Source organism: Psittacula echo, assembly GCF_963264785.1.
Source record: "Psittacula echo genome assembly, chromosome: 5".
NCBI classification, from domain to species: domain Eukaryota; kingdom Metazoa; phylum Chordata; class Aves; order Psittaciformes; family Psittacidae; genus Psittacula; species Psittacula echo.
Window position 1 is genome coordinate 62,435,158 of NC_137739.1, and position 144,179 is coordinate 62,579,336.

The 144,179-nt window shown below is 41.8% G+C and overlaps 3 protein-coding genes across 18 annotated transcripts; 2 read left to right on the top strand and 1 right to left on the bottom strand.

Moving 5' to 3' along the window:
• Nucleotides 1-737: 737 nt before the first annotated feature.
• On the bottom strand, nt 738-109,806 carry SYNE3 (spectrin repeat containing nuclear envelope family member 3). 16 transcript variants are annotated; one of them, XR_013957071.1, is made up of 19 exons: nt 66,450-66,566; nt 53,650-53,807; nt 50,622-50,794; nt 49,886-50,195; nt 44,063-44,224; nt 42,988-43,332; nt 41,038-41,174; nt 38,935-39,082; nt 37,982-38,164; nt 37,579-37,701; nt 36,481-36,615; nt 35,321-35,482; nt 34,405-34,568; nt 33,219-33,345; nt 32,887-33,042; nt 31,160-31,309; nt 28,605-28,643; nt 16,040-16,377; nt 738-871 (listed from the first exon to the last, which is right to left on the bottom strand). XR_013957071.1 is itself a non-coding variant. In XM_080619738.1 (18 exons), the coding sequence occupies exons 2-18, from the start codon at nt 53,791-53,793 to the stop codon at nt 16,180-16,182; spliced, it is 2,856 nt and encodes a 951-aa protein (XP_080475864.1). In that variant the 5' UTR covers nt 53,794-53,807; nt 109,789-109,806; the 3' UTR covers nt 5,362-16,179. The 16 variants fall into 16 exon arrangements, 10 of the variants coding, with proteins under 10 accessions (XP_080475864.1, XP_080475869.1, XP_080475861.1 ...); XR_013957072.1 differs by lacking the exon at nt 738-871 and adding an exon at nt 5,362-7,408; XR_013957073.1 differs by lacking the exon at nt 738-871 and adding an exon at nt 5,362-7,803.
• On the top strand, nt 78,701-88,578 carry LOC308222131 (uncharacterized protein; the record flags this gene model as incomplete). The annotated part of the gene is made up of 2 exons (XM_080619752.1): nt 78,701-80,660; nt 87,600-88,578. The coding sequence occupies one exon, from the start codon at nt 78,701-78,703 to the stop codon at nt 79,412-79,414; it is 714 nt and encodes a 237-aa protein (XP_080475878.1). The 3' UTR covers nt 79,415-80,660; nt 87,600-88,578.
• GLRX5 (glutaredoxin 5) lies at nt 88,886-96,482 on the top strand (the record flags this gene model as incomplete). Its single annotated transcript, XM_080619753.1, has 2 exons — nt 88,886-89,201; nt 94,412-96,482. The coding sequence occupies 2 exons, from the start codon at nt 88,886-88,888 to the stop codon at nt 94,588-94,590; spliced, it is 495 nt and encodes a 164-aa protein (XP_080475879.1). The 3' UTR covers nt 94,591-96,482.
• Nucleotides 109,807-144,179: the final 34,373 nt, after the last annotated feature.

A 144,179-nucleotide genomic window follows, 5' to 3' on the forward strand; every position in this document is an offset into this window, starting at 1 on the left:
GGTGTGGGTCCTTCTCCAGAGCCTGGAAGCTGGGCTGTTAACACTCGGACCTGAGCCCCTTCTCAGCCTGTGCCCCACAGCACCCGTGTCAGCCAGGCGGGATGAGCACTTCTGCAGTCCTGTGAAGAGGAGGAGGACAAACCAAGCGGCTGTGTATGTCTTCTTCACTTCTGAACCAGCACAGAAAAAGGTACTTCAAAGGCTGATGTGGCAGGAGGAAAAGTTGATGCTGGTGCTTGCAAGTGCCAGGGGCTGCAGGCACTCCATTGTTTTCAGACTGATAGCAAGCTAAATTGCTCTTCCTGGATGTCGCTCCTTCACTTGCCTTCTTTCCACCCCTCTCTGCTGTGACACAGCCTCTTAATTACTGCATGGAAATGAACGTTCTCCTCCTTCAGCCATAACTCTTGGGTAAATGTCTACAGAAAACAGTTTTTAGAAGTTTTCAGTTTCCCTCTTCCGTGTGGTATCACTCGATGAAGAAACACAGGACCTGGCAGAACATGCAACCCTTCAGCTGGTACCAACATGACACACGGTATAAACGCTAACCCTGCCAGCCACTGTGGTCTGGATTCATTCCTGACGTACCTTTGGTGCATTCTTGGAATTACTCCTTGAGGAAATCCGATGCTTACAGCCACATTAGCAATTGGCTGCTCATGAGGGTGTGTTACTAATTACAATTACTGAATGTTAACAGCAGTAGTACTGAAGTATTGAGAGCAACTTACGTACAAAAATATTTTTGTAGCAGCTAAGGTCATAAGTGAACATACTAATTTCAATCTGAAAGCAGAAGCCAAGGGTCTGTAAGTTTGCCGAGGGGCCTCTTGTGGTCTAACGCTAATCAGGTAGGGGCTGCTGGCACCTGGAAAATAACAGATGAAGAAGAAAGGTAATTGCTAGTCCTGACCTGTCAGAGCTGCTCCTTTGGGCACCAAGTCCAACTTCCCCTTACACTTCCAAGTTATCTGCAGCAAAATTTCTTCCAAGCTAAACAAAATCAGAGGCTTTTAGGAACTTAGAAATGTCTGCTTAATTTCAGTATCAATAAGCCCTTGCTCCAACTCATTCTTAATATATCAAAATTAAATGTTTTAAACATATTTATCTAGTTGCTATGGCTTCACCTGGTGCGTTAGACACTTTATCCATCAAATATGACAATTGAATAATATTTTTATTTGCAGATATGGATCACAGATCCTTCTCATTGTACTATTCCCTTCCCCCTTTTCCTGAGTTTTGAACTTGCTCGAAAATCTGTTCCATAATATGGTGGGTAAATGAATTACAGTCACAGATGGCCTCTGGAGATTTCATACACGCTGCAATTCATTTGCTCAGGAATGAAAAAAGAAAAAAAGAGAGAGACCCTTGTCTTGCAAGGGTATTATCAGAGACAGCAGATCAGACACTGTAATGCTGCTTTGCTTTCTGGATTCGACCCATTTCCTAAGCTTTTATGACTTGGCATTTACTATTCCTGGATTTGAATTTTTTTTAAGTGGAACATCAAAATCCACAATGAAAATGGTTGAATGCAAGGAACTCTGGCAGTTACAAGTTACAATTTATTTTTACAATCCTGAGTGAAACTATCATGTGCTATTGCAGAGAGATGCTCAAGAGCTGCAACCTTCCACTCTGGCAATAGTATTTCAGCTGTAATTAGCAAAACCATCTTCATTCACAGATGACTGTTGAGAATTAGTTAAACCTTGCAGTAGGCCCTGAGTTCCTCAGGAGGAAATGCTAGAAAAATAAGAAACATAATATGGAAAGCAGTATATCATTTTACTGCTTGGGTGTCTTGCTCAGCGTAAGTCATAAAGCCTGTTTGCAAGCAAGCATGAGGGTCAGTCCCCAAGACTCACTTTTGCCTTTGAATTCAGGGCAGCGATCGTGGGAGGAAGGGATGCGATGACTGATGTGTCATCCATCGGGGAAAAGTCATCCTGCAATAGGTGCAGGGAATTTGTCTCAAGAGTGAATTGGGCAAACTTGATTCTGTTTATGTAATGATATAAAAAATATTGCTAATGGTCAAATGTAGTACTGTGATTTAATGATACATACCGACACACCATCACCCTGTGAATGGCCAAGCTGCAACAGGCTGAGTGAATATTTATCTTTGCTCAATATTGAGCCCTCTCTGAGTGACATTTCATGCCTTTCATTCCACCCAGCAATTGGCCCTCACCGCTAAGACAGGCCAATGGTTACCCTGCTGAAGATGCTGGCTGAGAGGCCCCGCTCTGTGCCAGGGCTTTCTTTGGATTGGAAGTAAACTGCCCAAAGCCTTCAGTGGGCATTTCCCCAGGTGGATGCCTGAGGGCAGACTGCGCATCCCGTGGAGGCTCCTGATATCCTGCAATCTCTGCCCTGTGGATGGAAGTCCCTGTGCGGATGTGGGTCACCCACATCCCATGGGGACAGAGGTGGCAGCCACTGCTGGGGACATCCAGTGCTGGTGGGAGTGCCTTTGCTCATCCACCTGGGATGGCAGGAGGTCAGGGAACCGGGAAGTTAATATACTGGCTGAATCCTCCCGGGGCTGCAGTTCCCCTCCCCGTAAAGCAGCAGTGATTAAACAGACTCCTTGCTCTGTGATTTAATGGATGGCTCTTGCTGCAGTGCTTGGGGACCCTCTGACAGGGCGCTGTGAAAGGGCAAAGGGGTACTAATAGCCGCTGTGTTTTCCAGCAGCCCCAGCCAGAGATAGTTCTGTATATAGCTGACAAGCAGTCAACGTCTGCTCCTTGTCTCTGTTTGCACTTCATCGAGTTATCTCCTCTCAAGCAAAGAAATCCCAGCTGATTGAACAGCACATTCATCATCTGGATTTTGCCTGTATCTTTTCCTGTATCAATGGTGCCATAAAAAGCCCACCAGAAAAGTCGACAGAAATCTGCTCTATCTTCCACTAAAAGCTTTTGCAGAGCCACACTAAGATCTGAAGGGGGGGGGGGAAAATCAAAACAAACCCAAAACTTCTTTTCCTGGCTGAACTGCCAATCAAAGAACATTAAACAAAAAAGAACATTAAACAAAAAGATTAGTTCTGCTCTTATTTGTTTATAAAACAAAAAGCATGAAATATTTAGCAGTATTGTAATGCAAACCAGATGGGAATAATGCCAGCTTTCAAGGCCGCTGGTAACTACCTCCCTTTCATGCTGCTGGAGCAGTGGGACAAGGCAGGCAGCCCATTAGGACAATTTATGAACTGGACTTCCACAGAGGGAGTTCTAGCAAGAGGTCCACGGCTCATACAGAGCAACCCTGATAACATCTGTTAGGGTTATTCATTGAAGAGGATTATATTACAATCCCTCTTAATACCACGAGTGCTACAGTAAAACCGGATGAGCCTTCAGTTTCATTTGCTCCAGCAGTATATGTTTATCTTTTGCTGCAGTTGGAAACCAAGGCTGCATTCATGGTATGTCACAGAATGAAATTAGAAAGCTTGAAATATTAATGCAGAAAAAACCTCAGTACCCCTTTTAATCTCTTATGGCTGTAGCGCTCAGCTTCTACATGCAGCATCAACACACCATCAGCCTTTTTCCACAGAAAACCACTCCCCATTAATTCTCCAGGGCTGAGATGGATTTTATTTACATAGTTCTCACTCGCTAACCTTGCTCCATCCTTTATTTAAGACTTTGCTAATGACATTTTTTTTTCCCCTTAATTTACCTAAGCGCATAATGAACGTTCACATCCGAAATGACCTCATTATACTGGCAAGGACTTTTGTGTGGATGCAATTTAGTGCACAGGCATAAGGCAGAGGAGAACTCACTAAGTGGAGAGGTTTTAAGTATTCTGTAAATTCCCTGTTGACTATAAGCCATATTCTTACTGCTGCAAATTGACTCAGTTCCAACAGCTCCAATGAACCTACACTGATTTACTCCACTTGAGGGTCTTACCTTATTATTTTTATTTATTGAACTTGCCACCTTTTGCTGCTACAACCTAAACAGATACTTCCATCCTCTAGCAGCAGGGTTGCTATCTAAATCAGGTGTTTTCCCAGTAATATATGACTTAAGAGATTTATAACTGCCTGGAGTATTTCATTGTTCTCTAAAAGTGTTCATAGTAATTCTCGTGACTGTCTCAACTCCCGCCAATCAGCTCTAGTTGTTTGCAGCCTGAACCCAGTTAACAAATATTCATTCACCATACAAGCATGAGCTGTTTTAGCTATTCTTAGGCACTTTTTGCCCCTGCTGGACAACAGTCTTTCCTGGTCTATGTACCATGTCTGGGACAAAATCAAGTTCCAGTTTTCTTTGCTGGTTCCAGAAAAGCAGGCCTGATATGCACAGAGAAGCCTACTTTCTGGCTCCAAAAAAACCAAACTGCAAGATGAAAAAAATGCATTGCAAAGGAGAAAAAAAACCAAACAACAAGCAAATCCAACAGAAATTTCTTTTGTGCACTCATTGTATCCCTTATGGGAATGTAACTGTCCCACCATGACAGTCTGTTGTTCCTACAGCCCTGGAATTTTACTCTGTTCTCTTCTGGGAGGGATTTGAGCTGCTGCTCTGATCTTGACTCAGTTATAATCAGCTGGAGTATTTGCATTAGTACATTTGGGGGCTTAGCAGAAGACAGCTCACAGGAAGGCACAGGAGCACATGGTTCAAATACCTGAGAGAAGTCAAAGCCTTGGATAATGCTCAGCATGTTCATAAAAGCAACAGGGAACCTAGGCTTCTAGTTCACCAAAACTTGTAGTGGTTTTCCACTCCTCCAGAAGTAACTGCCTGTGGAGCCCTTTGATGTCAGAGATCCTGGCAGACTCTAACTCATAAAGATTCAGGAAAGAAACCAGCAATTACCTGGATACTAATGAGAGTTATGCATCCGCACATACATGCTGCAGTGATTACTTTCCAGAGAAATCAGCAGTGGTTAAACTCATACACTGCTTGTTCGCCATATGCGATTGGCTTTAACTTCAAATCTGAGGTTCTCAAAAAATTTCCCTTTGTCTTGGGGAACCCCACAGAGAGCATCAGAGGCCAGCACCAGAAAGAAATCATACTGAATTGCAATGTGAGTCAGCAAATTAATTTTGTGGGGGCAATTCTATTCAAACAACTGCACAGTCTTATAGAAAACCTGGTATTTTTGATTAAATGGCTAGAATGAAGTAGGTACATTCAGCACAATCTTCTTTCAGTAGTACATGGGCAGACAAGACAGGCAGCAGCAAATTTTATCCTTGCTTCACTTGTTCTGGGTATTTCTAGGTCAGCCCAAATACTCAGATGGTAAGAAATAAGCACAGCAAAAATGTGAAACCACCCCCCCAGAATAATTTAAAAATCCTTAAAAAGAAATACATACGTGTTTATTTACTGCATTATAACTGCAACATCAGATATAACTATATTTCATTACAAAAAAGACACATGCAATAAAATACTCTGATTTTATAATCTGATTCAACATAGTTCATTGGTAACAGTGGAGCATCACAGAACATTCACAAGGCTAGGGCTTGGGGTAATGAATTTCCAGTCTCTTTGTCCTACTTGCAAACAGAAAAGCCACATCTTTTTTTTTTTTTTTTCCATTGAGGGATAAAATTTTGGAATAATGCGGCCTGATTGCAGGTCCCAGGTGCCCTTTAACTCCTCAATGTGTCTTACAGAATCAGATTTTTTTACTTGAGAAAATATTACGCTTCCAACAAGGTTGAGGAACAGACAGTATTTCCCAGGCAGAGAGCAGAAATCCCTCCATGTTACACCACAGCCAAGGTACAAAGCAAGGGCCTCTGCTTCACAGGTGCACAGAAGCCAAGGCTGTGAGTTACTTTAACTATTGTTCTGAAGAATGAGATCAGGCCATTTTCTGCAACATTTCACTGCAGCTTTCTATTAAGTTCATCTGTGCATGAGGCTTCCATGGATTTAATCTGGCATTTCAGCTATGGAATAAATCCAGAATACACAGCAGGAGTCCACAGTGCAGAAAAGAACACAAGAAGTTGTCCTGAAGTACTCAAAATACAGCCTTTTAACTGGTTAAAAGGACTCATTCTTCATTAGGAAAGACCTTTATTCTATCACTGCTATTCACAAATCATAGGCTCTTATTTTTTAATATTTCCCATGAAATTTCATGGGAGTCATTTTGAAATAAGGGCCTAAACAGTGTGAATAAACTGTAGAATCATGCCCTGAAATGGCAGCATTTCTAGGGTAAATTCTCCCACCTTTCAGTCAAGGCATTTTAGGAAGTGTCATGTAACACTGTCCAGCATTTTGAAACAATGACCTGATTTCTTCCAGTACATCTTGCATGGTGCAACACTAAGTATAACAGCTCTAACAATTTAAGTAAAAAATAAAGTCAGTCTTTTTATGCAGCTACATTTTTACACATTTTCATAGATCAGTGCACAGAAGCTTACATCTTTTTGAGATAAATTCAGCAAACAGGAGAATATATAGGAAAACAGTTTCAAAACTACATGGAAATCTGTAGAATAAAATATATATCTATACATAATTTCCCAACACAAGCAATTGGCAGTTTAGAAAAATACGATTGTTACAGTCTTTCTGAATCAATAATTGTAAAAAGAAAAGATTTAAAAAATAAGTTCAGCTTTTCAAAACGCCGTATTTAAAATAAGAAAATACACTGGTCCGCATTTCCCTGAATAAGCCAGAAAGGTTAAGGAAAGGTCCAAGCAAGACAAGGAGTCTGACATGGATTTGATATCAGCTGTGATAACATGCACATGTACAGAGAGCTGCTTGGCTCCAGTATTATTTACCTTAGAAAAGAGCCTAATTTATCACAAATGTATTTAAAAATCATAAATAACATGACAAAAGTGGAACTGGTCCCTGCAAAGCAAATAATTATATTCATACAAGCAAAAAGTGACATCAATCCAGTTACTTTCTTGTGACAGTTAAAAGGTATTTTGTACCCAACTGTTATATTGAACAGCACATGTATAAATACAGATTATTATTACAGACTCTGCTATCAGCTACTATACATAAACAAGAAGAGATGTGCATGCTGTAATTGCGTCTAACATTTTTTGTTCTACTTGAATATTAACATTTACATGAAGCTGAGGTGAAGACCTGAATTCAAGCCAGGGACTTCACACATAAAATGCACAGAGTTCACGGGAAGGTTTCTGATCCTTCCCATTAGCAACATTTGCAAGTAGACAGGAGATCTGAAGGACTTCAAAACCATTCACAATAGGAGTTTCTCTTGTGTACAACCTTACATTTCCTCTCTGCCCAGAGGTGGGTGATCTAACATGGGACATTCTGGCGAAATTTCCATCTGCTTCAGTAAAACTCCCATTCAGGAGGATTCACAGCTCAGTTTCAGGTCACTTCTACGAGAAGGTGGCAAAATGTACCTCAGTATTTGTTGATTTTTAAATGAAAAACAGAGAACAGTTTGACTGGAAACTTCACTCCAGGCTGTTCTTAATAAGTTTTTAATATGTTCAATGTAACTACTTATTAATTCTGTACAGGATGGAGTAAGTCCCCTCATTTTGTTGTAATTTTTTGTGAAATAAATGGGATATTTACTCACCCTATATGGGAGTCTTAGCACATTTCTTTAAATTTTCTTCTAGCTTGAAACTAAGCAAAAGCACAAAAACTGATGGAAGCAAGATTGATGGAGTGTTGGTGAAGGGATCCAAGATTGTTTATAATCTGGTCTTGTGAATTAAATTGGGCTCAAGACAGCCAGCTGCTTTGAGGAGTGAGGACAGGTCCCCTGTAGAAGCACGGTACATTGGTTATATTGCTAGCAAACAGCAATGCAGCTTCTGAGTCTCATACCCCTTTTCAGTGTCAGTGGTGAGTTATGTCTTACAAAAGGCAATGACAGGAAAATGCAACACCCATGTTATTGCTTGTGTAATTGCTTCACAGTGGTCCAGTATACCCAAGTAAACAAATGAGAAGATGGCATGCTGCTGGAAAGGAAGCTCTGAGGCTGGGCAGGTGGAGTGTGCCCTCCTGGGATCACCCAATCAACTCAATTAGCACAAATCAAAAGAAAAAAGAAGACCATCAGGGTCTTGGAGCAAGACAAAGTTGTGTCTTTAGCCTTCCGGTCAAGTACATGTACTGAATAAAGACTGGTGTCTGGGAACAGACACTCAGTACCATGCAGCATCCAAATACCCTGAAGAACAACCAGTGCTCAAGCAGTGACTCCCAGGTTAAACTCTTAAAGGGTCTGATCTGGGAGAGTGATGGGAAAATCATCTTGGGTTCTTTTTGTCTTAGAAACTGCAGCCCTAACTCCAAGCTTATTAAAGCTCATTAAAGCTTATTAAAACACATACCTTTAAACTCTTCCAGCTTCCCTTAAAGTCAAGGTTTCCCTTAAAAGCTGCACTTGAAAGTTACATGGAAGTGGAATGTCACCTTTAAGTAGAGCAATAATTACACTCCCCATTACATATATATGCACATATATATACACATATATATATACACATATATTTCATGGCAATGGAAAGTACTGTACAGAGGCATTCATTCATATCTGTAGCGAAACAAAGTCTGTGGTGTTCCATGTTTATTGGACTTGACAAAAGAAATAATTTGAGTTTGAAAGCAGAGTCACTTCAGGAAAAAATAACAGCTCCTACCCCCGAACTGTGGCTGGAGGCCTCCCGGGAAAGTGCCAGTGAGGGCGGGTGGCACTGCAGCCTGCCTTCAGTTCCCAGCCTCTCAAAATTCACCTCTCCCTTTTAACACACAGCTTTTGCAGCTTTTGATGGAGCAAAAAGGAGCTAAAATAAATGGTTTGCTATAGGGCTTGACAAATGAGTTGTGAAATCAGTTTTTTAAAAGTGACCAAAGTGACCATTTTCTTTTTCTTTCCTTTCTTCCCCCCCCCCCCCCCCCCTTTTCCCCAGCTCAGAAGTTAAAAAATGGTCCTGGCTTATTAGGGTGCACAACAGCATATTCAAACACCCCTGGCTGCTCAAGGGTACACATCTTGGAGCCCCAGGCCCAGCAATATCACAGTATCACTGTATGCTAGAGATTGGAAGGGACCTCAAAAGATCATCTAGTCCAATCCCCCTGCCGGAGCAGGAACACCTAGATAAGGTCACACAGGAATGTGTCCAGGCGGGTTTTGAATGTCTCCAGAGAAGGAGACTCCACAACCCCCCTGGGCAGCCTGTTCCAGTGTTCCATCACCCTCACTGAGAAGAAGTTTCTTCTCAAGTTTAAGTGGAACCTCTTGTGTTCCAGTTTATACCCATTACCCCTTGTCTTATCATTGTTTGCCATGGGAGCGCTTTCACAGGCAGTGACAATGCAAGGATAATAGAGCGGAAACCGAAACATCAGCCCTCCTCGCTGATAAAGGGGCATTTTTCTGCATGCAGTAATGGGCTTACACATCAAAATCTGCTTAGAGAAGAAAAGGGTCTGGGCAGGTTAAGAACAATGCTAATGGCAAGGCTTTCATTATTAATAATTGTTTGTCAAGCAACACCTTTGCACTCCCATCTGCAGATGTGAATATTAAGGCCGGTCCCTGAGCCAACACAGAAAGCAAATGAGGACAGGACAGGGCCAGGAGACATGGAAGAGATGGGTGGCCAGGAACAGAGTCCCCTCAGATAGCAATGAGGGCTGTTTTGACACAAGGGGCAGCAGAAACAGGCAGGGAACCTGCAGGAGGAGCCTCGACGGGAGAAAAATGTATAGAATTTCAATTTACTGAAACAGCACCAGACTTTTTTCTGTACATATGGAGGAAGAACTGGCACCAGAGACAGTTAAGAGAAAGGTGACAGGAACGATCAAGGATGTGGAAGAACTGTAATATGAAAAGAAGCAGAAAAGACTGAGATCATTTACTTCAGGAAGGAGACCAAGCCAAATCTCCTCTGCTCTGATAAAAGAACGAAAGACAAAGCATGGTCTGGACAGGGTAGCATTGGTCTTTCTGCCTCCTTGAATTCAACATGCAGAGGCCAAAGAGGGAAAAACAAACAGCCCCCACTGCTAAACAAAAGCTTTCTGATTCAAAACCAATTCAGGGGAATACCTTTTCACACAACTCATAGGAAGGATGTAGAACTCACTGCCATAGAATCATAGAATCATAGAATAGTTAGGGCTCTGAAGCCAGAAAGCCACTAGCATTCAGTAAGGCACTGAACAGGCTTGTCCTCAAAATCCAGAAAACTAAAGGCAACACCTGGCATTTACTTGCAAAGGAACAGAAAACCTCCCACTTGAGTTCTACAATGAATCTCTAATTTCTAAGGATTGAACAGAAGCCTTCATGACTATCATTCTATGCATTTCCTGCATCTTCTCCTGGAGCATCAGCACCCGCTACTTACCATTAATCTGTCACTGAGGGGTTTGATTTAACAGTTTCTCCTGCATTTAATGAAAAGAACACTCCCAAGGCTCAAATCTCACCTAGAGTGTACCACCCTCAGGGGAGCCTCCTTCCACAGTAAGGGATGTGAAACTGGACAGTGAGGACAATATCAAAATTTTGTCTGGTAGAGGAGGACAACTAACCCTTGATCCTATGTCACTAGTCCTGGGTCGCTCTCATTATGCTGAATCTACATGTTCAACTCTTGCATCAAGATGTCAGATTGCCTTTTGAAGACCTAATACCTCTTGCTGTGTCCACTGGGATGCTGTACCTTAACCTGTGCAGTTTCACCTCACCCATGCTTTACTAGGAGGAAACTGGCTAGCTCACAGGTACAATGAGCTGAAATCTGGCAATTGCTGAACTAGGTTTGGTAACACAGGCACCATATAGGCTGCTGCTTGAATTGGTATATTCCTGATATACATTCCGTTCCTTTCCAGATCTACTGATATTCATATAGAATTGATATTCATCAATATCAAATGTAGACATATTCATATTCTAAATTGGATAGACAAGAGATAATAACAAAAATAAACTGCATGACAGGTTATTCCATCCTGATTTTTTTAAAATGCTACATTCAAGAACTTTTGGTCTGTTTTGTTTTACCACTGTGCAAGTGCAAAATGGACCGACAATTCTCAGCGTGTGCAAGTCAAAAAAGTCACTTGTGCCTAAAACATACCACTCAGTTACCCATCACCTACAACTAATCTGTTTATAATCCAGCATGACCAATACATAATTATGTTTAAATATGGCACAATTAATAAGATTGGTTTCTGACTGAATCATGATGTCTCTATCAACAATATTATCATTAGTATTTTAATAAACTGGCTTCTGAGAGTTGCCAACTGCTGACAGATAGATTAATGCAATAAACTTGTACTGGCCCAGAGCAGGTCAACGATCTGAGTACTAAGAATAACCTCAACAGTCCTCAGCAACTCTGAAAGAAGCCGATACCGTTCATTAAGCAAACGTGTTTTCAGCTGCAGACTAGCAACTGATACTGTCCAATAAAGTCTCCAAAAGCAGTTCTTACAGCCAGATGGTACATAACCTATGACCTGAAAGACATGTATGCCTGGCAAAGATATTTCTATTGGGGTATTTATACCAGCAGTTCTTGAAAGGCAAAACTATTTATCCAGTCTAGCAGGGTGGATAATTTAATTTCAGTGTGTAATCTTCAGTTATTCCTAAAGGTTTTATTTGCTCTGGGAATCTCTACCATATAGCAGTTTGATTTTTTCTGGAGAAAAGAAGACAACGTACTCATTTGCTGACACAGGTTACAAGAACTCCTGTATATGAACTCACTCTTCATATATCTTTAGTGCTAATGAGATGTGTATGCACACACATCAAAATAAAACAATTCTTATTTAATGCTGAAGAGGAGATAAGACAGAGCAAACTCCTGAGCTCCTAGAGCAGCTAAAGAGCACATACTATTTCTTCTGACATGCAGAGATTACCATCTGCTTATCAAGTGATGGATATTTTTTGAAACATTTCTTCTCTTTGAGGTCTTCAACTACCTCAAGTGAAAAGGATTAAGGAGAATCAGAAAGCCATTCTAAAATCTCTCCAGTTTATTCAGTGATCATTAAGTGGTTTTATTAGTTACGCTCATAGCTTGCTTTTCAGGCCCAAATTCTTGAAATTATTAAGTATCTCAATCAGGGCAAAAAAGCAAAAAAAGCTAGTACTTGGCAGAAATCATGACTGCTCTGGGGATTCTGTGCTAAAAGGAAGGAGAATACTTTTTTAATGTGTGTGCACAACAGAATTGAACATGATTTTCATATAGAGGTTTCTGACATGGCATATATAAATAACATTTAATACAACCTAAAGTGCTAGCTGGAATTAGAGAAAGGGCTATTAATAGACATGTGGCACAATAGCAATTTTCTACCTACTGTATTGTAGTCATGGAAAATTCTGTTGAAAGCATCTGGATACAAAATCAATTAGAGTTATAAATCAGAAGGGCAACGAATCTGGTGCAGGGCCTGGAGCACAAGTCTTATGAGGAATGGCTGAGGGAACTGGGGTTGTTTAATGTGAGGAAGAGAAGGCTTAGGAGGGACCTTACTGCTCTCTACAACTACCCGAAAGGAGGATGGAGAGGAGGTGGCTGGTCTCTTCTCCCAAGTAACAAGTGATAGGACAAGACATAATGGCCTCAAGCTGCACCAGGGGAGGATTAGGCTGGATATTAGGAAAAATTTCATTACAAAAAGGGTTGTCAAGTATTGGAACAGGCTGCCCAGGAAAGTGGTGGAATGACTGTCCCTGGAGGTGTTCAAAAGCCATGTAGATGAGGCCTTCAGTGACATGGTTTAGTGCCTGGGGTAAAGGTTGGACTTGATGATCTTAAAGGTCTCTTCCAACCTAGCTGATTCTATGATCCTATGATTAGGCTTGCTTTCATTCCAAAGACTGTGCTTTAGGTGTACCTCTGGGGCTGTGCAGAATTCTTACGCATGGGCACTGGAGTGCAGGGTTTTGCCTTCAATGCTGAAGGGTCATTAACGCAGTTGATCAAATACCGGGTCCAACAATGCAGGCAAAAAGAGCTTGGAGAGACACCCAAGAGCTCTGCTTTGTGGATATCACCATCCTGCATAGGCTATGCGGCCTGAGCTATATGCACAAACAGTTTACAAGCTCAGAATAAACTAAATGGAAACCCAGCAGCAAAAGCGTGTTTCTAATTTAGGTTTTGAGGTTTTGGTTTTTGGGTTTTTTGGTTGGTTTCAGGGCTTTTTTATTGTTGTTATTTTGGGGATTTTTTTAAACCTGCCACAACACTGAAACATCAAGGTAACAATGCAGTTGTTCTGTTATGGACCTCTCTGTAGAAATTTTATCCTTCAGTTCCATACTTTTGTGGTGTCAAATGCATTTGTGAACTCATAGAAATCATTCAGGTCAGACTGAGCAAAAAGAACTCTGATGTGAAATTTTGTGCTTTTATAGAAAGAAAAACTTGTCTCTCTCCCTACTGATTTTCACTTTCAGCTATATTATTTCTTGTTATCTTTACTTTCCCAGTGGCATTTTGCTTTCATAACTTGGAACAGCTCACCAAAAACCAGAGAAGTGCAATGTTAGGTATGTCACAGAAAAGTGTGCACAAGTAAAAATATCCACAACCACATACAGGAAGTTTTGTTACTGCCCTTCTTCCCCCACACTTCTTACTACTGGTGCATTTAATTTGAAATGGAGATGTGTGTGATGATTAGCTCCTTGCTGTCCAGCCACAGGGGTTCATTCCCTCAGGGCTGGCAGCAATTTTTAGAGGAACGCTGTGGGAATCTTCATGGCTCTTGCACAGCTAATCAGAGGAGAGGAGGTATGTCCTCTGTCGCCAGAAAGAACCGTTGCAAAGAAGGAATTCGTCTGCCCCATTTTCAGACAAATTATAGCTCCTCTCCATCTGGCTCCTTCATGAAAGAAATCACAGATCTTCCTTTGCTTCCCATTTAGATGTGAATGTCTGATTGCTCAGTGTACATTCTCTCTCCTCACATTTCTGCTTCCAGCCTTGCTTTGCCTGCTCTCTAGAGCTCTTCTGCTACCTCCTGACATTCAGGTTTTAACTAGCATCATTTCAGCTCCTCCTCACGCTCCCTGTGCACTCTACCTGAATACCTTCACCATGCCTGCTCTCGCCCCTCTAATTTACTCTCCACTTTATCAGAATTTTTATCCAACTCTAGCAAACCTAGTGTAGTTGGAAGCATTATTAGGAACACAGTGACAGAGTCTTAGTGGTGGAAGAGTCTCTTCAGAACACTGGTAGAGTCCCTGTTACTTGCCCCATTTTAAACCTTACTGAAGAAAAACTGTTTAATATGCAGCAGTACCAATACTGTAGCAGAGAGAGGGAACCAAAAAGATTCACATTTTTCCTCCGTAGAGCCTGAACTGTAGTTCTCTGTGTTCACCATGACTCCATTTATTAGGCTTTATAAATTGTTGGACACCTCTCATCTCTTAGCTTTAGTTAGTTCTCTTTCACATCTGCCTGCTCTCCCTCATATGTGCTCATAATGAGCTCCTTGCTGCTATGCCTCCCTGTTCTACCCATGTTTGCTCCTTTAGCAAACTTTCATGGTTTTGTTAAAGTGTGACTTCCTCCTTCAGTCTCTCAGCTACTACATAATTTACCTGTACCACAAATTTAATACTATTTTGGAACTTATTTGGAAAACAATACTGAATACATCATACTGATACCCTGAAGACAAGTTCCTCTGCAACACTGCCAAATTGGGAAAGTAACTGTTTCTTCTGTTAATACATTTTTTTCCATGATTACTACTGTGGCTAAAAACATGAGGTGCCAAGGGATAGCTCTCAGAAATGGCACAAAATTGTAGAAATTACCTTTTCTCTCATGAGTCAATTGGGTAAAAACACTACTAAGAATGGCTGCATCACAGTAGAGTGAGAATTGCTTTTAAATTAAAGGCAATGTTAAAACGTACATGCAAAAATTTGATAGATCAGGCATACACTTAGGTAAATAAATGTCAAGTTGTCATCATCTTAGACTATATAGAAATCAGTGCTTGACTGTCTTTGATACAATCAGTTTATATCAGTTTAACAAACCATTAATACTAAAAAACATCCTAAGAAGGAATCTTGTTTACAGGGTGGTATTATTAAAGTACTTCCAACTTTTGCTCTGCTGACACTGAGCCAGGCTGCATCCCACTGTTCAGGCTTTATGATCCATTACGAAATGCCTCTTTACAACGTAAAACAGTCCCAACAAACCAAACCACAAAATCCCACAAACAAAAAAAAAACCCAACCCCACTGCTTTTTATAAAGATCACTGACACAAGGTTTTGTTCAGTGCTCACAAATTTGTTCAGAAAATTATGACCTGATTTTAAAAGTTCTCCTGCTACAGAGATGCTAAAAATATACATAGTTTTTTTCCTTGTTTTCTTTCTACTGTATTTTACCTCTGCTGATTCAGGTGGGCTGGAGAACACAGCAATCAGAAAAGAAATCTGGTAAAAAATGAGAACAAGAGGAGGCCCACCCCCACTCCTCCTGAAGTCAGTAGAAACATTTCCATTGCCTCCTGCAATGCCTGCATCCTGATACTGAAAAAAAAAACCCAAATCAACCTCAGCCCAAGATTTCAAATAGAATAGTTCCAATTTTCCTTGGGCTGAATGTCAACCACTGTATTCAAACATTATTCTACTGTGCCTGCTCTCCAGGTTGCGCTCTGGTGCATGTCCACATCTTCTCATACCTGCTCTGACTTCAGTTGTAAAGAAGAATCTGACTTTTAAAATCACCCCAAAGCTCCCACAACAAAACCATCTTTCAGTATTCCTTGCTGAAAGATGGTAGAAACAGAAACATTGCAGGATTATCCTTGAACAGTGGATGAGTGGATGGTGGATGTTAGTTTGACCACAGATATGCATTTTGTTATACATATAGATATGTACATACTTACACAATCTCTATATACACATTATGAATATAATAATAAAATATTGCAAAAATATTAATTTTGCTCATATACCTGATTAAAGTGGACTAATGTTGCATTTATATGACCTATCCAGTTGATACGATGGTCTTGTCAGAAGCCTTGAAATTGCAACACTTGCAATTGTTGAAAAGTCTGTATTTCTGACAGTCACCTTGTGCCATGCCAAGAAGTTAGGTTGGAGGTGGGCCTTTGTGTCTCAGCATCAGGTGGAAGGACCGAGCAAAGTTGTTGGCCAGAGAGCAGCTGTGGGTCTCCTCTGCCAGGGGCAGGAGGAAGGCCAGGAGCAGGAGGAGCAAGAGGAGCAGTTGCAATGGTAGTGCTGCCCAGCACACTCGATGCAGGAATGAGCACACACCTCCAGAGCGCTTCTGAAAGACACAAACCAAAGAGCAACTCAGAAAAATAAAAGACCTGGGGAAGTGCATTTCAAATACATCCAACTGCCAGGCTACAGTCACATTGTCCTTCTCCTAGGACCCAGCCTGGGTGCTTGTTACGTGGCAGCTGACTGAAGATGGTGCTTAAACGATGTCTTTAGAAGAATATTTCACTCTCAAGAATTCAGTGCTGCAAACTGTTGTCTTCTAGAAGGAAAACACTGCTGACTTCCTAGCAGAAGAAAACAGTTGCCTCCAACTCCATTCTCCAATTACAAAGTGGTGGTTACAAATGCTGACACCAAAGCAGCATTTGTACTCCCAGTGTACGGAACAGAAGGTCTGTATTAGTAACTCTCCAGCCAGTAAAATGCTAGTGATGATGTCTGGAAGAGAGGAGCCAGCCTTCTGCTCTCTGTCAGAAGAAAGGAGCTTCATTTGCAGCTCACCCAGCTCACAGCCATCTCTCCAAGAGCAACATGTTCTTTGGATTCTGACACTGAGGTCCACGAGGCTGGAGGTCAGAAAAATGGCCCTACAGTTCAAGTTATACCTTACCAGGCCTGTCTTAAACTCTTATGTGGTGCCAAGAGAATGAGAGAAAACACAACAGTGTGTGACAGCAAAGACAACATTAAAGTCACATTTACTGCTGAGCAGCCACAGAAGGGACACACAAAGAAGTCTCATTACACTTTATGCTGTTGCAAATCTGGAGAAGCTCAGTCAAGATCGTGAATTTAATCTGGATTAGCATGAACATGAGAGAACACATTTGGGGCTATAGAATTCAGAAAGTGAGGTTTCCACTGGCAAGACTCCTGGATATCTCCTGCCTATGAGCTGAACTATGTGTGTTTCACAAAAAAAAGGCCAACTCGTCTGTAAGGAAGTCCTGAAGAAGGCTCAACAGTCCATTTATTTCATCAAGCATGGATTTATAATCAGAACATAGAAATAATGTGGCTACAACATTATTGACCAACCTATGTCACGAATATCAACACAGAACGTTCACTGAAGTGGGACCCACGCTTTCCACAAGAGAAAGCTAATTTGTTGTGTTCAAGCCAGTGGTGATTTTGCTGCAGCAAAATTAGGGCTTCTGGCCTCTACTAGATGCTTGACCTAACAGGCAAGTACTCTGTCCCAGTACAGCACCACCATCAATACTCCGTGTGAAACATCAGCAGAAAAGGTAAGGAACAGAATGACGGTGAAGTAATTACACCCTTTCCTACTTTTTAAGGATCTCTTTCTTCCACTGCTTTCTAAATTTCTCAGTCTCAGAATTTATTATGAAGGCAAATAAATAGCTGCAGTTACAGATCATGAGACAGCTGTGCTGTGAAATCCTTCTTCTGTTGTAGTTGGTTTGCTTCCATTATATCTAAAGGCTGCTGAGATTTAATCATTGTGCAAAGCAGATGTAGAGGCAGCAGCACAACAGCTACTTGCAGTGTCATTTCTGGCCTGCAGTATCTGAGTTGTAACTTGCTCACTCAGCAAGGTCAGCAAGCAACTCGGGTCCCCGAACAGTGGAACTGTCAGTAGTTAGTGGGCAATGAGTACCTGTCAGGGTGTAAGTGGGACTCTGACTTTAAGCACCATTGGGCAACTTCCTGGGTACAACTAGCATTTACCCACAAAATCAAATCTTCAACAACCTGGCTGCACCACAGGAGTCATCTCCTCCTACTGTGACCTATTCTCAAACACTCACCAAAGTACCAGGTGTAAACAGCTGTATTAATGGGACCTTCCCTTCTTTAGCCCTGGAGTCCAGACCTAACATCCTTCATCTCCCATAGATTTCAGCAGCCTATGGGCTGAAGAAAACCTGCAGGGCTTCTGTGTTTATAGTCAGTGCTACAACTGTTACGCATAAAGGCAGTAGCCACAACTGATCAGGATCAGAGCTTTCTGGGCTTATCTCTGTGATGCCATGAAACAGCCACTCCTTGGTGCAATCAATATAAACCAATGGACGGACATCTTCTGTTTTCATTGACTATTTCTCACTCTTAATTCTTCATTGCATTCATAATATGCAGCAATATGTCACATTTATTATAGTGTCCCATCTATAAGGAAAAAAGCCCCTTCCAGGTTCCAGAAGCCATGAACAAGTTTGCATGTATTAACAGGTGTAGTTCTGTTGGTGGAAGATCAGAATTACCTCTGCCTTGGGACAATTCAAACCATGTTCTTTTTTCTGCCACTAAGGCATAATAAGACTTAACACTGATGTTGTTAAAGGGTAGGATCCTGTGACTGACTGTTCAATGGTTCATTGAACTTCATGGCTGGAAATCTCAAAAAATGTTCTCACAGACTCAAACTGAGAATTAAGAAGCTGCCTCTCACTGACACAGTTGTAAGAAGGTCTGCCAGTCTTCCCAGCAGCACCTAAAGCTTTTGCTTTACAGCTGTCAATACTTCAGCATTGGATTTGAAAGCTACTGCAATCTGAAACTATTCTTTCATTGCAGACCAGCTGCAAGACCCATCTTCCCATTTAATGCCTTTTGCCTCTGAACTGGTGGGAAACAGTGGCTTTTCCACTTGTGCCTCAACTATGTTCCTGCCATGGCCCAGGGACCAGGTGTCTTACTGTCATACCAGTTTGTCGCTGGCTTCCTGTGATGACCACACTGCCAATTAGCCATCCATGTTATTCCTACCCCAATTCTTTTACCGATCCAGCATTTGATTCAGAGCGGGTCACTGGCTCTGCCCTGATCTGTAAAGCAAAGGTTATTAATGCAAATTTCAGAAATGGGATGAGACGGAAATGTTATTAAGTGTCTTGTTTTCAGATCTATTGAAAAGAGCTGTAAAATAGCATTACTTTTCAAAGCTCATCTTCCAGGAGAAATTAATGTGAAATGGCTTTATTAACAACTGATCTTTTTCTCTCTTTGGAGCTTTCTGCAGGGTAAGATACTGAGGCTAATCACAGCAGATCCTAGCATTAGAAAAATCTGTGGAGAGACAGGTGTACAACTTCAGAGAAGGAGAAATATTTTGCCTTTATCTGCTGCTTCTCTCGCATCTGCTTGCTGGGTTTATAGGCATTTGTATTCGATGAACTTTTGTCTTTGCTGCCCAGCTTCTTTGTTTTGTTTGATCACGCAGCAAGGTTAGAATCTTGTATTTCTCACTCCATTTGTTGCCATGGGAATGACTCTGCTATGACAAACACGGTATTACAATGTCTCTGCAGGACTGAAGATGACGCACACAGGAGCTGTGAGAGTTTGGTGCTTTCAGCAAATTTGCGATGATAAGCCCTTAATACATGACGGCCCCAACCTCCACACACTGAAATCCATGGGAGATTTACCATTAACTTCAGCGTCTGCAGCGGGATTCGGAACTAATTATTCATGGAATTCAGCAGATACCCTTACAAATGGCTTCATTATTTATATGCCCAGGTTCTTGTGCACATGAAACCTACATTAGTCCTGTTGTTTTGTGCTTGCTGGAACAATTGGTGGTATTATTTTTTGGGCTTTTTTCGGCGGTAGTGCTAGAGGTGTTATAGTTAAAGAATAGAAAATTGTGAAGGAGATGCAGTGATAACAGGAGAGATGATACAGTTGGAAGAAGCAAGGAAGGTTTTTTCCTCCAAGTGTGGAAAAACCCCAGCACTTCAATTTTACTAAGACTAAATCAAAGTGGGTTTCTAGGTCTGTGCTGTGAGAGAGAGATGCCTTCAGGCTGTGGTGACCTGAGACTATGGTACAAACATGGAATTCAGGGGGCCAAGGTTCAAACCTCTGCTTTGCTGGGCTCAGAGTCATGAGGGCTCTAGAATCTACTTGGAGTCAGTCAGGACAATACTCCCAACTCTTCAGCATATCATTCTGGGTTAGAAAAGGACATTCTGAAACAGTTCCACCTTTGCAAAACACAGTTCGAACATTTCATTTCCATATGAGATCACAGGTGCCCACAGTGCTACACAGTGGAATTCCTCTTTCCTGATCACTGGCTAATGGCATCAGTACAGCGGCTACCCAGCACCCGCAGTGCTTACAGTGCATGTGTCAGATCTAGGCTCCACAAAATATTCTGAAATCAAATCTTCCTCTGAGGAAAACTGGCAAAGCTCCAGTGAAGTCAACACAACTTTAATTTCCACCATCTTAGAAAAACAGCTGGAATACCTGGGTATTGAGCCAAAGTGTCAGAGACATTTTAGAAACACATGTAAAAAGAATAGGTTGACATTTACAAAGAAAACATAAAGTTCACCATCAAAGATAAATGTCCTCCTCCTTCTCCCTCAAAATACCAGGACAAGCAAGGACTATCAAGGGGTAGACGGTTGTGTTTTGTGTAATGCTAAATACATGCTTGTTACCAAATGAACTGCACTGGCTGTGAACATTCACATTTGTACTTGATTCATGTTGGGGCATTTGAATGACAAGCATCAGTTTAGATCTAGGGAGTCCTCAACACTTAAATCTGTTTGCAGTTAATAACTCCTTACCAAATGCACCGTGAAAAATCACTTTGATGGGAAACAGCAGAAAAGCACTTTAGAACTTGCTACATAATATTCCTGTGTAAGTTGCTGAAGTGTTTTACTAAAAATCAGTGCGTTCCTGGTTTGCTATTGACCACATTCCAGGATATATGAAAACACACTGTTAATCTAGCTATTTGAGGGAGCAGAGAAATATAGCATCTTAAACCATGCTCATTAGTGGGTATTTGCTGCTGCTTGTATGTCACCAGCATGCGTGATAAAAATCATACCTGCACCACTGAATCAGTGATCCAGTAGAGAAAACAGATTTAGTCTGGATTTATTCTTCTTAGAGCATTTCATGAGAGACTGCCCTGGGAAATGCACTGCTGCCTGAAAACTCCTACTCTATCCATGGATAAAGGTACTAATGCCCTAGTGTCCTACAGACACTATACAGACAAAGAAACCAACAGCCATGTTGCTTCATGCCAGTGCTGTACACAGTCCAAGTACCTATTTTCTACAGCAATCAGCACAGATGCTCCTCCAGCTCAGGCAGTTTCCTCAGCCTTATGTAGATTGCCCATCTAGTTATCAATTAGTGAATTTTTTTTCCAGATACTTGTCCAGTTTCCCCATGAGCTTATAAAAACTGTACAAAGTCCTCAATATCCTTTAGCAAGGTGTTCCATAGGCCAAGCAACTGGCATGAACAAATCCCTTGTGTTAGCTTTGAATCTGGCTCCTAGCTCTTTCCTGTGCAAGAGATGGGGAGTCAACCCCTATCCACATTCTCTGCACCATTCATGATTTTGTAAACCCCCAAGTTAAATGCTTAGACATGATGAATTCAAGCCTACCTCCACAGTGAGAAGGTCACAACATAACGGGCTTCAACTATAGCAATAGGGACAGAAGAAGTACATCTTCAGAGGAATACATAGGCCTTCGGAAGGATCACCTACATAGGTATGAATTCTATCACTTCATTATTCCTCTGAAAATGAGCAGAGCTGCCAGGAAGGCTGAAACAGCAGCTTACCATGTCCCTTTCATTCTGAATATTAGCATGCCATCACCAAGCATCATCCCTTTTTTTGGTAAAGCAGTTGCTTTATCAGTGATATTTTGCCTCTGAGAGGCCCTGGGTTTCTGCCACTTGAGATCCCACTAGGTGCTAATTCAGTTGCCACTTACAGAGACAGGTTATTGACAACAAAAAAGTGATCAGTTCCAGGGGGAGCATAGGCTGCTCTCTCAAACCAAAACAAACTGGATTTGAAATAGTTTGGAAGTGAGCCCCTCATCAGTTCTCAACTTAGAGCCATCAGCATCCCTCTCTAAGATAAGCAACATATTGCAAATCACAGCTGGCCTTTTCAAGAGGGAAATAATCTGGGAGAGTTAGATACTACTGTCACCATAGAACACATCCAACATGCTCTTGGGCAAAGCTGTGGCTCATTCCCATACACCATAGCAGGAACTAAGAGTTGGATACTGTCAATCAGAGGTTATGTGGCTTCTGTAAAAGGACCAGCAAGCCACTGGGTTCAGAACTGTACTTTTGTAAATGCAAACACTGCCCAGGTTAGGCAACCAGCAGTGAGGAAAGAATAAGGATGCCTGGTATGCCTTTGAGTCCTGTGCTTATCATTCTCTACTTCATAAAGAGGTACCAAAATGACTGTGCTGAAGGGAGGTTAACTGAGGTCACACAAGCAATTTTAGCTCCGATATTTTCTATCTTCAGATTGCTTGACTTTGCAACCTTGGTGTTATTTCCAATTGTGAAGATCATAAGTGTATGTGTGTAAATAAGTATACAGACAAATTATAGGCTTTATTTTCTCCCTTAGGGTAGATTCTGGAGTATCTCAACATGGCTGGATGATAAGCTAGAATCTTTGATGAAGGCTTCATAAAAAAGAAACAGAAAACCAGAAAATACCAGCAGTTTCTATCTGAGGTTTCAGCAGATATTTGGCTGATATTTCAGAATTTCTGCTGCAGAGTTGCTTAGAACTAAGTACTGTGCCATATGCTATTGTGACACAAAGATTTATAAAGGTTAGCTCCTGTGTGCATATACAACATGACAAGCTTTTAGGAGAAGCATGCCACAGGACAAGAGCTACAGCCTGATCTGCTCAAGTAGCACTGATTTTTATAATTCTCCAGGCCTAAGCAAGAAGAAGTCCTGCTTTGGTCTGATCTTCAGAACATATCAGTGGAAACTACTTTCTTTTCATCTGGAAAGTGTTTGACATGTGCTAAAAGTTAAGAAGCACTGTGGAAGACTAGTAAAGTGGTAGGTAGGATGGGTTGCTAAAAATGTCAGCTCTACATTATAAGAATATGGAAGGTCAAACTTCCAGTAAGGCAATTTTGAAGCACGTTTTCATATCCAACAGCAGGCAATGAGTTACACTTAGTTTCTTGCATTTGCAAAAGGTTCGGAACAGGGTAAGATGTTTTTAAACCAATTATACTAGTGTTGGCCAGAATAGAGCTAGCTTTCTTCAGAGCAGCTTGTATGTGGCTATACTTTGGATTTGTGACTAAAACAGTGCACATAACACACCCTGCGTTCTTGCTGAGCAGTGTGCACACAGCATCATAGACCTTTTTTGCTTCTCACACTGCTGCCAGTGAGTAGGCTGTGGGTGAACAGGAAGCTAGGAGTGGACACAGCTGGGACAGCTGACCCCAACTGCCCAGAGGGATATTTCCTACCATATGACAACAGACTCAGCAACAAAAAGTTGGTGGAGGAGAGTTTTACCATGAAGTCCATTTCTTGGGAACTGGTTTGGCCATCATTTTGCTGGTGGTGAGATACTGGGGGTTTTTGTATCACTTGTTTTTCTTGGTTTTGCTTTTCCGTTTTCTTCTTTTACTTATTAAACTGCTTTTATCTCAAGCCACAGATTTTCTCACTTTTACTCTTCAAGTTCTCCCCCATCTCACTGCAGGGGCAGATGGAGTGAGTGAGCAGCCGTGAGGGGCTCATTGAAATTAACTTGGTTCTATTAAAAACATAAGAGTACTCCACCAGATTTAATACACTGATAAGCAATACAACTTATCCCAATAAATGTATTCTGTATTTAAAGGCAACGCTGTACTACTTTTAGAAGGAGAGTTAGCAGCAGTTAACTAGCTGGATGACATTTCAGTGTATCTGAAATTTAGCAGAAGACATCAGCGTTCTACATTTATTCAGGAAGGCAGGGAAGTAAAACAACTTCTCCCAGTTTCCAAATTCCACTCAGCCTTGCAATTTGAAATGAACTAATTAAATTTGGCATAGAAGGAATAAAAACTGAAATAAAGACAACCTGTTCTGGAACCTGTAGAAGAAGCTACTGATATCAAAAGCTGGTTCATCACATCAGCAATGTATGTTTCCAGCTGCTTTACCAGCAATTCCTCTCGAGCCAAGGTTAAACTTTCCTTACTCACTATACATAATTGGAGTATTATTTACATTTTGTTTAAATAATTTTAAAAGTAAGCCATCACATTTTTAAAGACTAATACATATACAATCTGGGCTATTGACTACAAGACTTTTTCCTACCATGCTTTTTACAGTAGTGTTAAAAACATTTTTCAAGTATATACCGGAAATTGGTTTCATTCTGCTGTTGGTCAGCAAGTACCTCTCATTACCTTTCAGTTAGGAGGCAGGATTGTATCTGCTGAGAAAATAATTCTAAGGTATCTCCTTGGTGAAAATCTGCAAATACTTCACAGCATGGTAGGCTACTGAAGGACACATCTTTTCAACAAAGAAAGCAGGGACTATCAACCACATTACCTAGCTAATACCACATTAACAGAAAGTAAGAACCAGGCATCCTGGGAAGCAAGAGGTCGTCTTCATCTGGTACCAACACTACTGTAGAGGAAGAGCATTGCCAAAGTGCAGAAGTGGCAGAACCAGATAAAAGACAAAGAAAGAGTCCCTGTTTTCTACCATTTGGGAAATCTGTAATGTGGATTGGTAAATAACATGAAACCTACAGAAATAACAGCAGACAGGCAGCAGGCAGTCTCACAGGTGCAGCAACATGAAAGGAAGTTCATGGGCCAGCTGGAAAAAGAAGGGCAAAATACTGTCTGGCACATGACCAGTCAGAGTTAGGAAGAGGCAGTCAGGCTATTTCAGTTTTTTATTTTTTTCCCCAAGTTTTCTTTCTGCTGAGGGCAAATAAGTCTATTTGCTCATACTTAATGGCAAGATGCCCTTCTTTCTGCGTTTGGGCCATGGCATAATTCCTCAAGCACGTAGGCACAGGCTTATAGGCACAATGATGAAAAGCGTATGGAGAAATACTCTGTCTACAAATGAGATATTGAAAACTGGGGAAACAATACTTTTTAATGAGTCTTTTTCATTTTACTGAGAAGATTGCAAGTGGCTAACACCCAGCAGGACTTCAGAAAAACAAATGGGCCACATACTTTTAATAGAGAAGCACCACTAACACAGGCATGTACACACGACGCTGTGCATTTCTGTAATGTGAATTTCTGCCATGAAGAATTCCTGTCACATCTGTACTTGGGCAGACCAGAACACATTATTGTTTTCTTCCTGGCAAGCTGTGGTAGCTCTTGCTTTGCAGTTTCCTGAATGACTGCATTAATTTGATAGACTCCAGATCAATGGTGTCTCTAAGTAAGATTAAATTACACGTTCCTTCTGTCTGTGTGTTATATGAGATTACTCTTAGCAGAATCTCAAATGAAGTAATTAGCTGACCATTGATGTAATGAATCCTAATTATTTTGTTTGTACAAACAATAAAGCCAGAATCATTTGTTTAGCAAGGAAGTGTAATTACTCTGAGCACTCAAGAAAATAAATCAAACAGTGCTACCTAGACCTGTAAATAATGAGCCTTTGACTTCCTATTTATACTAAGAATGCTCATGGAATATTTTCAGGCAGCTGGGAGCCAACCTTTGAAAGTAACATTTATCACAGTTATTATTTTGTTGATTATGTTCTTGGGTGTGCTAGGTGCCCTGAATAAATATCCATCTACACTGCCCTGTCACTGGCACCTGCTAAAAATTCACTGCAGCCTGTGCAATTTCCTGCAACTGTTTTTTGTTAATCAACAAGAAGTTGCTCACATCACAATCATTAGCCTGTACTGCTGCTAAGAGCACCAGTGGCTAGGGGCATGTCCTCAGCAAAGGATGAACGATCAGAAAAAAAGCACTTTACTATACACGGAGCAGGCTCTCCTCTGCCCAACATTTAGCCATGCAGGCTAGAAATGGAATAAAACCGGAAGGCAACTGACTGAGACTGGCCACAGCTGGGTCTTTCCCTTCTCCATGTTGATCTGCTGCTGCTGCAAAATGTTCACAGCGGTAACAGGAAACAATCAAGAGTCACTGGGGACCTTGTGCTGCAGAAAGCTGAGATCAGTCCAAAATTACGTGTGATTCTGCAACCTCTGCTAAATTTGCGTGACCCAAAAGCATGAGGGAGCTGACAAAGTAAGAGATCCCATTGCATGTGAACTGACTGCATGTTGCAACTACAGTGATGCAGCCCCCAACCATGTGTACTTTCTGCAGGTATTAACTCCTGATATCCGCCATTCTCTCAGGGTAGGTGGTTTCCTTCACCATGGTTTTGAAAGGAGATTCAAAACATACAAAAAATATTTTGCCTAATCTTTCTTTCATTTCTGGCTGCACTTCAGGTGTTAAATCTAAATTTAAAATGAACTTGCAAAGCCACAAATTCTGCAGCTGATTTGCTTTTCCTCTTCTCTCAGCCTGAACAGTGAACATTATTTTCTAGTTAAGTGGTGATCTATGATCTTATGGCAATACACGCTCACATCCTGATAAACCCCTTAGCCTGAATGAAAAAAAAGACACCTCTGCTTATAGCACTTGGAATCTCATTGTCATGACACTTAAAATACAGAATGAATGCTTCAAGCAAAATCACCCTGAAGCGAGCAAGGTGTAAGTTACTGTAATGTGTACTGGCTGAAGGGAAACTGAAAATCACTTGCTGGTGCAATAGGATCTGTTTCCATCATGCTTACAAGGTATTTCAGTTCATTCCCACCCCAAGCTGTTTCTCTTTGTTTATGTTCAGTAGCTATTAAAAACTCATAGAATGCTTTTTTTTGGTGTGCTTTTGCTGTATGCCTAATTGTCAAGCAGTTGCCGCTTGCCATTATGTTATTCCAGTATCCTCGAAAATTAATGGAAGACTTTAGTCTCTTTCAGAGAAGTTAAGAACGAATAAATACCACCTGCCCAAGGCAGTAGGACAGATGAATTAAAAAATGGTATCTAAATGTGCAGTGGAGGTGTGCTTCTGCCTTAAGCTTCTCTATTATTTTCCCTACAAACAACCTGACCCAACCAAATCATATGAAAGCAGAGAATTCCTTGGTCAGTCTTCTGGACTATCCTTCTTCTAGGGAAAAGCAGCACTACTAAATGTTTGGCTGCCTCTACACCAATTACTAAATGTCATATTGTTTTTCCAGCCTGAAAAATTCTGGTGACCTTACTGGATGACCACCAGTGGTACCAAACAATTAATGCTGAGCCAGACAAGCAAGAATAAAAACTCTCTGGGTGTTTTCAGGAAGGCTGAACTGCTGCCGAAACAATTCAGTGCGTGTGAAAACTACCTGAAATTGGTCAGTATTTCATGGGGAAAAATATTGGAGATGCTATTCCACATTTGAGTACCAGAGGAATATCTCATTGAAATAAGGGAAGTCTGATCTCTGGCCATACTACAAGTACACTGTACTGCACCCTTTAAATATTGGTCTCTTCTAAAGAGATTTGCAACAGGAGAAATCAAGGGTTTGATTTAGCTTAAGATGATTAAGTGATTATATTCCTGCAACACATTATTCACTCAATCTACTTTGTGTTGGGTAAATAATGCTTTATTCTATTCCTCCTGAAAACAAATGGAAAGTGAGATGACAGTACAAAGTAGAAGCTAACAGTATCTATAAACAAAAGAAATTGTGACAGAAAGAAAAGACTCAGTTCAACACTGCTCAGGTCAACAGTAAACTTGCTAACATTATGAAAAGGGAATCAGAAAAGCTGCTTGGGTTTAATAAGAAACTGGCAGCATTTTGTTTTCTTTAAACTTCTCTTTATCATCTCCTGTATTGCATCTGTTTCTTATGTCATCACTTCCAAAAGAAAATCCTTCACAGGAGGAATTCTGCTGCTTATAAGTATTTAGTCTAATAACATTAGACGAATCTTTTGACTTTTTCTGGTTTTCTGCATTAGAAGGTGGGCTGAATGATCCAACACAATTTTTTCAGAAGTGTCTGAAGAATCAGAAGTCCCGTCTTCAAAATTATTTTAGGCACTTGACCCCTAAATCCTCTAGAGGCAGACTTGGGCTGTTCCTTAGTCTCTTCTGACAAATTAATTAAGTTCATATAGCATATAGATGTATAAAAACTGAGTTCCTCTACTCTCGAAGGAGATGGATATTTAACTTCTAGAGCTACAGTACGCATAGCTCAAGAATTAAAACGGTGTAATATGTTTCCATCTAAAATATGGAGAAAATAAATTCCTTCTTTAACAGAGGCACTTAGCAAGCAAATTAATCTCAAGAAACTTTAGAAAAGTTTAAGTTAAACTAATTATCTGCAAGATGCCTGATGAAACATTTTAGCTTAACGATAGGAAACTGTCATACCTTTCTGAATCTGTCTGGTTCTTCAGAAGTTCCAGGACTCTGTTTAAAAAAAGAGAAAGAAAGAGAAAAACAAAAGCAGCATGAACTTAAGATCCCTGTGGAGCCTATAAATGAGCATTCACCTCACACAGGATGTTTCTTTAAAATTCATGGTCATCTGGATAGGGTGAACCAGCAGGAGAGTTTTTTTGGTTTTTTGGGTTTTTTGCCTTTTTTTTTTTAACGAGATGTTTAACACACATAAGGCAAAAAGCTGATGTTTTCAGGTTCGTAGCCATTTGAATCACATGAGCAGTTCTACCAGCGATAGCTTTGCCTTTACTGACACCTATTGACAATATTTATGCTTACACAAGGTTTTGGTCAACAAAGCAAAATGCATTACAATCAATTGCAACAGTTCTTCAATATGCTCCTTATTAACAGAGATCATGCTTATCTTCCCATACACTTTCAAGGATTTGTATCCTAAATAAGCTTTGGATTTGAAGACAAGGTTTCCCAAAGCAGAAAATTTTCAGGTATGTCGAATTTTAGGTGCTTGAGTTCTGATACCTTCCAAAGCATTTGCATACTGAAAGTACCAGATGTGTACCTGTAAAGTCTAATTCCCAAGATTACGGTATCTTGAAGTTTAACATGTATGCAAGTACTTAATTATGTATGTTTACACTAAGAACAAGGAAATTATCTTTAGCATACCCTGGAATATCTTATATATGGGGATGAATTCTGCCACACTTAGCATGTCTTGTATACAACTCAGTAACTTCTTTTAATAATTTGGTTCTTTCATTAAAATACCTCGTCTTTATTTCATCAAATCCTTGGCCCATAAAGACAGTTTCAAAAAGGACTAGGTCCTTCTGCGCATAGTTACTTTCTGAGTCAGTTCAGTCAGTGGCTATTCTGATCACTCTGTCTTCCAGCAGGTGACAAAGGTAATGAACAGTGAATATATTAGAATCATAGAATAGTTAGGGTTGGAAAGGACCTTAAGATCATCTACTTCCAACCCCCCTGCCATGGGCAGGGACACCTCACACTAAACTATGCCACACAAGGATGCGTCCATCCTGGCCTTGAACACCGCCAGGGATGGAGCATTCACAACCTCCCTGGGCAACCCATTCCAGTGCCTCACCACCCTAACAGTAAAGAATTTCTTCCTTATATCCAATCTAAACTTCCCCTGTTGAAGTTTTAATCCGTTACCCCTTGTCCTGTCACTACAGTCCCTGACGAATAGTCCATACCCAGCATCACTAGAGCCCCCCTTCAGATACTGGAAGGCTGCTATGAGGTCTCCACACAGCCTTCTCTTCTCCAGGCTGAGTAGCCCCAACTTTCTCAGCCTGTCTTCATGCAGGAGGTGCTCCAGTCCCCTGATCATCCTCGTGGCCCTCCTCTGGAGGTGTTCCAACAGTTCCATGTCCTTTTTATGTTGAGGACACCAGAACTGCACACAATACTCCAAGTGAGGTCTTACAAGAGCAGAGCAGAGGGGCAGGATCACCTCCTTAGACCTGCTGGTCAGGCTCCTTTTGATGCAGCCCAGGATACAGTTGGCTTTCTGGGCTGTGAGCGCACACTGAAGCCGGCTCATGTTCATTTTCTCATCGACCAACACCCCCAAGTCCTTCTCTGCAGGGCTGCTCTGAATCTCTTCTTTGCCCAACCTGCAGCCGTGCCTGGGATTGCTTCGACCCAGGTGTAGAACCTTGCACTTGGCATGGTTCAACTTCATAAGGTTGGCATCAGCCCACTTCACAAGCGTGTCGAGGTCCCTCTGGATGGCATTCCTTCCCTCCGGCGTATCAACCGAACCACACAGCTTGGTGTCATCAGCAAACTTGCTGAGGGCGCACTCAGTCCCACTGTCCATGTCACCGACAAAGATGTTGAAGAAGACTGGTCTCAACACCGATCCCTGAGGGACACCACTGGTCTCCAGTCAGACATTGAGCCATTGCCCACAACTCTTTGTATGCAGCCATCCAGCCAGTTCTTTATCCACCGAGTGGTCCACCCATCAAATTGATGTCTCTCCAATTTAGAGACAAGGATGTCGTGTGGGACAGTGTCAAACGCTTTGCACAAGTCCAGGTAGATTATGTCAACTGCTCTGCCCCTGTCCATCAGTTCCATAGCCCCATCATAGAAGGCCACCAAATTGGTCAGGCAGGATTTCCCCTTAGTGAAGCCATGCTGGCTGTCATCAAGCACCTTGTTGTTTTTCATGTGCCTTAGCATGCCTTCCAGGAGAATCTGCCCCAAGATTTTGCCAGGCACAGAGGTGAGACTGACTGGTCTGGAATTCCCCGAGTCAGGGGAATTACATATATATTCTTACTGCAGGAACCATTAAATAAAAATTATAATTTGGTGGAGAACACTATGGCTATATTTGTTCTGTCTTTGATGGTATTTACTGAAAGGGGTTTTAATTATGCAGACACAGACACACATACTCTTAAATTATGACTAGCAGCATGAAGCAACCTAAAAGGGCAATGGCAGAGATCAGCAACTGTGAACTGAGTGCTGTAGCCTACCAGTGTACTCGTAGACTCTTTCAGTATAGATTTGTAGAGCATCCACTGGTAACGGAGGTCCTCCAGATCTTCAGAATATTCAGTGAAGGGCTGACTATGAAGAAGGTCCTCAAAGAGACGCTGACCATCAGGCACATGAGACTGCAGCTCCTGCAGGCAAAGACAAGATCAGCAGAAACTCAGAATTCAAGAAGGCCCCACTTTTAAAATCTGATGTTCAAAAGAACAGTGGTACTAAATCAAACAACTGAGTACTCTGGAATAGTGCATTTATTTTTGTTATTAATTTTTTGGCCTGAAATGATATCAAAAGCTCCACTCCCCTGCAGGAAGTGCATTTGTGTTTAATTTCTTACAGCATCCATTATCATTGCATCTGGCTACATTCAGCAAAAAGAGAACACATGAGGCCAAATGACACCAAGCTGTGTGGTTTGGTTGATACGCCGGAGGGAAGGGATGCCATCCAGAGGGACCTCGACACGCTTGTGAAGTGGGCTGATGCCAACCTTATGAAGTTGAACCATGCCAAGTGCAAGGTCCTACACCCGGGTCGGAACAATCCCAGGCACGGCTGCAGGTTGGGCAAAGAAGAGATTCAGAGCAGCCCTGCAGAGAAGGACTTGGGGGGTGTTGGTCGATGAGAAAATGAACATGAGCCGGCTTCAGTGTGCGCTCACAGCCCAGAAAGCCAACTGTATCCTGGGCTGCATCAAAAGGAGCCTGACCAGCAGGTCTAAGGAGGTGATCCTGCCCCTCTGCTCTGCTCTTGTAAGACCTCACTTGGAGTATTGTGTGCAGTTCTGGTGTCCTCAACATAAAAAGGACATGGAACTGTTGGAACATGTCCAGAGGAGGGCCACGAGGATGATCAGGGGACTGGAGCACCTCCCGTATGAAAACAGCCTGAGAAAGTTGGGGCTGTTCAGCCTGGAGAAGAGAAGGCTGCGTGGAGACCTCATAGCAGCCTTCCAGTATCTGAAGGGGGGCTCTAGTGATGCTGGGTATGGACTATTCATCAGGGACTGTAGTGACAGGACAAGGGGTAACGGGTTAAAACTTCAACAGGGGAAGTTTAGATTGGATGTAAGGAAGAAATTCTTTACTGTTAGGGTGGTGAGGCACTGGAATGGGTTGCCCAGGGAGGTTGTGAATGCTCCATCCCTGGCGGTGTTCAAGGCCAGGATGGACGCATCCTTGTGTGGCATAGTTTAGTGTGAGGTGTCCCTGCCCATGGCAGGGGGGTTGGAAGTAGATGATCTTAAGGTCCTTTCCAACCCTAACTATTCTATGATTCTATGATTCTATAAATACCAGGCATCGATTTTGATCAGATTGTTTTAACCAACCCCTTTTGCCATATCATGCTGGAAATGTCCAGTCCAACAGCTAGATGTCAGGCTGCTCCCTTCCTACCACTCCAGCTCTAACAGATCTTTCTTACTAGAAGGGGTGAAATACTTGTCCTAATTTCCTGGGCTTCATCTACTCTAAAGTATCCTAAACCAAAAAGTGTAGTGTTTGACTTTTGTTTGGTCTTTTGTCTGGTTTGGAGGTTTTTTTGCTGGTGGTTGTTTTTTTTTGTCCTCCTTGTTTTGGAGGGGGAAGGGGAGTTCATTGGGTTTTCTTTGTTGGTTTATTGGTGGGATGTGTGATTTTTGGTTTTGTTTTAATTCTGAAAGAACTGTCTCCATCTTTGTCTCCATTTTAATTCCCTGAAAACTAACCTCCAGTTTGCTCTTGCGTGTTTTAATTTCCTCTGTGGAAGATGGAGCCACATCAAGAATTTTGGTCAGTTTCTTTTTCTCTCCTTGTAACCACTCTTCAAATTTGTGTAGAAGCTTCAAGTGGCTGCTTGTATGTTGCCCTTCTTCTATCCTCTCCTAGGTTACAGAAAAAAACAGGAACAGAAAAGGCCTTACTGTTATGTCAGATGTTTCCTCTGAAGGCCTGATTGCGAGATCTTAACCTCCAACACTGTAACCCATAGTATCACATGAAGCCAATAAAATTGTTCTTGTGAGACTGATATGAAGTCAGATATAGAGTCCCCTCTCACCTGCTTATGGTTGGGATCTATATCTGAATGATGGAACACAGGTCCAGACATCCACCTGCTGTCTGCAAATTCTGTTTTCTTCTTATTATCAACCACTGGTTTACTTAACTGCCACTTCTTGGGAAGACTTGAAAATACAAAACGGGAGACACCAATGCAGTTAAACATAATGATGAGACATCACATTTTGACTGGGTCTATGGGGGACACTTCAGGTGAAATAGCACTATTATTATTATTAATAGCACTATAACTATTAAAGTTATTTCCAATGTATTTTTAACAAAGCAAGATCAAGGCAGGAGTGTCTCAAAGTAGCACCAGTCTCCTTGTTCTGATATTTCCAAATGTTTTGTTTTCTTTCATTCAGTGGAGTGAGGGAGCAGAAAAAATACAACCTTAACAATGTATCTTCACATCTGGTAACAACAGGCAGTACAATGAAGCCTTCCTCCATTTAGTCACTCCATTTTTATGCCTATTCTGACACTATGGATGAATATAATTACACATGTAGCACAGTATTAAATTTTAATACAGTAGCAGTTTGGCATTACACAGTGAGGTCAAAATAAATTAAGCTCAATAAATATATTAAATTTTATATAAAAATATAATGTATTATATAAATATATAGAATCACAGAATCTATAACTATATAAATCCAAATCTAAATATATTTATTGTAAGAAATTTGCCAGGTAAGAGAGGATTTGAGCTCTGTTTATCCTCCTGCAGGTTTGAAAAGAGCACAAATCATAGTGCAGATACAGCCTCCTTGGACATATCTCCAGATCAGACAGTTAGGAGAACAGGAAGGTGAGACAGAACAGCAGAAGTCAACCGTCTATGTCCTAATTCCTCTGACACAAACTGGTAGTACCAGGGTTAGCCAGGTCTCAAGGCGGCACTGCCTATACCAAGCATGAAGTAAAGGCAGCTTCATAGACTGCTCTGCTCCCTGGATTCTTTAAAATGGTTTTCTTAAGAGTAATGACTTCCAGTTTACAAAAATATTAAATAAAATTTCATCTTGCTCCTAACATTCTAACATGGCTGCTGACTTTCACAGCACACAGCATAAAGCATCAACTATGCCTGGTCATGTAGCAGCATACATATCTTATCAACATATCGCCCTCATATCCCTTGAAGGGACATGAGGAAATGTCACATGAACACTTACCAAGTTTCCATCTCCTTCAGCAGTCTCCATGATTCCTCCAGCTGATCCAGCTCTGCCTGGACATGGGCAGCCTCCTCTGAGGAAGAATTCTCCATGACCAGTTTTCCATAAGCTTTCACAAGGCACAGCTGGATCTCCTTATCTGGTAACTCAGCTAGCCATCTCTGAAACGTACAGCCCTTACAGTTACTTCTAGGTATCCTGGGTAAAGCAGAGGCTATGTCAGACTGAAAGCCATGTTCAGTCCAGGACTATGCTGGTTCTGTCGGCACTAGCTAGAACATACCTAGCAGGGAAAAAACATACGCTGTGGATTCTTGCAAAGAGCCAACATAGGTCAAAGAGCTGATGGCAAAACTTAAAGGGTGCAAACTGTCAATGCACCCCTTCAGTAGCCTTCCCATGAAGTATCTTGTGTGTCCCTTGTGAAGGAAAAAGCTGCCAGCTGAAGTAACCCATCAGAGTGAATTGAGCATGCAAAATAGCTTTTTGCTGTGTGGCAGTATCAGCTGTGCAATAGCTCAGTTCAATACAGTATAATGTTAGCTAACAGGGTAATAACGTTCAAGGTATCGATGAGTGCATACAGGCCAAGGTAGGTATTCTCCCGAGAGATCACCCTGGCAGAAGAGCTCCCTTTAAAACCACCTATCCTTTGATAACACTCTATCCATCTCAACAGTTCTCAGCCATTTCTCACTGTTCCTGTTTTTACCTAGCTCCACATCCCACAACACAGGGTGAGGGATGTGGAGCTAGGCAAAGCAGGAAGGTGGCAGTAAAAAAGTCACTGCAGGAGGAACAAGCCATCATTACTCTCCTCAGCCAGGAAACCCTCACCAGAAAAACCCTGCCCTTAATGTCTAAATGCTGCAAGGTGAATAATTAACATCTTACACCAAGATGTTTTTCTCACCTTAAGGTCTGCCACCTGGCCCTCAGTGTACTGGTCTCCTTCAGCACCCTGGTAGAGCTCAATCATCTCCGTGGTTACTTTGATCCACTGCTTAAGGTCAGAGAGTTTGTCTTTATATGCATAGTGCTTCTGAATGCACTCTTCACTCTGTTGTATCATCATCTACAAACAGTAAAAATTTGTCAGTAACTGAACAGACAAAAAAAACCCCAATTTCATTACTGGATCTAATATGTAACTACTGACAGAGAATCTCATGAGCAAGAAGGGAAAAAGAAAAACAAATCCATCTGTTAATGAGACACAGAAAACTTTGTCCTTTAGCATCAGTGGCATAGAAAACACCTAGAACAGCCTGCAGGCCTGAATTCAGCCACAAGGGGGGGGGGGGGGGGGGGGGCATTAAGCACTAAAATTGCTCCCTTTTCAGCTGGAACAGAAAACAGATTATGTGTGGGGTTTATAATACTCCAGTCCATATTAAATATATCTTATACTTCCAGAATCAGAAATTTCCTGAATCAGAAGTTACTATACAGAATTTTTTTGCAAAAGTCCAGTTCAGCAATAACGAGGGTTACTGAGATTGAAACTAGAATTTCACAGTGCGTATTAGGGTAACACTTTATCACACGTATTTCCGCAGTGACCTGCACAACTAAGGTAATTTTATAAGCTGTTCTTCTGAGACTGCTTTGGAATGTCCTTTTATAGCTATGTCTATAAACTACAAAAATCTTCAGTTTAAAACTAGTACTTGCACAACTGCAACACTGTTATTAATTTTTAGGTCACGAAACTATAAAAACCAAACAGTTTGGTACAAAACCACTCTCCAGGAATCTGTGAATAAGCCAAGCACCTCCATGATAATATAACTATAAGGTCTTTAGATCAGAAATCCCAGGCCCACTCCAGATATGATTTATATAGATATAAGAACTGTGTGGATGATAACCTGTCCCAAAGGCAATCACATTACAGATATTCAGAGAATCCTGGAAGAGTTAGCAATGTCTTGAATTCAGTACCTTCTTCTCTTAAATGAAAATATCTGTCACTCAAAGGATATAATCTCATATGCTTACAGATTTTTAAATATTTTTAAATAGTGGCAACTGACAACTCCTCAGGCCATGAAAACCTCTTCCTTATGTTACCTTCAGTGCTATCTTCAGGGCCTGAGAGTCAGATGAAAGTTGGTTCATTTCATGCTTGTGGGTGGTATTTAACTGACCAAGCTTCTCTACCTCCTCCATTTGCGCCACAAGCTCTGCCAAGTCATCTTGGATCATCTGCAGAGGAAAAGACAGATTCCGTATGGGTAATATGCTAGGCATGGCATGGACTTTCACAAAATGTATAATAAAACATAGTTTCACTTGACAGTATGAAAACAAAAAAACAGGAATAATCACTGTCATTAAGAAAACTTAGTATTTTGATGACAAGGAGTAAATGTTTCCAAAAGAAATAGTTGAACGTCCTTCCACGTTACCAGTTGATAACAAAGAAGGTAAGTTGCTGGAAAGCCACCAGAGGAGACAGAGTATAATCAGCTGAGTACTACTAAGAGCTATGGTGATAACGCCTCTGTGGTCACCACGGGTGAAGTAGCACCACATAGCTGAATCACCATAGCTCACAGGCCAAAAGGGAAGAGTCACATCCCTTCTCTCTTCCTCTCCTGTTCTTCTCTCGCCTCTCCCAGCTATGTAGTCGTACTGCATGCTTTGAATAGGCTCTATTGCAAGTTGGACCCTTTGCTGAACCAGTTCAAAACACTAACCAAGCAGAAAATTATAGTATTTTTTTTTTCTTATCTTGGCCAGCTCAATCAGCCTGTGGAGTAAACCCAGCAGATGTCAAAGCTGTGATGAAGTAAAGAGCAGGAAGGGGGGGGGGGAATGCAGAAGGAGGTAGGACAATGGGAACTCCCTGCTTTAGAAGGAAATTAGATTGGTTCAGGTTATCTTTGCAATTTCCCTCCAGTGGGAAGTATCAGGATACAATTTATTTTAGCAATCAAACTAATCCAGAAAGGTGTGGGACCAACAGCTTCCAGCTGCTTGTTCCTTCCCGCAAGCCCAATTTGCCAATTCTTCAGCTGCAATGCTTCAATTTCATTTACTCCATGCTATGAAATAGATCAAATGAAATAGAGGAGACAAGATATGAATTCCTAATGCTAATAAAATATGAACAAACAGGACCACAATTAACTGACAATATCACAGTCAAACATTACTGTAATGTACCTGAAGTCTCTGGAGTTGTGTCTTTTTACCCAGGAGGTCAGGTTTCAGTTCCTTCTCTAGATCCAGTTTAGCTCTAATGGCAGATAATTTCTTCTGCAGAGGTGCGAAACCAGCATCAAAGTGCTTATGTTGAGATAGAAAATTGTAGATGGAGAAAGAAGAAAAAAGATACAGCATTCAACATATATCCTTTGGCATTATCTTTTGTCAATGTCCATTTCATACTCAGAACAAACACCAAGCTACGCTATTAACAGACCACAAAATTATTTGAATATTTGATCGACCTAGAAAAAGGGACTCAGCACAGCTGGTTAGTACTAAATTTATATTGATGCAACTGGCTGAGTAAAAGATTGATCATTGTCACAAGAGAAGACTATATATGAGCTTTAAAGCTCACCTGGATTGTTCTCTTGCTCTGCATCAAACTTTCATGTATAATTTCTCTCTTCTTTGAAGCTTCAGCTACTTCTTGCAGGAAAGTCTTTGCTTTTTCCTCACCAAGGACATTGTTTAGCAAATCCTTCTTCAGCTGTAATGTCATGAACTTCTCTTTGAAGCGGGAGCTTTCAGCTAGAGCAGCCTAAAGGAGAAAGATTCTTCCAGTGAAATCATACCAAAAACATTAAAAAACATACAACCATATTATTCTCACACAAGTCACACAACCGAAGTAGTACGACACAGTTGGGTAAAAACAGCATGCTGGGCCAACAAGGGGTAACGGAAGGTACCTGGACAGTGCCCAGTTAAAGGAAAAGTCTTCCTGATAATGTTAGAAGCACCAGGGCTGCATCCATTTTGTGAACAGAAATAGAGGAAAGCTGTACTATGGAAAGAGTTGTCTGTGCAGAGGAGAGGCCTAAACAACCAACAGAAAGGACAGCTTGAATGCTTATCCCAAGGATAAACTCCATCCCTGTTCACAGACACATTTATTCTGGAGATCACAGGGATGACAAAGTAACAAAAGCACCTTGCTAGGCACATGCAGAAATCATGCATTATAATCGCACGACCGTATTACTACACGGTTCTTAACAGAGGCCACAGATTTCCTTTCCAGGGAGATCTGGGCTAACGCTAAACAATATTATCATCATTGTTAAAGTATCTAGCACTTTAATTCAGCCTATTCAGTTGACAACGCCAGTTAACTAAAGGGAAGAAAGTAAGGCATTCTGCTACAGCTAGAGCTAAGTATTGACCTTCCATACTTTTGGGGCTCCTGCCATACCGGAAAGGCCCTTCCAGCTGCTTTCTGTCCAGCAGCTGTATGCAGGCAGCTGCTTGCAGAGCTTGGGCAAACACAAGCTAAGAATCAGTTTCTGAACTTAGTAACAGGTTTGCTACCTCAATGTGAGCCAGTGCTGGCTCTGGAGTCTCCAGGAGCATCTGGACTGATGGCTTCCACCGTTCAAAATCTAGCAGGGGATTTTGGAAGAGTCTTCTCAGTTCAGTTTCTGTATCAGTGCTCATTTTAGATGTCTTGCCTCTAACACTGCAAGCGGAAAGTGACAGCCGAGAGAAGGATTACAGAGAAATCCAAGTCCAAACATCCTATTCATCAAGGCATGAATTAACACAATGCTCATGTGTAAACTGTATCTGATGCAAAAGCCTCAGTCTTTTTTATTGTCTGAGCCTGGTGTCGCATACTGACAGGTGCTCAGACAGAGACATACAACAAAACTTTATTTAGACAGTGTTAAGACACATCTGTCTCTTGGGCAACTGTGTATCAGGAATTACTTTGCCTTTCTAGCAGCCAGCAGTCTCCCCTCACGTGATCTTTCTTGGCTGCTCGTCATCACGAGCATGATTTAACAAATCATATTATCAGAGTGGTCTCGCTGACTGATGGGAGGAAAAAGCCAAGAGGGTCTACAATTTAACTTTAGTTGCCTGCATTGTTTTACATATTATCAAGTCTTTATTGCTTTACAAAATTACATTAAGAAATCTTTGCTCACCCTATGATACCTACACAAAGAGGAAAATATATAATTTTTTCAAATATAATTTTTTTAAATTTTGCTGAACCAGTAGTATTTATATTAATATATTATTGGTGATTCTGATAAAAGCTTTGTATTTTTATATATATACGTTTACACATACATGCACAGCCATGTGTGTATAAATGTTGAAAAAAACAATTTAAAAATCAGCGCACATTCACTAAACATCCAAGCTTCTCCTATAAAGGCTTATCCAAAAAACAGCAGAGTAACAAGGTCTAGCAGTGGCACACTCCATGCAGCTGCCTCCTGTTTTTCTCAGGTTTCCTGACTTCCCAGTTTACAGAATCCTATTTGATATAGCAGAATGCAATCCAAACTATATGCTCACATGGGAACAGTATCCTGCAGATTCACAAAACAGGCTGGCAAGAGCAATACCAATCAAGATTAATACTGCCTTTCTATAAAATCAAACCCAATAATCTTACCTGCATCAGTGGGATGTTACGGAGGTAAACAAAGGCAAGGTTGCAGAGGCCAAGCTCCGCAAATAGAAAGTTCTAACATTACATGTTCTTTGCCATTTGCTCTGCTGCCCCTGCGAGGCTCAGCGTGAAGCTGCCAGACTTCGCAAAGAAGCTTTAGAGGAGCTGGCAAAAGAGCAGCTGCCATTTCCTACTCAGAGGCAAGTCCTCTGCCTTCTCTGCTTCTCTTTCAACATCGTCTACTTGTTAGTTTTTAAACTTAAATCCTTTCCTGTAACGACCTATAACCCCCTTCCAGCAGGACAGTATACTGTGCACTCAACAGAGGAAGATAAGCTTGGATACAGCAAAAAAACTGACCTTTCCTTTTCCTTAAAAAAAGCTCCTTCCTTCTAGTTTGCAAAATTTGCTGCGGCTTCTTTACTTCCTGATTCCAGGCAGCCTGGAAACGGAAACGCTTAAGTCTGGGGAGAGGCTAAACTTTCAGAGTTTCCAACCCAAGGCAAGTTGAAAACAGGAATCATACACATATGCTGGCAGGAGAAAGAGAATAAACTCTGCCAAATAATTGCTAAGGCTGATGAATCACTACCACAAAGTCAACAAGGGAGTGTCATAACTCTTCTGAACCATTTACTACTACAGCTTTTGTCCTGAATTTCTAGTTGCTGTCATAAAAGGCAAGCAAAATACATAAATTATTATTATAAAATGCTAAGATGATCAAATTAGCTGCCTACAATCTGATTTTCTTCAAACCATACACAACATTAATGACGGAAGATCACTGCTTGAAAATAGCCAGCAGCCTACAGCTCCTAGCAAATGACTAAAATTACAGGTTTACTGCAGTGTGGAGGTAGATGTAATTAGCAGAAGCCTTTCTTTCCTACCAGCCACCTACAATTGGATGGCACATTACTTTTTTCTTAGGTCCTTGTTAATCCTTTCAGTGTCTGAGAGGCAATTCTTCCCCACCCCCCCTGCATAATCAGACTTTCCATCACCTTTGATACTGCTGTATCGCAGAAACAACACTCTCAGTGTGTGGCTGCACATCTTGGGAAAACCGTAGCAGTTCCTTAAGCTGAGCCTTCAGTCTCTCGACATTGGACTCTTCTGCAGCCAGAGCTGCTCTTGTTGCCTTAATCATAAAAACAATAGATTAATGGTCAATGAGAAACTTAACATGAGCCGGCAGTGTGCACTCGCAGCCCAGAAACCCAACTGTATCCTGGGCTGTATCAAAAGGAACGTGACCAGCAGGTCGAAGGAGGTGATCCTGCCCCTCTACTCTGCTCTCGTAAGACCTCACTTGGAGTATTGTGTGCAGTTCTGGTGTCCTCAACATAAAAAGGACATGGAACTGTTGGAACAAGTCCAGAGGAGGGCCACAAGGATGATCAGGGGACTGGAGCACCTCCCGTATGAAGACAGGCTGAGAAAGTTGGGGCTGTTCAGCCTGGAGAAGAGAAGGCTGCGTGGAGACCTCAGAGCAGCCTTCCAGTATCTGAAGGGGGCTTATAAGGATGCTGGAGAGGGACTATTCATTAGGGACTGTAGTGACAGGACAAGGGGTAATGGGTTAAAACTTCAAGAGGGGAAGTTTAGATTGGATATAAGGAAGAAATTCTTTACTGAGAGGGTGGTGAGGCACTGGAATGGGTTGCCCAGGGAGGTTGTGAATGCTCCATCCCTGGCAGTGTTCAAGGCCAGGTTGGACAGAGCATTGGGTGACATGGTTTAGTGTGAGGTGTCCCTGTCCATGGCAGGGGGGTTGGAACTAGATGATCTTAAGGTCCTTTCCAACACTAACTATTCTGTTACACCTCATTTAGTGTCTGGCACATGTGAGAGATAAGAGATAAGTCTGTCTCTCAGGGTATTCACACATACCCTTTCTGCTGCTGCCTTTTTTTCTGGTTGTATGGAATACAGGCTTTGTTAAAGCAGAAAACATTCTCCGAAACAGTTTTGTTCCTTCAAGCTCTCTCTCCTCTCTTCACAGTGCCTAGCCTCTGCATCTGATCTGCAAGTTTCACTGAATGAATCACAAACAGGTCCAGTGTCAGCTCACTGATTGCAGTATAAAACATGAGATGCATTTCTGGAGCAGACTTAACTGCATCTGTTTGCATGAATACGTCTTTCTCAAAGACTCATATATAGTATGTTAATTTTAGGGTGATTTAGGTCAAGAAAATAACAAAAAAACTATGTAAATGTAGCTGGATTGAACCAGTCAGCATTTTGTGGATCCTTTTTTGTATATACTTTTTCTAGCTAGCCCTGCTGAGTTCTAGACACATAAATTGCAATGAAAGGCATTTTGAGAAGAGATAATAAATGCAAAAACAGTCCTCAAGAGGAAATGAGTGGCAAAGATGCTTACCTATGTTATGCATGACAAACTTTTTGCACTTATTTTTGCAACAGATTGATTTTAGTATAAATACTGGATTACTATAAACTTGGGACTTTGCAGGACTAAAGATGTCTCTGCTGGTAAAGGAATACAGGAACATGCCTTACACAGATGAAAGCAGAATATAGAAATGGTCTTGCCAAATACCCCAGAAATAGATGTATATGTGTGTGTGTATGTGAATTTGTATATACGGTCAGACATTATTTTCTTGTTCCTTTTTTAAGTAGGGCAAATTATATTGTTTGCTCTGTATTGTGTTCTTTTTGCATGTGGTCCATTCAAACCCAAGACAAACTCCAACACATGCTCCAACCCTGCTCCCTCTGTGCTGAGTGAGATAAAGGCTAAAATAGTTGATTCCACTGTCGCTATTCACATTTTCTTGGTCTGTTTCATACACAATCATACTCTTTCCTTACCACCTTTAATCAATGGGACAGGCACCTGTTGTTGGATGTGACTACACATGCTCAATCTATGGCAGACCTTTATCTTGCTTGTTTTAGGCATACAAAGGATAACAACTTACATTGCATTTTCTCCACAGCATTACAAACTCATCTTCAGTCTTTTCCCCTTCCCCAGGCTCTAGGTGATTTTCTAATTTCTGTAGATATTTTCTCAACACCTTGATGTCTGCTTCTAATTGTCTGGCTTGGGATTCATAGGCACTTTCTGACTCCTGGATCTTGAGCAATCTCTCCTCCTCCTCACTATGCAGCAATTTCAACTTTTCCAATGCTGTTCTTAGCATTTCAAGTTCATCCTTCATTCTCTCAGCTCCAAGTGGGGAGGTATTCTCAATCACATCTGCACACTCATTTTCAAGTTGGTCCAATTTTTTTCCACCACTCCTAATGTTTTTGGCAATTTCCTGCAGAAAGAAGTTAAAGATTAGCTGCAGGGATGGGAAATTGGGGGAAACACTGAAAGCAATAGAGAAAAAAAACAACACCTCTCCTGGTTGTACATATTTTGTTCTTCCTTTCTTATTACAAAGTATGTCTCTTTTCAAGTGACCAGAAGCCAGGGTTGGTAATTTGCTTGCCTTCTAAGTACTACTAACTGCCACGATTCTGAAGATATTGTCTTGATTTTCATAAATGCTTGTCATCTGAGGTCCCTGACAAAGACAACGGGAGCTACAGGCACTAAGGAGTTCTTACAGTCAGATCTCTGAGAGATTTAAAGCTAAAGAGTATAGGCAGTGGCACCAAAATATTGGATACTGTTCTCAAAACTGGTATATCACCAGCTCTGAATTCTCAAAAACACGTGAGCCTTCAGGCTTTATTTGGATCATGATTACCAAATATCACTCATTTAAACAAGTTTAAAGAGCAAGATTCTCAAAGAATCCCATAACCAAGGCTTTATCAAGAACAAAACAGACTAGCCTGTGACTTCACAGTTGGAAGAACCACATGTACTAACAGTTTTAGGACCTGATACAACTCTTCTCCCAGCCCATGTTAAAATCACACATTATTTCATTTGTATAATTCTTTTCTCAAGTACATCCTTGTGTGGTTTGAGAAACATATAAGGGCATAAAGAAAGAACACACAATCCTAGCTCCTTGTTACAACTATACTTTTAAGGACCTTCAGTGCCTTTAACTTGTCCTCTGCTGAATACTTGGTAGCTTCTCCAGTGCAGGAGTTTAATCTTTCCGTCACACCATTCAGCCACAATTGAAACCGGTTGACGTTAGCGCTGTACTGCTCATGTTCCTTGGTTATCTTTTTAAGCAGGTTCACTCTGTTCTGTAACAAGACACATCACAAGCTGTAAGGACAGTGCTTATCTGGCTCTTCTTCCTTTACATTGTAACACAGAATTTATAAACAAGAGTCCCTTTCCATAAGTCCTGACAGCACTTGATCTCCAGAATAATTCAGAATTCATCTCAAGAAACAGAACACAAAAGTATGTAAAAGGTTCTCCCCATTTGGGTCATGCTGTAGGCTTTCAATGGCTAGTCTCCAATAAGACAAATTGCAAGGTCCTCTCAGGTGAATTTCTAGCCTCTCCTTTCCAAAATTTCCTAGTATCTCACTAGAAAAAGAAAAGAGAGAGAAGTCAGTTTCTGGTTTTTACCTGGTTTTTCACTTACTTTTTTACTTTTACCAAGCACGTTGTTCCCCATGCTGGTTAAAAATAAAGATTAGCACACAACACACTTACTTGGTCCATCTCTCAAAATGAAAATAAGAGAGACTGTACTACAGGCATGTGTACACATTGTTTTAAAGTGTTCATTATTTAAGCAGGCTCTACAGAAAGTGACTTTTACATAGATTGGGAACTTTCATACTTATTCAATTAGCAGATTACAAACTATCCTGTGATGATATCACAGACCCTGGAAGCAAATTTAAGCCTATGAGAAGCAGGTTTCATTTTCTGAGTTACTGAGTGTACAACCTTTAACCAACAATTCCTGAACTTACAGGGGCTGAGTTGCTCCCTGCTGATCCAGTCTGGCATCCTTGCAACAAGACAAAAGACACATTTACCTAGGCTATCCCTGTTTGTCAGCTGAAGCTTAGGTCTTGCTGAAGAAAATTTTACACAAATCACAGTTAATCCTGCTCTGTTGTTTCACTAGTATAATATCTAACCCAAATATTACTTCCTATGAAATCAGAATTTTTTCTTGCCCTTCATCATTTGGCATGGAGAGCAACTGAGGTACACTATGGTTACATTAGTAAAAAATTGTTCCTTGTGCAACCCATCTAGGGCTTGCAGCACTCCTGAAAGGCTTTGCTGTCACACACAACAGGCTGAGTTTTATTTTGCATAATATGGGACACATCCCATGCCTCTGAGCTTCACTCTAGCTGCTCTCCACAGAGAGCAGGGTGATAGCTGCAATGGTGGACAGAATTTCAAATCCACTCTGCATTTCCCTTGTCTCTGGGTACGTCGTCACATCTGTCAACCTGCCTTAGGTGGCAGTGGGCCATTGCCATTCTGTCAATATCTCTTCATCCAGGCCAGCAGAAGGGCAGCATGAACATCAGTCACCATGGGATCTCCCATGTGCTGTGGCATGGCAGTCCCTGTGGGACTTTGCCCTTCCCCTTTGTGACAGGTTACGCCTGTGGTGCAGTACAAAGCCACAAATGGGTGGGCATAACACCAGCCTGTTTTCCACACTGCCACTGCAATCTCTGCTGACTGGTACAAATCCAGAGTGACTCCCTTAAAGTTAGCTGACTTGCCTTGGTACAAAAGAGGGACAGCTAAGGGACAACTGATTCCCATGGAGGATGAAATACTGCCCGCTTATTAGAACCTTTAATAGCGCCATCTATGCAAACATGGATTTATATGAGACCAAAAAGCAGAATTATGACTGCAGACTTCTGTGGCCAAGATGCATATAGCAAAACACCTCACCTGTTTGTTACATCCCCTTGCCTTGATTCTCAAATCTGCAGAAGTGCATACAGGTTAAACAATTTGCACCTTGACCTCATGTTAGGGAGGTCAATTTTATAGCAGTGTAAATGGGCCAAACAGAGAAGAATGCAATTTTATAGCAGTGTAAATGGGCCAGAGAAGTGAAACAAGTCAGTCCAAGCTTATGCATTCCAAGGAATCAGGTTGATTTGTTGCACTGACAGAAGCTCCAAAGGGAGAAGGTCAGGATAACAAAGTGGAGCTATTATTAAACTCAAAAGTCTTACATTAATAAATAAAGGGTTAACAAGGAAGTTGAAATGACTCATCCCTTCCCAGGCTATTCAGCCAAAACAAAGGACCGCACAATTTGGACACTCCTGCTGGTCTGTGAGGTCAAGGAAGAGATGCCATGGATCTAGACAGACTGTGCTAGCTGTCAAAAAAACAAGCTTACAAAGAGCTGGCTGGGTCCCACCCGCTCCCCCAAGAGGTTAGGCAGGGAAACTTTCTAATGATGGAAAATACAATATCAATGGAAAATACAATATCACTTCTGTTAGATTAGCTGATCAGGGAGCAGGAGAGTGTTAAACTCAATCTCCACATGCACTTAGTTAACGTGAAGAGACATTAAGCAAGCACATGGCCCTGGAAAGAGGAAAATCATGGTGAAAAACCTGGAAACAGGAAAATCATGGGTTTTGCCATGAGCTGCAGAGGAAGAGATGTGTCTGGGCAGGATATGTCCAGCCCTGGGTACTCAAGGAGGGTGGACAGAGGCAGAGGAAACTCTCTCCCCTAACATCTCGTTTAAAGCCAAACAAGCCTCCTTTGGAAGGCAACCTAGAGAATGTAAAGGAAGTTTCTGCTCCAAATTCATCTGTGGCATCTAAAGCAGAGCACTTCTGTCCTCTCAGAAATCTCCTGTACTCTGGGACAAGTCCAGAGGAGGGCCATGAGGATGATCAGGGGACTGGAGCACCTCCCGTGTGAAGATAGGCTGAGAAAGTTGGGGCTGGTCAGCTTGGAGAAGAGAAGGCTGTGCGGAGACCTCAGAGCAGCCTTCCAGTATCTGAAGAGGGCCTACAAGGATGCTGGAGAGGGACTATTCATTAGGGACTGTAGTGACAGGACAAGGGGTAATGGGTTAAAACTTCAAGAGGGGAAGTTTAGATTGGATATAAGGAAGAAATTCTTTACTGAGAGGGTGATTAGGCACTGGAATGGGTTGCCCAGGGAAGTTGTGAATGCTCCATCCTTGGAGGTGTTCAAGGCCAGGCTGGATGATGCCTTGGGTGGCATGGTTTAGTGTGAGGTGTCCCTGCCCATGGCAGGGGGGTTGGAACTAGATGACCTTAAGGTCCTTTCCAACACTAACTATTCTATGATTCTATGAAAGCAGAGTACTCCAGTACTCAGAAAGCTCCTGTAGTCCTTCCTGGTGCTTTTAGTCTTAGCTCTAGGGTACATGAGGGTTGGCATTATAAATATCCAGGTCTCAGTTAAGAACAACACAGACCGAAATTCATTTGTTGTGCTCAGACATATTTGATATATTTGACTAAATATGAACATACAGTATATCATAACTTTTCTTACCATCTTCAGTCATTATTTATGCTAAACCCCACAACCATCTACCTCTGCATACCGTTATTTTACTAGGCAAGGGAAAGCACACAGGAAATGGCTGCCACATCTAATATTCCTGTCAATGTAATTAAAAGCAAATTATGTGCTTTTAAAATTTGGGAACGATAAGGACACATGTTAGCACTAAGAAAAAAAAACCAGCCTCCACCATTTGCTCATACCAGAGAAGCGATGTCACAGGCAAACCATTTAAGAAACACTGTCCAAAAGCCTGCCTTCTGATAGAACTAGACAACTGCACGGGATCTAAAACTGCTCTTCAAACACAAGTGCAATCTACAAACACCTGTGAGCCTCCTCTGGGAGGCAGCTCAGGCATTTAGCTGGCATCTGTGAGTCACATTTAGCCTGGCCTCTCATCATGTGGGGGGCCCAAACAGTCCCCTTACAACTCCTTTGTCTCTTCCATTCATTCCTCCCTCCTGTTGGAAGAGATAGCAGGGTTTCTCTAACAAGTGTTATGCTTTCCAACATGATTCCCAAGGTGCCCATAACCTTGGCATTAGCTAATGAACTCTACATTTACTTCAGCTGCAAGATCCAAGGCTTCCCAACTCTCTTTGTTCCATACCTCCTGAAAGAGGGATTTCTTAGCTGGATTCTCTCACTCAGTTCTTCTATGAAATGTGGTATTTGTAACCAATGCCAAAGAAAAGCTTTTCCTAGCGTCTCAGTTAGCAGGAGACATAAAGACATATTTTGTCTAAGTACTATGAGCCACTTCCTGATCTTACTTACACCAGCATGTATCCAAGTAAGTTAGAGAAATTACACTATGTAAAACCAGTCTCAAAGAGGTCACATTCTGGCTTTGAGTATTCAAATGACTTGTTTGAAAGAGCTGCCTTATTAAACTAGCTAATGACTGTCTCCTGCTTCAAAACCAAAGACAAATCCTGATTAGAAGGGAGTAAATGAGAATTTTAAATGGCAATCTAGATAAACAACACCTGCATTTCCAGGAACTTTCTTATTTGTTAAATCCAGTTGCCTTGTAATCAAGAGACCTATCTGCCTTTAAAACTAAATCAGCATTGGGGCTCAGGTCTGTTAGTGGTTTTACAGCCTTTCTGTGCAGTTACAGCATTTCCAAATATACTCTGGTTTTTGGAGAGACTTATTAAGAGTTTTATCTTTATGGCTAAAAAATACCTCAATTTCGTGCTCACAGAAGGTGCCAGCTCAGGAGGATTTTCATTGTTTTGGGGTTCAGGCTGTTTTACTTAAAAAGTATGTATAGAGCAAGCAAAGCAATGGCTCCAGCATCCCAATGTGGTGTTCTTCCAGTGTTATCTGAAGCTAACTTTGTACAACAGAACCCAGGGGGGGAAAGCATACATCACTGTCAGGCTTCAGTTCTGGACTGGGGTGTAGGTGTGGGAACAAGGAAAAAGCAACATTATGACAGAGGCAGATAGCAGAACCAGTGTAATGAAAATTACCTGTATTTGCACCAGGTAGTTCCAACCTATGGAATTATTGGAAGCCACTGTGAGACAAAGACTAGATTTTGATCTCCAAATGCTTGGGATAGATGTGTCTGTCTATGTATTTCAGATATCCTTTTGAAGATTTCTATTGATATAGGCTAGAAAGAAACTGAATTCTTCCCACCTGCAGGTGTCTGCCCCTCAGCCATGCCACGTGGTCCAATCCTGTCTTTACCCAAGTTTTAGAAGTGAAAAGTATGAGCCTTATCTGGAATCTTTACCCAGCAATAGGGTTAAAGGAAATCACTGGCACTGAAATATGAACCAGGATGTCTGACATCAGGGTATCTAACAACTGTTCAAGCTGGAAGGTTAGAATCAGGCAAGAATTAGTATCTGTGTGCCGTGAAAATCTTTCAGATTACTGGAACTGGCTAGTTGAGCTCAGTGTTGGGCCACAGCCGATTATCAGCTCGGTGTTTCCCAGTTCGGCAGACAGGGAGGGCAACTTGGGATCCGGACTAATGCTACTTCCTCCAACAAGGGTGTGTGCACGTAATATTCCCTGGCTCTGGGAATGGGTACTTTTCATCTGGTTATATAAAAATTCACTAACGTGTTGAAAGATGAGGAACAATTCAAAATTTATACAGAGATTACCTAAACCGATATTCACTAGATCACAGCAAGAAGCTTGCCATTACTTTACAACAATATTACTATAAAGCACAGTGTAACAGCATCACAATTAAAAGCTTATCTTGGGACATGATGACTTTTGTGAACAGTCCACTGAATGAAAGAACAGGAGTGCTCAGCTCTGTTTCTTTTTGCAGTCCTACCAGGTTAGCCACATCACTCAAGAAGCAGACAGCAAAAAATACTGTATATTGGTGAATACTGAACACCTCCCACTCTTTATAGGTGTACCTCAGCTTGCTCCCTGATTTTTTCATATTCCACCTTCATTTTCTTCTGAACATCCTCATCAACGCTGGAGTCACCTATCCTGCTGAACAAGGAAGCAGCTTCCTCTAGCAGTCTTTCCAGCAGGACTGACTGATTTAAGACATCATTCAGCAGAACCTGAGCGTGGCTCAGCTGCCACTGCTTCTCCTTTAAGCCAAGCTGCAACTCAATGTCAGGCTCCAAGGTCACACTCATGTTGTGAATCCATGTGTAAAACTCATCTTGGGCTTTCAGGTATTCATTCCAGTGCAGCCACACCCACTCAATACGGCTGTTGGGAACAGCAACAGAGATGAGTTAGATGAAATTATGACGGGAGCAGTAGAGATTGGCAAGCTCATAAGGCCTTCAGAGCAAAGGACATGGTTCTCAGCAATTTTGAGCTGCTCTGACCTCAGAGGGTCCATATTCACTTCTCAGGGCCTCTCTACTCTGGGGAGGAAATATGCTGTACAAGGCCTCTGTGCTTGGCCAAACTCATCATTCCAGGCCACGAGGTGTACTGGGCTGTGAAAGCAGAGAGCACTGAGGACCCACTGACCCTCTCTTCCCACACCATCCCACAATATGCTTGTGGGACTCGGATTAGCAGTGATTGCTATCCACAATTCAGGCATCAGAGAGAGGCAGGAAGCACTTTATGAAAGCACTGGATGAGACAATTGCCTCAACATAACAGAAAGTACGTTTCTCTTACCTGTGACAGTGAGTAATGTATATGGCTGTCTCTTCCCACAAGGCTTTAATGTCTTTCAGTTTAGATAGTATCTCATGCTTCTTATCCTCACTGATGTTGCGAAGGGCAGCATCTGCCTTCACAAGAATCAAGTCAATTTTCAAGCTGCCTTCAGGTTCCAGTGCACGTATTTTCTATAAGAAAAACAAACAGGACTGAAAGCATGAAAAGAAAGCAAGCATAAATTGACAAAACTTAAACTTTGGGCTTACCCAGGAATCCTGAAGTCCCTACTGCAAAACTTCTGAAAGTATGAACTTTTCTTCAGATTTGTTTATTCTTAAGCCTTATAAAGGACTGAATTTAACTTAAAACCATGCAGCAATTGAAAAATATTTAACCACAAAAACCGGGTCATTGCCTATCAAATATTTGTGGCTGTATTTCCATTGCTGTTACAGTGCTATAGCACTATGTTGCCCCATGTCAGTTGTTCTCTCCCACCTGTCAGAGTGTAGAGGCAATCTGAACAGGGGTACACTGCATCATCTCAGTTTTAAAGTCTACTATAAAAATCATGAAGCATATTAAAAAGTCTTCCTACTGCAAATACAAGTTGGCTCAGAAAACAGGCCAAGAGAAATTAAGTAGTGGAATTTTCTGCCTGCTACCAAATTTTGCTTTAACTCTAAATTGCTAAGTTATGAATTGGTGAAAACATGTACCTTACACCAATTGGAATGTCAGGAACTGAAAGTTAATCCATCTCATTTTAAGTGCACTCTTCTCCTCTACCCAGAGATGGAAAATTCACACAAGTTCTGTACAATGCAACAGATTAATCAGGTCCCAATTTGAATGTCAGCTTTCAGCGTCACTTTATCCAAACTTCTAATACCATCAGATTACCTTTTTTTGCTGTTCTTTCACAAACTCCTGGCAAGCTGTAACTTTCAAGTTTGAAGGAAAAGACTTCTATAATTAGAACACTGAGAAGTTCAAAATCAGCAGCTTTTGGAAAGATTAGGCCAATGGGATTTGTTCAAAAAGATCATGGCAGTTGCTGCAAAGCTGAGACCAAATCACAGGCCTTTGATTTCCAGTTTCACATTCTAGGAAAAAGCTGTTCTTCTGGCATGTACACAGCACATCTGCATGTGTCTGGATGAACTATCTACTATGAAAAGTGTAATTAAAAGAATCCAGGAAAGCAGGGCAAAGGGTAGGGCAGAGAAAGAAAATAAATGCCATGGCTATCATCTGACAGGAAAAATTTAGGAGTAAAGCTGTATTCCAAGCCTGATATTTTTCCAACAGGTTAAAGCAAATATCAGCCAGAGAGAAAGCAGTGGCTGTACACTTTTCAAATCTGTTTTTTAAATGACTGCTATCTTTGGCTGGCATTTCATTAATGAACTAACAGAAAATAAATCACAGGAAGGAAGCATTAAAAAAAAAAAAAAAAGACAAAAAGCAAACCAGATGAAAAATGGAACTGAAAAATGATCGCTACATTTGCAAACAGCCAATAGGTGAAGCAGCAAGCACATCACAAGGACATGTGAGCTGGACAGGGAAGCCAGGCCCAGAAAGGAGGCAGGATGAGCGAGCAGGAAGTGGATAAGGCACAGAAAGGAAGACAGAACAGACACTTGTTACTCTTTAGAATTATAAATTCCCAAAGTCTGAATTGAAAAAAAATCTTCTAACATGATTTTTTCCATATTATAGGCCTCCTCCAAAGCTCACGAAAGTCAACAGGCTTCAGTTCAGGCCTATTAAATCACTACAAACCTCAAAACATTACATCTTGTTCTCTCTGCCATGAATGCACCCCTTTTGCCAAACTACCACTCTCCTACTCAAGTTCCCATGTTTCTTGCATATTTTTTGAGACTGCAAATATCAGTTTCCCAGACAAAAGGAATGATTGAAAATCATTTAAGAGCAGAAATAAATCTATAGACCAAGAGGAAATACTTCAGATTTTTTATAACTGAGATGCAAGTCCAGCCATCATCCATCACTCCTACAAGTCTCTACATTATGAGGCAAGATCTAGTGTTCAATGAGCCACAGTTAAAGAAAAAGGCTGAAGACATGTAAGCCTGCAATTTTGATCTTTCTGGAGTTTTTAAACCTCAGAAGAGATAGTCCAAACATGAGAAGACACACCTAAACAAAGACTTCAGGGTAATGATGGGAAAGATTTGGCCATTTACTGTAAAGAACATACTAGTTTGAATTAAAGGTAATACAAGTATAAAAATAGTTTCAATGTTATTCATAGACATACCACCACTCCCTCATGAATGGTAAAGATGGGACAAATGAGATTGTTTCATTCTCTGAGATTATAAGACCAAGATAACATCTAATGAAACTGAAGTTAATGAATGTGAAATCACAGTAAGAAAGCAGGCACAATCTGCAGCGGGATCTCTGTGAGAAGAGTTATACAAGAGACTAAGTTAAATCAGAAAAAAAATGAAAACATTTACCTTTTCATTAGACAGATTATTAAGGGGACCTGTAAACCCTATAATCATCAGGGTTTATGGAAAAAGACAGGGGGATTACTCTAGAACTGTCCATTACCAGGCCACTGCAACCTTCCTCCATCAGTGCCAGAGTCCTGGAGGAGATGGAACACTAACATGACCTAATTCTCTCAGACTATATGCTGGACTTCTGCAAATCACTGGTAACTGCAAGCAGCAACGCAACTGTTTCAGATTTAAGCATGGTCATAGGACAGTGTAAACATTTTAACCTGCCAAACCTGCTGCTAGTTTTCCAAATCAATCTGAAAAGCTTGGAAGCCTATGATATCAAATTGCCATCCTTTTTTTCTATGATGTCTGTAAACATTTTGCAGGTGAAAAAATTAGGAATAATACAGATGTAAACCCATCCACACAGGACAAATATTCTAGCAAGCAGGGGCAGCTAACAGTTTTCCAGCTAACACAGAGTTTACAGCAATAACTGCTGTAACAATAGTAGCAGCAACAGCCACCTCTGAAACACTAGGTAACTCTTCCCTTACCTCAGTCTCTCTCAGTCTGGCTTCTAGGGCAGATCGAGGTCCCTTGGTGTTGTCATTGATACTCAGTCTCTCTTGGATGGCCTTCATCCACGCTTCTGCATTCTCCACACTGCTGTCAAATTCATCCTGCAGCTGCTGAGTCATTGCATTTGAAGAAGCTGAAAGGATAAGAAACAGGAAAGTAAGTAGGTTTTGGTTAAGACCTAACCAGGAATGCATTCAAGGCAATGTAAAGGAGCAGGGGAGAAAACCTAATGATGTTGTGGGTTTCCTTTTTAACAATAATACCAAAAAACTTAGCAGTATTGCAATTCAGTCGAGCACAGAGAACACACACACACTGCAGCTTTTCCAAATGAAAATATACCAGGAAACAAAAAGAAGGTGGAGAACTGTGGGAGGCTCCACTACAGTAAACAGATTTAATTCAAAGCTTTCAAATGAGATTAATCTGGTGTTTGTGGTATATTCCAGATTGGCTGCACCAATCACAAACACTTAATGTTTCTTCCCAGAGTCTAGTCAGTGTAAACTCTCCCTATGCCCTTCCAAGTGCACGTACTGAGCACCTAATACCAGACTAGCAAAGCACTTCAGCACATGCTTAACTTAAAGGTATATAAACCCTTAAAGCTGGTGAGAACAGGATCAGATGCTTAGGCTCTCAGTTAACTGGTTCTCCTGAGACCACAGACAGGTTATCTGAATGCACATGCAGCGAGTCTGGGACACACAGACAACGAGAACCGGCCAACAACTGCCAAAACCAGCCACTCACTGTCACATGGGAATATCAGCACTGATGGACTTTTTCTTTTGCCACCTCTTTCATTCTATACCAAGATACAAGCTTTTCATTTCCCCCTCCCTCTCTTGTTGCCCCTTCCCAATCAGCAGGAGGGTCTGATGCTCTGTTGCTCTGCTCTTGCGCCTTCTCTCTCTTGCGCAAATGGCCTCCTTTGTGAGTGTACAATAGAGGACAGCCATCCTACGCACACCCTTGGGAACTACCACACTAAACTAATAAGGATGAACCATAACAAAGCCCCCTGTAGGTCAACTCCACTGAAGTTAACAGAAAGATAGCCATTGACATTAAGTGGGTTTGGATCACATCCTACAAATACCACCAGCCAACCCGTCAGTGTCTCTTGTAAATCAAAGTATTCTTTCTCTTTTTCATTCATGACCAAAACATTTTTTGCAGCACAAAGTCTGAGACTTAATTACTGAAACCAAAAGTTTGTTGCGCGGAATTCAGTTCCACAGCAGCCCCCTCAGTTTCCATGAAACTTATTCATGTGGAATAAAGAGCTCAGTGCGATAGGCAGAGCACAGCTCTTGGCAAATCTGGACCACTGGTGTTTTGTAACCACTTTAACTCTTGGCAGCTTAGTCTTTACAAGGGATAGCCATCCTTCTTCTGCCCACTTCCCACCATCCTGCCAATGTTCCTGTTCATAAGTTAAAAGGATTCATGCAATATTAATGTCCTTCCCCTGTAGCTCCCAGTGCATTATTTTCCACATTAGACCAGAGGAAACAAGGTATTAGTGTTCACAACACTGATGTCTGGCAACAGAAACAATCTAAATCGTTGCTTCCTAGCCATCAGCAGGCTTTATGCTCAACAGATCCCAGAACAGATCAAGAGAACTGCACCTACAGAGCAGCTACTGCACTACCCACAGAAATTACTGGAGCAGAGGAGGGGTCAGACCTCTGTGCACAGACAAGCGCATTTGCATGGAAGAGCAAATTCCTCCCCAGGTGAGAGATGTCAGCTTTAACTCGTAGATCCTGGAGTTCAAGATCCCCAGGACAGTGAGAAGGGCATGCAGCAAGCTCACTGCCCTGGACTTCAAGAGAGCAGACTTTGGCCTCTTCAGGAACCTACTCAGTAAGGTTCCATGGGATAAAGCTCCAGAAAGCAGAGGGGGCGAAGAATGCTGGCTGATATTTCAAGATCATCTGTTCCAAGCTCAGAAGTGTTGTGTCCCAACATGAAGGAAATGGGGCAAGAAGGCCAGGAGTCCTCCATGGATGGATAAGGAACTGCTGAGAAAACTCAGAACAAAAGAAGCTCATAGGAGGTGGAATCGAGTACAGGTGACCTAAGAAGAATACAGGGACCTTGTCTGGGAAGCTAAGGATCAGGTCAGGAAAGCTAAGGCCCAGTTAGAATTAAGTCAGCCCAGGGATGTCAAATATAACAGGAAGGGCTTCTATGGGTATGTCACCAACAAAAGACATACCTAGACTAGGGATAATGTGGGCCCCCTCTGGAAGGAAATGGGAGAACTGGCTACCCTGGATTTGGAGAAGGCTGAGGTTCTCAATGACTTCTTTGCCTCAGTCTTCACTGGCAAAGGCTCTGACCACGCCACTCAACTCTTCGAAGATAAATGCAGGGATTGAGAGAATGAAGACCTCAAGCCCACTGCAGGAGAGGATCAGGTTCAAGATCAACTTAGGAACCTGAACGTACACAAGTACATGGGACCTGATGAAATCCATCCGTGGGTCCTGAAGGAGCTGGTGGATGAATTTTCTAAGCCACTGGCCATCGTATTTGAAAAATCATGGCAGTCAGGTTCCAGAATTCCCGATGACTGGAAAAAGGGAAATATAATACCCATTTTCAAGAAGGGGAAAATGGAAGACCCAGGGAATTCCAGACCAGTCAGTCTCACCTCTGTGCCTGGCAGAATCATGGATCAGGTTTTCCTGGAAACCATGCTAAGGGACATGAAAAACAACAAGGTGCTTGGTGACAGCCAGCATGGCTTCACTAAGGGGAAATCCTGCCTGACCAATTTGGTGGCCTTCTACGATGGGGCTACGAAACTGATGGACAGGGGCAGAGCAGTTGACATCATCTACCTGGACTTGTGCAAAGCATTCAACACTGTTCCACATGACATCCTTGTCTCTAAATTGGAGTGACATAAATTTGATGGATGGACTACCTCGTGGATAAAGAACTAGATGGATGGCTGCACGCAGCGTTGCGGTCAACAGCTCAATGTCCAAGTGGAAACAGGTAACGAGTGGTGTCCCTCAGAGGTTGGTTCTGGGACGGATTCTGTTCAACATCTTTGTTGGCAACCTGAACAGTGGGATTCAGTGTACTCTCAGCAAGTTTGCCAGTAACACCAAGCTGTGTGGTTCGGTTGATACGCCGGAGGGAAGGGATGCCATCCAGAGGGACCTCGACACGCTTGTGAGGTGGGCTGATGCCAACCTTATGAAGTTGAACCATGCCAAGTGCAAGGTTCTACACCTGGGTCGAAGCAATCCCAGGCACGGCTGCAGGTTGGGCAAAGAAGAGATTCAGAGCAGCCCTGCAGAGAAGGACTTGGGGGTGTTGGTCGATGAGAAAATGAACATGAGCCGGCTTCAGTGTGCGCTCACAGCCCAGAAAGCCAACTGTATCCTGGGCTGCATCAAGAGGAACGTGACCAGCAGGTTGAAGGAGGTGATCCTGCCCCTCTACTCTGCTCTCGTGAGACCTCACTTGGAGTATTGTGCGCAGTTCTGGTGTCCTCAACATAAAAAGGACATGGAAGTGTTGGAACAAGTCCAGAGGAGGGCCACGAGGATGATCAGGGGACTGGAGCACCTCCCGTATGAAGACAGGCTGAGAAAGTTGGGGCTGTTCGGCCTGGAGAAGAGAAGGCTGCGTGGAGACCTCATAGCAGCCTTCCAGTATCTGAAGGGGGCCTACAAGGATGCTTCATCAGGGATGATAGCGATAGGACAATGGGGAATATGTTAAAACTGAAACAGGGGAAGTTTAGATTGGATATAAGGAAGAAATTCTTTACTGTGAGGGTGATGAAGCACTAGAACAGGTTGCCCAAAGAAGCAGTGAATGCTCCATCTCTGGCTGTGTTCAAGGCCAGTATGGACAGAGCCTTGGGTGACATGGTCTAGTGTGAGACATCCCTGCCCATGGCAGGGGGTTTGAAACTAGATGATCTTAAGGTCCTTTCCAACCCTAACCATTCTATGGTTCTACGATTCAGAGCTAGAGGGCAGTTTTAAAAACATGACCTCACCTTAAAAAGATTAAAGAACAGGATGTACTGGATTTAGTGAGGGTGGTGGGGTGTCATAGCACAGCTACTCCCTCTTTCAATTATAAAAAATATGACATCATAATTAAAGCTAAATTCATTGACTTACACCACAAGAGTTCTAAGGATGAAGCCAGCTAAAGGAGTAATGTTATTCCCAGTGGATTGCTAAATAGCTGCCTCCTTCTCCCAACTATGACTGATCTAGAACTGGTGTTCCTGAACTATAATACTCCAACGCCTCAGAAAAGAACACACATCTCTCTGTAGCTGACTGATCAACTTGTTTTCACATTAACATTCCCATTATATCTGGCAGCTGTAGAGGGACTGTCCCCAAAAACTTTTGTTGTTCCCTACATACATACTAGGCAAATAGTTTCTGAATGCATGAGTGTAAGATGTGGCAATTCCAGTTATGCCATTGAGAAACAAAATCTGACAGTACATTTGCTGGATAGATTTTGATGAGGAGTGGCATTCACTTCCTAGAAGAGTTTTCTATTCATGGCAACATCCATATCATATTTAAAATTGGCTTCAGGATTCCAGTCATGGAACAGCCAATACAGAACAGTATGTTATCCCAGTCTTATTTCTTACAAAAATTAGAGGGCAATCAAGCATGGTTAAGAAGCAGTGGAAAACCTACTGTCATCTAACATGAAGAAAACCTCACTCTAACTCTGCCCGCATACTGGTCTCCTCTGAGCACAAGGATTTTCTGTCCAAAATCCACATATACACAGACCCCCATCCCACACACAGGCGTTCCATGTAAGCAGTCAACTCAGGAAATCATGAAAAATGTTATTTCAATGTTAAGATCACCAGTTTGCAAAGGAAGAGAAACATTTTGCTATTCCAAATGCCTGTATAACATCACTGACTGATTCAGATCCAGTAATTCCTACATCTAGCACCATAAAAATGATTACATTTAGCATGAACCAAAAGCCCAGGCGGATTTACAGTTGTTATGACCTGCAATATCTGACATAGATTTGGGCTGTCTCTTGAGACCAACTGTGTCCTGTCTTCTCTCTTTCCTCCACACTGGGCAGTGAGACGCTGTCTGAAGCAACCAGCTATAGTGTCCCCAAGTCTTTTGTTCTGTAACCCACTCACCCTTTCCAGGAATTAAAGGCATGGGTTATATCTGTGAGGAAAAAGCTTGGTTTACGATGTATTCACTGCTTGGTAGGAAGAACAGCTGCTGACTACCTGAAATTTGGCAATATCTGTACTTCGTCTGCAAATGCTCCTAAAACTGGGATGAATGGTTACTGGGTAAGTGTTAATTAATCAACAGTATTTACCCCATTTCTGCTGCATCATCAGGACTAAATAATTGAGCAATACCTCTGGACATGAAATACAGGGCTCTGATCAGTACAAGAAACACAAAGGAGACACAGCAGCTTCTGGACCAGACCTGTTCAGCTCTGCAAACCCAGCATTCACAGACCAGTGTGCAACAGCAGCAGACCTTAGTGCCATCTGTACTGTGGTGCAACAGCATGGTGCTGTCCCAGGGGGCAGGCTCAGTTGCTAGGACCACAGTGCCAGGGAAAGCCCCCCTTTAATTGCAAGTGCAATTTGTAAAAATTATTTTTGTCATAGTCATCTTCAAACGCATGTAGCTGTTCAAAATAGCTTGCCAATTTAATGCTACTTGGATCAGTGTATTAATTCATACCATGGAAGACATATTTAGACTGCTGAAAGCATTTAGCATCTTTATACTTATGTTACTAAATGAGGGTAATAACTATACATAAGAAATTCTGGCACAGATAATGAGATGCTGAGTAAACCCAAGTTGTTTTGTCCAGATGCAGTAACACTGCTACTTAGTAGAGGTAAGAAAGAAGCATATTTTAGAGTGCTGAATATATCTGACCCAGGACAGCTCCTGCAGCATGTCCAGAGGTTATAAAAAACATGTTTCAGCAACAGGAAAAAGTAAGACACAGATTAGCTCCAGAATCCTTTAGCTGAACCTTTCCCACAACATTAGTCTTCTTACCTTCTCTGCATCAACCTCTGTGGCCCCCAAAACACTGGTTACTATGCAGAAGACATCCATACATTTGGAAAAGGGGAAGATGAACTCCTCTGGTAACACACTCCTGTCTCAAGTCAGTATCAGCCCTCTCCCCCTCCCTCATCGAGGCACAAAGCCAGTTAGCAAGAAAAGTCAGGACTGTAATCCATCCACTGTTCCCTGAGAAGAGGCAGCTGGCAGGGTGCTGGGGCACACATGCTGTCCCCCTAGCTTGCCCACAGGATGAATACCCCAACATGAATTAACGAGATTGAAAGCAACAGCAAGCTGGGGTTTGCTTAGAAAATCTGCTCAGCTCATGAGCTGTTCTCCATTTGTGTTGGTCTGGGATGAAGAGAAGAGACCCAGAGGCAGCCTTGTATCAACTGTGGTCTTGGAGCCATCTTGCTGAAAGAATGGACCAATTAATTAGCTGACTGCTCTGCATTATAGTTCTTGCAATCACCACATAGAAACAGTGCCATTGAGGGACCTGGAGATGTCCAAGTCTCCACAGCAGTCCCTGACACAGTGAAAGGCACAGGTGACCCTCTATGTGATCCACCCAGCACTCACAGGGCCAAATTCCTCTGAGTGCTTCTGCCATAAGTAAATCTACTTCAGCAATCTTTCTAGTGCATCTAATAACTCTCATGAGGGGATTGTGAGACCTCCTTATTTAATATTTCTAATGCAGTACTGAGAGCTTTTAAAGTTACTTTGCAAATGTGGTGTCTTTTTGTTGAGATTATTTTATTGTTTTGCAGCATTTCCTAACATACTGATTTCTCACTGCCAAGTCATGTGACTTTTTTTAAAAACAAACAAAACCAACAAACTTCTCAAAATGTTTCTCACAACCACTCCCATTTTACACATTCTTTTAAACCCTACATAAATAGAACACAGGCTTTTAAATGGTTCCAGTATGTCTTGGATTCCTATAATCATGTACTACTTGACTAGTCTCCAGCATCCAGTTCTTACAAAAATAACAGTACAAAAATGCTCCAGGTAATTCAAATCACTCACCATTAGGGAGACTGTTTTCCAATTACTGAAATACTGCAAACTTTTCATAACCTTTTCCATTTGGTTCTGGACTGAACGTGGGGCAAAAAAACCCAAACAAAACCAAACAGCAAAAAAACCCCACAAAATCTTATTGGACTGTGTCAAATTTGGTACAAATGCATGAGTGTGGGAGCAATTTTGGTTCTGGGAATTGTATCTGGGATAATTTAATGACCTTTCAGCTTTCCTGGATACCGTGAAGACAGCTCCAAGAAGCAGAGCTGAAAGCTCTGACTCATCTACTTCAGGCTGGAGTGGAGGGTCAGTAGTTGGCACAGATCACAGAAAGGCAAAGCATTGACTGTTATTATTATTCGTAGCTGATGCCTTACCAGTAGAGGGACTGAAAGCCTCCAGCTTAGCCACACCCATGTACAGCTGAGTTAAACTGCCTGAGTAGCTGCAGAAGCCCTCAAGCTTTCAAATAAAAACTGTAATTACTTCCAGCATAATCTTTTAGAGGCTCAAAACATTAATCCTATCACTTTGGCCATCTTCCAACACAGCCTTTTCCTGTGTTATTTGCAGTGAATGTTTATGACAGTCAGCAATTGTTTGTCCTAATGAGCTGGAAAATAAATAGTTTTTTGGAATAAACACATGCATATCCTAGTTACAAGCATTCCCCTTAACCAAGGAATGCCAACATCATGAGTACACACAGCACTCATACATATAACCAATTTTCTTTCCCTTGCAAAACAATCCATAGGAAGCCTATGGCTAATGTAAAACATTCTACCACAACATGATCACACCTGACAATTTTCTATTTGATTAAAAAAAACCCAAACAAAACCAAACAAAAAAAACCCACCAAAAAACCAAAAACCCGAAAAAACAAAAACAAACATCATGTTCTGTGCAGACTGACTCTAAAAAAAAAAACCCTGATTTTTTTTCCAACTATTTATTTAAAGATAATTCCAGACTTTGGTGAGAGCCAGTGCAAATGGGGTAATCTTTTTGCTTTCTAAGACTGCTGCAGAAAAAATAGAATTCCCAGGTCCCCAAAGTAATTTCCTAAAAAAAGTGACTGAAAATTTATAATAGTTGTATACTTGAATGGAATCATCATGTGCAAGTGAAGCAGAGTTGGGTCTTGGGTCTATCTTCCCTTTTAGTATCACGATTGACAATCAGTAGCTCTGATCACAGCATTTTTGTTTGTTTGTTTCAATTGTTAAGTCATTTGGAAGTAAAAAGTATAGGTGAGAAGTCTTAATTACAAATGGCTCCCCACTCCATATACTCCATACTCTCTCCACACATACATTTTTGCATTTCAAGGTCACTCTGGGAGTTGGTCCAGGTTGGTCTACCATGATTAGCAAATCGCGGTTAGATAAGTAAAACACTGTCTCACTCTACCCTCTTTATAGATAACACTTCACATTCAAAGGGACTTTGTTTCTTGCTTCTAGACAATAATGAAATACTTGAAAGGCCAAAACGAGAATCATTCCGTTAATAAACACTGCAGAGAGTGATTTTCAACCTTTTCTAATATGTATCCCTTCAAGTGTCTCTACACAGATGCAGATCACTGTTTAGTGACTTTGAACTTAATGGCAAGAGGCTTGACCTTCCTAGCTACTGGAAAATCACAAGTTAAAAACCTCTGTCCTACAACTTCTACAGAGATTCTTCCGATTCAGAGAAACTGCTTCAGAAATTGCCCCTGAAAGGTACCTGTGAACTTACCTGCAATCTACGTCCTGTGAACTTGTTCCCAGCTGCTCAAGTAGGCCAGGTTTCAGGATTGCTCAGCTCTTAACAAACAGCTTTACAATCAGTCAGCCAATGTAACAGCATTGCAAGCCAACAGCATTAGTCTCACTGTCTCTGGAGGCTAAAACGTATGTATTTATCTCCCACTTGTCCTCCACAGACTGTACAATCCCTCAGTACTGGGTGCCAGCCACAGCACTGATACACTCATTAATAAACCTCTATGGTATCTGCCTCTGATCAGTGAACAAGTCAACATGAAATATACATCTGATAAATTATTCCTCTTTTGCTGGCTATATATCGTGTATGGACACATACACAATATATCTGTCAATATATGGACAATCTCATCTTCTCAAATGTGAGGTTATTCCTAGCTATTTGCCAAATATATTCTGCAAATTAGTTTTACTCTGTAGAGGATTCCCAAGTAACTCTTCCTTGTGATTCTTAACACCTCAGCTGCACTGCTCAATTTTGGTTTGGCATCCCAACCCTTCAAAGAAAATGTCCATCTTCCCGGCTGGCTGGCAGCAGCTCTTCTCTTTTGTGCGCAGTTTGTCACACGGTAACTCTCAAGGGCCATTTCCATAATCAGGATCCCAGAGCGTTAAGATGGGTACAAAGTATATGCTTTCACAGCACCCTGTTGGGAGCATAAGTGCCCTACCGTTAAAAGAATAATACCTCTGTCCCAAAGAGATTACAGACCACATGTCAGAAGGGGTTCAGCAATGAAAGCAAGGTGTCCATGTGTACTTAGCGGCACAGAGTGCTAAACGAAAGGGCCGTTAGACTGCAGCTGCATGTCCATTGCTCTGTGTAAGCTGTGGTGGTTCCACCACCCATGTCCTCTGCCTACCCCTTGAAGCCAGAGATTCTCAGAACAAGATCCTCTAACCTGCTAAAGCACGTGGCCTCAGCATGGGGTCTGCAAACATGCTGGGACTCAAAAGCATGTCTCACACCGCAAGGGAGTGCTGTCCCATCGACAGCACTGAACCTCAGGCAGTCAGTGGGACACTCTGAGCTATGGGCCCTGTGATTCCCTAGGGAGTCAGCGCGAGAGAGGGGCACTTCCAAGCAAGGATCCATGCCAGAGGCAGGACAACTAGCCTTATGCAGGAATCCCATGTCCTGAAGAGGCCTACAATCATCATGTGGGTGCTCAGGTCTGTGGGATGTCAATCTACCTCCAAATGCGCATCCTCTCCTCTTCCACAGCAATGTTTCCACATTTGGATCTCGGATTTTTTGAACATACAAATATTTTCCCCCCTTATGAAACCACTGTTAAAATTTTATTTGATTATCAATCAAATGCCTCTGACTCTGATTGAGCAACTGTGTGCAACATGGGAGTACTAAGCATAAAGCTTTTAAACTAGCAAACCTTTTAAGTCAAGTATTTACTACAAATATTTGTTAGAAATAAATTCATTTCCAAGTACTTCACAAGTATACTCTAAGAGCACAATACCTTTCGTCCCCTTTAGAAGAACATTCTTTCAAAACATTATCACTAGGATGAGGAGATATTTATATGGTAAATGTGAGACTCATTTGAATTTAAAAAAAAGTTTTAAAAAATAGTTACCATGTAGGACAACACTAAATTTAAATACTGAAGTTGTTGATTAAAATAAGAGTTATTTTCACGGAAACAAAGCACATGTTTATAGAAAAAAACATTTCAATTTGTATGAAACAGGAAGATATATTTTATAAAGAAAGAGGAAAATGACCACTGCAAGAGCTAAACACTTGAAATGTTGCCAAAAACATACACCAGGGTAAGTACAGCTAAACCTAAAGAGCTAGCACTCTGAACATGATTTAAAGTAATATTTGCATTAAGCTGATATTGCCAGGCTTCATATTGCCAATGACACTGGTTTGTGTTGAGACAAACCCATGAGTGAACAGGGCCTGCCTGTGTCTTAAACAAAATGCACTACTGAAACCAACTACAACCTCATCCCCAAGCTCAGAAACGAAGTAGACCACTGCAAAATGGTGGATATAAATTAATTTTGAACGGCTGAGAAAATTTTTGGAATTGAATAAAACGGGCTGCTTTCTCGTGACTAATTTTTGCCTGAACTACTGCAGTTTGCATGCTTTCATCATCCTCCCACTGCGTGTGCTTGCCAGCACTGTGGGTTAAAGAGCAAGGTCGCATCTCTGCTTTCAGCTGCAAAGAGCCCTTCCGGCAGCCACTGGAGGACGAGCACGCTTTCGGTTCTGCACAGAGACCAGCACAGCCACAACTCCAGCAGTCTGATATAGCCCATGATTTCACAACAGAGAGAAACACTTCCACAATAAAACAGCAGTGCCTTTTAGTAGACTCTTTGCCTGAGGACTGAAGTCCTGTAGTTTATAAACCTAAAGGGGATTTGAACCTTCTCCTACTGAGATTAATCAAAACCAGAACGAAGAGTAAAGTGGCAGCAGGACTCAGCAGTAAGCCACATTTGTCAGCAGGCTACCTCCACTGAGGAGGGCCAGAGAGTTATTTAAAGCTGTGATCACAGATAATTACCATGCTGAGCAGCAAGAGTAAAGCCGATGCTTATTCTTCTCACTCTTGCATCACCCACTTTTAATTAACTTTTAGAAACCAAAGCTCTTTTTTTTTTTTTTTTTTTTTTTCTCCTGAGGACATCTGAATAGATCAGGCAGCTCAGCTCTATTTAGACCCCAATGGGATCTCAGGGCCTACTTCTTTTCAGTAGCTTTGAAAATCCCACCCTAAATATTATAGGATGTATCTCTGGGGCTGCTGGCTACCAGAAAGCTAACCAGAGATACATGTAGAGCAATAGGGTTTTATATCAGCTGAGAATTTGCACACATCCGCTGTTGTACTTGACAAGCATCTCCTGACAGATGTGTCATTCCACTAATGATTCTCAAACACTTGGAAGCAGGAAAAGGTGTAAAGACAGATTCTTATAATCCAGGTAATATATAATTATTCTACAAGGAGTAATATATGTCATGGCAGAAACTCTGATCAAAAAGAAAAAATAATCTTTCCTCAGTAGTCTCCAAAGCCATCTTTTAAAGATGCCACAAACACTTTTTATATTTTAAAGGCATTTCACATCAGTGGAATTCCTCCTCCTATTTCCACTTTGAATTTGGGCTCAGCAGGTACCTTGCTAAAGGTTGATTCAGAAAATAGGAGAAGCAGGTTATCATCTTCCTGGAGTAAAATGCATCTAAACCTGTGATGGGGGGGACCACTGCTAAACCACAGCAGAACAAGAGCCTCCAACGACCACATTTGCGCCCAATGAGCAAAACACAAGTGACAATACTGTCTACTTTGAAAAATAATACTGAATTTCTTTAATCTCTTTTTAACATGACCAAGGTCATGTTTCAACAGTCATATATGGGAACTTAGATCCACACTATTTAAAAAAATTCAGGGAAGAGATCTTAGCAGTCCCAAGTAAGTGATCGCTTTGGGTCTGTATAAGCTGATAACATGTCAAACAGCAACACTCTCAACAGACACTTTCTCTAGTAACTTCACTTGCTACCTCTTACTTCCAAACCTTGTGGTGAGCACCATGGTATTGATATTTTTGATTCTTTTTTCCTGCCTTATAAAAAGCAGTTTCCCATCCTGGCATGCTGCTCAGAGAAGTTTATTGGCCTTTATTTTGTCACAGCAGGCCCTTGCCTGCAATCCTCTCACCCTCTCTGCCATCGCTGGGAGAATGGGAGGTGATCCACGGGCTTTCTCTGGAGATAAGTGAGTGAACGGAACCAAAAGATAGAGGCACGCTTTACAGTCACAACCACCTCACCTCATTATGAAATAAAAGTAACAAACCTTGCAAAAACCTTACCAAAATCCTGGGAATTCTGCAAAAACAGGTAGGTGGAAGTCTGTGGTGATTTCATCGAAGTTCCCAAATGGGTTTCCAGCACGGCAAGCACAATCCAGCCTGGCCTCCGCTGGGCATTACTTACGACAGCGCCAGACTGGTACAAAGAGAAACCAGCAGCTTCCTCCTTACTCATGGCGAAGGCAGCGCAGGATTTCCTCTCTGCCTCCTACCGCATGGTACAAGTGATAGAGGGGGTGGCAATCTAAAGACATATCACCCCAGAAAAAGAAAATAAAACACCAGCCCGGCATATTGCTACTGTTTGAAAGGTAGGTAAGACTTAAATAGCAATAATCCCCAGAAACTATCTAGCTCAGGTCATCAACTAACAAGCTGGTTAATTCCTGTAAGGATTAATGCTTGAAATTATTATGCCTGACAGATGTTGGCTGAACAGGAATTAGTCCACAATATGCAGCACAAAACCCAGCAAGGAGCAGAAGTGCAGACAGGTACTTGTCAGAGATGAGATTTTTATAAATTATTAGCTCAACCTCTAACATAATTATAATTTTCCTTTCTACCCACTTTAGCTTCCACTTCTTTTTTACTCTTGGCCTCTAACAGGAGATTCTGTTCACACTAATACAGATTCTGCTCTTAGTTACAACAATACAACATGAAAAAGAGGTTAGCCGATATTTGTGGGAAATGCCACTGCTGCACAGTCTGGCTGAATGGAATACACTTTGTAGGTGTAAGCTGTCTTCAGTGATGGAGCACATGATGAATTCTCCATTCCTGATTCCCCCAAACTATTGGAAAATATAAAGCAGCATTCTCCCACAGTTAATCACAACCCCGCTGGGTATTTCTGCTGCTAGACATTCAAAGAAACTCACTGGTTTGGTCTACCCACCCACTGCCATTTGCATCATCCTAATGGTGTAAATCTAGTTAATATACTCCAGGACCAAACCAGCAATCAACCTAGTGTAAATCTAAAACAAGCCCACATGGCCAACAGTCTCTCTAGTTTTACAGCTGCTGTGTATCATAATTTCTACATTTTAGAATCACAATAAAAGTAAAAGGAAAGGGGAAGAAATCAGTGAAAACAAAACAAAAATGGGGGAAAAAAAAGTTTGTTCAAGTTCTACTTAGAAGTTACAGATACAAACAGGAATAAAACTATGAACCTCTCCTCCCATTTCAGAGTTGGGTGGCATAAGTGAACACCATGGGGAAAAGCTGGATATGAACAAAGATGTAATGAAAATCTAGATGGAAGAACAGCAACAGAATAGAAACTGTTGATCAAGCTAACTCTGTCAAGTTGCTAACACAGACGATTAACTGAAGACCAGTAGCCTTAGATAGGCTGAGACGCATATGCGCAATGGAGCCAACCAAGCATGGAACTTTGCCACCAGTGGTGACACAAGAAACAAGGGGCAGCAGAGGACGAATATCTTATGAGGTAGCAACGCTGTCAGTACCTCTAGAAAGGGAACTGATATACCAGCTATTTTCCAACTGTCTTGTTAGCCTTTTGCTAACACGGATAATCCTTAGAAAAAATAAGAAAATCTCAAAACACATCAGCTTGCAGACTAAAGTATACGATTCTTGGGGGAATGCAAACTGGAGAGTGATCTATTTATCTGAAAGTCAAATCAGGGTTGGTTTAGGATTGTGTTACTGTTTGAATGGTGGAGTTTAAAATGCCTATGACTCCCTTCACATACTTTTCCCCTGTTCTCTTTTTCCTATGTTAAATCCCATAGCCACTGTAAATTTGCCATAGTCCTTTTTTAAAAAAATATAGACTGAAACTACTAGTACTGAGGAAGCAGAGCATATATGGCTAACATCAGCTATAAACAGCAGCTTCTAAAACACAGTAAGAAGCAGTCTCTTTGGATGACTGACTAACCTAGAAAGGAGCCCAACAGCTACGCTGGTGAGTACAGACAGTCGCAACCTGCGGGCAGTAACGAAAGGATCAAACTCACAATCAGAAATGCAGCATTCCCCATAAAACTTACTGAAAGTTAGTATCACAACATATTTTAAATATCTAAATCCTAGATTACCAGTTGAGCATAACTCCCTTTAGACCAAATTTGATTTTACATTTTTCCATATTTTAAAAGAAAACTAGTATTTCAGCAAAATATTCCAAATGCTCCCACAAAATCTGACCTGCCATGCCCTTTTCCCACACAAAGGACACTATTTTCGGTTTCAGTGGGGGAGGGAACAGTGTTTTTCCCACTCTTCATGCTAATTATCATTTCCATTGTGGTAGTGGAAAACATTTAAATGGCCCCTTCTTTAGCCTGACATCTCTGTACTCAAATATGGATTCAATTACATGTATAAGAAAATCAGTTGGATGATCTTAGATTACCTGAGAAACTGTAGGCACTGCAAAAGAAATATTTCTGCAGAGTGCAGCCCATGGAGTTAAATGACTACATGACCCACCCTGATACTCTGGACAGACTGGCCTCATTGCTGTCTGCATCTTTGAACAGCCAGTGATGTACCAGATCACTAACTGCATAGGAGACAGAAGCTGTTACACCAGTACGATTACAGGGGTTAGAAATTATAAAGCATTGTCTAAGCTCTGACAAAGAGCTACAAAACCCCTCAGGTAAGAAACAGCAGCAGTATAAAAAATTTTCTTCCAAGACCATTACCACTGTGTTATATATTCTTACTTCTCTGCCGAGGCTCAGGTCCTAGCTGTGAACCAGTACTCCACCATGATGCAGGTAGCCTTTGTAGAGCAGCAGCGGCATCCCAAATTCAATGAGGTTACTGCTCAGGCAGAAGAGGAGACAGAATATGGCTAGAGACAGAGGGGACGCATATATGAGCAACAAGGCAGTATTATTCAGCATGAAAAACCACAGGCAAAGCAGCAGCTGCCTAACTGTGGCCAAATTTCCATAGACGTTGCAGCAAGACAGTTTTAAGGAAGAATCTGAGAGATTGTCATGAGGTGGATTTGGGAAGGATTATGTGAGGACAAAACTGGGAGAAAAAGCATGAAAGTGCTCAGGTGAAAGTCTACCAAGCTGTAATGGAGGTTGGTATCATAGGCTGGCCAGAGGTGGAAGCTGCTCTCTCAGAAACACATAAAATGCAGCTTGGAGATGTATAGGAATCATAGAATCATAGAATCATAATAAAAATTTCCATCTTCTGGGAACGATCATATTTCTAACTATATTTCAATTCTGAGTTAGAATAACATTGGTATAAAGGGACTGTCCATGCAATTGCTACTTTCCAAAGAATCTTGTTTGGAATTGCTGTGAAAGGACTTTTCAGCGAAGAAACATCCACATCAAGCATTCAGGTTATCCTAAGTACTGGGCTTGGAGGTACTGGCAGGGGTGGTACAGACAAATGTCAAGTTCTTCATCTCTCTTTCTGGTACAATTTCACTCTGTGTAAATAATGAATCATTATGCAGAACCTAATCATTAGGTACAGCCTAATGATTTAGGTGTCCAACCTGCAAGTTGAGCATCTGAAAGATCAGGTCAAGGTAGTCATGATGTTCTGCCCCATTCAGAAAGAAGAAAAAAAAAAAAAAAATATTTTGACTTCACCAGTTAGCAAGTTAGTGTAAAACAAAAACAAAACAACAACCAACCCAAAACCAACCAACCAAGAAACCCAACCCCCACAACAAAACCAAACCCTGAAGAAGGTCAGATCTGATTTGAGATGAGGGTTAGGTGCTGGTATAGTTGTTTAACTTAAAAAAAAAAAAAAAAAAAAGATAAAAAAAAAAGGCCCCAAAAATACACATCTATTTGCAAATTCCCAGCCTAAGGTGTAACCTGCTAATAGCAACAACCTAAAAGCACTTGACAAATACCAGAGTGATAGATGACACAGGAAGGGCACACTATAAAAAACACACGGAACACTGAAGCAGCCTGTTAACATCCAGGTAAATTCCTCAGCACTGACTAATTACAACTATTAAAAAAAAAAGGGGGGGGGGGGCAAAAGAAATAGAGAGGCTGTGACATTTAAAATATTGGGATTAAATGTAATTACTTGCAAAAATGTTTTTAGAAACACCTTCATGTCTTTCATCAGACAGCAAGTGCTACTTCACTTTGCAGACAAGAATTGACAGTATGAGCCTTCCTCTGTCATTACGTATTTTCACAACACACAATATCTGGACAAGCAAACAGCTGAGAGAGAAATAAAGTAATGCTGAAGGAAAGACTATAATCTTTAGGGTTGCTGGTAGCCCCATCCCAAGCACCCCCAAGGTAACTGCCATGAGGTGGTTATTGTGTACAAGCATCATAACAAGAGACGCCTCTAAGAGAGGCAAATGGACAGGAGTTCCTACCCATGTCCCACAGCAAAGGAGAAGTCACACGGTGTTGCAGGCAAACCAGGAATGTGAGCAGCGAGGGGTCTAGGCTGATGTGTGGTGATAAAAGCTTGCCATACTGTGGACAGCTAGAGGCAACAGAGCTATTACTGCCTCACACAACCTAGGATGCAGGCAGCTGCCAGACAATGCCAGAGACACGTGCCTGCTCTCGCCTCTTTGCAGGAACTTCCTTTTACTGCTTTACCACCATTCTTTCTCCTCCTTCTTTGTCTCCCTGATTATTAGTTTATTGATTCTACACTTATCTGTGAGCTTCTCTCAGGGCAAGGAACAAACATTTTTGGGAATTCCATAAAAAGGGACATTTTTCTGACAAGGACCCTCAGTCGTGGCCAAGAACTTGATGCCAATGCCACTGCCTTCCAACTGAAGTGCTTCAGAGGAGGAGCAATCATACCTGGGGTTGGATTTGAGAAAATCTTGGTAAAAGTCCTAATTCTACACTGAAAGAACCTCAAAAACCAAATTAGTAGTAACTATGGAACAAAAACATGAGGAGAGGGGAAAAAGTTCTGCAAGACAGGAATTTGTCTTGTAGGAAAAAACAAAGATACAAACAAAAAAAACCCCAAAACCAGAGAAGCTTGATTTTTCTTCCTTTCTTTTAAACTGAAGATATTTTCTGTAGATTGCTATCTCACACCAGCAGCATGCATCCACTGACAGAACAACTAATGGAACTGGCAGGTCTATAATCTGAAAATAAAAGGCTCTGGTGAAGCCAAGGGCAATATTGTCACAGAGCCAAGATTTCTACCTTGACTCCTGTGGACAAGGTAACAAGAAAATTTTTCCTTGGTTGCTCTCTTTATCTGGAGATCTAAATTAACCTGAGCACTCCTCTGGTGTTTACTGAGCTAGTGTTATTAGCTATGTACTTCACACAAAACCTGTGCTTAACCTGTGGCAGCTACAGACCAATTCTGCTGACTTACATAAGAATCACCTGCATTTGTCAACCACTGTCATGTGCCATTCATATAACCACGACTGCGTTCCCACAGAGACTCAAGAGTGCTCATGCAGAGACTTTTGCATTAAGAAAAATCAGTCCTCTAAGTTAAAGGAAATGCACAGCCTCGGGAAGAACTGACAGCTCCAGAGACTGGTCCTTTTATTTACTCACAGATTTTTTAAGGCAAGGGCATATTTCCTCACATGATCCTGACTTTCCATCTAACTGACTGGAAAATGCAACAGGTATGTCAGTGCCTTTATGCTTTCCACCTTCAGCTTCCCTGAACTTCTTCAGGTTGTACATACAACAAGGTACAATGCCTAGATAGATGTTACATCTCAAACTGCTGCTCAGTCAGAGGGAACACATGTTTTTCTGCTACGTTTGCCTCATTATAATGGCAGGAAAAGACAAGCATGCAATGCTTTAAATCACGTATCACTTCTATGCAAGGTGGAGAGAAAACACAGCCCAAAGCAACCCCTATACCCTTCTCACAGCTTAATGTTTTTTTTTTTTATTGCTGTTGTGTCAGTCCAGCTGTACACGTAACTGTGTGACGTAATCTTGTAGGTTAAATACTCCAGTCTTGTTGGATTTTAAATAAACCAGTATCCAGATCCACTATGGATAGTTTGGCTCACCTGTGACACCCTCCAACTTAGTACCTACAACAGAGTTACCACACATAGCAAGTTATCTTTCAAACACAGCCTCTGACAGATGGTGCCAGACTCAGCAACACATGAAATACTCCACACTTCTGGTCCCATTTTAAACCTCTGATTGTACATGCTCCTTCAACATCTGTCGTGGTTTAAGTCCAGTCAGTAACTCAGAACCACGTAGTCGCTCACTCACTCCTCCAACTTCCTCCCCCCTCGCTCCCGGAGGGATGGAGAGGAGAATCAAAAGAATGTAACTCCCACAGGTTGAGATAAGAAGAGTCCAGTAACTAAGGTATCACACAAAACCACTACTGCTACCACCAATAATAATAATGATAACGGAAATAACAAGGGAAGAGAATACAACCGCTCACCACCCGCTGACCGATACCCAGCCCCATCCGAGCAGCGATCTAACCCTGCCGGGTAACTGTCCCCAGTTTATCTAGTGGGCATGACGTGCTGTGGTATGGAATACCTCTTTGGTTAGTTTGGGTTGGGTGTCCTGTCTCTGCTTCCTCCCGGCTTCCCCTCCTCCCTGGTAGGGCATGAGACTCAGAAAGTCCTTGGTCAGAGTAAACATTACTGAGCAGCAACTAAAAACATCAGTGTTATCAGCACTGTTCCCAGGCTGAAACTCAAAAACACAGCACTGCACCAGCTACTGAGAAGGAGAAAAATGCCTGCTACTGCTGAACCCGGGACAACATCATAGAGCAAACCTGTGGCAGGCAAAGCTGCACCAGGGGAGGTTTAGACTGGACATTAGAAAGTATTTGTTTATTGAGATGGTAGTCAAACACTGGAACAGGCTTCCCAGAAAGGCAATCAATGCCCCAACCCTGTCAGTGTTTAAGAGGCATTTGGACAACGCCCTTAATAACATGCTCTAACTTTGGTCAGCCCTAAAGCGGCTAGGCAGATGGACTTGATCGCTTTAGGTCCCTTACAACTGAAATATTTTATTCTACTGTTATTATTAGAAGCAGCTGGAAGGCCAGCAGCATGTAGCCTTATGTAAAGTGTTTCTAAGACTCCCTGGTGACAGGCACTATGTCTACTACACGTAACAGTAAGTCCACCAGCACAAACTATGCCACATGGGCCCCTCATTCATCTTGTGCTCTCAAGTATTACTGCCATATTTCTGAAAAGGCTTTCTACAGAGCACAACTGTAGCAACAGTTATTTCGCCTTTTAATACCACTAACTAAACAAACACTTATCAAGAACAGAACAAGCAAGCCACAGCTTGATAGCTGAATTCCAAGCAAGTTACAATCTTATGGTTCTCCTTGTTTCTTGCTACCTCCTTCAATTTCTTCCAGTACGTTATTATATGCATCTGTTCAGAGAGATCCAAAGCCAAGATTGCCACTTTTACTGCTTATTAGAGTCAAACTCCTCTGAAATCACTTGATGTGAAAGGCTTCATATCAAGCCCATTTCTAGGTTACACTTAAACAGAAGACAAGATGCTTGTACCAAAAGAGACATGAAAATTCAGTTCTGCTGAAGGGAAACAAATGAGTCTACATCATTTTTAAAATCAATGCATTTTTCCTTGGAATACAATTAAGCTGTGTACACAGACAGAAACAACAAAGCTTGCTTATTAACCTGACATGGTGTTAATGAGAATGCCTTTCCCTGTCACATCTGCTACGTTTATCTCACCATTGAGGTGGGGTCATTTCAGATAGCTGAAGTTAAATACCAAAGGGCTCACAACTCTGAGTCATTTTTTTTTTTGTAATACAGGCAGTACCACCCTATGATTCAATTTATTTGCAATACAGAGACAAATAAACAATAATTCTCAGTACTTGGAGTCTACAAAGCAGTAAATCCAACAGCAATATCTGACAGACAGCATGTTTACTGGTTGCCTTGCTTTCATCTGACTGAAGTCAGGATGTTGTAGACTCATCAATTCTCCTCAAAGGCAAGGACCAACTTGAAGCTCCAGCTCTGGAGAAGAGTGTGTAGGGAGATCTTACGTAAGGATCTCCACTTTCATTTAAAAAGAACCTACTTTATAAAAAATTCTATTATGTCCTAAGCAGTCAAACACTAGAGAACAAACAAAAAAGCAAGTTTTCAAACAAAAGAACAAAATTATATTTAAGTCAACACTGACACTACCACAGCTATTCAGGAAAAATTGTTGCAAGAAATTCTACCTTCCTCAATGCATACGGCAGTGTCAGCTACAGGCAATGGAATTGTATTTCAGACCAAAACTTTACCAAATTCAAGGATGTATAGTCTGGAGCCTATCACTAACCAATATCAGGGTGAGTTGTGAAGTTTAAACAGTGAGTTTTAAATACTTTCAGTTTTTCTTGTGCCATTTCAGAGTACTTTTATGTAATCAGTATTAACGAAAGGCACAAATCCTACCATTTGTTTGTTTGCAGAGCAGACCCACATGATCAAAAGAGATGCTGAGCACCTGCTTTTCATTTTTAATTTCACGGAATTGCACTCAAAAGAAGCCTGAGAAAGCTGAGATACTACTGACCATCAAAAAGCACTACCTTAAGAGATATTTTCCTTGAAGAGTAAAGGTATTTCAGTGCCTACACTCCAAAGACAGTGGGAAGGTTTTTAGCCAGACTCAAAAGTGTTATTGAGGAACCTGGTATTTGTTCCTGTTGATTCTGGGTGCCTCAATACCTTTGTCTTCATATAACTGTGCCAAGTAAAAAAACCTCCTTTGCCAGTTACACCCTCTGCTAACATCCCTGAAGCTCAAGAATTTTTCCTATTACCATGTAGCTTTTTCCTTTCATATGTCTGAATTGCCAGGATTCACACTTAGCGCACAATCCTTCAGTGGGCACATAAGATGCAGTTGTAAAGGGACCCTTTCTAAGGACACCATCTCATCTGCATATATGGTAGAACAAGTTTGCCAAGACAGGTCATAGATGTGCAACGAAACCCCATCTACAGTTAACAAGGACTAATAGTTTAAAAACAAAACAAAATGAAAATCCAATATTTTGTCATTGTTATAAATTAGCTGGGATTTGCTCTACCAGCTGCATCAAGGAATGTATTTCTGAGCAAGGGTGGTGATCACTTAGTTTCAAGGGAATTATGCTTATATGATGACATTCAGTAAGTCTTGAAACTGTTGGCCAATTTTGTGAAAATAAAATAGATCTAAAGACACCAGCTGAGATCATATCCCTGCTGTACTTGCACAAATGTGTGCCTGGCAGAACAAAGACAGGAGCTGTGCCCTGGAGATGCAGAGCCATAAAAACAAAGCGCTTTGTGACCAACACAACTCAGGAAATCAGACCTCCTACAGAACTGTGTTCCTTTGTTGAGTAAATGTCTATACTTAACTATACTAAGATTTTCTGTTTTCATGTTCAGAATGCAATGTATCCAATCAGTTATTTATCGTTTTTTAAGTTTTGAGATATTCCAGTTCAGACGTATTCACCCCAAAAATCATTCTCCTTTTCTCTTTACAATTTCATTTACACCAAATATCTTGTTGCCAAGTGGAAGCAGTCACATACGAATGTATCACTCAGTCCCTAAGCAAAAACCTGGAGAAAACTGCTAAGCGTCTGACTGCAGACTTGCTTTTCCCTTTTGGTCTGTTTCTACAAAATCTGCAAGAACTTTATTATGTTGGAGCTGCTCTCCTTACATCACACACAGTTGAAATTGGGGATTGGCAATAAAACATTTAAGCGACAAATACTAAAATGCATGCACGAACACATAGTAAGAGATGATATAAACGTTGTTTCCAACAGAAGCTATGCTAAAAGATTAAGGCTAGCTAGCTTTTGAAGCTGCAAAGCAGGTGCTAGGTCTGCAGCATCCCCTCAGGCATCAGCATTGCTCTTCAAAGGCATGCAGATGCAGGTACAGCCACATCCTAAGGCTGAGCATCCACTAGTGTACACAGGTTTTCTGGACTCTTTGAGAGCCACAGATAACTGCAAGGACACAGAGAAATGGCTTACACAAGCGGAAAAGTTAGACACTCTCTTTTCAACAAGGTCAGTGCATGAAGGCCCCAGAGGACATATGCACCAGGAACAGATGTGGAAGCACAGTAGAAGTCTTGACCAGGATGGGAGGGAAAGGAAGAGCAGTGGAATACACAGCTGAAGGAAAGAACTGGAACTATCAAAAGATGGAACAGAAGAAGAGGGGCAAGCACCACAGTACTGTACCCTGAATGGTTATTAATTCTGCCTTCCTTAGGACTTTGATAGGACTCCGGATCTGATGATTCATGAAGAACATGGCAACACCACTGGGTGTAGGAGAAAGCTGTTTTTATAGAGCCCATCAGCTTTGTCAGACTACACTCCCTGACAGCTAGTTTGTAGGAAACAATGCTCCCATGACTCACCAGATGTTTGTTCCTCATTGAAATAAAAGTCACCAGGGGACTGATTGCAAGAAGTTACTTTTCCTTGAGATCCAACTGGCTCACACACTTGGCAACCACAGAGACTGTGCCAAGCTGATGTGCATTTCACCAACCCCAGACTGCAAGACACTCTTAGAAGGAAAACATCTGAAGGCAACCAATCAGGTTTTAAAGTTTTGCTGCATTTTTAAAATTCTTTCCCCAGAAAACAACCACTGCGTACAAAGATTTTCAAGTGGCACGCACATGCCAAGGGCTTAACAGTAACATCCAAAAGAAGCAGCAAGAAGCTGGTAAGAGTAGCACAGTGATACATTTCATTAATGATTTAAGATAGCCAGGCTTACATTTGAAGCAGAGGACAGGCAGACATCCTGCTCTGATGAATTTGCAAAAGAAAACAGTGTCTTGCAACCATCATTTTCACAATTAATCATCATATAAATCCATAATTCCTGCAGACTTCAGTCTGTTACTCTATTTGACTGGACCTATTTCTAGGAATAAAATTTTCCTGGACAAAGGCCTAAATTCACAATGCCAAACCAATAAGGATTTGGGAATAAAAGTGAAGGCAGACAGAAGTGTATGAGAAACCAAAGCCTTACTACATGATGGGGTGAAAGGTGCTTACATACAGAAGTCATAGAATCATAGAACAGTTAGTGTTGGAAAGGACCTTAAGGTCATCTAGTTCCAACCCCCCTGCCATGGGCAGGGACACCTCACACTAAACCATGCCACACAAGGCCTCATCCAGCCTGGCCTTGAACACCTCCAAGGGTGGAGCATTCACAACTTCCCTGGGCAACCCATTCCAGTGCCTCACCACCCTCACAGTAAAGAATTTCTTCCTTATATCCAATCTAAACTTCCCCTGTTGAAGTTTTAACCCATTACCCCTTGTCCTGTCACTACAGTCCCTGATGAATAGTCCATACCCAGCATCCTTGTAGGCCCCCTTCAGATACAGGAAGGCTGCTATGAGGTCTCCACGCAGCCTTCTCTTCTCCAGGCTGAACAGCCCCAACTTTCTCAGCCTGTCTTCATACGGGAGGTGCTCCAGTCCCCTGATCATCCTCATGGCCCTCCTCTGGACTTGTTCCAACAGTTCCATGTCCTTTTTATGTTGAGGACACCAGAACTGCACACAATGCTTCAAGTGAGGTCTCACGAGAGCAGAGTAGAGGGGCAGGATCACCTCCTTTGACCTGCTGGTCACACTCCTTTTGATGCAGCCCAGGATACAGTTGGCTTTCTGGGCTGTGAGCGCACACTGAAGCCGGCTCATGTTCATTTTTTCATCGACTAACACCCCCAAGTCCTTCTCCGCAGGGCTGCTCTGAATCTCTTCTCTGCCCAACCTGTATCTGTGCCTGGGATTGCTCCGACCCAGGTGAAGGACCTGAGGGTACAGGCTCACATGGAAAAAAACTGTGAAACCTTCTAACTGCTTAGGAAGAAAAAGGGAGACAAGGTCAGCTCTGCTTCAGAACAATCAGAGACAAGCTAGAATGTATTTAATAGATCTGAAGGGGAGAGAGGTGAAGAAGGAAGGAGACAAGAAACAAGGAGCTAGCAAACTGCAGCAGACTCCTGGCAGTGGGGACCAGGAGATGAAGAAATCTGACAGTAGCACTGAGAACACCTCTGGCATGAGCCTGACATCTGGGAAGGAAAAGTTGCAGAATGCAGCTAAGCACTTCCACCAGGCTGGTGCTCGTTCACAGATACCATTTTTAAAAAGAACTCAACTAAAAGGTTTACCCGTTTACCTTAGATTATTTAGCGATGTATGCTTCAATTACTGCACCTGCTTTCTTACCTACATACGTTAGCAGTACCTCGGGAACTCTCACAGAGCCCAGGGAGCTGGCCTGGTTGGTCCTTGGCAAGGATAAGCCCTCCTGCTTTGCGGCTGTTCCCGTTGCAACCGTTATAGAGGGTGGAGGGGGCCGCCACCGTGGCGGCCAAGGACCTTGCGTTTCACTCTGCCTCGCCGATCTCGGGGACGGAGGGACACGGAACGAGACCGGCGAGCAGCGCCGAGCAACAGGAGAGCCTGGGCGCCAGGAGGGCTGTCAGCGACGCGAGCCGAGCTTCTCCCCGCCTCGGTGTGACGGGACGCCGCAGTCTCAGGGCGCCGCCGCCACACAGTTATTCCCTCCTCGCCCGCTTCCCGAGCGCCGGCAACAGGCCCCGAGCAGCGCCACCGGCAGCGCCACAGGCCCCGTCCGGCGGGTCCCCGTCCGGCGGGTCCCCGTCCACTCACCGCTGCGGCACCCGCCGCCGCCGCCGCCGTTTCCCTCGCGGGTAGCCCAAAGGGCCGCGGTGCCTCTTCTGCCCCTGAGCAGCTGCTGCTGCTGCTGCAGCAGTCGCCGCCGCTCGCCTGGGCGCTCAGCAGGAGCGCCTGGCACCGGCCCCGCCGCTCCGGGGTCTGCGCGGAAGGCCCGCCCTCACCGCCGCGGCGCAGCACGGCCCTGCCTGGCGGGCGGCGTTATGTAACCGGGGCCGCGGCCCGCGTCGCCGTCCCGCCCCGCAAGCAGCCGCCGTGAGGGGTGCCCCTGGTTGGGCACCGGCGGGCCCGGCAGGCCCCGACCCTGCCCGGGGCCGGCAGGTGTCCGCGACCACAGGTGAGCACTGGCGTTCTGCTGCTTGTTGGCAAAGTAAAACGCACCAGAAGAGACGAAGCCGGGTTTCTCACAGTACCGCGTCTGGGGTCTCGGAGCTGAGTCACCAAACACTAGGAAGTGGGTGACATACCACGGAGAGTCTTCACCCGTGCTGGGAGCCGGCAGCGAGCCATGCCAGCACGTGGGCAAATTCCTCAGTGTTCCTTCTGAACGTCAGAAAGCAAGCGGGCAGCTATACATAAATGCAACAACCCCAACTCATCGCAGTTAGCACGAACAGGAATTTATCTGGATGCATGGTGTTGCAACTGACATTTTGGGAAGAAAGAAACAACCAAGAACTTAGGAAACAAAACTGGTTTCCACTAGTCTGATCCAGGTGATTCCTTCCCCTGTAATCTATCCAAGCAAAGAGTCTACAGCATATGCTCAGGTAACTATCAGAAGCAAAAGGAGCAGCAGTGGTGTGCTGCCAGGCACAGCGTGGGTTCTATAACTCAAGAGAGAGAAGCCAGCGAATTGGCAACATTTTGTGTTCCATCTGCAGCATCAGAAAGTTCCAATTACATCGAAACCAGTGCACTGAGCCACAGGGAGGGAAGGAGAACAGAACGTACAGCTTCTTCATATTTGAACAATAACATAACCTAAACAAGCTGAATGAACGTGTGAAGAACTTGGTATTTCACGAGCCACAAACCCGAGCTCTTCGGCAGAGGCTACTGCTGCCCCCTGCTGCCGGGAACTTGTGCGGTTCACCTGCCTAAAGCGCGGAAGAACGGGCTATTTGCGATAAAAATCTCCGACCACACATGCCAGTACTGCCGCCACGTGCCTCCAGATACGTAGCTCAGAAGAAGCGAGAGGGTGAGCTCCCAGAGAGGCTGTGGAGGACCGCTCTTGACCTACTAATACCAGCTGGGGTAGGCTGGCTCCCATCAGTAGTGTTCGTTGGTGGCATCAGCCAGGGGAGCTGCCACGGGCTTAGAGCTGCCCACAGCCAGGTATTTAAGGTGATCTGTCATCCATGTGCCAACACTGTGTTACTTGGAATAGCTCTGTATTTAACTTGCTCACAAACCATCAGGAATTACCACTCCTCACCAGCAGAAAAAAAGGTAAATGGAAATCTTGTCAGAATTTAATGGTAAGGAGTGTACTTTCATAGCTGGTTCTGACCTTGAAGCACCAAATGCCCACACTGGGTCCTGTAGTGGCACAATTTGGGGTGACTGACCTTTTAAGTTGTCACTAAGAGGGAAACTGACTGCTCTATTCTCCCTCTGTAAACAAGACTATCATTTAGCTTTGAAAATCTAATTTATTTACCAGCATGGTTTTGACAGATGATTTACTTGAAGTTTGTATCACCAGTGTGTAAAACTGAATCTATGCCTATGCAATTGCTCTTGCCCTATAGTAATTTAGAAATGATTATCTCTTAATGACCTTTCAAATAGTGTGAGGAACTGTACACAATTGGAAAGGGTTGGACTCCAAAGGAATGTGTCTAGGTAGATGATAGATAACAGAAAACCTTATCTGTGCAGTGTGAAAATTTGCTGTCATCACAGTGAGTATATGAGCTACCCTCACTGGCAGCAATGAGTGGTTTCCTTAGGAAACTACCCCTTAGGAAATTGCTTTGTATACCTAGACCTTTTAAGTCCAAAATAAAAACAGCTCCCTGCATTGAGAAAGCTTGCTGGTGTTGGACAGTGCATCACTATCTAAACCTTGCTTGAATTAAGTTCCTCTTCTGCATTTCCCTATGTGGAAGCTTTCAGAGCTCTGATTTTACTACCTCAAACAGCTTTGTACATGCCGAGTTAGAAAAACCAGCATACACAGGCATTAAGTAAATGAGCATTCAGTGCATTACCCAAATAATATGAAGCTGCCCACACACCACACCTAAACAACAAAGGAGAGGTAAGAATGACTGCAAGCACTGTGGAAGGGTGGAGGGGCTTCTGAAAAAGAAAGAGCAGCAGCTCTAGTTCTCTTTCCTTAGAGGAAACAAATGTATTTTTAGAAGCAGTTGGTTCAGCCCCTAAACTAAACCACAAGTATTTGTCAGTGAATATACAGTGTTTTCAGCCATTTCCTGTGATGAACAGAATACCCAGCAGACTGGGTGGAACACAACAAATACTGCAAAAGTAACAATGGTGTTGGCATGATTTACCCCATAGGAGGACCTACAGGATATCTTTAGGGCAACAGAGAAGCACTTATAATGCTGCAGGGTAGCTACTCTCCCTTATTAGCATGACATACCCATTTATTCACACTCATAACCAATGACAAACAAGAATTACAAGGTACTGGTATGTTTCCCTTTATGTTTGCTTGGGTACAGCAATGTAAAATTGTTAATCAAATAATGAGTCACATGGCAGTCTTCAGGTGGGAGGAACAGCATTTGTTGGCAGAGTAATATTGTGTGCAGCATACCAGTGACATATGTCTTTGGCATGACAGGTTTCAACACTGGGTCTTCTCAGGGTTTTGGGGTTTATTTGTGTGTTGTTTTATAGCTACTAGAAGTTGGACATTGCTTGACAGAAAACTGGGTGATCATAGGAGTTGCTACGTAAGAACTCAGTCAGTAAAGAATGAAGAGCCATAAACTCTAAATGCTAATGTCAGATCAGTGTATCTTTGGGAACACTAGGGCAAGGATCACACTGGTAAACCATGCGACTGGTACCTTGTGCAGGGAGTGAATGAAAGATTACAAGCAGCTTGCTTATCACCATTGTATGGCCACTATGGTGACGAATGGCACAGAAGGTCGAGACATTCTGCTACTATTCTCACCTAAAAGCTTTGAGGTTTTATTTCCACACTCTTGGGAAAGCCTATTTTGCATGCACCACCCAACGTTAGCCCTTTCAGTCCTATCCTCTCCACTTTTTCTGTGGTACAGACATTTATTTTTTAAACCCCAAACTCTTCTATTCCTAACTTTATCTAGTGCTCCTCTAGTGGCTTCTGCTGTTTATGCCATTAACCTCTTTGCTACAGCCTTACCTACATTCCTAGTCAGTCTCATTCTCTCTCTCCTTCACACTCCGCATCTCAAGTGTCCCTCCTTAGCTTACACATCTGGTCTGAGAATCTTCCTGCTCTGAAGGGACAGACACAGCAACTGGAACAGGCTTCGAAGGGAGACACTGGCCTATCCATCTCTAAGAGCAACCAGTATAGCTATCTCATCAGATGAGTAGCTCCTCTCTGCCTGAGTCCCAGCCTGCCACATCTTTGCACATCCTCTTCTTACTTTCATTACTGGAAACAGATTCTAGCCCACCCCACAAAAAATCAGAAATACTGGGACAGTATCACATACAATGGGGAAAAAAACCCAAAACAAAACACCAACGCTAAAAAACCCAGCAAACATTTTGCTTAATTTAGTTTGTACATATACAAACAGGAGTTAGCAGAACCTCATACCATGGCCAAACATGGCCAGATTTCCATGCCCATACTGAGAACTGATCTTTGTCAGAAGTTTCAAGCCCTCAAATTCCACACCACAGCCGTCTTCTGAGAGGCATCACACTTCACATCTGCTTCATCCAAATTCAAGGTCTCTTTAGCAAAGCATAAACCATTGTGCAATTCCTGTGAAAAAATTTATTCAAAACAAATCCAGTTGGCATCAAAACTTGAAAACTTCAATCTACACAAAAAGATGCAAGCAAGTGAGATGAGGGTCATTTTATTCTGCACAACACTTTAATAAATAATAGTGGGAGTAGGAACATCTTTTTACAAGTGTCACTGGTTGCAGTGACTAATTTTAGTTTAGGTACTTGCTTAAGTTTTTCTTCATCCCTGCTTTAAGATAGCACTTTTGCACTTCCACAAGCATGTGGCATGAGAATTACCCTCTACATTTTTTACAGAAATGAGAATTTATTTATATTACATCTAATATAAAATTACATTGGTAATACTGCAACTGAAGATGAATGGTTTAACAAAAAGCTTCCAGGCTCTCCAGAAATACTTCATTATAGATCTGTCAAGCAAAGATTAAGCAACCACAGTACATGTGATTTAAGGTCACAGCATTGGCTAGACTATAGTTCCTTTTCAAAGCAATGTTATGAAAACTTTAAAATGTGCTAAAAAGTATAAACACATTCCTAAACAAACAAGCAAACAAACAAAAACCCAAACCAAAAAGACTAAAAGGTGAGTGATGAAAAAATAAAACCTTTACTGAAATATTGTGGTAACATCTTCAAGAATACTAAGATTTAAAAATACTTTATAATTAAGATTCTCCACAACAAACCCATCTACTTTACAAATACAGCTATGTGCACAAAACACTAATTTTTACTTGAAGTATTTCATACAGTTGAAATGCACATGTGACGACACATGCTTGGTACTACATGCCTTCTGCCATGGAGAAGATCAGATGGCCAGCACTGTTTATTAAAATTGAGGCAAGTTTTTGTAACGAGATGCGTTTCTCAAACTGACAGAGAAAAATACCTTACTGTATTTTTCTTTTTAAAGAACCCTTTACATAGAAGAAACAAGGGAATTCAAAAGTGCTGAACAAGAACAGCTGTAATCACTCTGTGAGGCAACAAACGTCCGGTTCCCACAGCCTGCCATTTTAATGAGGTTGGTAACTCAGGCTCACCAGCCAACAGACCTGACCTATGGGAGCCCCCTCTTGGGCACAAAACACCTGCTAATCTGAGCTTTTCTTGCCCCACTGCAACTGCACATTCTTAAAACAAGCTAAACCGACAAAAGCACTCTTGCCATCCTAGCTATACACAAGAGTATGCCAGTAGAACTTAACCGGGGCACAAGAATCTTTTTTACATGCAAAGTGTGCCCTGGGGTTTTCCCCACAGTTATGAAAGACCAGAAAACATTTCCCATATTTGAAATAAATTACAATTTGTCCAAATTACCATACTAAGTTAAATCAGAAACTCAGAACCCAGGATCCTGTTTCTGTAATACGGGTAAAACATGAATGCACAGGAAGCAAGGAACAGGACATGCATATGGTTATAATCCTGGTCCCTAGCTTTCTATGGCTCAAGACTTGATCCCATAACAGTATCTGTATATTTAACAGATCAATTTTATTTCTTGACTTTGCCCAGGTTTTTTTAGGCCCATTTTGACATTCACAGCTCCTGGGTAAAAAGAGGCAAGAAGTATTTTCATTAAATGTAACATATTTCAGCTCAGTATAAAAGTATGTAAAATTACGCTTCCTCCGTAATACTGAAAACCTTAAGCACCACTACCATCTGCAAGTAAGGAACAAGAATCTAAGATTCTGGTCAGGCAGAATAGTTGTAAGTACCCTGCTTATCCGAAATAATAATTCTACGCTATTACAAAGTTCATAGATGTCCTGGTTCCAGGACAGCTTCACAATTGACAAAGCAGAGTGTTACTACAAAAAGGCGTATATGCAATCTCTTAATAAGCAGCAAGCTTGGAGAGTGTCTTGTTTAAAGGTCCATGTTCAAACTTTACCGTGATCTTTCATTCTATTTGGTAAATGTGGGGCTCACATTTTTCCTTTGATTATTAGCATGGCCTCTTTCTGCCAAAGGCATCCTTACATGATCCAAGTCAAAAAACTGCCTTAGATCATGTAGATCACCCATCAGTTAAACTGACTTAGGCTACTTTGTACATATTCTTTACCTGCTGTATCTTAAAGTTAATGCAAACACCCTCTTGGGAATCTGCTGTAAATCTAGAAATATTACTACTCATCTAGTTCAGAAACAAATTTGCTTATAGGTCTCCAGGTTAGATCCAAAACAGGAAGTTAGATACAGCTCAGACTCCAAAACATCAGTTTCCCATAGGACCTGAGCTTCTATGCCAGTAAAAGCCCTGCATTGCTTCTACATTTCTGCTGCTTGTTGCACAACTTCTCAAACTAGCGCATCTTCAAAATAACCAGGAACTTTCCACAGACATTTCTTCAGTCTTCACAGTTTAGGCATCCCACACAAATTTTAATTGTGCAGTCCAGCACTGTAAGTACATTTTAAACATTCTTAATGCTCTCAAAATTGAGGATATATTGGTGCTGCCAGGTGTTGCCTGGAAATTATTGACCTGGCATGCAGAACAGCTGCAGCAACAGAACTAGTAGTTCTGTTCACGAGTAGAATGCCTGGAACTAACCTAATTTGTGACTGTTAGCATTTTAGCCCTGCAGTTTGAATACTGACATTACTCTTTTTAAAACAAGGTGATAGGTTTTCTAACAGGAACATCAGCAAAATGTCAGGAGTCTTATAGGAGTTCCATGAATATTTCTTCTGAACAGTTGCTTTAAATCATTATCTGGAAAATATAAGAAGTTTCACTTAGACTGATAGAAGACTGGATGAGGTAACAAATAATTATCTCTTTGGTTCTAGTGTGTACATGGGCTAATTGTTCTAGGTCTTATAAATAGGGAAAGTGTTTATCCACCAATAGAATGCTGCATACTCCAAAAGCATTTGACCATATTAAATATATTATCTCACAGGCCAGTCTCATGAAACTACAGGATTAACTGTAAATTCAAGTACTTTTATTTAACCCCATACACAGACTTAAGAAGCTTTCTAACATTTATAGCAGTTTTTCAGTGTTCAGCAATTGTTTCTAGTTTGCTAAACAATATCAGACTGCAAAATTGCTCTTACTGTTGATAGATCAATAATGACATGGGATAAGTCATTATCTCCGTGGCAACAGAATTGTGATGTTAGAGGAATATTGCACATGTTGCTGCTGCGACTCTTACAGGCATGCCTCGGCTTCCTCACACATGTGCTCTCTCTGCAAGCCTGGTATGCCCAGAGTACTAGCAACCAAGGGCACCTCTTAGACTACAGAGTCTGAAACTGCAACTGTGATTATGTTATTCTAGAAGGAGCATATCATCATGAGGGTTTATTTCACTTCAGTTTAATGTCCTTATTTTACTTATAATTTCTAAAGAATCATGTCCTTATAGAAATAGATAGAATGAAATTCAGGAAGGCAAGTAATGCAAAGTCCTTTTTACAGCCCAGCATTTTTTTTGAAAGAAGACATTTAGGTGCTTTTAAGAATAGAAAAATTTCTTTCTTTTTACTCAATTTTCATTTCATTCTCTTCTGACTCCCTTATTATCATTTCATTCTCTTCTGACTTAGAGCGGCAGGAGTCTTTCTGCTAAATTAAAATTACAAACTAGGCCACTTGTGCTATCACACTTCACACTTGTTAAGCATCTGTCTTCATATATCACATCAGTTCAACAAATAGAAAGACATATTTTTCCTTTGCAGAATTTACTGAAGTTTTATCTGTCATGAACTGGATACTGGATTAGTTTTTTCATATTGTGCGATTTTGCGCCGTATTAATTACAACATATAAAACACAGAAGACAGTAACTTCTTTGTGGCTTGATCAGTGTGACTATGCCTGGCTTCTGATGTTCTGTTGAAAACAAAACATACTAACGGACAAAATGCACAATGTTCATCAACAGTATGCGAACTTTACTTTTAGATTCATAACAGAAGCATTTCTTTGTCATCAGATACACTTTCAAATACTACAGCAACACTTTTTTATTCAGAAACTATTCACATGGGATGACAAACCGAAAGTTTGCCACAATTCCCCATGAAATGTGTTCTAATTAAATTCAAATAAAGGGCAACAACAAAAGTCATGAGTGAAGATGGTTTCACAGAAAATGAAAACCGAGTTGTCACTCAAGCATCCCCCGGATTCCACAAAAATTACAAACTAGCGAACAGCCTTCTGAACGCTGAAAACAAACTGGTCTCATTTATAAAGCTCCCACATGAGCAGAGCTAGGTGGAAAAAAAATATTTTCCTTACAAATGCAAGTAATACAAACGGCCATTAAATATACCAAAAGGCCAGGTCCTTGAGCTGCAATGTGGATTAATACTCAGAAATACACTTTTGTTTTTTGCAAGACTGTGGTTTAGCACAGAGGAAAACCTTTCAACATTTTCTTCTACTTACAGGATGGCCCTGGCTGGTGTAGGAAACTCCATGCTCTGCTCCAGGTTCTTGGAAAGATTACGGCATCTGCTCAGGAACATACAGTTGGTTGGCCACGTTTCAAATTCAGCAGTTCTCTGGCTGATGCTAGGCAGTTCTGTGCATCTGCTAGCATCAACTGAACCAACCCCTCTGCACATACGGCCAGCTAGACCGGTCTTGCTCTCATCTCTCCCTCTTGACATTAAAAACACATTAATCACAAAAATCACATTAAAAAGCAACTAAGCCCGAGCAAGAGAAGGCAGCCAAACAAGTCACTAAGCACAGCCAAAGCCACCAAGGAAACAGAACCACCCGCACTTTGTCAACTACCCACATAAAAACTACACTGCCTCCGAAAACAAAAGGTGCCGACTCAGCGGCACTGCGCTTTTAAGGACATGCTTCCACCGCTACAACTCGCAGATCTGAACGCGCTTCACCACCAAGGAGCATCACTCAGCACAGGCAGCCAATACCTCAGAGTAGCCCGTCCCTTTGTAATCCCCTTCTATCCAGGTTCCGTTCAGCCGCTCAACACTGGTTTGACTCCCGCCCGCACTGCCAAAGCGCCTGTGGGATAAAGCTCCAAACCCCGCCGCAGGGGCAGGAGGCGGCAGCACATCCCCCGGCTCCAACACAGAAACCCACCGCTGCACCCTCATGGCTCCACGGAGCCCCCAGGCTCAGCCCACACGCCAGGCCCGAAAGCAGCGGCTAAGCACGGCTGCGACCTCCCGGCAAGCGCCCCTGCTCTCTCTTCCCCGCCGCATCGCTCAGGCTGCTCCAGGAGCCAGGGGGGAACTGGTACGCCTCCGTAAAGAGCACGGGAATGCAGTACGCCCATCCCGACAGGCAGCTAACCCCCACCACCACGAGCTCAGCCTCTATCCGGAAGCGGAAAGAGCTGCACACTCCTCACAAGTCCCTGAAACTTCCCGAGCACCGCACCCCGCCAGGTAACGATGACCAATCGCGTCCGCGAGAGGCGGGGATTAAGCAGATCGCGTTAGATTGACAGGCCCTTCCTCCCAGTGGAACTATAGCAGCGCGGTTGCCTCCACAAATAGAAAAGCAAGGTAGTCCCAGGGTTGCTGGGTGGGACGAGGCTCACTGTGCTTTCACGCTACTGGCTGTTAGTGTCGATTGGCAGTGACTAAGCCTATGTGTAGGAGGCGCTCTCCTTCGCGACCTTTTGTGCTCTCCGCCAATAGACGATGACGCCGGCTTACGGCCGGCAGTGGGAGCGGGTGGGTGGCTGAGCAGCATGAGCGGGGTGGTGCGTGCCGCTTGGCGGTTGGGGGCCGCCGCCGTGCGGGGCCGGGCTGGGCGCCTGCTGAGTCAGGCGGCCGGGGAGGGTGGCGGCGGCGCCGCCGCCGCTGAAGGGAGCGGCGGCGGCGGCTCAGGGTCGCGGGAGGCAATAGAGCGGTTGGTGCGGGAGCACCCGGTGGTGGTGTTCATGAAGGGCAGCCCGGAGCAGCCGCTCTGCGGCTTCAGCAACGCTGTCGTGCAGATTCTGCGTCTGCACGGCGTGGAGGACTACCGCGCCCATGACGTCTTACAGGACCCCGACCTCCGCCAAGGTCAGCGGCGGGCCGGGGCTGGGGCCGGGAGCGGCGGCTGCCGAGGGTCACCTTTGGGTGCCGTCTCCGCTGCCGCCGGGGCTGACACATAATCTGAGCCGGTCCCTTGTTTCTCTCTGTGTAAGGCTGGTGTTACGGGGCAGAGCCAGAACCACGGAGTGTTGATCTACTCTTGGCCAGCCCCTCGGGAGGCCCTGGCTTGTGCAGCCTTGCCGGAGTTACCTTCGCCTTCCCGTGGGCTGCTGGGATACCCTGCGGAGCTCTGTGTGGCAGCCCCTGCTTGCTTCTCACGGGCGTAGCTTGGTTTTGCTCACTTTTTTGTTCGGTGTTTTGTCTTTTCCTTAGTTGTTGTATTTGGTTGCTTTTGTAGCCCCTGCTGGGCTACGTGCCAGGGTTTTGGGATCTGTGGGCTTTGAAGCATATCATAGAGATGTACTATTGAGGTTGCCTTGCCTGGATGTCCCGTTTGGTTTTTGTTACCCTTACTGAGTCCAAGAGCGTCTTGGTTATCAGCCCAATGCAGTTACGTTTAGGGGGGGTGATCAGGTTTTTCATGCCACACTGCCTTGCCTAGTTAACAGATACAGAGCTGTGCTAAAAGACTCCTAAAATACTTAGTTATCAGATTTCATCTTCCCTTGCAACAGTGTGGTGAAATTTCATTAATTGCTTGTACTGTACCTCTTGATTCCCTGCTGGCACAGACTGTGGGGTTCCTTTGATAAAGTACAAAATTATGCTAATCACTTGCACATTTTCCCCATTACCGCTCAAGTGGTAGAAGCTATTCCTTGTACATTTTTTGCCAGTTGTAGGAAGCTAGTACTCTGTTTTTGTAATGCCTTTCCTTGTTCCCTCTTCTGTGTGCATAGCTGACTGTTGAGGTTTTGTGTGGTTATTTGAGAAAGTTTTAAAAACCAAACCAAAATGGCTACATAGTAGCTAGTCTTGCAGGTGCATAGCATTATCAGTTACTGTCCAGAACATACAAAAGAGTGCTTTAAAGCTACATGCTGGCATGTATCAGGTGACTTCCTTACCCCGTGTTTTTGATATCATTTGCCTAATTGAGTTTTTCAGTAGCTTTTAGCTGAAAGGCTGATTTTTCCAATCCGTGCAGTTCAAAGGTGTAGTAGCTGGTATGATATAGAAGCTTAAGTATCAGAATTTGGGTGTGATGATGTTTTTTTGTCAATGTTGTTTTTGTTCAAGCAAATCTCCTACTACCTTTGGCAGTTGAGCAAGTCATGGTAGTTTTTTAAACTTTATTTACATATCTGAATTTATTAATTGTACGGTTTTACTACAATTAACTTATAAACCAGCTTTGGCACTTGTCTGACTGCACGGAGAGACAGTTTGATTTATTAATCGCACTGCTGGGTGCATGAGTTGATGTAGTTTGTTGTACTGTGAGGTGGGTGACAGAGCCAGTACCAGGGTTGGAGTGCTGAAGAGTTGGAGAACTGCTTTCAAGGCCAGGAGGCTGTCTTACTACTTCAACTGTGTTACCTACTGCATCCGAAAAAGCCAGTATGTGCCTGCTTCTGTTGGATGGCAATCTCTGACAGAGGAGGTGGCAGGGCTACTGGAAGCTGTAGCTCTGTAAGTTGCCAAGTGTGATTAGCAGTGACCGCCTGAAGACTCTCTTAGTCTCCTTCAGGATCTGTCCTCAGGTTCTGAAAAGTTAGATATGCAGAATGAGACAATTTCCTAAACCCTCTCTGTAAACATAGTCTGCATTGCATGCATGTGGGGTTAATGAGGGGATGCTGAACCTTTAGCTGTGAAAATACCAAATACATCAATTAAAGATTGATCTATAAGGAGATTACTGTATGTGAGTTGGTCACCAGCTTTGTATTAGATCACAGAATCAACTAGGTTGGAAAAGACCTTTGAGATCATCGAGTCCAACCTTTATCCCAGGAGTGCCAAGTCCACCGCTAAACCATGTCACTGAGGGCCTGAATGTAACTTAAATGTGCTTAAATGAACTTAACTTACTACGTATACGTATGCTTATACGTATATGTAGGAAGAGCAGTGTGTTGGTGATTCAATCAGCAGATGGTGATTCAGGCAGGTCTGAAGTGCTGGTTTGTTTCTTTCTTGTATCTATTGAAACACCTTGTTTTCAGGTTGTTACAGTTCAATTGCTGAAACTTGCCCTGTATTAAATATGGCAATCTGTAAAACCAAAGCAACCCTTGTACTTGCCTCTCCACCTAAAAGAACATTCAGATCTGTTAAACTAAATAGGTTTTGGTACTTCATGTGATTTATCTGAACTTGAGCTGAGGATATGCTTCCCTGAAACAAATCTTTCCTTATTAAAGCTGATTTAGGAGACCTAAGTACACTCCACGGCAATCCAAGTTCCTCTAAGTTGGCTCTTCCAGAAGTGATGCTGCTCTCAGCTGATAGACAGCATTAGGCTGGTTCAGGTCATTAAGGTGGCAGAGAATCTTGGGATTACATACTTTACAAATAGTAGTTTAAACTGTTTTGAGCTATGGTGGTAGTTCACCCGTGGATTTTTTTTATTTACATTACCTCAGCGTAGGATGCTGCCAGGAGAGTGGTTGCGATCCATTCTCCCACCCTTGGACCAGCCTTCTGACAGTCATGCTTGCTCCAGTGGTAACTATCTCCATGAAAATGTGTTGCTTTCTGGAGAAAGCATGCTTGAAGTGAGATTGGTTGCATGAGTCTGTTCTTTCATTCACTAGTGCTACTGCTGGCAAGAGAGAGGCTACTAATTGATAAGTGGAGTTGGGAAAATGGGGTGGGAGTGTTCTAGGTACCCCTTTCAGTAGCACTTTGCACTCATTCTGGTTTCGCAGTTACTTTAAAGTGTGCTAGCTCAGATGTCAAACTGTAAACCTGATCTGTGCAGTGTGATTCAGCACAAGAAGCTGCAGCTTCTGAAGCCCAGCAGGGAGTGCTGATCTGCAGGGATGGGGAAGTATATCCCTTGGGGTGGCTTGTACTGCCACAGGATTCATCATGAAAGTGCATCCTGGGTATAGCAAGTATAGACCAGGCTAACTTGCTTTAACACTACTAAAACAATATCAGTAACTGCTCTACTAAGCTACTAGTTGACTAGCCAGTTCAGGAAGTGTTCAGTTTGTAACCTGTTTGAGCCCTGGCATGAAGGCATTTAAGGCAGCTTGTCTGATACATGAAATGCAGCATACAGAGCAATTAATCTTGATTGTATTTGTGTTTTTGCCTGAAGTTGGATGGGTCCTTGAAAGTGCTATTGGAGTCGGTACATATATGCAGCTGAGTCCTTGAAGAAAATATTTCTGTGAAACGCTTATTAGCAGTAGGTTTATTATGCAGAGCCGTTGGTATTCAATTCATGTTTAGCATTGCAGTATCTTAAAACCAAACCCTGTTTTCTATCTGCTGTGGCTCCTTTGAGTAGAGTCATCCTTAAGCATGCCTTACTTTTGGGACTCAGTTTTGCATTGCAACTAGTTCTGTATGCTCAAAGGTCAAGGAGTGTTTAAGACAAGCACTGCTAAACACAAACTGACATTGAAGCTTATGGTTTCTGTAAACTGTATCTAAACTGATGGAGGGTGTAATGAAACGCTAAGGAAGAAGTTAAAGTGGTGACACTGGAGATTATGCTAGATGGTTATGGGTTCTCTTTGGCCTTGATTTATATGGTAAACTTGCTGGTTTGGACTTCTAAAGCATTAGGTGTTCAGACACAAAACCTGAAGTCAAATAAAATCTCATGGCTGGTGGTGTACTTTGTGGTTCGGGTTTTTTTTTTTTTGTGGTGGTTTTTTTCTTTCCTAAGTTACTATTTTAGTGGGTTTTTTTAAACCTACTGAAGGGGATTGGCCAATTCCTCTTTGACTAAGGGGAATATCAGCTCTATTTCATCTTTTATGCATTAAAATAATAATCCAATCACATATTGATGCACTTATGCGTGTATATGTATTTATATAACACTTCCAAGTGTTTTGAGTTCCAATAAAGTAAGCATAATTTGCTTATATGGTTATTTTTTTACTTCAAATATTTTGGGGTTTACCTTTAGACTCTAGAGGTTAAAATGTTTTCTAAGGGGAAAGCAAATTCCTTTGTGTTTTCTGCTGTACAGGTCTAATATTTGCTGTTAGTACTTTGACAGCCTGTACTAAAGCTTGCAATTGCTTGTTTAGAGTGCTGACTGCCAAGGTGAATGGGCTCTGATGATCTGTAAAGGCACTTTTATTGTCTGCGGACTTAAATTTGCTGTATGGGCTTCTGTGCTTTTGGTAGAAAAATTCCAGGTATTGCATATTGAAAATGTGTGAAGATGTTAATTTAAAACTTGGTATCTTTAGCAAGTGCTGGTGGGCTTGGTGTGAGAGCATGCAGATGTAGAATTTGGCTATTTCCTCTGCTATAGAAATAATGGCTTTGTGTGAAGTGTCATTTAAAAAGTGGCAAATTAGATATAATGCTTTTGTATAATTTTTTGTGATGTCTTTAAGTGCAAGTCAGGATTTGGTTTATACCAGCTAATCAGTATTTTTGGATGGTCTTGCATTTGTCTTCTAAGAAGTATAAACTTTACTTGTGTGCTTCAGAACTGTGAGTCGAGCTCAGTTTTGTTTAATGGGTACTTTCAAAGAGACTTCAGCCTTTGTGCCCCTCCCATGGGCTGTAAGGTCTGGCAATGAAAGATAAAGCAATTTGACATTCGTAGGGCTCCTAGAAGGGTGAATGTATCTTGGAACTGAAATTGCAGTAGTAAATGTAACTATATTAATTCAGTAAGAACATAAAGTATTTGAAAGTCCCTTTGAGAAATATAAAAGATAACTGAATGTAAACAGTTCTCAATATTTTCCAATATCTCTCATTTAATTGATTGGAAAATCATATTTGCTTGTTTCCTGAGAGAGAAAAGAGGCACTACATTTTCCCAGCTCCTGTTTGAAGTCAGTATAGGAGCTGACTCTCTATCTTTCAGCCACATCTTTAAGTTGGAGTGAGGACCAACCTAACTGTAATGTAGTTTTTCTGATAGTGCTCCTGTTACATAGATAAATTTTTGCCTCAACGGGAAAGAAATGAAAATATCAGTAGTATTGTCAGGTGGAAGCAATGTATTCTGTTTAAAATGCCGTACTATTTGGAGAGGGTAGAAAACTTTTAATACTCTTCCTTTTTTTTTTTTCCCTCCTCTTATGCAGGAATAAAAAACTATTCCAACTGGCCTACCATCCCACAAGTATACCTCAATGGTGAATTTGTTGGTGGCTGTGACATACTCCTCCAGATGCATCAGAGTGGAGATCTTGTAGAAGAGCTGAAGAAGCTGGGAATCCGTTCAGCGCTTCTGGATGCAGAAAAAGACCAAGACAAAAAGTAAAATGAGCAGCAAATCTTCGATAAGAACTTGTTACCAGTAAAGCCTTACGTACTTCAGCTCGAAGAAGGCATTTGTTGGAACTGACACTAAGATTTTTCTGTGAATGTCTGTTAGTTCATGGTAGATGTAGTGATCTCAATGTTTTGGTGGATATTGTGAAAATTTGAGTATAACCATTGCACTGTAAAGCTTACATATGTGGAAATTCGTGTTTGGAAAAAGTTCACTTCTGAAACCATTTTCTTCTTGGATTGAGGGGAGTAAACCGAAAGAACTTGTATTTTTATGGATTTTGAGTGTGTGTTTCTCTGTTCTTTGATACCTGAACCTACGCAAACAGTTTTTGCACTGCCTTGCTCCTTTTGAAAAAGTCTCAAGTAAAAATGCATTCATTTTGCCGTAAACTCCTTGTGGTAAGACTTCCTGAGAGTCTGTAAAACTTCTGTAATCACACATGCTATAGGAGAAAAATAGTCTTCAAACAATATAGGAGAGAAAAATTATATGAGAGTACATGAAATATGCTTTCATTCCAAAGGGTAAAAATAAAGGCTTATGCAAATTACATGTATAATGGTCATTATTACTTTGTAACTTTCTGATAGCTTTTAAAAGGTTGTGCCTCAGATTTTATAAAACCTTTTCTACCTCTTGCAAAGTAGCTTTCCCCCCGCTTATATACTTTGTATAAGTTCTGTGTCAGTGCTAAAATGTGGGAATTAGTTAAGGCTTCAGTATTCTATCTTGAAATAGTACAGGAAAATGTTGCAGTTACTGCTGTAATCTTGTATTATTTGCTAGTTACTCGTTATCTTTTTATATTTGTTGTATTTCCAAGTTATTTTCTGCTGACTGCTGTGCTCTGAAGAATAGGGTCTTCAGACACGGGATCAACAGATGAAACGCTTCATGTAGATGAGTGCAGCAGAGAGGCTACTGAATAGATAAATACTTCTTTGTGGAAAGTCCCTGAAGTCTTCAATGCCTAACTAACCACATTTCTCTAAGTGAAAACATAATACTGACCAGTGTAACTTCAGCTGTACAGCAGTACTGCTAAGGTTAAAAACTAACCAAGCTGTTTCTGCTTTTATTGATATAAACTAGATTGCATGTCAATTAGGAAAATGATTGGAAATAAACTGTATTTATGTTGATTGTCTACAATAGTTCCTTGTCATTTTAAATGACTAATGAGACTGATACTACTTTTGTTTTGAAACCTAAAATGTTTTCCACTGCATGGGTTAGTTTTAGAGAAAGGAAAAATTATTAAATGGGTTAGTGAAAGTCAGGATTGGAACTTGTAGACAAGAGATTTGATGCAAATTCCAGTTCTAAATATCTCCTGTCTGTTTGAGCAAGCTGTCCTTTGGAGCAACTATACTGGTACATTTGTTGCAGAATTTGCCAAACTGGTTGCAGGAAGCTTATGGTACAGTTACAATGCGATCAGTATCACCAAAGTTAAATACAGCCTGTACGATTTCTGTGTATTCACTTGTTTGTGACAGCTGCCCGATACCAGTGGAGGTGACTGAGTGACCACTGAGTATGAGTAAGTTACACTTGGAGGCAGTCACTTGTGGCTGTTGAGCATAGAGATACAAGTGCAAGATTTTTTTTTTTCTGTTCATACACCACAGCCCTATTCACAAAATGTGGAGCTTTAGGTATAGATTATGGTTAGTTCTGAACATTTCAGCATTACCTCTCTTTGAATTCAAATTAAATAAGTTTTCTTATGGCTAATCTTCATGAGTAGTTTTTGCCATTCTGAAAGTAAAATGTTTTGCAAATAAGTGAATTTCAAAAGTCTTCAGTTATTCATGTCAAAAAGATGTATTGAAATGGATGTACACAATAAATGAAGAGTAAGAGAACAAAGAAAATCTGCTTCAATGGTTAACTCTTAGTCTGGCTACTAAATAAATCTAAAAAAGCAAACCCAAAAATCTGCTGTTTCATAGAGCTGTATTCTTTATTCTTCTGTGAAAGTTGAATATTTTTCAGTACTATCTGCTAGTTTAACATAAAGGTAACTAGCATTGTCAAGTCTTTCCTCTCAGCAGCATTTTTTTTTCTCCCAGTATGAATTCCTTCCTTACACTGAAGCTTTTTTGCTTTCTCTACTTCCTTCACTCCCCTTAGATTTTTTTGAATTGGTTAACATTTGGCATAACGTACATAGTATGTCAGATTATAAAACTTAAGATGCTTGCTAAGTCGCTTATTTTGGGAGTTTACAGGAAGTATTTTCCCCAAGATAATAGCTTGATTAAGTTGATCCATTTTAGGAGATGGAAGTATTCTGCTCACCAACTTTTGCTGTCCCTCCAACTAGAGGCAAAAGGGGTGCTTCCAATCCAGAAGGAATGTTGCTGGAAATAAGCTGACTTTTTTGTGTGTGTTTGTGGAAAAAAAATCATGCCTCTTGTTTATGAGAGTTTTGCACCTGTTTTGATGTGCTCCTTGGTAATGAGAGAAGGCAGCTGGTAGTACTGGAGTCCGGGGTAAGAAATGAGTGGATGTGCTGAGCTAATACTGGGGGGCTGGTGCTAGCTTGGAAAGATCCATGGGGACTCCCTGGCTGGGAGGATGTGAAGGGTTCTGTGGAGGAAAGGTTGACTTTTTTCTTCCCCAAGAGGAGTAGTTGTCACAGGAGAAGAGGGGAAAGATGGGGGAAAAACCACTGGCACTGCTGCTTGTTCTTTCCTGGATACTCTGAAATAAGGTGGAGATGGAAGAGGAACACAGCTTAGGAAGGCTGGCTGAAGTTGCAGGGAAGGGCAGCTAGCTGAGGGCAAATATGGGGAGCTGCCTTTGATGTCTTTGGTAAAGAAAGAAGCAAAGCTACCTGCTCCTGAGTTTGATCTGCTGGGCTAAGAATATGGCAGGTGTCAGGGCTGTGCACATTGCCTCCTGCGGGGCTTCTACAGATCAAGGTTGTATGGAGCTGCCAGCTCCGAAATACTGTGAAGTTCAATTTGCACAATTTATGCTGGGTGTTGCACTGGGCAGGCGTTCTGGCTTGGCTGCTCATTTGGTGAGAGACTTCTGGACTCATTTCAGCCATGTTGCACTGCTGAGGGCTTACAATGAGATGAGTGCATGTAAACTGTTATCAATGATTGGTTTTATATTATTATAGGATTGTATTATGAATGTTTGCTAAACTGGAAAACATTGTTATTTTCGTTTTATTCTGAGGATGCCCTTGGTGGTGCTCCTCCTATGGTAAAAGGCTGAGCTGAGTGGACCATCCTATTCACCAGATCATAAATTAAGCTAATCCTCTGCCTCTTCTAACACTCCTTACCTGTTGCATATAAAGCAAGGTAGTTTGATTTAAGCAAATGAGACTGTTCCTATTCTAAAACTGATCTGCTGCCCTAAGCCTTTGAAGAGGAGTTAGGGTTTCTTTGCTTTTCTTGGACTGGTTCTGGTGGGCAGAAGGAAGCAGGTTACAAACGCTTGTTATCGTGCCATTAGTTTTGATTTGGGAGAATTCAAATCAAAGTTAATCAAATTCAAAATTAAACCAAAAGTTGTTTCTCTGAGAAAATGAGCTATTAGCAGCTCAGGGCATCTTAATGGCTTCCATGGTAAATGTGTTTCTCAGCCAGATGACTTTTTCCTTGCCTTAATTTTGCTAGCAAATGTGTGGATGTGGTCAATATTCTCCATTGCTTATCTACTCTGGGGGGGGAAAAGTTTATACTGTTTAAATGCCCTGAAATACTTGCCTTTATTTGGGTGTGACAACATGGAGACTTACTTTCATGTTCTCAGTTCTGCGAGTCTCTTTAAAATGTGGGCTAGAAATCTTTGGCAGGATTTTTCCAGGAGCCTGTCAATGCTAACAAAGCAATCAAGTGTAGAAACATGAAATCGAAGAATCATATCAAGGAAAATCTCTTCTGAACTGGCACCAAGAATCCCATTATGGCCCTGTCAGTGCCTGCATCTAAGAAGGGTGATATTAAAAAGCAGTGCTGGAAGCCTGAACAATAAATCCCTGTCTAATGTGGTTTGTATGTCTCTTCTGCAGAAACCAGATTTTACATGGGGTTTTTCAGCATCTGTATTACAGGATTGTGTGAGGAAAAAACGCTCATGAGTTACAAGATATGCATTGCCTGTTAAAGAGCCCCCATGAACGAAGGTGGAAAGACAGTAAGGAAAGGTAAAGAGAGTTGGAAGGTTTTGGGTTGTTGGTTGTGCAGGATTGTGAGTTGAGCCTGCCTTTTGGCTGAAAGGGTTTAGATGAAAACACTGCTCTGGAAGAGGCTGTTGTTAATTATTTGGCTTTGACATTTTTGTTGTGATGCTGCTTGTTTCATTGAATAGTTTCGTCTTAGAGTACTGCTGTCTGCTACTTGGCCTGATTGTGGCTATAGAAACTCCTGACTGATTAAAGTACTCGAGGCCTATCCTGACTCCCTGTTTCCTAGGGAAAACAGGTTTTAGTTACACAGAAAGTAGGACTGAAGTAGCTAAGTGGAGTCAGGTTTTATTTTTAAATAACGGGTTGGGTGTTTGGTGGATTTTGTTTGTTTGGGTTTGTTTTGTTGCTTGGGTTTTTTGCTTTTGTGTTTTGGGTTTTTTTGGGGTTTTGGGGGTGTTTTTGTTCATTTTAACTGATTAAAACTAAAGTAAAAACAATAACTATGCAATTGTTGGCTCAGGTTTTGTGCTGTTTCACAGATAGAGGAAAACCAGAGTAACTTCCAGGTCAGGTGTGGCTGCGCTTTTTTTGTTTATTTTATTTTTTTGCTAAAGGGTTCTTCCTGAGAAGCTTCTCTGGGTTTTTGTACTAAAAGTATCAAAACCAGAATTGGAATCTTGTATAACCTGATTGGTTTAGGAGTGAGGGAAGAGCTTCTGATTTATAAGTTTATAATCCGGCTTCTTGCACGTGCCTTCCCTGGAAGGAAGGCAGTAGGCCAGAGCAAAGGTGGTTTTCGATAGAAAGACCATCGTACTGTGTCCAATTTAGAGTCGTTGTAGAGTGTGGCTGAGAGGAATGTACAGTGCTGTATATAATCAACAAGCATTCATATCTTCCCAGTTTCGAAGATCACTTCTTAATTAGACACCAGAAATGCTTACAGGACAGCAAGCTGCTGGCTTGTTCTTCCCTTCTCAAGAAGAAAGAAAACTTTTTAAGGGTGGCTGTTCTTCTCAAATGAGTTTAATGTTTGAAGACCTTTTGAATCGGAGTAAAGAAACAAGCTAGACTTCTTAAATATGGAGGGAATCAGTTGAAACTTTTCTTCAGCTGTTGAAATGCAGGCTGTAATTTCCAAATTACCTTGTTTACCTTAAATATGTACAGGTGGTAATGGTTTGTAAGGACCTAAAGACAATCCAAGGGCCAAGTTTAAAATTAATTTTGAAACAGTTTTGCCAGTTAGTGAAGTTAATTCTAACAAACAATAGAGGTATAATGATTTTCTTTTTGTAATTATTGCAGCTGTTCTACATAAAAAGCCCTGTGACTGCCTCTACATGTACATTGAGATGCTGGCATGTGTGTTCATGTTTTTGTAGCTATATGTTGTCCCTTCTAATGTAAAGCTTGTACAGGGGGCTTGCTCAGCATCTTTTAAAAAGGAGCTCCTGTAAAGTCAATCAGCAAAAGCTTCTGTAGGATCTTCTGTAAAGTTTTACTTGGCACATTCTTCAAAGCCTGAAGGATTCTATGTACAGTTTAGCCTCAAAACAGTGAAGTAGGACACTTGAATCTTCATTTTACAGACTTGCAAAAACTGAAATACAGAGGTTTGCTACTTGTACTGTAACAGCTGTAGAGAGAATTAAGTTTTGGAGCCTTTAGTCTTAAGCGTATGATCTACTGGTTGAAAAACGTGTGCTTTTACATGCTTTTACAGGGGTATCTCAACAAGCATTTTAGAACTTTCAAATACACACTACAATGAGGATCTTTGAAATACTAGTCAGCCAGGATTTTCCCCTTGAATGGTGATACTATGAAACCTAATATTTCTGTTCTTATCTACCATTTTACTTGTCTAAAATCTAAACAGCTCCTTAAGTACATTTAGGTGGGGATCTTTCATTTTGGTTGGTTAGTTTGATTTTTTGTTTGTTTTTCCTGTTTTTTTGGGTTTGTTTTGTTGTTTTTCCCTAGTTAGGGGTTTTTTTTTAGGGCTTTTTGGGGGTTTTTGTTACTTTGTGAGGTTTTGTGGGGATATTTTGTTTGGTTTTATTTTGTTGGTTTTGTTAGTTTGGTTTGGTTTTGATGGTTTGGTGTGGGGTTTTTTGTTTGTTTGTTTGTTTGTTTGGGGTTTTTTCTTGAAGAAAATACAGGTATTCTCTGAGAAGCAGTGCTTTGATTACTTCAAAGAGGATATGCTCCATGAGAACGTGGTACATATTCAAACCTTCACAGCTCAGAATAGATTAGTTTTAGGGCTGGTATTCCAGAATGTCTTGTACTGCTGATTTTAAAAACATAGAAAATCTAGGATTCTTCAATATTTCTTGTATTTGGTTGCCTGTCTGTGATGCTCCGTGAGAGACAAGCAATAGTATGTGAAAGGAAACGGGTGCAAGAAGACTGATGCTGCCTGGAAGGAAAGCAAATAAAAGAAAACACGCTAAAAATTTCAAGTGGTCCGGAGGAAGGTTGCAGAGGATGTCTTTGGGGAGATGCTCTCGGGGGGTGCGAGCAGTCGGCTCGGCGAGTGGCCGAGGCCACCCAGGAGATGGTGCTGTTGAACTGGGGAAGCGGCATAGCCCTGACCCAGAAGCATCTTTCAATGCGGTCCTCCCTGTTTTTCATCTGTGTTGCATGTTATTCATTGGGGTCCTCGTTTCCTTTTGGGAGAAGAAGGGTGTCAGTGTTGAACCCGGCGCGTATCCCGGTCCGGTGCGTAATGCTGCTCCCAGACAGACAGCCCTACGCCCTCAGTGGAGATGACGCCAGTGCCTGAAGGCGATATTTTTCCCGCGGACAGAGTGGCTGGTGAGATGGTAATGCCGAGGAGGGGAGCAGCTTCACAGCTCACTGCCCTCACCGGAGCAACCGCCTGAGGAGCACCGCGCCAAAGCCAGGCGTTAGCCCGGTGTCTGCTGCATCGCTGCGAAGGGTGGGAGCAGCGCACCCATCCGCTGCGGGGACTCCTCAGGGACCCACCGCCTGCCAGCTTCCCTCCACCATCCTCTGCAGTGGCCTGTTCCCACGTACACGTGTCTGGGAAAGGTAAGCGCAAGGGTGGCTCTGTTGCTCCACGTGAGGACTCGAGCGGGGTCGAGCATGGGGTGCAATGCTGTTTTGCCTCTGGTGTACAGCAGGTGCAGGGTGTGCAGAGCACAGGTGCCGCAAGCACATGGTGGGGTGCGTGGCTCTGGGTACCCTTGCCCTGTGCCCCAGGCCACAAGGCACTCACCTCCCTCCTATGCGCATGGGCCATAGTGAGCATATGGGGCTGCAGCCAGCTCCAAATGGGAAAATTTGAGGTGGCAAAGGGGAATTTGGGATTCTTTCAGTCTGGGATGGTCCAGCAAAGCAAGAGGTCAGATGGTTGTGGTGATGTTTTCTGTTGGGTTACCGTTTTACTAGCATCCTCTGATTGGGTTCAGAGGCTTCAAATCTGCCCAGAAAAGAACAGGAGGAGCTGGAACAGGTCAGCAGATGTCCCGGAGGTGGCTGTAGCAGCATAAAGTCACCAGACCAGGGATTTCCTGGACACTTAGTGGAAGAGTTCAGGAAAGGCCTTTTCCCCATTTGCGGAAGGGCTTATGTCTCTTGGTGTTTCTGCATGCATAAACAGACAGTGACTGAGGTTTTATAAGTGATATAATCTACCAGCTCTAATTCCCCAAGTCTTCTACCTGAGTTGTTTTCTATCTGAACAGATCTTACCAAAATTAGGTCTTTATACATTCAGGCACAAGGCAGAAAGTGAGCCTACTGCTGGTATTTGGGTGGTTTACAAGGCCTTGCGAAGTGCAGCTGTGGTTCTGCTACGAAGCCATTTTGGGTTGGTTGCACCTAGCTCTGTGGTTGAAGTAAGCGAAGTGGTTGGTGAGGAGAGGGCCAAACCATACGTGATGTGGACCCATCGGGGGAGGAATCAGTGGTGTAAGGATTTGAGGATTATGTAAGGATTTGAGGATTATGTCTGTTGTGCTGCGTTTCATTGCATCTCTTCCTAAATCATTAACAGCAAATCAGTGGCCAGAGGTAGGCTGATTTTTTTTTTTTTTTTTGGTGAGTTCCCTCTCCCCTCCCCAAATACTTGCAAACAATCATAGAATCATAGAACACCAGGTTGGAAGGGACCTCAAGGCTCATCTGGTCCAACCTTTCTTGGCAGAGCTTCACCTAGACAAGATGGCCCAGCACTCTGCCCAGCTGAATCTTCAAAGTGCCCAATGTTGAGGAATCCACCTCTTCTCTGGGGAGATTATTCCAATGGATGATTTTTCTCATAGTGAAATTTTTTTCTGCTGGTGTCCAACTGGAATCTCCCCATCAGTAACTTGTGCCCATCACCCCTCATCTTTTCCATGTGACTCCTTGTAAAAAGGGAGTGTCTGTCTTCTTTGTAGCCATCCTTTAAATACTGGAACATGATGATAAGGCTCCCCTGAGCCTTCTTGTGTCCACGCTGAATGAACCCTTCTCTCTCAGCCTTTCCTCGTATGACAGGCTTCCCAGTCAATCCTCCGACCATCTCTGTGGCCCTTCTCTGGACCCTCTCCAGCCTGTCCACATCTTTTTTGTATAGCGGGGACCAAAACTGAACACAGTATTCCAGGTGTGGTAATTAGGTGTGTCCGCAGCAGGAAACCAGAAGAAAGTACGGAAGAAGTTTCTAACAATTTAGGAAGGAGCATAACAGAAGTAAAGTAGCTCGAAGCAGGCCTGTTCAAATACCTGTGCTTTTATGTGAGCTTCAGCTTGCTCTGCTGAAGAACTGTCAAATTTTAGGGCTGGAGATGCATGTCACTCAAGCCCAGGCCCCAAGAGTGAGTGCTGTTCTGAGGAGGTGTTTCAGGGCTCAGGCTGTGGCTTTAACTCAATCATAATGGTCCTGCACATCTCTGTCTCAGAAAGATAAGCTCTTTCTGTGTATGGAAGGCAAGCCGCAGGAGGCATCAGACAGTCTGCTTTAGGGACAATCTTGCACTGAACTTTTGGACAATATCAAGTGGTAAGGATCAGCAAAATTACTCAAAGCTCTGAGATCTCTCTCCTCTGAGACCCCAAAACATCACAATACAGTGTCAGGCTTCCCTTCACCTCAGAAGCTTTGCAGTTCTTTCTGAGCAAGGAACCCTGCCCCAACAAGTATGAGAATATGTGCTGTTTTCTCTCCCAATGCCTGGTGCCTTGCCTGGTGGCAGTGTTCTTCATTTGAGATGGGCAGTGTTGGCTTGACCTCCCTTGCGTGCAGCCCTTCCATGTCCAGCAGCAAGTATTATCATCACTACACTGTTGCAGAAAAGCAGCTTCCACCACCAGGTTGTTACTGATATGAATTACACGCTCCGGGTTTGCCAGCTACTGCCTAGCTTCTGCTTTTGTCAGGTCCAAAACAGGGGGCATGTGAAGTTTTTTTCCAGCCTGGGCCAGAGCTGTAAGTATGCCTTTTTAATATGCCTAAATCCTGATATCCTGATTTTTGGTTCTTAATGTTAAGCAAAGTGCAGGAAGAAATTAAGGACAAGATTGCATCTGAAGCTGATAGCAGATGTATTAATGTAATATGGTCCAGTATTGTAGTGGGAAATAAAATACAGAAAATTGTTCTGAAGTTCAAATTTTGGACATCTGGGCTTTAGTCTCATTGAGAGGATTAGTCAAGAAAGCTCTTGAGGAAAGAGTGCAGGAAAAACAATCCTTAAGGATGCCATGAATTCTACTTAAGAACAGTAATAGAGTCTGGAGGGTATATATGTTGCTAGTAAAAATATTACTAGGCAAGCGAACAGGATACCAGTACAACTGAATGGCAGGGCTAGAGGGTTTTTTGAGTCAAATGGGAATCCTTCCAAGTTTGAAAATCAAACCTTAGCTTTCCAATATGTTGGGTTATTAATTAGCATAAAGACTAGATGAAAGGGAAATTTAAAGCAAATACAGTGGGCTGCAAACAGCTAACTCTGTAAAATAAGAATGTTTTGGGTTTGTCAGTCGGAAGAGTACCAATGATTAATTTCGTAGTTCAGAAACTGGATCATTGGAGGTTAAAGGCAGAAATTAAAGAAGATAAAGGCATTGCTGAGAATCCAAATTATTTCTTTGCATCACTCTTCAGCATAAAGAATATCAAAGCAATATCTACTGGGACTTGCTCTTTTCTGGTAATCAAGATGTGTTGGAAGAAGAGCTGGAACAAATCGATAATTTAAAAAGCAGCAAATCATCAGGTCCAGATGGTACATTAAAAAGTTCTGAAGGAGCTTAGTATGAAATAACTGATCTGCAGCAAAAATATGCCTTCCCTAATTAAAAACAACTATTTCATTGGAGAAGTGGAGGGTAGCAATTGTACCCAAAGTTAGAAACAGGATCAAGATAATTTGAGGATAAGCACACTCTTACCCAGGCATATATTTCTGCTTTATAACTGGTTGAAAACAGAACGTAAAGTAGGGAACAAGCAAACAAACCAACAACAAAAAAAGGGAAGATGGTGTCATGATAGTATCTAAAGACCAAGAAAAGTCATTAATCAGTTGTAACTCAAACTGGGTGAGTCTTGTCATGAACAAAGAAGCAACCACTTTAATTTAGATAAACCTCAAAGGAGCTTTAGCCTATGTAGGATCGAAGAGAAGTGAGCTTGCTGCATATCTCTTGGCTGATGTGACTGTGCCAGGCTGTGTGTCCAAAATGCCCTGACCAACCTTGACATCTCCATGCTGCATCAATCCCATGACTTGTTCCTGCTCTGTGATGCTGTTATCCCACCTATGTGACACTAGCCCCTGCTTCCAGCCATCCTGGGAGGAGAGAAACCGAGAAAGGGCACTAGTGATCTGTTTCCAGCCTCTGAGAGAGGTTAGAGTCAGGTTGTTTCTGTGTGTCTGTTAGGCTTAAGAGTCTGTAGAGATGAATGTTGCTGAGAAAGCTGACAGACTGCTTTTAAATTTCAAGTCGTACAGAGGATGTAAAGGCTGTTTCGGGGAACTGCAGGAGAGCAGAAACTACTAGCTGAGGAGCATCACTAGTAGCTGTGGTGGGAAGCGAGAGATATTAACCAAAAAGTAGAGACCTTCCAACCTGTTATGTAAAGCCAGGAGCTGGATGGCTGAGTCCTCTTTGCCACTATAGAATCATAGAATAGAATCATAGAATAGTTAGGGTTGGAAAGGACCTTAAGATCATCTAGTTCCAACCCCCCTGCCATGGGCAGGGATACCCCACACTAAACCATGCCACCCAAGGCCTCATCCAACCTGGCCTTGAACGCCGCCAGGGACGGAGCATTCACAACCTCCCTGGGCAACCCATTCCAGTGCCTCACCACCCTCTCAGTAAAGAATTTCTTCCTTACATCCAATCTAAACTTCCCCTGTTGAAGTTTGAACCCGTTACCCCTTGTCCTGTCACTATAGTCCCTGATGAATAGTCCATACCCAGCATCCTTGTAGGCCCCTTCAGATACTGGAAGGCTGCTATGAGGTCTCCACGCAGCCTTCTCTTCTCCAGGCTGAACAGCCCCAACTATCTCAGTCTGTCTTCATGCGGGAGGTGCTCCAGTCCCCTGATCATCCTCGTGGCCCTCCTCTGGACTTGTTCCAACAGTTCCATGTCCTTTTTATGTTGAGGACTATCAGTGTCACTCACTAGAGATATTCATCCTATTATTTAAATAAAAATTATTTAGAATTAGATATGTAACAGAAGGAATTTGGTATCAGGGAAATAGAAAATGAGCATGGCAAAGAATGTAACTTCAGAAGAAGAAAGAAGAGGGAATATATTAATTCCCTTCCAATGCCAATGTAGGAATTAATTAGTTACAGTTTCAATGTCAATATTGTTTAACAATGTCCCTGTGTGTTTACAGTGAGTACTCTGGATGAGCTGAGAGGAAAATGTCATCGGGATCCGTACCTTTACCCTTAACAATTTTCTTTTTCTATCATAATTTTATGCAAATCGGGATTATTTGTTGCCTCTTCAGTGTGTTCTTTGTTCCCATGTGCTGCCTCAAAGGTACACACCTGCTTCCATGCTGCCAGTGAAGGCTGACAAATTGCCCATGATACCTGGGGAAAAAAAAAGTCTGATTCTGTAGAACAGTCTTAAAACCAACAAAGACTTGTACAAATAATTCATGCCCAGAGCCGTTCTTTAGTAGAAATTAGCAGTTTTCCTCAACTTCAGCCAGTAATTCTTTGCTTTTATAGACAGACAACAGAACTACTGCCTCCTTGTTTCCACTTCTTTATCCTTTGTTTTTCCTTGTCAGTCCTCCTCCATTTCTTCTGATCTCTGTTTCCATGTATTCTTTCCTCATTCCCAGGATCTCCCCTACCTTGCCTCCCTTTTCCAAGTCACTGATACTCCTCTATATTTGCTCCTGCCTCCTCATAGCATTGTCAGCTCACAGCTGTACTGACTCTGGTGCCCAGCCAAAGTCAATTATGCCAGCAAACTAATTAGAAGGCATAGGATGTTATGCCTCACTCTTGAGATCTGTGCATCTCAACATTTCTGTGTGCTCTGCTGGTTAGAAAATGCTGATTTAAAGTAACATTAAAGGATAAAAACTAAAAAAATATTTAAAGGCTTCTGTAATAACCCTTCTGGTTTTCTCTCTGCTCGGCGCAGTGCAATTATTTCCATATCAGTAAGCTCCAGTGTACAGCACTTCTAGTGTTTCATTAGGTACTTGGTAGAGAACAGCATCAGCCACAAGATGCCAGGAGAATCACTATATTTATGGGTGATAAACTAGACTGTACATTTTAGAAAGACTGTGTTTCACATTTTCCTTTAAATTTTCTATGCAGTCACAAAAGGAAAGAAAAAACAGCGCAGAGGTGCCCAGGACACTTTTAAATTAGCTGATTTATTTCTAAGATGTGAAATCAGTTCAGCCATAGAAGCAATGTAACAAAGCAGCATGGCTGATTCACTCAGCTCCCCAGTAGTCCCGAGGGTCCCACTGGTCAACATTTTCAGTGCTCTATTCTACTAGTCTCCCCTCTCTAATGCTGTCGGATGCTGTGGCTCATGTTGTCATACAGTAATTCAGCTGCTTGACATGCCAATTTGATGATACACAGGCTTATAGGCTTTTCCAGAAGCCAGATCTACGGTAGCATTGTATTGCTAACAGTTCAGGGTTAGTAGGTTTGGGTCCTTCCTTTTCATTTATAAAAACACCCCTAACTGTCAAAGTTCAAGAGAGCTAAGTCCCTACAAAATACTTGAACCACTTGTACATCAATGCCATCATCAAATCATAGAATCAAAGACTGATTTGGGTTGTAAGGGACGTTAAAGATCATCTAGTTCAAAGCTCCACGAAGCCAGATTGCTCAAAGCCCTGTCCAACCAGGCCTTGAATGCTTCCAGGGATGGGATATCTACAACTTCTCTAGAAAACCTGTTTCAATGTCTCATCACCCTCACAGTAAAGAATTTCTTCCTAATGTCTAATTTAAGTCTATCGTCTTTCAGTTTAAAGCCATTATTCCTTGTCCTGTAACTACATGCCTTTGTAAAAAGTCCCTCTCCAGATTTTTCCTCTCCAGGCTGAACAAGCTCAGCTTTCTCACCCTGTCTTCACAGGAGAGGTGCTCCAGCCCTCTGAGCATCTTCATGGCCTTCCTCTGGACTCTGGACTCACTCCAACATGTCCACGTCCCTCTTATGTTCAAAGCACCAAAGCTGGATGCAGCACTGCAGGTGGAGTCTCGTGAGAGTGGAGTAGAGGGGGAGAATCCCCTCCTTCAACCTGCTGGCCATGCTCTTTGTGATGCAGCTGGGTTTCTGGCAGTTCTATGACACTCCCAGGTCATATTGAGTTTGTTTCTTCAAAACTGCTTTCTCTGTCTAAGTCTCAGGCCAACATGGGGTAATCTTGTTACTTTAACACTAGCAGAATAGCGGACAGCTCTGACATCTCTTCCCATAACCTTTGGTCTGGATAATACAATAAGATGTTGGTAATGGTTGCCTAGAGCAATTCTAAAAACCATTTTATTCCTCATCAAGACAATGAATTTTTTCCTTCTTAGTAGCAGGACTATAGAGTGCGAAATAGAGATTATAGGCACAGTACTGTGGAAAAACTTCATGTTAATTATCAATAGCATCTTGTGAACTCTTCTAAGTGAACCAAGCTGTGACTGTTTGGCAGGGCTCCAGCTGGCAGAAAAATAGACGTTTTCTGATCATCCTGCCAGAATAAGACAAAGTGTAACTATGCAGTTTGTGACTCTTTTTCTCTCATACACCCTCCCCCACACCCCTACCTGCTAAAGGTAAGGTCTCTGAGTTGATGGACAAGTTATTTTTCATTTTTACTTCAGAAAAACCCCAAACCGAAACGGAGTGGGAGTTGAAACTTCGTACCTTATGTCTAGGAGAAATTGTTATACAGCTTTCTACTTGGAGAAGCTAAAGATGAAAGAAAATTAAAGCTTTTTTTTTTTTCTCTCTTCTTCTCAGAAGAGGTGTATTATTTTGTCTGATCAGTTATTGTGAGTTTATTTTCCAGAACTGTGAAGTGCAACTAGAAGTTTAGGTGCTTGGTCACTTTGAAAATCATGCCCAGGGTTTCCAAGCCCAGGGAAAATTCCATGGTGGTTTATGTAGGAATTCTGGCAGTGAGGGGGAAATAGAGGCTCCCTTTTTCAGAAGAACCTTCTTATTCAAGAACCTCAGAGATTATAAATACTGAAACCTTGCTGTTTAAAGTCCTTTCCACTTTGAGGTAAGTTGAATTCATAGAATCAAAGAATAGTTAGGGTTGGAAAGGACCTTAATATCATCTAGTTCCAACCCCCCTGCCATGGGCAGGAACACCTCACACTAAACCATGCCACCCAAGGCTCTGTCCAGCCTGGCCTTGAACACTGCCAGGGATGGAGCATTCGCAACTTCCCTGGGCAACCCATTCCAGTGCCTCACCACCCTTACAGTCAAGAACTTCTTCCTTATATCCAATCTAAACTTCCCCTGTTGAAGTTTTAACCTGTTACCCCTTGTCCTGTCACTACAGTCCCTGATGAATAGTCCATCCCCAGCATCCTTGTAGGCCCCCTTCAGATACTGGAAGGCTGCTATGAGGTCTCCACGCAGCCTTCTCTTCTCCAGGCTGAACAGCCCCAACTTTCTCAGCCTGTCTTCATACGGGAGGTGCTCCAGTCCCCTGATCATCCTCGTGGCCCTCCTCTGGACTTGTTCCAACAGTTCCATGTCCTTTTTATGTTGAGGACACCAGAACTGCACACAATACTCCAAGTGAGGTCTCATGAGAGCAGAGTAGAGGGGCAGGATCACCTCCTTTGACCTGCTGGTCATGTTCCTTTTGATGCAGCCCCGGATACAGTTAGCTTTCTGGGCTGTGAGCGCACACTGAAGCCGGCTCATGTTCATTTTTTCATCGACCAACACCCCCAAGTCCTTCTCTGCAGGGCTGCTCTGAATCTCTTCTCTGCCCAACCTTTATCCATGCCTGGGATTGCTCCGACCCAGGTGTAGGACCTTGCACTTGTCATGGTTAAACTTCATAAGGCTGGCATCAGCCCACCTCACAAGCGTGTCGAGGTCCCTCTGGATGGCATCCCTTCCCTCCGGTGTATCAACCGAACCACACAGCTTGGTGTCATCGGCAAACTTGCTGAGGGCGCACTCAATCCCACTGTCCATGTCACCGACACAGATGTTGAACAAGACCGGTCCCAACACCGATCCCTGAGGGACATCACTCACTACTGGTCTCCAGCCGGACATTGAGCCATTGACCACAGCTGTTTGCGTGCGGCCATCCAGCCAGTTCTTTATCCACCGAGTGGTCCACCTATCAAATTAATGAATTCCACCAGGAAGTGCAAAAAGTTCTGCACAAAATGATACAGCATCAAATAGGACACTGTGTGTGAGCCCCGTCTAGAACAGTATTTGACACTTTATTTTCTTGTGGAGATTATAAAGAGTTCATGAAGGAGCTCTACATCATCTACTACATAAAGAGTGCTGGGAGCTTTTATACTGAGAGGATAACAGGAATTTATCAGTTTGAATTTTATTAGATAAGCAAATCCTTTTTTCACTGTTAATCATTTTGTTCACTGTCCTGCTTTGATTGAAATTTCAAATGCTGAAGCCAATCTGATCACTGTAATTTTACCTTCTGGTTATTATACTTCTGCTTCTAGTTGACCATGTGTCGTGGTTTAAGCCCACCCAGTAACTCAGAACCATGCAGCTGCTCGCTCCTGGAGAGATGGGGAGGAGAATCGAAAGAGTGTAACTCCCATGGGGTGACATAAGAGCAGTCCAGTAGCTAAGGTATAACACAAACCACTACTGCTACCACCAATAATAATAATGATAAGGGAAATAATAAGTGAAGAGAATACAACTGCTCACCACCTGCTGACCGATACCCAGCCCGACTCGAGCAGCGATCTGGGCCTTCCAGGTAACTGCCCCCAGTTTATATACTGGGCATGATGTGCTGTGGTATGGAATACGTCTTTGGCTAGTTTGGGTCAGGTGTCCTGTCTCTGCTTCCTCCCGGGTTCTTGTGCCCCTCCTCACTGGCAAAGCATGAGAGACTGGAAAGTCCTTGATCAGAGTGAACATTACTTAGCAACAGCTAAATACATCGGTGTTATCAGTGCTATTCTCAGGCTAAAGTTGAAAACACAGCACTGCACCAGCTACTAAGAAAGAAAAATAACTATTACAGTTGAACCCAAGACACAATGCTATGTTGCCATCTTGCTTTTTCAGTCTGTATTTCTCCATTTAGATCTTCTGAAAATAATTTTACCCTATTCTGGCATTCAGAGCATTCCCAGTGTGTTCTGGAGACCAGTTTCTGGGGAATTACTTGAGTTGGAGATCACATCCTGGAGGATGGAGGTATAAAACTGTAATTGGTTTCTTCAGAGTTTATTTTCTCCTCCTGCTATTTGACCACAGATGAGCGATTCACTCACTTAACTTCAGATTGGCTCATGAGATTGAAGAGCCCGTACTTGCACTCATATTTTAAGCCCGTACTTGCACTCCTACCATTCCTTTATAAACAGGCAGTTGAGTGATAATAGATTTGAATTCAAAGTACTTATTTTCTTTACCAAATTGAAGTGTAGCTGAAAGCATGCAAAGTTTTGTGTGGCTGTTGAGAAAGTGATTTACTGTTTTTCAAAGCAGACTGCTGCTTTTGTTGATATGCTCCACTGGATCTCAACAAATATGCATTACTTTTATTACCATGATGATACAAGCTGGTATAATTCTGATGAAATTCACGGAGGCACTTGTGTTCTCTCCTGACTGTTATTAGGGCAGAGCAATCAGTTCAGGAGGAGACCCTGAACTCTTACATCAGTTTATACGGGCCATGGTGATGATGCCAGAACAGGCATCCTGAGATTCTTTAGGCTTCGCTGCCAACTCTGCTGCAGATGCTTCCTTCAGGGCTCAGGTTCTGTTTCCCATTACATCAATGAATTAACCTAATTTTTTTAATCAGTGAACTAACACTGATTACCCACTGAGTAGGGTTTGTTCTTGAGCATGTTTCTGCAGTGACTTGACCAGTGACAAGTGAACAGAGATGCTAGGTTTGTTTGTATTGTCTCCGTGTCCTTCTCAGGAAAATGGGCTATATATGGTGGGGCATGTGGGCTAAAAAGCACTAAGCTGTGGTGCTGCTGGGTCACAACTGGTGTGTGAAACCTGGGTAGGTTTTAACATGACAGCTAGGCAAACATCATCTGCATGGAGGTATCTGCATGTGAAACAGCTGTCTGTGCTCTGATCATAGTCAGTGATGGTCAGTCAATACTGCCGGAGGGAATCCAGAGTGGTGTGCAAGCACCAGGGGCTTATTTCAATTGCTTAAATTTAGGTATCTGGTGCAATTTACGATGTCCTGGACTAAGTGGGACATTCAGAGAGTTGAAGATTTGACACAGAACTTTTGCTGTTCTGAAGTGGCAGCTACAGGCACCTCCAGCTCTCAGTTTACACAACCAAACCTACCTGTCTGTTTGAGGGTAAGCTGAATTGCACTGGATTTCATTCACATGTAGACACATGGATGGAGGCATTTTTGTCTCCACCTGAATCCAGCCCCTAAAGATACAGGTCTGGCTCCTGAAGAAATTTAGAGTTAAATATCTGGGTGAGCAGCTCCAGAGGGCAATGTATTCAACCTATTTTTAATACCAGTTATAGGATGAGATGAATTGCCTTCTGAAAGTGCCTTTCACCAAACGGACTACAGAGAGACACTAATCATATTAACTGTTTAACTTTCAGGTTAAGAAAGTGGAAAGCTTCCCACTTTTTATTTCAGATGTAATTCTTTTAACTCCACTGACCTAGAAATAGATTTCTTCGGTTACCTGTAGGAAAGGTTGTACAGGAGACCTGGTAATGATATTCTGAACCTCAGGAGCATCTTGAATGTGTCTGAACTTTGCAAAATGAAATTGACTTAAAGATAGTTGTAACTGAGCTAAGCATAAGCTAAAAGCTTACTGGTTTCCCTTCTCCAGATAAACCTTCACACCTTTGCAGCCCCAAAAATTTGTGAAAACAAGAATACTTTCTAGCTCTATTACCCCAAACAGTTTCAGCCTTCACCACCTGGGTGGTGGTTTATTATCTCCTCCCACTATTTTCCTCCTTTTTGAAAGATGAAAACACTACAGTTTCACTAAGGTTGGTCTGGGAGACATACAAACCATGATGGCTGCTGTGGGATTGATGGGGAAGTTTAGTGTGGGAGTAACGGCATTTTCAAATTAAGGCTGGCTGGCCCACATGCTCTTTATAGACATATCTCAGTTAGAAGCTTAAGTGAATTATATGGTCAAAGTTTTAAAAGGAGGTAGGAGGGGAAAAACTGGAGCAACTGAAAAAGTGCAGTAGTAATGAATGTCTGAAAAGTGCCATAGGGACTGTTTAAACCCACAATTCACTGATCACCCTGGAGATGTGGGGAAGTGGAAATCATTGTAGAAAAGTAAACGGTAAATCTTAAATGGGTGTAGGTTGAGGTAACTCCAGTGGGATTTATTTTACTTACACCAGTGAGAAAACAACTTTCACCAGTGTGGGCTGATGGCTCTGGTGGGAAGGTGATAGTGTCACCTTGATATATCATTAAACAATATTATTTTGTCTCCATAATTGTCCAGAATGCAACATTCTACAGTTGCTTTGATTAGTTCCAGTTGCTTTTAATTCAGCTTTTTATCTGTATATAGATGGTAAGAATGACTGGAACCTTAAACAGAGTACACTCATTTATTCTTGATTTACATATACATAGAAAAATGCACATTTACTTATCAAGTAGAGTGCATAGAGCTAATGGGATGAAAGAGCCAGGGAGATATTGGCAGCTAACAGTTTCCCCATAGTCACTGTTCTGTGCTTAGATCCATACAGAGCGGCATATGTATCTGTATGGGCTTCTAAGGAGACCAATCAACAACATGACACTGACATTTTGCTGTCTGTATTCCTGTGGTGCCATGTTAATGAAGATCCTAAATGATCTTACAAGTTGTAATGAAAAGAGGGTCACAACCATTATGATGCCAGGAACAGTGCCAGGCTGCTGAAATCCATTAGGGAATTTGCACAGGAGCTTTCTGGCAAAATAAAGAACAGAATTGAGATTCCTGGGTCTTGGCTCTACACCACAAAGACAAGGGTCTCTGTAGCAGTTGCTTAGGCAGTCCAGGATTTCCTCTACATGTGCTGGCTGTTGCAGTCAAGAGTGCTGTCTGAAGCTGTTATCAAAGTTTTCTCTTTGCAAATAAACTACAATGCCATAGAATCTTAGAATGATTTGGGTTGGAAGGGGCCTCAAAGATCATCTAATTCCAACCCCCCTGGTAGACCAGGTTGCCCAAAGTCCCATCCAACCTGGCCTTAATGGTCTGGAGATCTGCTAGGTTGATAGGGTATGATTGCAGCATGAGCCCATAAGTGAACGTCTCTCATCTGGAACCACTGAGCTATCGAGCTTGTGTCCAGTTGAGGAAAACTCTCCTGTAGGATGCCACGTGCTGTTAGGAAGTACCCTGGCACCCAGTGGTCAGCCACATGTGATGATGGGCCAGGCTGTGTTCCCCTGGCTCTGACTTACTATCACAGCCTGGAGCTTAGAATAGAGCAGAGCTTATTGTTCTGGATAAATAGCTCCCTGTGCTCCGCAGGGGAACAGCTAGGAGGGAGTCCCATCCTAGGGAAACTGATGAATGGTTCCAGAAGGAAGGCAGCAGGGATACTTTCAGCATCCTGAAGTAGGAAAAAACATAACCAGGTTGTGCAGCATAGCTGAAAATTTGATACTTCTAATGAATCTGTACCAATCATTTTCATTCTCCCCCTCCATATATGTGCTTCCCTCATCTCAGGCCTCTGTACCTCTTTCTTTCTTTGAACCAGCACTAAAATCTCTTCCTTGAAAATTTCCATAGGTAAAATTGGATTAAAATAGGCAAAAAAAAGAAAAGGGGGGGGGCACCTCTGCCTTCACATCCACTTTTACTGCTTCTTATAATTCTTTGAGTTGATTTTTACCATCCTTTCACTCCCCCAGATGCTGTCACAGCTTTCATACATCAGCACAAAGCCTAAGCAACCTTATCAATCAGTCATCCTACCTCAAGGCAGCAGGTGCCTTAGCAGGCATTATTTGCTGAAAGAAGAGATTTCACTGTGGTTAGGCTGGTCAGAAGAACAGTTGATGTTGGCAGTGGAACTGGAGGAAAATCATGGTCCCATGCACAGTGGGTGTAGCTAGTGGCTGTCACTAGAAAACATCACTTCTCTTTTGGAATAATAGATCTAGCAACTGAACTCACCTTCACTATTAGTTTGGATCATGACAGGAAAATGAACTCTCCCATATAGAAGACTCTGATTGTCTTCCACTTACATAAGTCAGAGCTATAGCTTCTGGGCTCTCACTGAATGCCTCCTTTTCTTTGTACTCTTCCAGCTCATTTGATAGAGTTTTGTGCGTCGGTTTTGGGTTAGTTTTTTAAAATTATTATTTTTCTTTAAGTTTTTTTTTTTTTTTTTTTTTTTTAAGAACCAATGTCTTAATTACACAAACGCTTGGTGGAGGGGAAGGCTTATATCAAAATGTTTAAGCCTTAGGTTCAATTTGGTTGAATGCTTGAAATTTTGCTCTGACCCAGTGGCAGTCTTTGAATGTATAAATACTAATATCCACCTGAGATACTGGTCCAAATCAAGAACAAGTCTTTTATCCTGTTCAGGTTCCTCATCTCTGCTTATCACCATAGCAAATTAGCACTTTTCAAACAACAAGTGCCACTTACTCTTACTTCCCAGCAGTTTTGGTGAGAACAGCCAAGGTCCGGCCATTCAGGCCAAAGACTTAAAAACAAGGGTTTGACATTTGTGAGAACACTTTCAAAATTTAATACAAATTATCCTTGTTTGGGAATTTGTCCACTCTTGATTGGCCCAAGTTAATCAAATATGGGGTGCAGGTTCAGCATCTTTTCTATACACCAAAGCTGTGGAGTGGCAGAGTGTCCATAACAAAGTGTTTAGTCACTGAAGCCAGTGCCCAGGGATGAGCGATCAAATCAGATAAATTAGAGTCTGAAAACAGCTGAAGGCATGACAATAAGACAGGAATAATACTTTAGTTATGATGAAATTGTAGGATTTAAAATGTTCTTACATTTAAAAATGAGGAATTTCTGTTTTCTTGCTGTCTGAGTAAAAAAAACATTATAGGATTTAGAACCGACACTGAACAGATAAGGGAAACCTGGATTTGGGACTGGATATGTGGATGATGGATTTGGGAATTTTCAGTTTATGTTAAGGCTGGAAATGTCACCAAGGCAGGGCATTTTGTGCTAGTTGGAGATTTCTGTTTCCAGGTTTCAGTTTTCAAATGTCAAGGAAGGCAGACAGAATGTTACCTTTCTGACTCCCATATGGACATAGTCTGAGCACAGAAGGGTATCCAGCAATATTTTAGTCTCAAGGAACTTTTCCGTCACCTGCAAGAGGTGAGCAGTATTAAGAGCTTCTTTTCTTAACTACCCATCTTTGAATACTGTTAGTATTTAATACTTGTACTGAATCTCAGATAATTGCTTAAAGTGCTGAACTGCTGTCTCAATTTACCCACATGCAGCTAATAATATTGATCACCCTACATTGACCTTGAAAGTTAATAACTGGTTTTTCCTGTAGTTTTCCTTGATGAATGGTGCTTTCTACATGCCAACTTGTAATTTTGTCAAGCTGTCACATCAAGGGGTCTGATCCTGCAGACACTGAAATGCGAGCAACATTTGCTGAAATGGATGTTTCTTTGGGACTAATAGGACTATTTATGTCTAGGCTGAGGAAAAAAGTACTTTTTTTACAGGATTTGGCCTGGTGGGAACTCTACACAAATGTTTGAGTTGTGGAAAATTACTTGAAAGCTGGGTAGGATACACAAAGATTTGGGGCTGTAAAAGCCAGGCCTTCTTTTCTCCATCAAATAATAATGTATTTTTTTTCTCCATCTAATAGTTAAGTACTTCTTCCCCTCTCCTCTTTCCTCCTTTCCCCTCCCTCCAAGTCTTTCCAGAAGTAAACACCCTGGTTAAGGCACAAAATAGAGAGATAATATTTGTCTCATCCTGTTTGGAGGAACATTTAGAGGTCTTTTTGCTGTAGGTATTCTGAACATCTGTTTCCCAACTGGCCTTGAACCAAACTGAAGACTTCAGTTATGGTTACCTTTTATTTATAGGCTGCCCTGCTTACACGATCCTCCTCTTCTTTGGATTATCTTATAATGAATGACCAATACTGCTCTTGTTCTGTATGACATTTTTCTCTTAAGCTCCTATTGCACTATGTGCCTGGATAGTTGTGTATATCCCTGTACTAAAGTTTTCTGTTGAGACCCCTCCAAGAAAGATCAGAGCTATCGCAGGACTGAAAACTGAGAATTTAGCAAATAGGGTTCTGTCAAAGTCTCTGAAACATTTTTATTCTCTCCTGCAGAGAAGACCAAACAAATCTGGAAAACCTGAAGTAGCACTACCAACTCGGAGCTTGGCGTCACTGGGAAAAGCTTTGCAGAACTGTATGATCCAAGAGGCACCTAGTGAGGGAGTTTCGGGAAAGAAACAGTCCTCTTCACAGCGGTGTTCTCACATCAGCACTAATGCCAGTTGACGGAGCAGTGTGTGGGAATGATGTGCAAACAAGGCGTGTTGTCCTGTAACAGGAACCACACAGCACTTCTTTAGCACTGATTTGTCTCCCCCATAGGCATATATAACTGCCCTGTTTCCTTCGGATAACTGGCATCACCCAAAGATGCCTCACATTTCTAAAAAGCATCTTGACAAACTAATCAAACGGTGCCTCTTCCCTGCCTTTATGCTCAATTATCCCCTCCCCATTGCATCCTCAGCTAAAGCGGATTGTTGCAAAATCCATTTAAAAAGCACAGCAGTTTTATATTGAAAGATATCTAGCGGGCAGCAAATCCAGAGGGAAATCTCGTCTTTCAGTACAAATGAAACTTCTTCTTTTATTTCATTTCTGAAAAATCAAGCACAGAGTTACATAAAGCCTTTTTTTCCCCCTTTCTACACAAAGCAGCAACAATAATAAGATATATGTCTAAGGTTAGGATATAATCATACCTGGGAGCAAATTTTTAATTTGATTAAAGCTTACTGTAGTGGGCAAAGACTCTGAAGTTCAGGTGTGAGTTGTGAAGAAACTGCTCAGCCATCCATAATCCTATCTGAAAGCAAATGTATTTTTAGAGTCCTGCTGTGCAACATGGGATGCTCCTGAGTTATTTGTGCATAACCACGGTTGATGTGGAGGATATATTTAATTCAATATCAAGATTGTGCTACTGATCCCCATTCTGTTATTTTTCACATTTGATTCAAATTGTAATTGGCCAAACAGTAGCTGGGATCCAATTAACTGTTAGCAATGGAAATCAAGGTTTGTGTGATATCTTGTTTTATTGCATCCTTCAGCACATTTTGTAACCCTTTGAGAAGCAGTTCTACAATTACACTTACCGAATTTCATTGCCAGCAGTTAATGCCTACAGTAATAGGAATATCAGAAATCTCTAGATCATCTCCCTTACATCTTATTTTTGGTAATTGAGGTTTGGAACTTGGCCTTCATGAAGTTATCATTATGCTTAAAAATATAAATAATAGCTTAAAAGTATCCATGCACATGATTTCAGTTTTTACTCAGTTTTTGAAGATTTTAACTTAATTATGTATGGAAAACTGACATCTGCGTATTGAGAGATGCAAGTGGAAGCAAGCCAGTGCACCTTTGTGTGGATGCTGGCAGTAACTAGGGGGAAAACAAGACAAGCTCCTCCAAGCACACTGGAAATACTAGTGTTTAATTGGGAAGCCATGCTGAGTGCCTTGAGACATGTCCCCCAGACATGTGCAGTGCAGCTGTACCATTTGAATTTGACTTCGTGTCCAGCCCAAGCTGTAAATACAGAAGTTAGGGATCCCAGGGGAGCATCCCTGGGCACCAAAACTCTTCTGTTTCAGCCTGCCAGGAGGGATCTGTGCTATTACTCACTTTCTGAAACTGCAAAATGCGGTTAATGAATTGACCTCAGTTGGCCTGATGTTTGCTTTTACATCTACTAATGAAAAATGTGATATGAGAGCTGTGGTGACTGTTATCAAGGGGCAAAATATTTGCATTGAAATAGGATATGATGTATACAGGAGAGAAGAGGATTGGGTCTGTGTGATGAGTTGTTTTGTGGAGAGCATTCCTGAAATGAGAAGGATTTATGTGTTACCCTGCCAACGGGTATGGCAAAGCCTATACCACAGCACAGACAATTTCCTGCTAATTGCATTTCTTCCGATGTACAAACCCCTTTTCTTCTTTCATACACTTGGTGGTTTTGCACATCTAGCATTATGATCCATTAAAATAGGAAGTTTTTGTCACTAGAATAGTCAGCTATTACTGAATATACAAAAGGCAGTAACTTCCTTAAATGCCTGCTATTTCTGAACATCCTGTGTTTCTTCTGCAGAAAGGGAAGATTCCCTTTCTTCCTCCAACTTTACTACAGTTTTCTTTTTGCCTCAGGTACCAGTTTATAATGTAACTGCTCCATTCTTTCCCAATGCAGCTGCAAGTTTTGAGATGCTGGTTCAGAATGATGCACTGCCAAAACCAGCTGGTCTGCTGCTATTTAATGGCAATATAAGACTGCACTTTTTGTTTCTTTATTTTCTTATTTATTTATTTATTTATTTTAAGATTCTTAATTCACATACTTCAGGCATTGGGCACTGTCAAACCCGAAAGCTTTCGGCCTCTGAGAGAGCTCAGCCTTTCCTCCCTACATACGCAAGGCCAGTCTGGCCATCTGCAGACTGGATGTGGCCCTCTAACTTTTACATAGAGCCTTCATGGCTGGGTATCAGCTCAGAGTCTGATCCAGGAAGTAAAATGCTACTTGGGCAGGATTGAGTGGGGACAGCATGTATGGGGATGTGGTGAGGTGGCTGCCACATCATCTAGGTGAGGGAAAGCAGCTCGCAAGGAGGGAGGCCCCTGGAGTGGCTGGTGCTCGGGTCAGTGGCTGCTTGGAGAGGATAGCTGCTATCTGCCTGGGGCAGGAAATGCTTGTAAAACGGGGAAAGCATGACCAGGTCAGGGAATCTTACATGGGGGATAGGATTTCTGCTCACAGCACTCTATACCATCACCCTCGATGGTACTGTGCTTTACCTTGGTGCAGAACGGGCCCATTTCATGGGCAAATGTGAACCAGTAAAGGTTACTCTTTCAGACTCCTGTGGTTGCTCAGAAAACTCACACTGGCTTGGGCTTCATAGATGAAATGTAAACACCACTTACATCTGCTTAAAATCTGATTTTAACTTGAAATTTGTGTTCAGTCCTGTGGTGAATGTATCTGCTATTAAATTGCTCCATTAACTGTAAAGCAAAGTTTAATCTGCTGTGTTTTACTTTCATGAAGTGCTTCTAAGTGCTGGTAATGTTCCCTTTATTGTGCTCCTTTAACTTTACAGGAAAATGAAAGCTTTGTCCCCAAAAAAATTAAAAAAAAAAAAAAAAGAGAAAGTGTAAGACTGTAGGATTAAAACACCTGTGATGTTTTTTAAGTTTTTTAAGTTTTAAAAAACAATGCAAAGACTCAAAGAAGAGAGACGGGAAAACTGTCATTACCAGGAAGAATTAAGTGAAGCAACGCTGGAGCAACTTGCTGTTTTGCCCTTTCTTTTCCAAATATCCAGCATGGTCAAAGAGTCCTACTAAGCAGATTATCTTAAGTACTTGTGGAAAAGAGTACAAGTGCAATCCAGAAAGGCAATTACTTGTTTCATTCAGATGGAGTTTTTCAGTTTATAACATGGAGTTAATTGCCTCCTATTTTTCTTTCTTTTTTTTTTTCTTTTTTTTCTTTTTTTTTTTTTTTTTTTTTGTGGGGTGGGTTTCTTAGTTTTTTTTTTTCTTTTTTTTTTTTTATCTGTTTGGGTTTTTGCTTGGATTTTTTTTCTCCTTTTTCCCTGTAATGGTCCTTTGCATAGGTTTAGTCATCCTTGAGGTCAGCTGCTCCATCTATACAGCAATTGCCAGATGATTACCTCTTTAATGCTTTCACTGAGTACTTTGCTGGTTAACCTCCTTAACTGGAGAGCTGCTTATTGATATTTATGTCTTGTCAGCATAGAGGTTCATTAAGCATTGGTAAATTACATGTTTTCATATCTGCTGACAGTAGAAATGCAATATGATTGATTGCAAATTGACTTCAGCAATAGAGTGCAGCAATAGAGTGCATTTAACACACATCAGTGGATTATTCTTACAAGCAGAGCTGGATTTTTTATGGCTGTTTATGTCTCTCTAATATCAAAGTATAAGTTCTCCCAAGTCGAACAATTTTTAGTAAAACAAAATGCAAAACTCAGTCCAACAAGTGATCATGTATCTCAAGCCATCTGATAACCTGATAATAAGCACAGGCAATTTTGGATGGCAGGATGCTGAAGGTGGTGAAACAGCCCTGATTGCCTCACCTCTGCTGGGAAGCAGAAAGGGGCTGGGGCAACTCTTGAAGTATTTCATCCCCTGCCTTCATCTGCACCGGAAGCAGCTCTCCAGGGCTCTCCCTTACTTGCTAGCTTGCCACCACCTCCCTTTCTCTGCCTGGGCCTCATCCATCAGGAGGGCGACACTGAATCTTGCCTACAGCCCGGGCTGCTCTGCAGATGGCCATGTGTATGTGTGAGTCCCAGAGGCCAAGCTGACAGACACCTTTGCCACCAGGTCTTTCTGGAGGTCAATGATGGGGAGTCAAGAGCTTCCAGTTTCTCAGATGTGCATGGTCATTTACTCTTCTGCTGCTTGATTTTCTGGTAAAGAAGATGAGCTCACACTAAGTTGGGTCCAAAGTGCTGCTTTCTCATATTCTCTTACTGCAGCAGCAGCTCCTGAGAAATATGCAGTTGCTTTTAATAGTTCAAGCCCATTGTTAAACTCTCAGTCAGCTTTGGGGATAGGGATGCTGGGGTCAGAAAGCAGGGCTCTGAAACCCTGCTGCTCGTGGTGATAGAGCATTCACTGCGATAGCACAGTCATGCACTGAGGATGTCCTGTGGTGTGGAGGCTTGGGGTGTTGATCATCTTCATCAGTGAGTTAACCTCCCCTCTAGGATGAGATCTGACAGCCTGCCAAAGGCAGAAAAACAGCGATCGTGTTCCTTCAAAGTGTCTCCTGCTCAAAGGTGTGCATGTGCATGAGTTTTGCTGGGTGTCCCTTGCTGGAGCACAGGTTCCTCGTCCTGTTTGATTTTGGCCAAAATTTCTAGGAGCTATTTCTGTTCCAATTTAACAAAACACTGTAAAATAAAAGAAAGCCATGCATACAGGTGGTAGCCCTGGGAACATCCAGTGCTAATTTACTGTGCCAGGACATATCTCCTGTAGGGTTAGATTGTCACACATTGTTGCACGTTTGAGACTCTTCAACAGTAACTGAGAAAAAGTGGAGAGGATTTATTTACATTATGTCTGTTATTTTATATACTGGAGGAAAAAAGGCTAATGTCCTGTGTTGAAGTCTCTTTGGGAAGAAAGTAAGATCTTTATGTTTTAATGGGGGTAGGTTTGGTAACTTAAAATCTATATGTAAGTCAAAACATCTTGACATTCATCTAGACTATTCTGGCTCTGAGCTTATGCTTTTCTTCAGTTAGAGTATTTGCTATTGGCTTTATATGTTGTGTTAACTTTATTGGGTTTTTTTTTGTCTTATGAAAATGAAATTAAACTTCAGATTGTCTCTGCTATATAGAAAAAACCATGAGCTTTCAATCCAGTCTGTTTGGTTAGTGATCTTCCTGAAGAAAACTTTCAGTGCTGCAGTCTTCCTGGTTATAATTATTCTCATTGAATATCCAGAATCATATTTGGTTGTGTCTGTTTGCTCTCTGTAGACTTGAACCCATGTGAAATAACATTGTTTCAGCACCATGGATGACGGAATGCTAAATTAATATTGTGGCTTCCTAACAAAACAGCTTTGATGTAAGATTCCAATATCCTTATTTTGTTACAGAGCCGTAATGCTAGTTTAGCATTCTATTTTTCACAGTGCTGAGACGATATTGGTGGACTTACGAGGAGTATAGCTGTGGAGTTCATGCTGAGGTACAGTCAGACAGATAACAGCAAATTTCAATCCAAGTTTTAAAAAAGGGGGGGAAAAAGATACCTGTAAGTCACAAAACAGGAAATCTTGTTTATGGAAAACAATGATAGACTTGACAAAGATTAGAAAGGTGAAGGGGCTATCTAGGGAGGTTTGGTTGTCTAAACAAAAAGTATGGCAATTACACTAAATCCTTGATGGTTTAACCAAACTCCACTTTTGCACACAGGTAAGTTTGAGCAACATTTGGAAGCAAAAAGGAAGAAAGAACAAATGCCCTGTGTATTTTCAGAGCATGCATATGTTCCTTCTAGCATTCATCAGGAAGGATAGTATGTGAAAGTGTGGTTATGCACTGAGCCACTAATAAACAAGTTGAGGTCACAAAGATTTCTTACCATTTCACTTTTCTTTCTGAAAATCAATTTAAAAGTAATTTTATTTCAAGAATGAAACTGCTTGAAAGATCAGAACATGGCTAAGTAGGTAATTTATAGACAATTCTAACTCTGGATGGTGATGTCTACTAACAACAAAATGCAAGGAAACAAGATGCCAGAGTTCTTTAAACTGAGCTTTTAAAATCTGCTGGAGACCTACTGACACCAGGCTTTCTCAGAGAAACTGCAGACTCCATTTCTGCTGCCTCTGTCCAAACAGCAGAGCCACTGCCAGGCTGTAAGAGAAGGAGGTGTCTCTCTTCTGGGCTGCCTCTAGAGCCTGGGCAGAGCTGTGACACTCGAAGATGGAAGAAAGCACCTCTGAGATACTCTGCAGAACCCATCATGGTCCAGCTAAAGGGTGGGACCAGAGATTCATCAATCCCTGGGTTGGTGTGTGTGCTTGAAGGCTGCTGCCCATTCCAGAGCTGTCCTCAGGCTGGGAGCAGAGCCGCTGGCCCAACAAGGGTGCAGGAGGACACAGAGCAGGAGTTGCAGAGGCTGGGGTCCTGCTCTTTGCAGCTTCTCTGGTTTTGACAGACAGGAATCAGAGTTTCAAAGTTACACATTGTTGCAAGGATAAGGAAGAAAATTGACCAGAAATACCAAAAAGACCAGTGTTTCAGTAAGGAGGATAGATTTATTGACTGTCTAGACTGAAGTTAGTTTTGTATTCACACTTTACATGTTTTAATTAAGGTTTACACTCACACCATCTAGCCATTCCCTGGTTAGTTTTATGAAAACATTAACCTTGACATTTTGACAACTTTTCCCCTTTCATTTAGCCTCTCATTTAAAGTTGCTTTCATTGTCTGTGGTTTAGCGATTCCCTTGGTCCGCTTACACAATCCAAGCCCTTTGAAGAGTGACAGCTCAGCATGCCTGATGGCAGTTCCCAGCATGGTGTTTAATTCTCAGTTCAAGGCAAGCAGTGGAGCTCTACCTCTGTGGTACTACACCAGCATGATGCCAGGTTTTGCAGGCAACGATGTGAAATTGGCTTCTACACTCGCACAATGTGTGTGTGAGCACAACATGCTGATGCCTTCACAGCTTGCAGGTACCAGGGACCAGTGGAGGACATGAGGCTCTCCCTCCCCTGTGCTTCAGGCAAGCTGCTCCTGTTGTCCCTTCTGTCATCATGTACACACACGAGTCCTGTACTTCCCCGTGCAATCTGACTCTCTGGAAGACGCTCCAGCTCTAAGCAGTTCCCAGTAGCTTCTGCCCTGTGCTAGGACAAAGCTGTGCAGCTGTAAAGATGCTCTGATGGTATCACATGTTGACTTGCAAAGTTCATGTTCAGCACCACTGTATCAAACAAATGCACGAAATCACCTAAGAACTTAATGAAAGACACTTACTGAAGCAGAAACATATGCCACCAATGTAGAGTTATATTGATGCATGTGGGTGCTCTGAATGTCATGCCAGAATTCTTCCATGGCTTATGCTGCTTAAATACCTCTTGAAAGTCTGAGTCTTTAAGTCTTTTTAATACTGATGTATTTCTTCTCTCTTTTTTTTTTTTCTTTCCTGCAAAGCGGCTGTGGTTTTTAATCCATTGGCATTCATGAGGTGCTGAGGCAGGGCATTTGGGTGTCAAAGGCAGCACTTGATAGACAACCAGGGAGAGAAAGAAGTTGTGAACATGTTTCCAGGGAGACAGGGGAACTCACCAACTCTGCAATTGTCTGAAGAAAAGATGACTCTCATGTCTGCATCCTTGCACAGCTTGCCTTAGTGTTGTCCCAAAACCAGGGTCTGTCACCCAGTGTGTAATAGCTAATTCACACACAGAACCAAGGGGGTGCTAGGTGGTATCCTGCAAAGCTAGCACACTATCCCATGCAAAATTTACATATTTGTACCATTCAGTTCAGGTTAGTAACTGCTCATAACCCTCACACCATTTAATGATTTGGCAGTTAATTTACACAAGGTTACATCATTGATTCCTGACTACGCATGCTCAGGGAAGGGTTTTTTAATCTGGGCAGGTGTCTTTTGACCTGTAGGTGTGGTTTTTAGTATTATAATGAGGGTATAATGAGGATAGTTCATCTAAAGGACAAGCTAATCATTGTGTTGACATGTCCAAGTCATATCTTGATGACGTCCGTGTGTTTTCAGGATGTACCAATCTTCAAGGATAGTTTTTCCTGATTAGAGATTTGTTAGCCCTGTTTATTAATCCGCCTTACAAGGCCAAAACCTCCTCCCCAGATATGAATTCTTTTCATTAGTCAGTGTTGTTCTCACGTCATCCTAACCTTTTAGGAGGCCCTTGTATTTGTTCCAGCTTTTCCATAGTAACCCAAGTTCCAATTTTTTAATTATATGTCTAGATAACATAAGTCCCATTTTTTTTAACTGTATGCCCACAACATTAAGACTGCATTATGTTGAGGAATTGCCATTCCAATGCCACTGAATCAATGTGAGGAGCTGGTCTTTCAATTTCATTGGAGAAGGGGAAGATAAAGAGTCTTGGTGTTGTGTGAAAAAAATCCAGAAAAAGTGGTAAGATGGCACCATTCAGGCCAAACTGTGGGAGGCTGGAAATGTCGCCGGTAGCTGCTGCTGGAGGACAGAACTGGCTGCAGAGATGCTAGGAATATAAATAGTGTTGTTGCGGCCATTGAGGACCAACCGTTTCCTGTAAAAGCTGCCTGCATGCCCTCCTGCTTCTCTTTCAAATATTGTCCAGCACGTTGATGACTGGATAAATCAAGTGAACCCCCTAGTTCCGGTTTTGAGAGCTCAAGATGAGAGTACAGAGTCGCTTGCTCTTTCCAAAGGTAACTTTCTAACTTGAGTGCGAATCAGAAGTTAAAGAGGAATAGTGACATTTTACAAAGTTAGGACTACCTGAAAATGTGAGAGATTCTGCCTCATGTAAGGCCGAGGGGAAAAGAAGGTTAAGACTGCATTTTTAATATTGTTTGGGAATCCAGGTCCCCAAGACAGGCAATGTGCATCCTTGTGAGCATGAGGGAGCACTGGGGAGAGTCCGTGACCCTCTGTCACCATCTTCCTCCTGTAGATGGTGACATGTTTATAGCAGGAACATGGTCCCTGTTCCCAGGGCAAAGAGAGGCAATGGGGACCCGAGGAACCAAACAAATACCACTTTTTAAAATCTTCACTTCTCAACAGCAAATACATCTCTTCTTTACATAATGTGAGTACCTGAGGATTAATTAAGAAATAACAAATATGGGATTTTGGTACTGGGATTAGGATTTAGAGAAATCTGACGAAGCTAGAAGTGTATAGGGCTTGAGATAAAATAGGCATGGCAATGAAATTGATAATAAGGGAAACACTCTTGGCAATACCCAAATGGAAACCCTCATTGATTTCTTGTGACACTTAGAAAAAGGCAGGTCAACAGATTGACAAGCACTGAGTGAAGGAAAAAACCACATTACAGTCAGGCGATAATTCCAAATCAAAAGGAGTTTAGAAGAAAGAGAAGTGTCCAAGCTTGTTTGCTTATAACTGAACTTTACAAGCATGGATGTTATTCCGTGAGAGCATGACTGCGTTGATAATTCCAACAATAAAATTTAAAAGGAAAAAAAAGAACAACCCAGAATAACAGAGTACAGTGGGGTATCCATAAATTATTTCTTCTGATATGCAAAAGAAGGAAAAGACTGCCCATAAACATCTGATTAATTCAGCAGCATCCTGAAGTAATGTTGTGTGTCAGAAATGCAAATCTCTACTTTAAATGAAAATATTTTTTTAATCACTCCAGAGATTAGTAGTGCTGGTCTGTGACTAATAATTTAGTTTTTTATTGAGTTTATTAAAATTATAAAAATCTAATCTGTTTCCTTTTATTAGTTTCCTTTTCTCATTTCACCTATATTGTATTGCAAAATTTGGCTCACAAACCCATCTTTTCAACACATTTGACCCTCTCTGATAAGAATATTGTTTTTGTTTTAAAGGACCTGGCCTGGGATTTAAGTCTCTGGTATCTGGTTCCCATTTCTGATACAAACTTTATATATGATCTTCAATAGAGGGCTTAATTTTCTGTGCCTCATTTCCCTTTTTAAAAAGATGACTTTTGGGAAGAGGATTCCCAGCCTTCATCCTTTGAATAACTGGAATCTTTCTAGTTTCCAGGATGGATGTCTGCGGTAAGTTTGCATCCAGTACCTTTATGTCAATATTTCTTTTAAATTAAGTTCTTTTCCTCTTCTGGTATGTAGTTCTCCAATTCTTTCAATCTGTTTTACCATTCAAGACAACTCTTCTAGCCTTCTGTATGAAACAATACTCCTCTGATCACCTCCATAAGCCTCTGAAGGCCTCTGTTTCAGTGTGAGCTCTTGCATGCAGTATCCAGATGGGATTTCTCTCGTGTTCTGTGTATGAAGTTCCAGCAAGAAATTTTTCAGAAATGCTTGTCCCCTCAAAAATACAAGAATCTTTCTAAGCCTGTTCACTCATAAAAATACATCAGATGTACTTGTAGTTTCCCAACACCATGTCTATCACTGTCCTCTACCCCTCAATACACAAAAGAAGGTCCAGCTGAAAGGTCAGCATTTCCTGGGGGAAAACCTGTCTGAGTAAAATACAAAATCGAACAATATAGTTACTCTCCCCTGGATCTCCAGCCCCTCTGCCCCTCTTCATTCGTCCATGTTCTGCTCTCTCACAGCTGTTGCCTACAAGAAGAGCATCTGGTATGGGCAAAACTAGCCCATTCTGGGGTAATGTGGCTGGCAGGAGCACGCCTCCACGGCATCCTGGCAGCTGCAGGTATTAGTGCATGAAAAGAGGTTGCTGCTGCCAAAGAGGAGCCAGGCTGAAAGTTTAGCCGGTGTAAAGTGCTACCCCTCTTCAGGGCTTAAGGCTATACTGAATTACCTTAGCTGCGTACCTCAGGGGAAACCAGGTGATGCAGATACATGCAGTTAATGAGGCAACATAGTAGTTCTTATTGGAACCAATAGGATTTTCTTTAGTCCCTGAAAGATGGGTATGGTCCACATTGCTGTTGATACAAAGTGGAGCTGGGGAAAAGGGAAATGTTAGGGACAGAAGTTGCCAAATGTGGGGTTTGGATATGTCTGATATTTCTGGGATTTAACTGATGATAGCCTCTAGTGACGAAATGCAGCAGCTGTGAGTGTGTGCAGTGTCCCTTGTGCAAAAGTGTTTCATTAGAAGATGCTCTGAGATGACTGCTGCCTTTTATTTACTTTTTTTCAAAAGTTTTTTTTTTTTTTTTTTTGTACTTACAGTTGTTGAACAGGTCTGTTTTAAGCTTTAGGTCTTAAGTATTATGCCTCCAGATTGAAGCATTTTGTTGTTTTTCTTGTTTCTAGTACCAAGATCACAATCAAAAGGGAGTCACCAATAAGGATCTGGTGTGCAGCTAAGAAACTACCTGTGGAGAAAGCTCTGAACAAAACAGGTCAGTGTTGTTTTCCTGACTTAAGAGGTAAATTCTTTGTGAGATAATACAAAGTTAAATTTTTTGTTTGCTTCTTTTGAATTATTTGTGAAAAATGTTGTCTATAAATAAGATTTTTCCTGAAGCTGGCTAGAAACAAGGTGGATCCAAATAGTCTTAAACTTGGAAAATAATGTGAATGAAGTGTGGCTCTGGGATATCTTGTCTTTTGCTTCCTCCTAAGTCTTTGATTTTCTCCTAACTTTAGGGATGCACAAAGCCTTTTCTGGGGGAAGATATAAAGTGTAGTTCCAAACTGTCTGCTGAAACTTATCTGTCTTTTAACATGCCTCTGTCCATCTTGCTTCTGTTAGAGTAATTCTCTCTTGGTCTGTGTGTATATATCTCAGCAGTGTGTCTCTCAGGGTGGTTTTAGTACTTTGCAGTATCATGTCCCAGTACTTTGCAAATGCCTGTGAATAGCTCAGTTTTCCAGAGAAGTTTGTTGAGTTGGCATTTTCCTGCCTGCAGAGGAAGGCTCAGGTGCGCTCGAAGAGATTTCTGTTTTGTGACTTGCTTTGGACTCAGTGCTGCCTCTCCTTGTGTTGTGATCTGAAAGAACTCGTTTAGGACAACCTCCCTCCCTTTGGGACCAAGGACCAAGTTCTTGATACCCTTTGTACTGAACTAAGGTGAAATGACACCAGCTAGCCAGTTTTATGATTTATTAATAGAAAACAGAAGGCATATGGTTAGATATAACTCAACAATGTTTATTCTGACTAGATCAGCAAGTCCCGTGCCACATGTTTTTCTTAGATCTAGTCAATATTCAAGGAAAAAGAGAGGAGAGAGTAAGAAAGGGAGAGGGAGAGAAAGGGATAGAGAAGAAGTATGTCTTGTTGGTCCTCTTCACCCAGGGTATTGTTGATGGTGGGAACTCTCCCTCTGACTTGAGCCCTGCACTTTTACGTTCATGTTATTTTGGGGTGTTATCCATATTTTTAATATGAAGCGTAGAGAGGCATTGCTATGATAATGATGGGCATAGCTTAGTGAGCACTTTGGCAGTTCCAAGGCTAGGATTCCCTCGAGGGTCCACCAGGTGGTGGTTGTCCTTCGTTTCATGGTGTCTGCCATTTGACTCCATCCTCTGAGTCAGCTCATCCTTGAGTCATCCTTTCATATTCCTGTGGAGGCTTATCAGCTTCGAACAGAGGGGTCAGAACAATTCTATCTTCATAGTTTGGATAACCAACATCCTTGTTACTTGCTTTGTTTATGCTCAAGGCCTCCCATGGTCAAATGCAAATGGTACCTGACACAAGCTCAGCTTCCTGTCTCTGACTCACACTAGGGAATGTAAGTGGTGTTTGAGACAACCTTGATCTATACAGTTGTCGCGGAATGGACTCAGTCGGAGATCAATGTGATCAGACAAAGCCATCTATTATAGAAAACTAACTCTTTATATACTATTTCTTAAAGTTGTTTGCACTAACTTGGCACATTGTGATTGGATACGTATCTGTGAGGCCCTTAACAACTAACATATAATTGGTTAAGCACAGGTGTGAGAACCTGACCTTCAAAGTTTTCCAACAGTCCTCAATTTAGCAACTCAGTAAATTCCAGCTCCTTCTTATCTTGCTGGGATTCTCACTCCCAGTGCCTTGCTCCCGTCCTCCTTTACCTTTTATTGTTCCTTGGTTCATGTCGAACTTCACGTAGGCACTTGCTGATCTGGGCACATGGCTGTTCTTTGCCAGAAAATCATCCACACACAGTCATCTCACAAAAGCAATATTGAGAATGTTTGGCTCAAGTCCCTGATTCTTTAATTTTTTTTTTTTTTTTTTTTTTTTTTTTTTTTTTTTTTTTTTTTTAAAGAACAAGTATCTCTTGTGTGTATGTGTGCTTGTCCAGTATGACCCTTTTTAGGGTCTGATCCAAAAGGTTCCCATAGGGTTTTGATCAGGCCTAGTGGTCTGTTAGGACAAACTATGTTCTCACCCATTAGAGTTAATGAAATTAATCTGGGAGCGATTTTTACCCTGTTCTAAAGTCTCTGGTTTTAAAATGCTTGCTTTTAGAGGGGAGGAAGCTTGAGTTGCCTCTTCTTTTTGGAGTGCTTTATTACTATTAGTCTCACTCCTAATCAGGTTGCTCTTCAGTACCTAGATACATCTTTGTGCTAACATTAAATACACAAAGAACACCTCTACGTTAGATAAGATTTCTGGGTATCTGCACTCTCAGGCATCTGATACCAGCATACTATATTGCAGGATGAACCCCCCTGGCCACAGCTAGAACAAAACAGTATTTTGCCCTTGAATAAGAAAATTAATCTCCTGTGGCAATAGCCTGAATAAATTATCTTGCTGGGTTTTCTTTTCATGCAATCAGCAATTTCTTCTTCTAACAATAGAATAGAGGTCAGAAAATGCTGATTCTAAACCACAGTTCTGAATACAAACACTTAAACTTTATTTATGCCACTTCCTGTTTTGCAGAAACCTCTCCCAACAAAGTAAAAATTAAGGTCAAAATCTCTGAGAAAGGAGCGACTATCTAAAGCCCTGGCCACTGTTCATTTCTCTTCCAGGGCAAGAAATTCCTATTGCAGTATCTACTGAGGAAGAGAATCAGCTTCAATCATCAGAGGAGCATTAGACTCCAACAGGACTTTGAATACATATTTAAAATGTTTACTAGTGTGTGTGAACATACTCATTTAGAGCCGTTAGAGACTGGGCTTTTCATTACAACTTCAAATGAGGTTTATTTACCCTCACTGTTTTTTAACTTCCCAGACTGTAAGATGCTGTCTCTTTTTTTTGTTCTGCCCTGAGCTCCTAGCCTTTCATTCTGTGCTTGAGGAATCAGAAGTGAGATGTTTTCTATGATACAAGATTCTCTTATGTGGACATTGTGTGATATTTTGGGTTCTAATCTACCCATGTTGGGTGTGTGTGTGTGTGTGTGTGTGTAAAATTCCGCTGAGGTAATACTCTTTCTGCTGAAGACTATGGTGTGGTGGTTGAAGTGTTTTTGGAATATTACCCTAGTATGTTTGAGAAGCATTTAATAGCACTACATTGGATGTTGAGCTCATTAAATCTCTCTCATAGCTATTCCACGCTTGGTGCAATCAGAGCTAAATTACACTAATACTTTCTCATAGCTATCAACTTTTCAAAACCTTGCACTTTGAACAGTTCCTTCATCTTTTCTCAAGATTTTCAGTCTTCTTTTGGATAGCTTCTCAGAATGAAACACAATGAGTCACTTATTAAGCTTTCTGGGAAAACTCTGGAGGCAGAATACATTAATACTGAGAATTCATTGTTGATGCTGTTGTTCTCAACTAATAAGCAGTTTTATGCCTGCTTATGTTTTATTTTTACTTTTTTAAAAAGATGGACTGGATTGCAGATGCTCATTATCAAAAATCTTTCTCTGGCTCCTGAGCTGGCAGGAGACTGAATCCTCTGTTTACAGGCTTAAAAGCTGAACCTTCCAATCTGTGCCTATAAAATCAGCTCTGCTTCTATCAACTAAGGGAAAACAATTTCTTATTTTGTCTGCTCTTCAAATGTTTCTCCCAAGGCTACTTCAGATTGGCCAAAGCTGACTTGTCTTTTGATGTCTAGCATCTTTATACACATGTTTCATAGAGGTATTTCCATCCCCTCTGCCCTGACACTGACTTCTGTCTGTCCCAATACAGCAGTTTATGATATAGCACTTCCCTGTAGCCTGTGATATGACTGAGGCTGGGAGTATTATGATTGTGCTAGGGTGGAAATAGATTGTATTTGTTGCTGCTGGGATGGTGAGCAAAGCTGCGCTTACAGGGGAAATTACTAGATCCCTTTCAGAGCTTTTCTGAGCTGTGAACCTTAATTTGACATTCTTAATGTGCACCTGAAGCACATGTGGCTACAGAGAAGGCTTTAGAGATGGAGGCAAACCAAACCCTTGCTGATGGTCAGAAACCAAAAGTGGCAAGAGAGAGTTTTCTTGTGGACTCTAGGACTCAGGGCTTACCATGATGTAGTAGGGCTTAAGGCATTCATGTGTAACATTGTGTAAAGAGTAACACTGTCCTCAAAAATATTTGTGTTAAATCATTTCTTTCATTTTCTCTCATCAGCAATACTATGTATATGATAGCATTTTGATGCAAATTGCTGTGTTATATTTAAATATGATAAGCAAATCCCATATAAACCTTAATCTTCTGAATTGAAAGCATTTTTAATCAGTGTCCTTGAAACACTTGACTTGCAGTGCTCCATCAGCAGAATGGTCTGCTCAGGCTGCCCCTTCCTATACTCTGCCAGGGGATGAGGGGTGACCACAGACCTGATCCTCCTGAAATACACCTGTCTCTTCTGGAAGAGAAAAAAGCGTTATAATGTGTAATAATACACTCACACTTACTCCTGTAGCAGGAGGCACAGAACCTTTTTAGAAAGCATAGTCTGCAAACCATGCCCTGCTGGGTTTTCAGTGAAGATATGTTTTGATTGACACCCCAGCTTAAACTGAACCTTCTGCGTTCTGGGTGTGCTGGAAGTATCTACTTCATGACTAAAGTCAATAAAACACAACCCACTGTGCAGCGATTGGAGTTTTGGAACATATAATCTCTGCATCTCACTGTAGTGGAAAATTACTTGTTGAAATGAAACATTCTTTTGTGCTTCAGAATGGATAATGGGTTATGGGCAAAACCACAGTTAATTTCTTTGAGAAAGGGCATGTTAGAGTAGCTGAACTTCCAATAATGAGAGTGATGTGAGGTTTGTTATCTGTACAGGGATTTGCATTCCAGATCTTTGTTCTGTCTTTATGTTTGCTATTTAGTTTACTTCAAAATTTCATTTATTTATTTTTTTTTAATACACCTGAGAGCTGTAGGATTGATTGGAACCCAGAGGTCCATGTACCTCCTCTGCTTGGGTAAGGGAATAAGACATCCCTTAGTAATTACATCTGAAATTGAAGAAGACCAAAGCTTTTTTCTCTCATTAAAGTCCAGATTTGTTTTGGACTCTTTTCTCACTTTATCTGTATTTAATTAGAATTTTAGAGAGAAGGCAGCCTTGCAGCTGTTAGTAATCATCCTGGAATAATTTCTGAACCTTGCCATGACATTTTTCTGCTCCTTACTGAGGTCCTTATTGAGTTCTTTCCAAACTGCTGCAGTAAGTACCCTCTTCCCTGGGTGAACAAATCTCTCTCAAAATGTTTTCATGCCCAGTGTGTGCAAGACTGCGAAGAGTTAAGTTAAATTCATAGAAGAAATTCCCTGCCTTTGTTATGCTCCTCACAGCACTGCTAGGCCTGGCTCATTGGCAAGTCTAATTGGTGCTCTGAGCCAGGTTCATCTACCCACACAGGGAGGCTTCAGCCAGCCACAGTGTTCAAGGAGCTGGGACTGTGTAGCTGCTATCTCTGCTTGTTGAGTTGACATGAGACAAGTTATTATCATATAAATGAGATGAGGTCTAAGATAATTGCGAACTGAAAGTAAAACTGAGCTGGACTGCTTGTGGCTAGAAAGTTTAAGTGTACCTTTCTATTTTCAATTTTTTTAAGTCTGTATACTTTTTTCCTCACTCCCATTAGCCACCTCTGTAAATGATATAAAGAGCCCTTATATTTTCTATCAGGCTGCCTGATGTGAACTGAATTTTTTTAGACATGGAACTTTCCTGGTGCCTGCTGGTTATTATAAAACCTGTATGCAGAGGTAATAAAATTGCTTTGGGGAAAATATGGATGTCAATAACTTTGATCAAAATAATCCAGTACAGCCATTTTATTCCATTTTCTTTAAAAAAGGGTCAAAGAAAATATCTTTGGCTGATTCCTTCATTGTTCCTTCATGGTCTGGCCATACCAGAGGGTGGATGGCTGAATTTGGAAGAAGATACTTTTGCTAATAGGTTAGTGTCTTTATTTTCTGTTTTCAGGTATCTGACTGCAGTGTGGAGTGTAAGCAATTCAGGAAAAAGTGATACTCTACCGCATTAATCTTACAATTTTCTTCCTCCTGTACAAGTCATAAAACCCCAAGAAAAGGAGGAAATATTTTCATGCTTTCAAGGCATGGTGGAATCTCAAGGATCACTTTTAGTAGCTAAAAATAGTGGTTGTGTGTTTTTTTTGTTTGTTTGTTTTTTTTGTTTTGTTTTCTCAACTAGAAATCATCGAACAGCCTATTCCTGAAAGGGAGGAACATCTGTTGAGATAGCGAAGCAGTGATCATGAATCTCTTATTTGTTCTAGGGATCAAATTTGCAGGTCAAGGTCAGGTCTTGCTCACACTAAGCTTGGTTGAAATTCAGCCTTTCAGAGAAGACTAGAATCGCCATGCTGTGCCTACACCCAGGAAAAGATGCCTGAAGCAGGACATAGGGCTCGTGCTGGATGAATTCTGGGAAGCTCCCCTTGAGCCAAAGGGCACCTGAGAGCAGCATACATGAATTAAGTCTATCTTTGTTAATAGCAGTGTGAAGCCTGAAACTCCCCTATGCCTACAATCTGCTTTTTCTAACCTAGTTTCAGTTGTTTGTGGTTGGTGGGTTTGGGGCGTTTTGTGTGTGTGTGGTGTAGTTTTAAAAAGCAAAAGATGAATTTCCTGAAAGAATGGCTAAGATGTGGAACATTCTTTTTGAGAAAGATACTGGGAACTCCTTAAGTCTGTAATAGGTATGTAGGGTGATTGTAATGTAGTGCATCCAAAGGGATGCTGTGTTGCAGTTTCTGATTCTGCTGCACCAAGTATGATCTTGCTAAGAGTAGGGACAAGACCACCATGAGCAGGAGAGCTTTTCTGCTTGCCAGACCTGGGGTCCTGCTGCTGAAGGCAACTGCCATTTTCCTCTTGCAAAAATGTCTGTGCCTTAAGTTAGCTACTGAATTTTTTTCTTCCCCCTTCCCCAGTTGTGAACATGTTCCAGAACCTGTTTCCTTGGGTGGTTTGAAGACTTCTCATTTCTAATCTTAACATATTCATGGGCAATGTAGTCTCATGGGCAATTTAGTCACATGGGCAAAAAACCCCGTGACTAAATCAGGTAGATGATACAAAAACATAGAAACATGTTTTTATACTGCAAACTTAGCAATATCTATGTATTAAATAACTGCATATCATAAATAACCAATCTAAACTCAGTCTAAATGCTAATCCATTTTGGGATATAATATGAAACTTTTACAAAAGATTGCCTGAACAAAGTTCCTCTTTAAATAGTATCTTTCTTACTTTCTAATGCCAGTGGTTCAATATTACTGCTTATGCTTGGTATCCCATTTCAGTGTCCTTCACTTCATTTTGATGCATTGCCTGCAGCAGGGGAATTGCTCAGGGACTCATTTACTTTTTTGTGACTTAGCAGAACAACTAGGGAAACAACAAGCCCAAGGAAAAAAGATAACACTACAGATTGGTGACCAACGGTACCTGCAGTGTCACAAGGTTTAATATAAATAGATCTTTTAAACTTGAATAAGAGATTTTTGAAAGACAGGCCAGAAGTTTCAAACAAAACTAGATCCATGTGAAGAATAACGAATGTGTTCCTCTGGAACACAGTGAGTCTTAAACCACAGAGCTCTCGCAACATGTAATGCTATGGATATTGAAACACAGACAGAGAGGACATTGGATGGCATGAGAAGAAATGTCTAACAATAGAGGCAGAGTGAAAGAATAATGAATGCTAAGATTAATATTTCAGCAGTCTATTTAAAACCATGTTATTGCAGTGCTTGAGGCATTAAATTCACTGGGATGGCTAGTGTGGGAAAACAGTTTATTTAAAACATTGTTCAGTCTTGGAGAACTTGCAGAAGTTTTCAACCAAGCTAATACATTATGCATCTGAATTGGACACAAAAAAGTGTAAAACCTACCTATAATAAAAATTGATGGAGGAGTAGAAATGCTTGGAGTTAAAAAAAATATAATATGAAGAGCATCCAAGGAGATTAAAACTTGTAAAGAAAGAACAGTGAAGGCAAAGGAAACTACAAATAAGAACAACTGGGAATTTCATCACACAATTACTAAGGATATTTAAGATTCACTTTCTCCACTGGTTAAAGTTAATCTGCAAGGTAAATACTAAATCATCAGCTTGCAGGAAAACAGAAATGGAGTCAGTGGCTTGGTAATTGCAATAATAATAATAATTGTGGTTATTATTTCAATAATAATGAAAATGTGGTTATCAATAAACAGTGAGGTATATATTGTGGCTACTGAGGTGGAGTGTGAATACTAATATCCTGTGTGAAGGACAATTGGCTTCTGGAGCTATCAGCTACAGCCTGCCCCACATCCCAGAAGAAACAGCTTTTCCATACCCTGTTCCCAGTGTGAGAGGACATAGGAGTGGGATTTATAAATATGCATGCTAACCTGCCTTCTTAAAAAGCTTAACTACAGTAGGGCTGGAGCAGAGATCCAATGTATTCATTAAACATGGGAAACAAATGGTGTTAGAAACAACCTCTTGCTGTTGGTAAAAACTGGTTCTCAGTGCTGAAGGAAAAGGAATTTATCTCCATCTTCTTTAAGATTCAGTATTTGGGAACAGTATGATTTCACTTCTAGAGGCTCTTTTTAAATGTTTTGTGTATGTGTGTAGCACTTTATTGTTTATTGTGTGACCCTAGAGCAGAAAACCTTGGGCTTTAATTTCTTCATTCCTTTCTGTCCTGCACCCCCAACTCATTCTCTAGCTTGCCAAGAAAAGGAACGAGACAACATTTTCTCTTCTGGTTAAACAAAACAGCACCACCAAAGGCATGGACAAAAAACAACCCAGCAAAGAGAGAAAATTTAAGTACATGCTATACAGTGTGTTTAAGTTTGATTGCCAGGCATCAGAGCTGGAAAGAAATTTGAGGGGGAAGGGGAAGAAATCCATACTATATTATTGAAGATCGTGAATGTGTCTGTTAAGGATTCTTCCAGTGTAGGACAGCATTATATGCTGTAAGAATTCAGGTAACTATGTTTTAATGCCTTCACAATGTAAGTAATAGTGAATTCTGTACAAGTCATGCCCTTGAGGTTGCTGAATATTTTCCTTCTAACCTCCTTGTTGGCTGCTCTGTAGCATGAAAAGGGATGTGGAGGGGAAAGAAGTGAGAGAAGGAAAATGCTAGCTGTGAACCAAAGCATTGGTGGCTACCTGTAATCACGGAGTTCAGCTAGCAAGAGTGAAACAGCCTCTGCCTATAGAAATGCTTATCATCCTCCTAGCACCTGTGGCAGATGCTTTCTCCAGTAGTGCAGTGCTGGTGCCTGCAGCCCTGCTTCAGCTCAAATCTGCATGGAAGCACTGTGGTGACAGCACGCAGAGACCCTGACAGATTGCCTCTGCAAAGACAGCTGCTGCCTTTACCTTGCAAGTTCCCACACTGCTGAGAGATAGTGCAGGCAGCCAAAACCAGAGCCGCCTTGTGTCAGCACTGAATCAGAGTAGCTGTTGCCTGGGCTCTGTGTGTTTGGGCAAGCTTTCTCAAGGAGGGCTGGAAATTAAGTTATAGTCTCAGTTGTGATGTGCTATAATGAGGTGTCTTCAGGTTTTGCAGTTGCCGCATCTGTTTCTCTGTTGGCCAGATGGCCCATTTGAAATCATCCCATCTGAGTTATACCTATTTACTGTTAGCACTTGTTTTCCATCTGAAATTCTTAAACACAGCCCTATAGTCGTATCCAACCTTTAATTTCTGAACACAGTATAGTTATTACTCACCTTGCAGGTAATTCTCTGATGCAGGATTTTTGTGGGGTGTGAATCTCTCTGTAAGTTTTCCTCATGGAATTCTTCTAAGCTTTTTTCCTTTTTTTTTTTTTTTTTTTTTCTTTATCAGAGATCTTTATTTCACAAATTTAAGAGCTGATTGTGGAAGAAAATATTAGCAGTCATAACCACAGTGCTACTGAAGTCTTGGTAGCCTATTTAAAAGCAAGATCTAACTGGAGCTTGTTTGGGTTGAACACCTTTGTGTAATCTCATGGCAAAGCAACTGTTTCATTAGTGAGTGACTGGACTGTCACTCCAAACAGGACTTGTTTCAGTGTTGTGGTAGATCAGGTTGTCCTATGTTTGATCAGCCCACATAAAGCCAACATGGGGTTTGCCTTGGTATGTGGGCAGGACTACTCTCCTCCCTAAGCCCCAGGGCCAGGACGATGAGGGAGTTCCTTCCCTCCCTACATACCCAAGTCTCCTCTCAGAAGAAACCACAGTGATCACAAGAAATGGTGATCACGCCATCTCTCCTCCTGACTTACAGGTAGGACATAGCAAATGCATGCATTTGAAGACCAGGCCGGTAGGATAAACCCATCTCATGCTGAAGCTATGGCTTAAGTCCAGTTATAATTTTTCTGTCTTTTGTTAAAATAGAGTTTTAAGATACATTTGTATTTGGATTTACACCAGTGTCTAACTCTGGAAGTTGCACACTTGAAAGGTATTTAGGAAGGCTACAATATTAATAAATTTCCCTTTCCTGCTTTTAGCCGTCTTTTTTCCTGACTTGTGCTCTTTGGTGCAATGATCCAAAGACTTGGGACAATGTGTATGCTTGGAACAGAGCAGCATGTGGCTTTGGCTGTTCCTCTGATGTATTGTTACCTGCAGAAATTGCAGCCTGGATTATGACAGGTGGGAAAATTCAGAGTGTGACAGGTCAAGTGTAATCTTGGCATTTACAAAGAAATCTATATTGCAATTTAAATTAAGCCAGGAATTGCCTTTTGCTAGCCCTTATGTAACTTCTATTCCCAACTGAAGAGCTCCAGGTCTAAAATTAGCAGAGAAAAGACTGTCGTTATGAGGTTATGTAGTGATTTTAATAATAAAAATATGCTCAGGGTGGTTGTAAGCATTTCTGAAAATGTCTGTCATGTCCTGTACTAAATGTCTGCTTACCACTTGGGCAAGTTGGGATTTCTCTTATGGTAGATCATTGGGCTGAATATCTAGGGGACTGAGTTAAAGCTTAAAGGAGAAAGGTGGAACAGTGAAAATGCTGAAGTAGGTTTGCTGGGTGGTAAGTTTTTGCCTATACATATACAAGTTATAATGTTTTATGTCAAATTGCTTGTCAATGTCACTATTATCCCTGTACATAAGTGCCCATGATTTTAGTATGTGGGATCTGAGTTCCTGACTCTGTATGGTTTAGTGTGCAACACTGAATGCTTTATCTACATTTATTTCAGTGTTTTGGGACACAAAATGGTCCAGGATATTTGTTTTCCCTTGTCTATGAACTTTTTTGCCTCAAAGTGTTGATAATTTTAGAAAGGAGATTTGAGTAGAGCTGGACTGTTCCAAGTCCTAAACGTAACATATAGCAGGGAGCAAATGTATACTGCTTATGCTTATAGGAGGATTAAACCTAAAAAAACCCGTTGAAATTCAATAACATAAAAGTAATGAAAAGGTCTTCATTCCCAATATTCTCCAAATTCATATGATGTTTGTATTGTGCTGTATTTTGACAAGTAAGAAAAAGCTTATGGACTATCTGGATCATGAAAGACTAAAATGTACTTTGCAACCATAACATTATGTATCAATAAATACTAGGGCTTTTCAGAGACCTTGAGAGCTATTATTGGCTATGAAAACATCAGCTGCTGTCCAGAAGAATAATATTTGAAACACTGATTCAGTAAAAATGTGCAACATAAACCCCTCAGAGTAATAAACAACATAATAAAAACTGTCAGTGTCGTAATTGTTTAAAAGGTGCCTTCAAATCTGAAGCTGAGATCTTGTTGTTAGAATAATGACTGAAGATGTGAGAAATTTATGCTGGGTTCTCTCCTTGCCTGTGGGTTTTCTCTGTGACCCATGGTCTGCCCCCATTTAGCTCTGCTCCCGGAACGCTGGCTCAGATGTCCAGCTGAACTGCTTCCTGAGGTTGCCATCAGTCAACTAAATGTGTGCATGCTTTTTACTTCACACTTGCAAGAGGTTAAAAGTATCAGCTTCAATTAAAAAGATCAAGCTTTAAGTATCTTTTTAATTTTGCACATGTGCTACGTGATAACAGTGTTTGCAGCTTCATTGGCAAATAGAACCTTGCCATGTAGCTTGACTGGGTCCCAAAATGGGGACAGTATTCCTTTCCCACTTCATGTTGCAGAGTAGTCCTGTTCTGTGATGAAAGCCATGTTATACCGACAAGTGGTTTTGGGTGGTTCTGGATAAAGGTTTATTTTCCTGTTGAAGTAGTACTTAGTCATGCGAAATATTCTTTAGCTTGAGTTCAGCTTACTATTAGTCACTGCTCCACACAGCTCACTAGCTTTATGCTTGTGGCCATGTCTCCCCGACCAGAGGCAACACACGCCACTGCAGCTGCTGGGGAAACTCCATCAGTTTGTGTCCTTGTAGGGTGGTGTTCCTACAGAACGTCCTTGCTCTCTGCTGGTTGTACCACACATGAGATGAAGTCAATTTTTAGGAGGGTATTGAAGACGAACTGCCTTAAAAGGGATACTCAGAATTAAATTACATGCGTAGGTGTAGGAGATGCTGGGGAAAAACATACTGCCTCTGACAAAGATGTAGCTGCGTTTGGTCAGAGGAAAAACCTTCCAGCAGCTCAGTGTGTTCTCTTACCTTGTCATGAATTATTCACTGACTGGCAAAGACGTATTAAACCAGCATATACTTTCTCCAGCCATGGATGTTAATCAAAAAAATTTGAATCCTATTTGCTTCAACATTTTCTCTAAAACAATTATTTCTATAAAAATTTCCATGGCAATTGTAATAACTAAAAATACCAGAGGAGCTCACTTACATATTTTATAACTTAATTTATGGCCAATGACAAGCAGCTAGGCAGATTCTGTTGTGCAAGAGCAATGTGACGAGAAGCAAGTTTTTAATCTGTTTAAGGACCCTGTGGATGTAGGTTAATGCTGTGCTGATCCTTTCACTTTCTGTGTATTCCTGACTCAGTGACACTTAAAGCTGTTTGATGGAAATGCAAACCTTTAAGCATAAACAGTAGCAAACTTCCATCAAAATAAATAATAATTCAATGATTGTCCTGGGTTCAGCAGCAGCAGTCAGTTTTTCTTCTTCTTAGTAGCTGGTGCAGCGCTGTGGTTTTGACTTTCGGCCTGGTAATAATACTGATAAAGCCGATGTTTTCAGTTGCTGGTCAGAATGTTTACCCTGACCAAGGACTTTGTGAGTCTCATGCTCTGCCAGGGAGGAGGGGAAGCTGGGAGGAAACAGGGACAGGACACCTGATCCAAACTAGCCAAAGAGGTATTCCATACCACAGCACGTCATGCCCAGGATGCAGAACGGAGAGTTGCCCGGAAGGGCTGGAACGCTGCGGGGTGGGGGTGAGGTACCGGTCGGTGAGCGGTTGTATTCTCTTCCCTTGTTATTTCCTTTATCATTATTATTATTGGTGGTAGCAGTAGTGATTTGTGTTATACCTTAGTTATTAAACTGTTCTTATCTCAACCCGTCGGAGTTGCCTTCTTTCGATTCTCCTCCCCGTCCCTCCAGGAGCGGAGGGAAGAAAGGCGGGGGGGGGGGGGGGGGAGTAGACTGCGCGGTTCTGATTTACGGCCTGGGCTTAAACCACAACAATGATTTATGCTGATAACCTCTGTTAAAACACACATGGCAATGGGAAGAAGGCTTCCAGTTGTTCAAGCATCCTGTGAACTTTAGTTCCCCCTCAAGTTGGCAGACATTAATATTGTTCCTCGTTCCTGGGGACAGAGCTCAGGCAAAACTGCTAAACTTGGCAATGATGGTTTTCTGAATCTCTAGTCATATCTGGATGTGAGCATGCAGCCGGAGGTCGCACTAGGCTTCTCTACAAGGAGCATGCTTCTCAGTAGCCCTTGCATAAAAGACCTTTCAGCTCTTTACTCTGATGAATTGTGCAGGTGAATTGTGCTGGTGAGACCCACTGCAAAGGCTGGGTTTGTTACTTCTTTCTTCCCTTTGAAAGACATGCTGTATGCTCGCTTACTTTGCAGTCTGTGTATGTGGAGGAAGGGTATGAAAGCAATCTGTGCAAGATCTCAGAGCTGTATTCAGACCTCATGGTTCAGGCTAAAAGCAAACACAAAATTCCCATTGTTGGGTCCCCCCAGGAGACAGAGGGCACGGCAGACTGAAAACATGCATTTTAGGTATGTTGTTTTATTGTGAATGAGAAGAAATTCTGCCTGGCTAAAAACAGAGAGCTATAGAGTAAGCAGCTGTGAATAGGTGAAGCCTAGACCAGCTGAGGTCATGTATGTGTGAGAAAAATTGTTGTTTTAATGTACAGCAGTAGTGACCTCTATCGGGATCGAAAGTTACACCCTAAAAGAAAATGGAATAGGATGCTTGCTGCAAAAATCTTGTGCAGGCTGCCCAGGAATTTCTTCCATGCAGGAGAGCTGTACTGTTTGTGGTGCTATGACTTCTTGCAGTGAGCTAGAGCAGAGGCTGCTTATGAACCAGGAATGGCCCCTAGGGGAAAACAGGGTCCTGTTACCAGGCTGGTGGCAACTGCGTTTGAGAATTGCCACCCTACAAGACATGACAACATAAACCTGTGAGTTCAGTTACTGTAGGAGGGATAAGATGAAACTGGTGGGCCTAGTAAAATTAACTATCTAGGTGAAAGTCATTAAATTCATATTATAGTTTGGAAAGTAAGTGTTGTGTGCTATTCTGTTTACACTGCTGGTGG

Coding starts and splice junctions, on each gene's coding strand:
- SYNE3 (XM_080619734.1), bottom strand. CDS start 66,504: ATGAAATCACCACAGACTTCCACCTACCTGTTTTTGCAGAATTCCCAG. Junction 34,569..35,320: donor GCCAGGTGGCAGACCTTAAG/GTGAGAAAAACA, acceptor TGTACGTTTCAG/AGATGGCTAGCTGAGTTACC. Junction 33,346..34,404: donor CTGAAGGAGATGGAAACTTG/GTAAGTGTTCAT, acceptor TGTATTTTCAAG/TCTTCCCAAGAAGTGGCAGT.